We start from the raw sequence: 104,918 nt of genomic DNA, 5'->3' as shown, positions 1-104,918 counted from the left end.
GATCACTGAATCCCCAACAGCAACTGAAAATTTCTGAATCTAAACGATCTAGCGGCCAGCAGTCCAAAAGCACTCTGTGAAGTAAATCTCTTTATTTATTTAATTTATTGATGAAACTTAATATTTGGAATTCAAAGGGAACCAATTACCTCTGTAAAGGTGGAGCTAGCAAGGGTGCAACTGATTAATATCTACACATAAAATAAGAACTGAAACTTACAAAAATAAGAAGATAACTTTCCGTCCAACATTATTAATTACACCTCATATAGACAACCTAAAACTGATAAAGTTAATAAAAGGATGTGGATTCTTCCTGTCACGATTATGGTATCAAAGACAGAACACAACAGCCTATTAGTCCAACACATATATATAGGTCTTAGAAAATCTCGTGTCTTTTGTTTTGACCTAACTATGCTTTTTTTTTTTAATGGTAACAAGAAAAGCAAGGAGGAGGAGATTCGCGGTTGATATTATATACTTGAAAAACCCCTGATGATAGTTCTAAGGACTCTAAACCGACTTGCAAGGTGCTCACTAAGTCTTCGTTTGGATTCATAATTACTCTCAATTCATCATTACAATTTTTTCAAATTTCAACACAAAATATAATAAACAATTTAATTTTTTCAAATTTCAAAATAATAATAATATCAAAAAATAATATTCTAACAATATTTTATCATCTCAACTTAACTCAGCTCAACTCACTTCAACATCCAAACGCAACCTTAAGTAAAATGGGATTGATGCGAGAGAATTTTTGACGCACTTTAGAGACATGAGATCAAGTAATTATATATAGCTTGACTCGGCCAAGTTTTTTTTTTAATTAAGAAATTATATTTGTAGTTATAGAATGCTCAAATACTACATACTCTTTTTTTAAAAAAGTGAATAAATATGGAATTTGCATGTAAAAATTATTATTTTAATGGTGGGGCCTATTCTTTTTAAAAAAGAATACACGACGCTTGCACAATCTATAATTACATCTAACATTACTCTTTTTTATTATTATTGTTAGTGTTGGGTGTTCGGGAAAGTCCTGACTAATTGGTTTGGAGTGTACATATCATCAGCAAAAAGTACGCTTCCATGGCCTTAAGAGTATGATTAATGCAGATTTTTAATTAAAAGTGTCTTGCTAGGTACAAACAGTTTGGTGCACCAAACCGCGTACCAATGACTTTTTTTTTGTAAAATATATTTTAAAAAGAAGAAAAATTTTGAAAGAAAAAGGTTATATGTTTCACAAAAATTATTTTTGTCTTTAATTTACACCGTTTCATTAAATAGATGCTTTACATATCAATATTGATGCATAATTTGGTGCGCGAACTCGCTTGCAAGAAAACTTTTTCTTTTTAAAATCAGAGTCTGATTAATACAACTCAGTACTCTAGGATCACTACATCTTCTTTTAGTTGCCCGACTCATCTTCCCAACTGCATATATCATATCCATATAAATATATATATTAGACCAATGAACATTGCAACAAAAATCATTTCTTGCAGCCAAAAAAAAAAAAAAAATCATTGCAAAAAATTCATTTTTTGTTGCAAAAAAGTAATTGCAACGATAACTTTTCATTGCCCTACTCTCGTAAATGTCGCCATGGGAAAAGTATATCCCAACGATGGTTTTTTCATTGCAAATTGATTTATCATCATTACAAATAGAATTCACAATAATATATGAATCGTTGCAAATATGACTTATTTGCAACAAAATATACATTCGTTGCAAATAGGGTTGATTTGTAACAAAATGTACATTCGTTGCAAAAGAGTATGTTTATTTGCAATGAAATGCACATTCCTTGCAAATATCTATTTGCAACGAAAGTATTTTGTTGCAAATAATTTTTTGCAACAAAAAAAAAAAAGGCTATTTCAGCGAATATATCTCGTTGCAAACAGTCTTACATGAAAAAAAAAAAAAAAAATACAATATCACACAGTAGGCTGAATTCAGAGGAAGAGATAAAAAGGTTGAGTTGAGAGAGAGAGAGAGAGAGAGCTGTGTTGGGCAGGGGGTTCTACGCACTAGGGGGAAGAATGAGAGGAAGAGGGACGACACGAAAAGTAAGAGAAAGAAGAGGAAAAGAATGAGAAATGGGTATTAGGGTTTGACATCCCAGGGCCAAAATGACATTGTTTTATTAATGGGTTTTTTTTTTTTTCGTAAGGCTGGGTAGTGACCATTAGTCAGAGTGCACCGAACATATTTTCGTTAGGAATAACTTGTTTAACTCGTCGCAAATACATTTCTTTTGCAAGGAGGAAAAAACCGTTGCAAATACTTATAATTAATAGCGAAATAAATATTACAATTAGAAATTTAGTATTTTTTGTTTCATTTTTGCGATGGAAGTATGACATTGCAAATTTGTGACAAATTTTTGCAACGAGGTTACTTTCATTGGTAATCATATATATATATACATATATATATATATAATATAAGTTTTCCATTTGCAACTAATTATAAATAACTATCGTTGGTGATAATTTGTTATTTTTTATATTTATTTGTTATTTGCAACGGATTGTAAATCGTTGCTAATTGAGGAAATGTTTTTTTGCAACGAACATATATAGTTGGTAATATATATTTGTTATTTGCAACGGATTGTTGTATGTATTATTTGTAACGAATTGCAAATCGTTGCAAATTGAGGAAATATTTTTTTCAATGAAAAAATGACTCGTTGGTAATATATATTTGTTATTTGCAACGGATTGCAAATTGTTGCTTATTGAGAAATTAGTTTTTTCAACAAAAAAGGACTCCTTGCTAATATATTTTCTTTTTGCAATGCATATATATGTTGCTATAATACTCAAAATCTCACACTATATTTATTTTAATTTTCTTTTCTTTTTCTCATAATAAGTATATGATGTATAGATGATGATTTGAATAACTTAATTAATTTAATAGGAATAAAAAATAATTATATAAAATGTATGATGTAAGATGATGAATAACATTTCTCGTAAAACAAATCATCCCCTCATACAGCCCGCTGGGGCAAGAAAATGATCTGCGTGGTGCATGAAAACTTAATCGATCAAAGAGTGAAGAGAAGTTTACCGCTGGCTTGTTTTGACAGGGGCTGTTGACTTCGTAATTGCATGAGTTGTTGCTTAGTTTGTTACGGTGATGCATGATAGAGAATAAAGAGAGAGTTATAAAATAGTTAATTCATCTCACTTTTTTATTAAAAGAAAAAAAAATGGAGGATCTCGATTATTTCTTGTATATGTTGAGTGATGTCAAGATTATTATACATTTTTATCACAATTTGTAAAATTGACGTCATTTTTAAGTGAATAAAACAAGAGGAGAATTCAAGATTATTTTTAATGATATGAACAAAACTGCACCGTTTGAATGGGTGGCCACGGGCCCCATCCCCTATGGGCGGGTGCCCCCATTAGGACGTCGGGGGCTGATTGGTCTCCAAGGTTGTCTGCCCAATGCCCACGACATTGCAGTTAGGTCAGAGAGAGCTTCTAAAGAGAGAGATATATACCTAGGGTTGGGGGCCGGCAAGGCAACGAGAGTCAGAGTGAGAGAAATACTACAACAGACGGCGACTAGACGGGATTGGGGCGCGACAACAATCGTGGGGCAAAACATTGGAAGAGAGAGAGGGTGAGAGTTTTTAAAACAAAACATAAGGTAAAATGATGTCGTTTTATTAATTATATATATATTGGACCGAGCGGACTTGAAAATCTCGGGCAAGCTTGTGCCCAACTCGGGCCCCTTCCCTCGACACTAAAAGTTGTACGGGTGTTTGCCCGCTTGCAAGTCGATCATGTGCGGGCAGGTGGTCCCAATAGCCCCAGGTGGGGCCCAAATTGGGAGGCGTGCGGAGCGTGGGCGTTTAGATTTGGATTTTGAAATTTATGGCATAATTCCAAAAGAAATCTCATCCGAATCTAAATTTTAATATATAATCTAAACAGAGGATTCGGACTTTAAATATTGAAATCCGGTAATTCAAATGCGTATATTTTTCATTTTTATTTTGAAGTATTTATCATTAAGGATGGTAGAAGGGCTGGATTCTTACCCTTCAAATCTTTTCAAAACATGATCCTTTGATGATATAAGAGAATTATTGAAATGTTTTCCAAAAACATGGCTAGTTTTAAATGAATACAGAAGGTAAACTAGAGGTCATAAGTTAGCTAAACATATCCAATTTGTTGAGGACATTAAATTTTCATAGAAAATCATTAGGTATTATTGAATATCAGATAAGTAGTCCTCTCTTTCTATCGCAAAATATAATAATTATATTATTTAAGACAGCGGGATCCTCAAACTCGGCGGCAGGAGGCCCATCTTTTTACTTGACGAGTTTGTGTCGCATGAAAATTAACTCATAAATATTAATTTTGAATGATAAAACATCATAATGAAGTAAAGTAAGATGACGGTATTATTAACTACTTAATAATGAAACAAATACATGTAATACTCTATAATATGCCAATATTTAATTTGAAACTTTTTTTTTTCATTTACAAGAAATAAGGGAAGGGTGAAAATACTTTTCATGTCCGTGGCTTGATAAATACATGCACATGAACGATGCAAGGGAAGAGAGCAAACGTCAGGGGGCTGTGATTCTGGGAGAAAGCACTGAAAAGCAGAGCAAAAATACAAAGAGGGATAAAAAGGGTGGGTTAGACTGTGCCAGTGCCTGCGATTAGACACGTACCCAAACTTTGGATTCTGTTCTGAGCACTAAATTCCTTAGCTCCCTTTCAAGCATTTAATTTCATTTACTCTTTGATTGTGTAATAACTCCTCAAGATCTTCTAAGCTTAAGAGCCACATTATATATTGGGTCACAGAGTGTTGTGTGTGTTTGTCTGTGTAGAGAGGAGTAAGGCAGAGGCATGGAGGTGGGTCAGCTGCAGAGACGGTTGGTGGACTACACAAAGTCCTTGCTTACGGAGGTAAACCGCAGAAAAATCGTAAATTTATGAGCTAATCTTTATGGGTGTGTGTTTTATGTTTTGTTTTGTTGCTCTGGTCCACCTGATCTGTTGGTCTATATTTGCTTTCTTGTTTTTTTCCTTCCCTCTACGCGTTAGTTCTGATTATGTGGGTTTTATTTGTGGGATAAGGGGATCCTGGATGATCAGTTTTCACAGCTTCAGAAACTTCAAGACGAGAGCAACCCAGGTTTCCTTGTTGAAGTTGTCTCTCTTTTCTTTGAAGATTCTGAGAAGCTTCTTAATGATATCACCAGAGCTTTGTGAGGATCCAACTTCTCTTTCATAGTCCTTTTGAATTTCTTCTTCTTCTTCTTTTTTTTTTCTTCTGGGATTTCTTGTTTTGGATTCCTCGCGTTTGGTAGGAAAGTTTATTTCTTTGTTCTTGGGTTTTTTCCTTTATAATTATTTTTCTATGTTCAGAGATCAGCAGGGTGTAGATTTCAAAACGGTTGATGCATATGTTCACCAATTGAAGGGAAGCAGTGCCAGGTACACAAATTTATATGAAACTACGAAATGTACAATATTATCAGACTAGTAGATTATATATTAGTCGTCCTTTGTTTAATTAACAAATTTGTTTGCTGCTCATCAGCGTGGGTGCACTGAAACTCAAAAATGCCTGCGTTGCTTTCCGCAGCTTCTGTGAGGAACAGAGCATGGAAGGGTAGGTTATCATGCTACTCAATGTCACATAAACATATCTTTCTTTTTTCTCCCTTTATCATCAATGAAATCTGAAATTTGGAAGATGAAGATGTTTTTGTAACAAAGAGGATGTTGGGTTTTTCAGGTGCCTGAGATCTCTGCAAGAAGTAAAGCAAGAGTACTACAATGTGAAGAACAAGGTTGAGACCCTATTCAAGGTAAGAAGAGTAGACTTTGCTTTAAGATTATCGATTGTTGTAAACTATTATTAGTATTACTGTTTTTTTTTTTTTTGGTACGAATATCTATTGTCTGTCATATACTTAATACTTTTGGTCTGCAAAACTAAAAAGATTTTGATGATTGCAGATGGAGAAACAAATTGTAGCCGCTGGTGGGTCAGTTCCGAAGACAGAATAGAGTTTCTGAGGTTACCAAATTGGTGGAAGAGCTTGTCTAATCTGGAAGTTTGTTGTAGGGAAGCTTTTTATGTCAGTTCATGTGAACAATAATACTTGTTACTTTATGGTTCTATTTAACTAATAATAAGCCTGTGCTTGTATGAATGAAAAGAGAGCTTTCCATCTAACTGTTACTATTCATTGTGAGAGTGGGAGATGAATTTGGTGGTTCTCTTTAATTTGGTAGTTTACTATAACTATTCACAAATTTCAACTCGAAAATCTTATTACTATTTACAAACCATTTCATTTCATCTTTGAATTCAAACGGCAGCCGTTCTCCGTGTTGTTTGTCTATGACCAGGTTTAGCCCTAGTTTTTTTTTTTTTTTTGGTTGATCCAGTGCAGTCCTTAGTTGGCATAAAAAGAGAATGATGGAAACCAATGGGTAGTAATGATGAATTCAAATCCACAACCAGATACGTTTTTAAAATTATAGGGACACAGGAAGATGAGTCCATTTGCGAAGATACGAGTCTTTAAAGTCAATCGTGATATCGTTGCTGTCGCTCTCTATGGCTACAGACTCTGGACTGAAACGTGGAAATTAGTGGCAGAATATGATACTCTATTTTTTCCATTCGTGGCTTGTTTGAGAATAGGCATAAGCAAAAGTCAGGACGCCTTCCAATCATCTCATCATCTTGCCCTGTTTCGTTTTTTGAACTCTCTCTCTCTCTCTCTCTCTCTCTCTCTCTCTCTCCTCGGTGATAGGCAGAGATGCAAATCATTCTCGTATGGTGATGGCGAAGCAAGTACGAAATGGAAAACTTTTTTGAAAACACAACAGGGAACGATATTAAAGTAGGTTTAAAAACCAGAAAATGCATAGGAATAAGAGAAAACAGAGATACGAAGAAATGCTAGAAATTAAGAACAGATATATCTGGTTCCGGAGAATGGAATAAAAGCTAGGTACATGGTAATGCTCGAAGCAACCAAAAAGCTTCACAAATCCCTGGGAAAACATCAACCAATTCTTCAAACTGTTGATCGTTAAATGCAGGCTAGAAAATTGGACAGCGGGGAGCAAAATCCTCATTCCTATGCACAGGCATATTGTTTGTGTTGTGAAATCATTAACAGAAAAGTAAAAACAAACAAACAATTGATATTCAAACCATCTCACTTCATTTCACATTATTTGTAAGGAAATAGTCTTTACATATCTAAACGGCTAAAATAAAACTATCTCATCTTATTTCACATAATTCCACTACTATGTATAAAGTGAATATCGCATGGGTTCTAACATCCCAGTAATATTTTCTACCCGAAAAAGAAAAAACAAAAGAATAAAGCTAGTATGCCGCCCAAACTTAACCGCTGGGATTGACTGCATATTCTTTTACTTAATGATTAAAAAAATGATTATTAGTGAGTTTGTATAATTTTTTTTCTTAATTGTTAAGGATGCAAAAAAAAAAAAAAAAAAAAAAAAAAAAAAAAAAAAAAAAAAACAACTTAAAATTGGAATTTCATAAACTTTGTTCACATATTGGGTAATTGAATAAAATTGGAATAAGCTAACATTAAGAAGTTCAACATCTAATATTCCAAATCATAATGGTAATACTGTTTATGCATGGGCTTGGACATGTATATAATTTTTTCCAATATAAACAACTGATAAATTTTCGCGGCTTTAATGCAAAGATAATGCTCGAATTTTTTTTTTGGACCCACCCAAAACTTATAATATTTCAAAGAAATAATGGGTTTGGGAAAAAATAAGGTACGAAATTTTCTATTATGTAATTGATAATTAGAATGATATATATTATAATAAAAATTTAGATTTTTGGGAATTTTTTAATAATCTAAATTTTGGAAAATATAATTGTATTAATTTTGTGATTTTAATATTTTTATGAGTATGTAATTTATTAATTGCTATTAGTTAATATAAAATATATCTATAAATAATCTTCAATTATTACAAACACTATGTAATAAGTTGGTGGGATCCACTCCTATAAAATCCCAAAAAATTAAAACCATCTCATTTCACTTCTACATCCAAATACAAACTTTTAAAAACTAACTCATTTTATTTATGGTCCGGCAACGTGCCTACGTTTATGGAGATACAAATGATTTTATTATATTGATGAATGACAAAATAAACTTTGGGTCGGAATTACAATGCTTACAACGACCATATTATTCATAATAAACATATATATAGGGTTGTATAGCGGAAACGTTAGGACTCATCTAGCTACAGCAAGAATATCTTAGAATATTCATGAATAGTAGTAAAATAGTTTGTAAATGTTAATGAAATAGTTTGCGTTAAAATTTTTATTGGGTTTTAGGAAATGAGAGAGAAAAAATTGAATAAAAATATTATAAAGTTAAAAAACTATTTGAATATTATTTTTTAATATTATTTTTATTCTGAATTTGAAAAAGTTATACTTTTTTTATGTTTTATTTATAAGTTTGGAAAAATTGTAATGATTAAGTAATGATTAAATGAAAAGTTAAAGATTTGGAGTTGAAAAGTTTTTTGTGTTTGAATGATATTTAGGAATAAAATATTTGAGAATACCTTATAACAATTATATTCCGAAATGGACCCTTAATTTCACAATTTTTGGATTATTTGCTCGAACTAGCCTCAAGTAAACTCTTTGTCTGAAATTCGCTCGAACGAGTGTCGAGCGAACTCTTTGTCTGAGGTTCACTCGAGCAACCTGTCACATGAATGTCGAGCAAACTTTATATCCAGTGTTTCTCTAGTCACAAATTGGGTCAAAAAGTCTCTCCGGCCCGGCCCAAGTCTGCACTTAATGGCCCAAGTTTGATTGAAACTCCACTGAAAAAATCCGTAACGAATCTTCGTTGGAACTAGGCTTCACAAATCCAACGGTTTGTTTTTGTTTGCATTATTTTCTACTCAAATGATAGAAGAGAAGGTGGTCATTGTGAGATTTATTGCTGATTATTTGTTCATTTACAAATTTTGGGGATGGATAATAAACTATAGAAACTATAGACAATGAACAATTAATTTGCTTCAACAAGGATTAAGAAAAAGAACAACCCTGTGAATGTTGCTTTCACGGAACTGACTACAAAGCATAATGACCAGTTCCTACATGAAACGTGATATTGTAAAAATTTCTGTGAAGAATATCAGCAATACAAATGGAAATGCTGTTTATTTTATATTATTTTTTCGTGTAGGTGAAACTGCGATGCAGCTGTATATCAAGAAGACGAAAAAAAATTCCTGTTGTCAAAGAATAATTAACCCATTGCCTTGAAGAAAACTCAGGTTATGTTGATGGTGTACTCCACATTCTTCTCTGGTCATCAAAACTTCCTATCACAGCAGACTGCTTCGAATTTCCAAGCTGATTTGCAAATAGATGGTAATACGCTGTGTGGTTAACTTTTTTCAATACTTTAACCAATTTTCCTTGTTTTTTATCAATCACGGTCTGTCCATCTTTGGATTCAACACCTTCAGCAAAGACTTTGATGGGCTTCACTCGCGAAGTTGGCTCCAAAGTGGAATGATCACCAGCCAGGGCTACTGCACCAAGGATTTCCCCGAAGAATGTATTCTGCACCAGAATAGCATTCATTATCAGCAGCTAAAGCAATGGAAACGAAATCATCCTATTCATACAATATTTTAAATCCTTTGCAGGAAGTTCAAAATTGAAGAAACCAAAAGACTCTCATCAAAATCACCTAGAGGACATGCTGCAGATCCCTGCACGCGGGGGGGGGGGGGGGGGGGGGGGGGGGGGGGGGGGGGGGGGGGGGGGGGGGGGGGGGGGGGTGCAGAACTATACCATGTGGAACATTCATTGTACATGCATGCATGAGAATGCCATTATGTTCACAGCATATACTAACTTTACTGTGAAACCTTGTAAAACTAATTAAGTTCTTAGATTCATGACTTTACCATATGTTGATATCTAATGTCGATTTGTTGCAAGCGGTATAGCCTTGTCAGCAAACGGCGGGCGAACTTAGCTTCATCTGTCCTTTTTATGTCCTGGAACTTTTCTAAGAGCCTTGGAAATGAAGCAACTCTACGCTGGATGCCAAGTGGAATGAGCGTGATATTGAGTTCCGAATCAAAGACCGTCTTTGCAGCCACAGGGTCAAGAAACATATTGAATTCTGCATATTCATTGGAAGGAACACTAAAGACATTTCCTTTGTTCGTGTGACCATGGTCGATGTGTCCTCCAACTATATAAACATCCTGTGCAGTGAGATTTATAATCATTTGATGCCAATATCATATGCACATTATCGAATTTTTCAAATTTATAACATAATAAACAAAGCAAGTTTGGGTTTATTATCAAGTTCAGCAGTACAGCACTTGCATAATTTGGTCAGAACAGCATGCTTGATCTGGAGATCTAAATCATGTTTTGGTAAAGACTTTGGGTGGAAACTGGAGTGTAACTCCTTTTTCCCACCCAATTTACATAAGAGGTTAACGATTAAATACCCAATAACCAAAAAAAAAAAAAATCCTCACTTACCTGAATAAGAGAGGTGGTAGTTTTCTCTGATAAAATAATTTTGGCAAGATTAGTCAGGGGTCCATTGGTCAGTATGGTGACTTTAGATCCTTGGTCAAGTGATTTCACTACAGACTTCCAAACTTCCAATGCTAGTGGCTGTCTACGCTCAGGGTGATCAGTGTCCCGAGGAGCTCCATATTTCACAGAATTCTCAGCTGTATACCTGTTACAGAATTCGAGATTTCAGTCCCAGACTAATCAATTTTCTCTAGTCTCATCTTCTTCGGCTAATAAAGTACATCAATGTTAAGTCTTTGCACATTGTCAATTATAAAGATGATAGAGTCTGTTATTCATTTATGTGGAATATCTCCATGCTGCACAAAAATATAAGATGCTTAATATGATGAAGAATGTAACTGCACGAGGGTGTATAAGATTGGGCAGCCCAAGAGATCATTATTCAATCGGTTTGTCTTCCTCCTTGAAATAAAAGCAGACAATTTAATTGACATTCAGTTTTTTTTTTTTTTTTTTTTGGAGCAAAAAGATAGCATTTAGCATTCCAGTACTTGAGAATCTGTGTATCAAATGAATACACCACAAACAAAACATAGCCCTTTTACATACTGATTTGTAGGAAGTTCTCAATTTAGTACCTTCTAGGGCTTCGTGGCAAAGTACGAGCAAGACCATAGAGAGTGTCAGAGTCAAGAAATCCACCACTGCCATGTGGGATGGCCTTAATGTATTTGCAATCTCCAACAGCTGAAAAGCTCGGATCAGACTGATTCATTGCAAATAAGTCTCCAAGACCAACTTGAATATCATCACGCCCCATCATATGAAGTAAATCATAAATGACATCTATTGTAGCAGCATTAGCCCAACCAGTTGGGCTTACAATTATAGCCTGGATGAAAGAAGAAAGACAATGCACATTAAAATTACTGTTTGTCGATATAGTTGAAAATTTGCCACAAAACTAGTTTCCATTTCTACTTGGATCGAAGATATGTTGCATTTTGTGCAATGTGTTTTGAATGATTCATGGTATAGAAAGTAAACTGTACTGAGTTCTCAAGTTACAAATCGTTGGAATGGTGTGACAACCAAAAGCTAAAAAGATAACTTTACCTTGAGGTTGATCACTTCCACAGGTACTTTTAGGAGGTAAAACAGAGCTAGAAAATCTCCTGCACTCATATCCATGTCAAAAACAACAGGTTTGCCAAGTGTTTTAGATCCAAAATCTGGTTTGTAAAGTACTTCTTTGTAGTAGGGAAATTGAGACCTAAAACTAAATCTCCCAGTATGTTGAGGTCGGTTTAGACTCTGCAAGAAAGAATACATTCCATTATAAGGATGAACGACAACCACAACAAAAGCATGGAAGTATTCCAGGTAGACATCAATTATACAAGAAACTGTGTTTTGCGTGTGTGCAAGCATTTTCTAGTGTAAACCAATAAATCAGTGTTCAATGACAGATATTTAAAAAAATATGGAGACAAGAGGCATATAGATAATGTAACACTGGGGCTCAGTACCAAGCTCACTTTCTAAAAATTTTTGGATTTATACGTATGAAAAGTTCATTTAAGATTAACGAGTAATTTTTGAAATAGACTACGGGCTCAAATTTTATTTTGGCCGATATTGAATTTTTATTTGGCTTGTTAATTAAGTTAAAATTATTAAATATTTTTGAATTAGGTGGAATCTTTTTCTAGGCCAAGAAATTTGTGGGACAAATTGAATTATTTTAAATGTTGAATCGAGGCCCAAAACTCAAGGAAAAAGCCCAAACCTTGCTCGCCCAAAACCCAAGCCCGTGAGAACCAACATCAGTCTCCACGCATGCACGTCTCCATCCCTCTAGGGTTCATGACATCAGTGCATGTATAAATACTCACGTAATCGGCACTTCATGCAAACCTTAATTTTCTTTTCTTTTCCAACCTAGGGTTGTCGCGACCTTGAGTTCTTCAGTGAAACTCCTCCACAACTACCCTTTTTTTTTCCACCCCTTGTGGCCATCACCTCCCCACGCGAAGGTCTGCCCAACCCCACGCCGCAGCCAAAGTCCACGTCCAGGAAGCAACTTTAGTCATGGTAACAACAAGTAACCACCTTCCCTCCGCCTCGATCACACGGAACAGTAGCAAGTTGTTGCATCGCGAGAAGAGCCTCATTGCCATAGCCTTGTGTTTTCAGTGAAAATTCTCCTCCACGTAGTTGCCGCCAGCCACTACCCAGACTTCACCACCACGATCCCGACGTGAGCTATTTTGTAGAATAACCTTAGTTGTAGTGTTATTTACAAAGAAATGCCATCAAGCCCTATTGTCAAGTGATTTCGTAAGGCAACTGAAGAACCCTTTTCAAAATTATTTTTTTTTACATTATTACTATTTTAGTCAAACATTGGCAGAATACTTATTGAATTAGGATGGGCTTGACTTTTAATATTCGGATAGATATTTCAATTTGGACTTATTTTTTAAAATAGACTTGTGATTGAGTTGGAATTTTTTTAGGTGAATATTAAGTGGATATCGATGATTTTGGGAAGTGATGATATTTTAGAGTTATGAGCATTTTTAGATTTTTAAGAAAATGGGTTATTTTAGTATTTTAGGCTTAGATATCAAAATTTGTGGTTTATTAGAGATTTAAGTAAGTTATGTGTCTATTTTATAGGTAATGATTAATTTTCATTGGTACTGTTGTGAGAAAATTCAGAGAAGTAAAAAAAAAAAAAAATCCAGCTAAGTGGAATTTCTATGCTAGACTTTGCATAAAACGATTGGATTGATGTTGATTTTATGAAAAATATGCATATTTTGTTATGAAAAGAAAAACTTGAAAACAACTTCGATCATTTTATTTGTATTCACATGAAATTCCGTTTAAGAAGAGAAAGTATTTTCTGTCATGACTGGTGTAGACATGAGTTATTTTTGGCATTCTGTTTATGAACTGTGCAAAAAGAGCGAATATGAAAATTTGTGCATAATTATATGAAGGTGATCTGAATTTATTCTATACTTTGACATGATATGATGTGATTTCTAAAAATCTCTGGCATGACATTCTGTTTCTATTTTGTTCTGTTCGGGTTAGTATCAAATTTTTTGTTTATGGTGTACCCACTTTGGAAACAAAGTGGTTTTCTGGATGGTCTTTCTTGTGTGCACACTCAGGACTTCAAGAATAATAAAAGGGAGATTTCACATTCTATTTCTGCTCAATTGGCTGCCAGGGTTTACACAACCCTACCATGAGGGTTAAACATGAAATTATGTTCTAATGTGATGCTTCAATTATGCTATACTAAAAGAATTTTGAATAAGAATATTTTTGAATTTTAGCTTTGATATTTTTGATAACATGTCCTGATTCTATATTTTGAAAATATAAATGTTTTGTTTTGCATTCTGAATTTTGTAAATGCTCATGTTTACATACTAGTATATGTTATCTGCTTACTAAGTTGTTAATAATACACCCCTTATCTCCATAATATTTTTTAGATAATTTTAATGGTTCAGTTAGAAATCAAAAGTATGAAGTGTTAGAAATATTTGATGATCATAGAGGAATAAGTACCAAATGGTACAAGTATTTATTGGAGAGTCCTATTTAGTGGATTTATTATTTTATGTTATATAGGTATTTTGAGTCATGGATATTTCCGACTCTTTGTGGAGATTTTAATTTATTTTATTGAGGTATTTCTTTGGTGTCCATGTGAAGGAACATGGATATTTGTGTTGAATAAATAAGTTAATATTTTATAGAATTTTTGGAGTATATATAATTATGTTATTGAAGATGATTTTAGATAACAGAAACTAACTCTCCGGGACAGGGCGTTATAGAAAAACTTACACACAAGAAGCTCTTATAAAATTCTCTGTCTAGTAAACTGTTTGTCTCCTGGCTAGGTTTGGCTTTCGTAGCAACTAGCACACGTACTGCCTCCGGACCAGTAACTTCTGCTGTATAACCATCCTGATATAGATAGCACATGAACATTCGAACAACACAAAACACAAGTCCAATCAATCTTACAATCTTATTAGTTCTCTACATATGAAGAAAACTACAGTACTTCAGCCCGAGTTTCAGTACTAACATGTATGTGTATGCATCCTCTTAGCAAATAAAGCAGATTTATGAAGGTAAAGAAGGAAATTAAGCTTTGGTGAGTGATATGTGGTGGAAAAAGGACTTTAATTAGTGAAAAAGTTGTCTCTTGAATGTTACAAGATTAAGCAATCTAATACCTGGCATTTTCCCTTCCCATTCTTCACAATGCAGAAAGGATCTCGAAGTCCAGTCTGAACATGACCACTATGTACTCCACCTTTTTTTAAGTTAAACTTGGGAGCTCCGCAATCATCAAAGAATGGATTAGAGCCATCATGCATCCCATAAGGTTTGTTTGAAGTAACTACAGTAATATTCATATACTCCATTTCAGCAAATTCATTTTCCCCATCATGGTTGTGAGAGTTAAGCATGATTGAAGTGGCCACACCAGCTGCTAAGGAGTCCCACATAAAATAGCTCTGCAAATAATCAAATTCATGTATCACACACACACACACACACACACACATATATATATATATATATATATATATATATTAACTTCAACTCCTGAAGGAGATGAAAATTAGAGTAGGTGGGTATGTATTTGAATTCATAATAGGAAGAAATTACCGTATAGAATTGGTTGCCAAACCATGTATCACGACTTATTTTCAATGACTGGAAGCAGTACTGTGCCTCATATGTATTCTGATTCTGCTCAAATGTGTCAAAGAACTTCTCACTAATTGGGATAGTGTCCGTCGCATCCAGTGGAACAAGTGTGATGGGAATGCCAGAGTGAAAAACCTAAAAGAAAAGGAATCATTGTCAAATGCAACCACTTTCTGATATGATGATCTGTCACAAGGAAGTGCATTACCTGGTATGCAGCAAAAGGATCTCCAAACATATTGAACTCTGCATTAGGATTACTTGCATAGGCCGTGTACAAATTACCATGGTCACCACATTGCTGAGGCAAGCAAGATGAGCTGCCAGCATTTTTTGGACAACAACCGGTTGGGTTCTTTGACCTCACACCACCACCCATGACATAAATGTGCTCGATATTTTTCTTTAGATGTGGATTGTTCATTAAGAAAATTGCAAAATTGGTATGTGCTCCTATAAGAAATACAGTTATGGGACCCTCTGATATTTCTTCAATCATAACTTGCTGAGCAGTTGGTTGACCAAGAGGAGTATACTTCCTTCTCCCCTAATTACATCACAAGTTATGTGAGCTAAACGATATGAAAACCAAGAATCAAACCTTATGAACTTGATAATTTTTTAAGCTCAAAGCATCCAGCTGATCTGGCTGACTTTGCATATATAAAATAGTTTTTAACTAATTAAAATGGAATGGCCAACAGCACAGCTCGAATAGACTCCTAAATCCTAACAGAAACAGCTGAAGGAGGACAATGTGTATACAGAATGCATTTCTAGAATAGCAATTTAGAGGATGCACATTAAGAAATACTAAGGCACGTCCTGTACAAACTTCCCCAGCCAAGACCCAAAAAAGAAAAATAATGCCTTGTCTGCAAAATTTTAAGGGTTATCAGCCAACACGCTTCAAATAAATAAACAAGGAAAAGTAAGTTATTAGTAAAGATTGCGAGGACAATCAACTCTACCTGTTATAAAATTCAGAAAATGATGGCCAAGTGTACCTCTTTTTCTATATACCATTCTCAACTTATAGATGCAAGAAGTCCATAAAGAGTATCATTATAAAAGTGCATCAATGTGCTGTAATTCATGGGTATTCAGACCAACTATAAGTACAGATCTCATCCGAGAACAAGATTCTTGTACAGATCCATACCTGCGGGAGGAAAGCTTTTCGGATTCCATAGTTGGCATCAAGATCTAATCGCCCTCTTGAACCTACAGGAATAGCTTGTCTATATCTACAATATCCTACAGTTGAAATCCCCTGATATATTGATAATAATATTAGAACCATACAGATAATAACAAGAGTAACATTATATAAATGGTAAGGTTAAGTTACACATTATGATCTTTCTAGTTAATCATGCATTCACAATGATCACAGAGTACTTTTTCACACCTGTTCAATAATAGGAAGAAACCCTCCAACATTTGGGAGAACTGTACCATCTTCTAGTATCCCACCATCACCTCCTACTCCAACAGCAATGTCATCACGGCCCATCATGTAAAGAATGTCATAGATTTGATTCACAGAATGTCCCGCATCAGTCCATGCATTTGCATTGATAGTGACTGCCTGCATCAAGTTTTACTGATCAGATTCACTATATTTTCTTTAGTCATTTAACTATAGACATCTAATCTCACTGCAGCTATTATTTAAACTCTAAACCATCAAGGCATTTAGATCAATATTACGTTAATAATTCGAACGAGTCATCGCTTATCAACAAGTAAACTATGAGCTGCAACTTCCACCAAAGCCATCTATAACAAGAAAATCCTGCGTCTTCAACTACTGATATACGCAAGATTCTCGTCAATTGTACATGTTGTCATTTTGCTATGAAATCACTTGTATTGCTCTGGTGAAGAATAAACTATTAAAATGCCAAAGTTTTAACATTAAAATCGTTTTGGAGCACCATTTGAAAATAGCAAAAAGTCAGTCAAGTGATGATAGAAAGGACACGTTATTAACTCACCTCCACCTCTAACTCTGACCTGTTTTGCTTCAAGAGGTACAAGAGAGCAAAGATATCATCAGTATCAACATCTGTATCCAAGAGAACTCGTCGCGGGCGACCCTCCAAAGTGTAGAGATTAGCTCCAATAACTCCTGTAATCAATAATACCGCAACCCACAAATTCCTCTGCGGCAACATTCTCCTGGTTTCAATAATCACAGCCCAGATTAATCCTTTTTCCTCCAAACTGCAAGAGTATCAAATGCTGCTCCTCACTCCTCGATCACAAACACAAAGCAAAGAGTAACAAAAAACATACAGCATGATAACACCAAACACGAAAGCATGAAGAAGTAGAAAAGGTGTGGGAACTTACAGGGGTGGTTTGGACAGGGAAATGAAGAGCTAGAAGTTAGTAAGGACTAGTTGAGATGGCGAGGATAAGTACACCGGCAGCACGTGACGGAGGGTAAGAACCGCCGGGTTAGGGGGTGAGAAGACAAAAGCGATGCCCAAGTTTACGTATTCATCACCAGTACCAGAAAGATTCTTTGACTTTTGTCTTTTGAGAGAGCATATATATATATATATAGTAGAGAGAGAGAGATCAGAGAGAGTAATCACTAATCCGTTATATATGATTTGTCTTTCCTTTTTTTTTCTTCTCCTTTATATCACTGTAAATAATATTTTTGTGAACTTTCTCCAGCTTTTATTGATTTGAATGTATTGTAAACAGCAATATATGCGAGAAGGTGATAATTACATGTATACGACTCAAAGAAGTATACACACGAGGTTTTAATTAGCAACCAATCCAGCATGATCAGGTTAAGTAAGACAAGGAAATAAAAGCTATATATATATGCAACGTAATCGTATGATTCCTATTCAAACTCTCCATGACAAAGTGAAAGGAACTCTGGAAGGACAGATTTTTCCATAAACGAGTAGCCGTACTTAGGAAATGATTATCTGTACAGAGACCTCATACTTGAAATGCATGAATGATCAGATATCATACAAATCCATGAATTTATTCAACTCCTCATCATTATTGCATTTTATTCGGTGTTAATTGAGATTATATTGAGAGAGATCGAGGATGTTGGTATGACAGGGATCGGCCAGCGACTGAAATTCCGATGAAATCTATATGAATAACTGTAGCTATAACAATATTCCTAATTAAGGTAATATTACTCGTTCGGAGGATTGTTACTTTTTTGAGAATTGTTACTCAACTTGTCAACCCCATCAGTACGCATGCATATTAGGCGTGATCGAAGATAATAATATGGCATGGTATATTTGCTAAGACTAATGCTACGGTGGAATGCGCAAATATCTTACAGTCGTTTTGAAAAAAAATAGTCTATTATTAAAAAAATTATTTTTTATTCACTTTTTTTAAAGTGAATACACGACGTTTTCACAATCATGACTACAACTATCATCTCTAATTTGATAAACAACTGTTCTGAGATCAACATCTTCTGGCCTGGTTCTTGTGATAACAGAGGGTCTTCGTACAGTTTGAACCTTTAATGCATGGAATAATGGCCATGATCAGCACAATCACTACAAAAAACATTGCCCTTCTAAAACAACATATATAATAAAAGTGCCCTGCACATTTTTTTTTTCTTTTTATAAGTTATTTTCCCAAAATAGGCATTTAAATAAATTACCAATTACAAGATCCATACAATTCTTAAAATATTTCACTATGTATATTTTTTATTTAAGAAAAAAAGCTGGTGATCTGTATTTTATATATATATAAACCCACATTTTTAACAAAATTTTAGTGAAATACACAATAATAAACTAAAAATTATAATTTTCGCTCTCTTTAAGAAGATTCAAGTCTTCTACGATATACAAAGTTTTAAATGAACATGTACATCAGATCTTCTCTTGACTTGTCTCTTCCATGATATAATAATAGTCCAACTGATCGTCATATAGATCAAACCTGCTCTATACAAGTAATTGAGCTCAAAACTCCACTCAAATAACATCTCTATTTTGTCTGAAAATACTCTAAAAAATATGATCTACACAGTTTGCCTTTTTGTTCTTTCAAAAACTTCACACTATTTCTACGTACGTTCAAGAGATAAAACACCAAGCTACAAAAAATCACCCAACGCTTGACACAACCTCAAATGAGTAAAATACAATTCAATTTGAAAAGTAAACGTTCATGTTTCAAGAAAATTTGGCAACCGGACAATTGAATGAAAATTAAAGCAGCCAACATTAATCCTCTAAACCGAAAATTAATGCAGCCAATCAACTGTCATTTTAATAAGCACTAAAAATCTAAACGGCTTGAAGCCTTCTACGTACAAGCATCCAAATTTAAGAGAAAATAAAATAGAAGGAAGCAACGGTAATGATCTCTTAAACAAAAAGGTTATTAATTAATAAATAGCATTTATTAAAAAAATACCAACACACGACATATATATATATATATATATATATATATACATATAAAAGGTGGTGAAAAAAAAAAAAAGGTTAAAGTACAGTACCCTGTTTCGACTGTTAACATGAAGACCGACAAAAGAGGTAAGACAATCAGAAAAATTACCTCGTGAGTTTAGAATCCAATCTTGAGGAAAGTGACCCTTCAAAGCCGGACAACTATTGGGTACAAGTGTCCACGTGTGAAGCCTTCTGCGTTTGTATATATTAATATATTATATGAAAACTTTTATTCATCGTCTCTACATATTATATATTATATATTTTTTTATCTAGGCTGCACACGTGTATTCTCCAACGAATCCGCCTCTTTTTTTCCGATTTGATTATGGTTGCGTGGACCGTACCCCTTAGTGACGTCAGCTTTAACATGTTCTTTTACATAAAACCATTGATGATATTTTAATGAATATATATATATATATATATATATATATACACTATAAACAACATACTCATCTTCAAAATCTCAACAGGAAACATGATCGAACGAAGATGTATGCTTGACCTCAATTAATTATATGCAATCTAATTTCATCGTTAAAAATACTACTTTAAATTCAGAGTAATTTTCAATATTCAAATAACTCTAAGTCATATCCCGTAATAATTTCAATTAATTAGTTTCAATTGACATGGATTTACAAGATAATTAAGAATTAATTAAGTACACGTGTGAGATAAGGAACGCATTCGCATATTTAGACCATAATTAACAATCACGAAATCAAGAGTGAATGTTGAGTACTATCATCTCTCTCTTTGATGAAGAAACTAACTACCTTGCGAAACAAATGCACCCCCACAATCACTAAACAAACAAACTTTGCACATGCAGCCACCTTAAGCAGTTCTACGTAATCGATCGCTGCTTAGCGAGTAGTTCCACTGGCAGACCAATTCATCTTTGTTGTATAACGGGAGGAAGAGACACTTGCGAACCTCTTACTGTCATCGAAGAATCAAAATTTCTATCATGTCGATAAAAAGCTTTTGGAATTCCATGATTTTTAACTAAAAACTGAACCTTGGAATCATTGATCTAAATATCGTATAGATCGATGACACCTCAACCGAACAAACATGCCTGTAGATTAGAAAATCAAAGGCTATGCTATTATTGTCTGTTACCTGTTGGCAAGGAGACCATATTCTAATCAGGATTAAACAATCTAGGTATATTTAGATCATACTCATTCATATACATATATATATATATATATATATATAGTGGTGTTCTTCGTTATAGTATGTAGGAAATGTCACCTAAAATGCTTCTTGTTTTTTACAAAAGAGTTCCAACGTTTTCAAAATGCTTCCCCACAAACATGCCCAAACTTAGTACACCACTTAACTCAAGTTGGTAGGTGCTCGTCCATCTTGTCTTCTTTTAGACAAGTCTAGTAGGCAAGGGAATTGTTATAGAAAGCATGTGCTAGTAAGCATGAGCGGGAATGAACAATGACTTGAGTTTAGTTCTGGAGTTTGAAGATTGAAAGTGAGTTTGAGCGCGGGTAGCATTCTAGTCTTAAGCAAAGTCGTTCTGCCCAGCCATATATCATGTTTAGTCAATTGCATATTGGTAAGCATGATTATACCAATACAAATAGGTGCGGTAGGCGAAGGAGTTGTTTTCAACAAATCAATAGACAAGTGCCTAGCTAATGAAATATATCTTTAGAATGCCCTTCATGCCTAAAAGGTTAGTTCAAGGGCTTTGATAGGCAAATGCACGCATTTGTTGTCGTTTCGTTTAAAAAAAAAAAAACATTTTCTTCAAGCATAGAGACTACATATGAGGAAGATGTGAATAGAGATACGAAAGTTCCTATTATAGTTGCATGAGAAAAAAAAATTATGTTTGCAATTAAAGAGAAGAAGCATAAAGGGTTAGAAAGGTTTCCCAAAGTAGATATTGACGCAGTTTTCTGATTAAGGAAAATTTGCTTTTCTTTCTGCCACCTAATAATGCACGTTGCTTATTAGTCAAAGTTTACATGAGTTTCTTCACTTCTAGCTTGTTCCTAGGGCTGTTTAATTTGATTTGCATGTAACACTATTTTTTTTTTCCTAATATTAGCTAAAAAGATAAGGGCCAAGAGTCCATTGCTTTCTATCTAGGCAAAGCTATATATAGATTTTAAAGATTGATTTAGACAATAATAAATTATTAAAAAACAGATTTAAGGTATAGTTTAATCCCAACTATATCCAAAATAAAACAACTACCACAAGTTGTCACTAACCATGCAGCTAAATGTATCGGGGAATAAGATATAGCTTGTTACCAATCAGGCAATCATAACGAACCATGTATGCATGTTGTTTAGATAGCATAAACAAAGTGCAGGAAAGGTGTTTGCATAAAAGCTTCACAAAGTCGAACTTCTTTCATGAATATATTTGAAAAGCAACAGATTTCCTAATTACAATAGTCTAAAGATACTTGATATTTATAGACAATTCCTAATCAATATTACACACTCATGGTGGACACTTCAGCACTGTACGAGCCTTTTAGAATTATCTGCAATATTCCATCATGCAGAGTTTGTTAGATGTGCTATTGCCTTAGAGTCGTGTCTCTTAGAATCTTGTTGTGAGGCAATGTTATGGTGAGCCTTAATAGCCCCCCTCGACTCAAGCGGCATTGAAATGACTGTGAGGCTTGAACGGAGAAGAGTGAACCTTGTTATGAATAATGGCTTGGTGAGAATATCAACAATTTGATCCTTAATTGAAAAAAAATAGACTTTCAGGGTTTTGGCACAACACGGTCCCTTACAAAATGGTAATCAAGATCAACGTGTTTAGTTCTAGAGTGTAAAACTGGATTAACAGAAAGATATGTAGCACCTATATTATCACACCACAAGTTTGGAGGATTAGTGAGAAAAATGCCTAATTCTGTTAACAATGATTGTAACCCTAAAATTTCATATTCAGTGTTGGTCATAGCTTTGTATCGGCCACTGTGGAGGATTGAGCTATGGTGGGCTGCTTCTTAGAGCCCCATGAAACAAGATGTGAACCAAAATAAACACAAAATTCACTAGTGATTTTTTAGACATCGGGACAGCCAGCCCAATCGGCATTTGAGAAGGCAGTGAGTTTTAAAGATGAAGTAGTAGAGAAGTAAAGTCCAAAGGAAGTGGTAAGACAAAGATAATGTAAGATCATCTTGACAGCTTGTCAATAAGGAACACGGGGACAGTGCATGTATTGACAAACTTTATTTATAGCGAATGAGATGTTAGGTTGAGTAAAGACAAGGTATTGGAGGCTACCGACAATGCTGCGATAAAGTTGAGGATCCTCAAAGGAGGATCTATCAAGAGCAGTAAATTTGGCTGAAGTGGACATAGGGGTAGACACGTGTTTCAAATTTTGCATGTTTTTCCTAGCTAATAGATTAGTAATGTAACATTTTTGTGACATGAACAAACCAGTAGAGCTACAAATAACCTCAACACCTAAAATATAATGAAGGGTACCGAGATCTTTAATAGGAAAGACAGATCGAAGAGTAGAGATAAAATCATTAATTAGATCAGGGTTAGTAGCTGTAACTATTATATCATCAACATAAATTAAAACATCAATGGAGGCAGACGTATTGGACAAAATAAACAAGGAAGAATCTGAAATTGCACTATGAAACCCTAAAGATAGTAATTTCGAGCTTAACTTTGTAAACCAAGCCCTAAGGGTTTGTTTCAAACCATAGATAGATTTACGTAATTTACAAACATACTGACGAAAGTCAGGATTCACAAACCCAGTTGGTTACTCATGAAGACGTCCTCGTCTAGATCACCGTGTAGGAAGGCATTTTATATGTCTAGCTGATGAAGAGGCCAACGACGTGTAACGACAATAGAGATAAGAAGTTGAATTGTGTCTGGTTTGACAATAGGGCTGAAGGTCTCTGTGTAGTCAAGGCTAGGTTGCTGATGGAAGCCATTGGCCATAAGATGAGCTTTGCGACGTTCAAGGGTTCCGTCAGCTCGCCGTTTGGTCTTAAGAACCCACTTGGATCCCAGGATGTTAAGGTGCGGTGTAAATGGAACTAAGTCCTAGGTGTGGTTGTGAATGTTAAGGCTTGGAATTCACTAGACATTGCAGCACGCCACTCGGGATATTTCGAGGCTTCGATGTAGGTGACTGGTTCTTCGGGAACAGGTTGAGATGTAGAGACAGTGAGGGAGGCCAACTGTTTTAGAACGGAAGTATGAAAATGTTGATCACTTGAAGGAATATTGCTCAATGGATCGGGAGACTGACTGTTATTAGAAGATTTGGAGGAGGCCAAGGTATGGTGCCATCGGAACGAAGGATGGGGCAACAAATGTTAGTTTTAGAACGGGTGAGCATGGGATGGATATTGAGGAGCGATGTGGGAGAGGTAGATGGTGAGGCCGAAGTGGATGAAGAGGTGCAGAGATCAAGAGGGTTGGAGACTTGATCTTGAGGATCGGGGAAGGAGGAAAATAAGTGAAAGTCGAGTAGGGTAGATGAAGTGGGTTTGAAGATATTTGAGTTAACGGGCTAGACTGTGGACATTTGAGGATGGACATGCCCAATAGTGAGATGTATGGGAACCAAGACTGGGAAGGGAATGGATGAGAGGTGGGTTGGGTGTGGTAGCAAAAGGAAAATACTATTCATTAAAACGCACATCACAAGAAATATAAGTCCAGCCCGTTGGGATGTGAAGACAATCGTAGCCTTTCTGGTCTGGACTATAGTCCAAAAAGACACAAAGTTGAGAATGAAACTCCATCTTATGAAGATTAAAAGGCCTTAAATTGGGCCAACAGACCGAGTAAAAAATTATCAAAAAAGAGTAATCTGGAGGACGATGAAATAAAGTTTGAAATCGAGAAATATTGTGTAAAACAGGTATGGGCATGCGGTTGATGAGAAATATTGCAGTTTGAAAGACTTCAACCTATTATTTATGGGGATCAGAGGAATGAGCGAGGATAGAGAGACTAGTTTCAACAATGTGACCGTGACGTTGCTCAACATTACCATTTTGAGCATGTGAGTAAAGGCATGTAATTCTATGTGAGATACCAAAATTTCTAAATAAAGCGTGGAGTGATCGAAACTCTCCTCACCAATCCTTTAGAATGAAAATTACATTAGATGAAAAATTATTACTCACATAACGAAGAAAAGCAAGAAGTATAGTAGAGACATCAGACTTAGCACGTAAAGGAAAAAACCATATATATTTTGAAAATTCGCCTACAATGGAAAGATAAAACCTAGAACTATTAGAGGACAACACTGGTGCCGGTCCCCAAACATCAAGAAATAAAAACTGAAAAGAGTTTGTGAACGAGATGGTGAGAAAGAGCATAAGACTTGGCTTGGGAGCAAGCAACACAAAAAGAAAGGACATATTTCTTATGGACAGGTAATTGATATTTTTCTATGGTAAGGACAGTAATGCGAGGAGAGGGGTGACCTGGGCGGTAATGCCATAGTTGAGAGGAAGTTCTTTCACCAATGAGAGCTTGATATGGTGGTTGCGTAGGAGAGGAAATAGCAAAGACCATTCCTAACGGAACCCTGAAGAAGCACCTCCCCAGTATGTAGATCCTTCACAACAAAGACAAAAGAGTGAAACTCAAAAAATACAAAATTATCCAGACAGAATTGACGAACAGATAATAAATTGCTTGTAATTAAAGGAAAATTAAAAAGATTGCGAAGAAGAAATTTACCAAAAGGTGTTTAAGATGAGCAAAGCCAGTATTTTGAATGGAAGTGTGGAACCATCTCCAATGCTCACTTTATCAGGACCTTGATAAGGGGAGGAATCTAAATTAAGTTTAGAAAAGTCAACAATGAAGTGATTTGTGGCGAGAGTATTAGGAAACCAGTTAGTATAAGGGATAGATGAAGATGGAAAAATAGTATAATGAGCTGCAAGAGATGGTGGGGCTGAGGACTGATATAAGTGATTAAAACGATGATAACATGACAAGGCCATGTGACCCTATTTGTGACAAACCTAACAAGTGGGTCGGGAAGAAGAGGAATTAGGAAAATATATTGGGACGAGAAAAATTGGCACAACCAGAACCTCTACCACTCCTAAACCCACGGCCACGACCTCTAGAAGATGGAGAGAAGGAATGTGAGGGACTAGTAACAGTGGTGTTAGCGGCAAGTGGAGTATTAGAGAGAAGAGAAGTGGTCTGATGAGCTAATTTGGATTCATGATTGAGAAGGTAGCTGAAAATTTGGGAAGAGAAAAGGGGATCTGACTGAGTGGTGATAGAGGTAACCAAAGATTTGTAATCGGACCCAAGACCAGCAAGAAGATAGATGGTAAATTTCGAAGGGGAGAGTGGTTGTCCAGCAGCACTAAGGGAGCTTGCTAGGGATTTGTCTTTATGAAAATAATTAGTGATAGACTCTGATCATTTCTTGAGGGTAGGTAGTTGATACTGATTTTACATAATATGGGCTGATGTTTGAGCTAAAAAAAGACTATGAAGAGTTGTCCAAAACTCGTGGGAGGTAGATCACTCAAGAACTTGGGATAAAACCGTGTCTATAAGAGAAGAGTTTATGGCTGAGAGAATGAGTTGGTCTTGGAGGACCCATTTCAGGTGTTTGGGATTATCTGTACCATCCATGGTGGAAGGAGGCATGGGTATGGAACCATTTACATAACCTATGAGTTGATGGCCTTTAAAGAAGGGAAGAATTTGGGCTTTCCAAAGAAGATAGTTGTCAATGTTGAGTTTTACCGTAATAAGGTGGGTGGTCGAATTGATAATGGTGGGGGTGATTGTCGGTAGTTAGGATTTGTCTGGTTCCATGGTATTTGGATAAAGAATTGAACGTGAGTCCTTTTTATGGCTCTGATGCCATGTTTAGATAGCAGAAACAAAGTGCAGGAAAGTTGTTTGCATAAATTATTCACAGAGTCGAACTTCTTTCATGAATACATTTGAAAAGCAACATATTTCCTAATTACAATTAGTCTAAAGATACTAGATATTTATAGACAATTCCCAATAAATATTTCACACTCATGGTGGACACCTCAGTACTATACGAGCCTTTTAGAATTGATCAATGTTACACAACCTCTCCAACTTTCACACACCATATTTTTTTTTAATTTTTATAATATTTTTTAAGTTTATTCTTTTTAAATTAATGCAATTCTTCTATTCATTATTTATATATTAAATATTTGATAAAAGAAAAGATAATAATAAAAATTAAAAAAAATATAGTGTATAGAAATTGTGTGAATAGTAAAAAATTGTGTAAATTTTTTCTTTAAAATTATCTGTAATATTTCATCCTGCAGAGTTTGTTAGATGTGCTGCTACCTTGGAGTGGTGTATGTTAGAATCTTGGTGTGAGGTAGTGTTACGGTGAGCCTTAATACATGTGAGCTTCCTTCTTAAATCACGTGTCCTGGCTTTTCATTAATTAAGAAAAAATAAAGATTAAAATGTTCATATTCAGGAGGATTAAGAGCCTGCGATTGGACACGAGTCACCAATGATGAGTCATCGAGACATCATTTCAATCATTGACCGGTGGTCCATTATGCCGAAGGAAAACAAAGAGGCCAGTGGCCCATTGCTTTCTCAATTAAAGTATTAATTTTTTCTTTCTCAATAATTAAATTATTCTCTAAACAGATAACGATATTTCCTCTCTTTTTTCTATCAATTGGGGCCTCCCTTCACTATTCCGATGGAGATTGTTCATAACTATTCCTCTTACTATAAGAAGCTTATTTAGCCAACATTTAGATCTAGATCTATCTCATAAGCGAGACTATTACTCCATAACATGTTACCAAGCATAACTCCAAGCATATGAAATGAAATCAAGAATGACAGATTTCGAAAGAGTAGGGGACGAGGATATAAAAGTTAAGCAAGCAAATGTGATTAGATACCTTAGTAGCCCTAACCGTAAACGGAGATGCTAGGTGTCGTGTGTATCGACTTTATATACAGTGTTGTATTTAATGCGTTAAGTATCTCACTTAGAGAGTACATATGCAAGAATGAAACTTGAAGGGATTGACGGTCTAATTCTTTTCGAAAGAACTCATCTACCTCTATGTACTTCTCTAATCTTTATCAAAAGAGTGACGTGTGTAGGGCTATTACATTATTAGTGTAAAAAAGGAGGCCAAGGATGTGATATCATGTGTCTTTTACGTACATAGTTGGAGTCCATGACTTTGTACTGTCATTATAAGAAAAATTAGAGAGATTCTTTTATTTGAAAAATAAGTAATGGAAGAAAAAGCATTGAAACCTAAAAAAGAAGGTTAAGTGATAAATCATCTTGGTACGTGAGTTGAATATATAATTGGTTTATTAAGACTAGAGTCATCCTTGAATTTTCACAAAACATGATAATTATAGAGATTGAACTCGAATACCCTTGTCAAGGAAATTAAGAAGTAAAAAGCGAAATAATGTCTGAGAAATAAGTTCAAGTAATTAGTATACGTAAGATGATCTTTGTTTTTTAGAAGAAACTAAGCATTAATTCCTTATTTTCAAGGGACGGAATCATTGGGGATGCAAGTTGGTTTTGTTGGTCCCCAGCAATAATGGTCTATATATGTTTGTATATTTTATGGTCAAATTAACATTACAAGAAAACTATTTATTTGTGGCCAGTTAATTCTAGCGAAATGATTATTTACAGTCAAAATGAATCTGTTTTGATCACAAATCATCTTTTCGCCGCAATTAATGACCACAAAAGTCCGTTTTTCTTAAAATGTAATGACCCATATTTGATTCATTGAAGGCAGAAAACATTAAAAAAAATAATAATAATAAAAAGCCAACATATTGGCAAAGTGTAGTTAGCTATATGGGTGCGGAGAAGCAAGAGCTTTCTCAAAGACAAAATTAAATAAGTAGATAAATTAAAGGAAAATGCTAAGGGGGTCGAGAATGGTGGCCATCATTGTACCAACAAGTGAAAATACTTTTTTTTATTTTTTATTTTTCTTTTTCAAACATTTTTTTAACATCTTTAAATATTTTTAAAAAATAAAAAAATATCAATTTAGTAATAGTCAAATTCTTAACTATTAAATAAAAAAAGACAATATTAGTCAAAATGGGGGCACCATTCTCAGTCCCCCTATCATTTTCCTAAATTAAAATAATGATATTTATATCACAAGAGTGCTACAGTCATAAAAAGATTTTATAAAAATAAATTTACAAACTGACATGATTTTATATAATACATTAGATCTACATTATAATAAAATTAATTTTAAAATTTAATGTATCACATCGAACAACATTAATTTATAAATTTATTTTCATGAAATCTTTCCATAACTAAAATATTTCCATAACTAAAATATTTCACTTGTAACATTAGTGTTTGATTGCCTCATCACTAGAAATCATCAATTGTACTTATAAGACTTAGGTGGGGGTGGTCGAACAGATATGTCAAAAAGCAGCAATATTATTGATGCATTAGCAATACGTCAAAAAGCAACATGTTATGGTTCGACCCATTCGCACGGCCATGTTTGTGTAATGCCAATTATAATAATCTTAAAATGTGTTAAACAAATTCAAATACTAAATTAATTAAGGCGTTGTTAGATTGCACTCAATTTAGTTGAGTTCAGGTTAGATTTAGACTTCTTCTAACATCTAAACACTCAACTCTCAAATCACTAAACTTATCTCAACTCAAAATCTCTTTACATATGAGACTCACAATTTTTTTCAACTCAACACCTCTTTACACGTGAAACCCACAACCTTTTTCAACTTCTCATAAATATATCTAAACTTATCTTAATATCTAAACGCATCTAAATTCATTTTAGGTGACCCCATAGAACTCATTCCACCATCTCAACTCACTATTATTTATAGAGAACTAAACTCAGCTCAACATCTAAACGCAGCCTAAACATATATATCATTGAAATTTATTTACTTAATTAATTATACTAAATTAATTAAATATATATATATATATATTGATAAGAGAAATAATATTTACAGTTATAAAGTGTGTAAGTTTCGCACACTTATTTTTAAAAAATAAATAAATTTAAAATCCACGTAAAAAAAAATAATTTGTTTTAATAGTGAACTTCATTTTTTTTAAAAGGGAGTGAGACTTGCATATCTAAAAGTGTATCTACTAGCATTAGTCTATTGGTAATAATAATAATAAAAGATCAAAAGGGAAAATAAAAGGGTGGGTGGGGAACAAATTAGCCAATATAGAGATGAGAGAATGTCGTGCATATCCTCATTCCGACGTAGAAAGAAACTCTGATCACTGAAGAACATGCTGGCTATGATGATTTTATCACCACGGGGACGACCTGATCAATATTATTATTAAATGCGATGTTGACACTTTAATAAAGCTCAACCTAGATAATGATCCACTTTAAAAAATGCAACTTGGACGGTCTTAAATTTTAATTAATTAGCAAATTAAAGAACTTCTCCTGTTCCATGTTGTGCAAGCAATTCTCCTACTTAGCTAAATTAGATTAGACTTCGTAGAGCCATTGAGTCGTACGAATATTTATGACGAGAATGATTATGTGTAATAAAAATTGATTCATCTTAATAAAAAATAATCATTTTGGTAACAAATAAGTGACAATAAATAAATATTTTTTTTATAATAGACATTTATCTTATACCATAAAATAATGGCTCTATATTAACTCTTATATATGCACGAAGATTTGGAAGGACGAGGCCGTCCAAAAAGGTCGTTGAAAACATGAAAGATATTGTATGATAAATGAGCTAGAATGCCTCTATAATGGATTGAGTTTGACTTATATGCTATTTACGCACTTCCATTTCAAACTCATTTGCAAATCTATTTTTCATATGTATTTGACTCAAACACATATTATTTTATGAGACTTGTTAGGTACAAACGGTTTGGCGCACTAAATCGCGTATCAACACTCACATAACTTTTTTTATTAAAAAAAAATAAAAGAAATTTTTTTTTAGAGAAGAATAAAGTCTTCTATCTTATAAAAATTATTTTTGTCTTCAATTCTCATTGTTTCATTAAACAAATGTCTTACATTTAATATTGGTGTGCGAAATCACTTACAAGAAGACTTTTCCATATTTTATATCGTTGAACTCTAAATTGGTGCCACATTCCTTGTATTTATCTTCGAAAAAACTCATTATCAATAATAAAGATTAGAAATGAAAAAAAAAAAAGGTTGACCTAATATATTGAATCATTACTATCTCCACTAGTATATATTAAAACTGATAAATATGAAATTGATTTCTGATTTTCCAACTCTCATTTTTATTTGGGTTATATAATAAGGTTTTGCCAATTTCAACTATTCTTATTCATTAATGGTTTAGAGCCCTCCCTACAACAATAGGGCCCTCTCATGAGTTGTCCATTAAGACAAACAAAACTTAGAAGATTTTTTGGAAATTATAAGATCTAGAGTGAGAGAGAAATATACACATAAAGTGAGTATTACGATATTTGTAACTGTCCGAATAAATTTCTAAGACAATTATGTTAATATTAAATGCTTAATAAATATTGTAGAACTCGCTTTATGTGTCTATCTCTCTCATTATAAGCCTTAGATTCCGGACAAGAACTCTAAGCGATCTAAATCTAGACAAACATATAAATCCAATTGGGTAGCACATTGGTGAGTGGTAGAACCTTGAGCCTGACGGCCATAATTTTGCTTCCGACTTTGACATATTAGTAGAGTGAGCAGGAAGTGACGAGAAAGGCAATGAAAATGCCAATTGATTTGCTAAGTTTTGGTATGAAAATGACTTCCATAAACCTGTCGGCAAGATATTTTTAGCCACTGAGAGTCTAAAGCTTAATTGCATCCTAATGCATATAACGAGGACCACAGGTCTCTTTGTCCAACGATAAATATAGCTTGACCCCCATGTTATGTTAATCGCTCTCTGAATTTTAATCTATAATTCATTATAGACACCTTAGGGGTCGCAAAAATTGATTTATTAGGCATTTTTTTATAACTTCTTATTAAAATTTTATTACTTTATTATAAGAAATTAAAGGGAGAGAGAGAGAGAGAGAGAGAGAGAGAGAGAGAGAGAGAGAGAGAGGGCAAAGATATCTATTAGATTGACCCAAATTTAATCTCAGAAATTCGACAAATCTTAAACCCAAACCTGATTATGTTCAGTTCTAAACAAATCTGGGCCTATAAACAAAGACTTTCAAGCCCAAATCATACTCCTCGTAAAGTAAACATGGCAGATGACTAGGCCCAGCCCAAAAGTAACCTTTTTCTACTTTTGTTGTTGCTCTTCGAAAAATCCGATGAGTTGAGGCAATTCCCTCGAACTAATGTTTCATTGGTCAGTGATTGCTACGTGGTTTATTTGCCACCATTTTTATTATATGATTACGCAATTGTTATTTGCAGGAAAGAAAATCCAATGTCAAACAAGTAGGAGTGGACAGCAGATAAAAACCTTCCATCCAAGTTAACAGTTTTGGTTAAGTTCGAATGTCAGGAACCTCTCCAAAATAGGATCCTTCGGACCCACTCCTGTAGAGTAAACTCCGGTTCCGTGCACCGCACCTTTGAAAATTTTCCTACACGAAACTAGTTAAATCGCTGACTTTTCACCAAGGGGTGTGACCCCAAAGGATTGTTTGCACCTCTTCAAGACAGGGCCCTTCGGACCTACTCCTACAGAGTAAACTCTGGTTCCGTACATTGCACCCTCGAAAGTTTCCATACACGAAACTAGTTAAATCGTTGACTTTTCACCAGGAATGATTGTTTGCACTCATAAGGTGTTGAACCTTGAATCTTGAAAGAAGTGATACCTTAAGACCAATATATTCACCACTTGGGCCAACCCCTTGGTGTTTGGCTAAGTTCAATGCTAGCAAGGTTGCCTATTTTGAATCGAGCCTAACAAATACAGAATAAGCATGCAGAAGGTTGGTCAAAACTCGTCCTCACTCACATTCTGACTCAAAGTCCACTGCAATCACTAATCAGATCCTGGTTGTTCGGCAGAAATGAATCCTTGCTTGCTCTCTGTATAGATGGATTCATGCCACTAAAACAAAGGTAACATCTTTGATTGATTAGGATAAAAATGGGCAACCGCCATTAATTTTAAATCTAAATTTGAAAAATTGAATTAACTGCAAAACATGAACAGAGTAAGAACTAACCGAGTCACGACTAATCCAGGCGAATATTATGCAAGCTCAGAAGGTAGTGTCTTCATGAATGACCTAAAAACTATCTACATGTAGAAGTAGGGGACCCATAAACTAGCCAAGCAGCACCTAATTGTCTTGTGGAGCCAAGCAGCAACATGAATAATACTTAACAGTTCCTAAATGTGTAGCATAATTGTCTTGTAATCATTCCTGCATTTAAACATAAAGATGCATTGCTATTTACATTCTTGGCAAAATTTTCACAGTTGCATGGCATTTTAGAGCAGGTCACTTGCCTATACATGACCAAACCCTTCTTGCATGCAGCATTCACTTCTGGGTTGGTTTCTGATACTGCTACCAAAAACAGAGAACAACAAATCCAAACTAGTATTCCCTCAATCTTCCATGTTTCAAACTTTTCTTTCAAAATAAGATTCAAACCAATTGCATGAAAACAACTTGGTTGTTCATTTTGGGATAAGGAAACAACACAAACAAGGGCAGTTGATGGATTCCATGCTTCTTCGAGGACATGGACCCCAAATTTTTGTGGGTTAGATTCTAGTTTTATGTTACAGCTCAATTAACTTCCGAATACCCTTATTTGTGGTCATGAAAGCAAAACGACGAATATAACATATAGTCATATTCAGGGGTGGAAATTTTGGCCAAATTCGAGATCAACCACGCCATTTTGAAAATTCATCAAACTTTAAGATTATATTCTTAGTCATATCATGCTATTAACCAATCCTTCTATTCTATAAAATTTTTATATCAAGCTATTAATCCATACAGATTCAGCATTGCAAGTCAACCATTAATACACCTCCATATCAAGCATTACACTTGAAACTTCAGAAACTACGCCAAAATCAACGAGATTTCATAATTCCATTAATACACCAACATCTCAAGCATTACACGCATCAAGACCCTCCCATTAGTACCACCAAACAATTAGATCTATCATTACAACACTGCATAACAAGCGTTAAAGTCAACCATTGGAATTTTCACAAAAGCTTACGCTGAAAAATACGACGAGTCGTCGTTTTGCTCCCTGCACGTTCTTCTTGAACACCCGAGTCGGACTCGTCGTGGTACCAGCCGACGGATTTCTGGGCCTCGAGGACGATCTGGGAAAGACCTGAGACGAAGCACCACCAAAACGAGGCGTTTTAAACAAGAAACCTCGTAGAAGATATTTCGAAAAACTAAAATGCAGAATCTAAAAGAAAAAGGGTACCTTGTTTGACGGTCTGTTTGTTGTGGCGGATGTCGTGGATCGTGGCGGAGATTTTCCAGTAGAGAGGGCGACCCACGTAGAAAAGGAGGAGGAGCAAGAGGACGAACATGATTACACGGAACGAAACCTTAGCCGTTGATGATGCCATTCTTCTTCACTCCCTCGTTTTGCTTCGACACTTCGAGCCCGAGTTTGGGAGAGAGCGAGATGAGTTATTATCTGTGTCTGTGCGTGTCAGTGTCTGACTTCTGTGTGTTCGCGATAGAGAGAACTTCGAAAGCATCCATTCGGTCTGTCCAGACTCCAAAGGGCCGACAAAATATTTAGGTATTTTATTTCCAGTTAGTTTTTGTGTTTTTATTTTTATTTTTTATTTTTCTTTCATATTTTTTAATATTTTTAAATATTTTTAAAAAATATTTTTTAATATATTTAAATATTTTTAAAAAATAAAAAAATATACCAGTACATTTAAAATCACTTCCTTAATCACTAAATAAAAAAAAAATTTATCAGAACGGTATACTATAGAGATCAAGTAGAGGCGGCAAACAAATTTTTCTCTCTATTACACTTGTTTATATTTTAAAGAATTATTTATTTAAATTTGGGATATGCAAAATTATTCAGAGTGCAGCTATACATCAGCCGTACTCTCCGCACACTTCGCATATGATTTTTTTTTTTTTTTCAACTTAACACATGGGTATGCTGTGGTTTCAGGTTGATGTGAATAATTTATCAATTATTTATAATGCTTCAAATAAACAGTATGATCGAGCATGAAAAAATAAAGAATGAAGAACATTATTTCTCTCTTTTTTTTTTAATGAAAAAATTTAGGTACTTAATTTACCGAATATCTATTCAATCATGAGAAAAAAAAAATTAAAGCATAGAAAATGTAGCAATTGTTGTGTTATAACTATACTATTCACTTTTCTATATGAAAAATGTTAGGTGCACGAACACATAATTACAATGAAATTATTGTTCAATGTAGCGCTTTAGCTATAGTAATTTCATTGTAATTGAAAGTAGGGGTGCTACCAGCACTCTACTGAGCGGGGTTGCCCCCTTCCCTATTGTATCCTGGGAGCGGGGCCTCTTTCAATGTGCCGTGGTGTGGAGCCGGACCCATGTTACTCCCCGACCCCCACCCACCCACCCACCCAAAATGACTGTCCCAACCAAAAAAAAAAAAATCAAATACACGGTAAAAACCACAAAATGCCACAACACAATAATGAACAGACTTAACAAATATAAATCAAATCCACAACAATATACATCAAATCGGAACAACGGAAACAAGAAGAAAAAAAAAACCCTAAATACAATACACAATCTGGTGACTTCAAATGCAAATATCGTCAAATTCTCGTCACACCACTAGAAAGGAGAGAGAGACAGAGAGAGAGGGAAGAGAGAATAAGAGGACACGGGTAGTGCCACCATGGCGACTACACGAGGGAGAGAAGGCAGCAGCGCAGAGAGCCAGAGAGGAGAGAGAGAGAGAGAGAGAGAAAGAGGAGGGAAGAGAGAAGCAAATGCGAGGAGAGGGAGAACTCCTAAAATGACGTCGTTTTGGTAACGTATATTATATACATATATGTGTGTGTATATATTGGTGAGATACAGTGTGGGAGGGGGAGGGGGGGGGGGGGGGTTGGGGACCGCATCGCCCAAACGGGGGTAGGGCTATAGACACAAGGTGGCGAGGGTTGACACCCACCTCTAGTTGCGAGTGTCATACGCACAGACGTCCATGCACACAACAACACTCTTTATATATGCAATATGTGTTGCCACGTACACATAACAACGTGTAATGTTCGTTGAATTCTTCATCAAGAATTTGAGATTTAACAGTTGCTTTAAATTAATTGAGGATGATGTAGTAAGAACTTATATGGTTTGAAACTTAAAAGAGAAGCACAAAATAGAACCTTTAATGGTTCTTTGATTTCTTGGAGTTTTTTTAGTTCATGTTTCTTTGTATATGCTTGTTCATTAACATCATACATAGTTATTGACTCGTTTTCACGTCAAATTAATATGAATGGAAGATGCACAAGATATATGCATTTTTTTAGTTCAATAATGAAATGGGTAGTTGCCATGCCAATCTTTAATCATTAAATATGAAGTTATAAGTCGGTATATCTATAAATAAACAAACAATTTACTGCGAGACTCGTTAAGTTATAAAAATTCAAAATATAAACTTTTTTTTTAATGCTAACGGATGTAGTAGGTTTTTACATTAGTGACATGTTTGGTATAAAAACTAAAAGTTTTTACTTATTTGTCACAACAATAATAAAGCAAACAAAAATACTTTAGCCACAAATAGATTATACAAAAGTAAACTCATAAACTGATATGGCTTGATGCAGTACGTCAGATTGTAAAGTTACTTTTATTATAAAATAGATCTAATGGATCACATAAAGCCACATCAGTTTGTGAATTTATTTTTGTATACTCTCTTTGTGTACGTAACACTTCTCGATTGAAATTAATAGCTATTTCTTGATGTGTATAACAAATAATCTAAAAGAAAAATAACTTCATTTAGTAAGGGAAGTGGGGAAGGGAGCTTTGCTAATTCTCAAATAAACCAACCAAAAATTGAGACGAAGTCTTTGTTTAAGGCTTGGAATTGTGAAGATATGAAAGAAAATTCTCTTCATAAAGTGGATAAACGTAAAAGTAGTAATCCCTCTTTGACATGAGTACAATCAAGGATCTCCTGTCCAATCCACAAGTAATTTCCATTTCATCTATTTTTCCTTGTTGCACTGTTCAGACTTGAATTTTTCAGCACCATATAGAGATGACACTCGACGCAAAATCACAGGAAACTGTCTTAATATCTTCTCCATCTATTGTCCATGTCAATTCTTTGTTTAGCCTTTCTTCTTTTCTATGAGTTGATGCTTGCTTGAATTTCTTCTAGTGTTTTTCCTTTGGTTTCTGGGACTAACTTCGCCACAAAAAGAACAGTCATCACAGAAAATGCAGAGTAGATGAAAAAAGTGCCTGGAAAAGAAGAAGAAGAAGAAAGAAAAATCAAATAAAGGAGTGATAAAAGTCATCAGTTGAACAACAGTGCAAACTTGCCTCGTTTGTTTTCGCAGATAAGATGAGTTGAGATGAAAGTTAAAAGTTAAATAAAATATTTTTAGAATATATTTTTTAATATTATTTTTGTTTTGGAATTTGAAAAAAATTAAATTTTTTATTTTATTTTGTATGGAAATTTGAAAAAGTTATAATAATGAGATGAGATGAAAAGTTTTATGAAAGTGCATGAGGCCTGAATGCCTTTTGTTTTGTTCCAATGTTGGGGACTTTATTTTTGTACCTGAAGCACTCCAGCTCATTAGAAAGTTGAATGTATAGGAAACTGCCCAAGCACCCAACCAATTGACCAACACCACCAAGCTCCCAGCAGCCCCCTTCACATGAATTGGGAAAATCTGCAAGAGAACGCGTTTCAGCCCCCTTTGGCCTTTGCACATGTTCACTGTGAAGAGAAATTTTTTCTTCCAACTGAATTGGCAGAAATTCCTCCAACCCAGTCAATCAAAATTGCCATGCATTGTTTAAGCATGTGAGAGACTTCTCCAACCTAGATTTTAGGAAATCTTTGTTGCACTTTGAAAATGTAGAAAGTTACCTCAGACATAATCACCCAAGGGACTGCTCCCAGTCCAATAGAGAAAGATGCTATGTATATCTGAATAGAAATAGGTAAAAATAAAAAATCCATCTTGAATTTGGATAGGCAGAGAAAGGTTGTAACATTTTACTGCATAAATTTATAGTTGGAACAGTTACTTTACCAGCACCCCACCAACAGCTAATATTGCCACCCACTCAGGCCATATGCTGTGGCTCTGATTCATAAAGACCACAAAATCAAAGTTCAGATCATAATGTGACACAAACAAGTGGATAAAAGAGCTTTTCCAAACACATGAATACTTTAGTGATCACCTTGAGAACGAAAGAAGTTCCTGCTAGAAAGCAGCCTAGAAATGTCCCTGTTGCAGAAATCTAAATATGCAAGCATTAAGCATGGAAATCATACTCACCCTCTTGTATAATAACCTTCATAACTTTTGTTCCAAAAATGGAACTTTTACAAGTGTTTCAAATAAATTCCATAACATAATATACCATTATAAGTGGCCTTCTCCCAGATTTGTCCATTAATATTGCTCCCACTACAGTTATTGGAACCTGTGAATCAATTTTAGGTCATTTGGGTTTGGATGAAAGTTTTGAGGATATGGCTTTGAGGACAGTGGCAGAAATTGAATACCTGAACACAAGCATAAGCTATGGTTCCAATTTTGGTTGAAGAAAGTCCTGCATTTTAGACAATAGAAGCAGAAAATGAGTTTAGAAGGATTAAAAAAAATAGGTGAAATGAAATGGATTTAAAAGAAAAGTCTCAAGAGACCAGACCAGAAACAAAAAAAAAAAGCATAAAGAATTAAGTGTGTAAAGGACCCAGAATTACCAGCTGATGCAAAGGTTTCACTTGCATAGAAACTTATTCCATTTATTCCTCCAAATTGTTGAAATATCATCAATGCAGTTCCAATCTAAAAATAGTCACCAAATGGCTATAAGTCAGCACACAAGGCCCTTCGGATAAGGAGTCTAACATGGAGACAAAGTTTCTGCAAATATAAGAAAGATGCTTACAGTCACAGAGCGAATATGTTTGCTTTGGAACAAGTCCATCAATTTAACTTTTTGAAGAGTCTGAAGAGTTTCGATATTATCCTGCCAAGAAACAAGGGGAATACTCAATTACTCAGACATTCTGAACTCACAGCAAGAAGCTTTAAAATGGGAGTTCAGCTGGGAAGTACTAGAATTTCAGAAGCTTCACAAGTAATGTCGGCATCTTTGCCACGAAGTCTCTGTAGTGCAACTTGAAACTCTTTCTCATGGCCAACCTTTGCCTGCAAAGAATTAGTTTAGTTTCCTTTCTTGTACAACTTGTACCTTATTTGAAAACAAAGGTGCGAGTGCTTAAGTTTCATTTGATTGCTTACCAGCCATCTGGGAGACTCGGGTACAAAGCACAGACCCACAAGCAGGAAAATGCATGGAACAAGTCCTTCAAATCAAAACCAACACTCACTCCTTGAGTGGAGTTTTATACGTCTTTAAAATGAACATTTCCATTCTTTTGAAATTAAGCTCAGTTCATCTTTGTGGTAAAACATTTAAACTTTAGTAACTCACCAGTCAAAGCAAGTGTTCTCCATGTTATGACTGTTCCCATTAGGAATGCTACTGAGGATCCAATGACAATCATGAGCTGCAGAACAAGAACAGCAAAGGAGAAAGAATTAAGAGATCAACCCATTAATCTGCATCAGTGAACAAGATTCATCAAGAAAATAATCTTCTTGTCCCACCTGATTCAATGTTGTGAGACCTCCACGAAGATTCTTAGGCGCTATTTCAGCAATAAATATTGGCACCTGTTCATCCACTTTGCTAATTTTTGTCAAAATTTTGAAATATTATCATTAAGAGGTGCCAAAAAAACATATCATTAGATTAAACAGCATTGCTCTCAGACTTCCCACCCAAAAACATCAGAAAAAACAGAACAAAGATGGCTGTCAAATAATTACCACATAGGAGAAAACTCCAATTCCATATCCTGTGAATAACCTTCCCATGTCAAGGGGAAAAGCTCCCTACGTTAAAGTCATACCAAAAAAGCCATAATAGCAAGAAGTTTCAGCAAGATGAGAAGATTTAATCTCTTACACGAAGAATTGAAATGTGCAAACAGCGCATACTCTAGAGAAATATACAGCAAGCCATCCTGCAATGCAGAAACCAGCTGACATCCTCATTGCCTGCTTCCATTAAAACTCCAAGAGGTTAAAATACATGGTTTAGTAAGCATAGAGATGACCAAGGTTGAGCACTACCAAATCACAGTTTTAAATTCAACATACCCCTTTTCGACCAATGAAGTCTGCAATCCTACCACTTGTGACAGCACCAAGCATTGCACCAATCGTTAATATGGAGCCAAACATGGAATACTGTCATATTATATAGAATTAGCAGCAATCCATACAATGTTTTACCGCAATTTGAAGAGGAAGATCATGAAATGAAGTCCAACCTCGGCTAGAGAGAGTTTAAGATCTTCCCTGATAGCAGATTGAGTGGGTGCTGAATAGCCCACCTGCCAAAATAATAACTTAAAAGTACTAAACAAACCCATCCTTTTTTTTTCATCGTTTTTGGGTCCTAACCAAAAGAAAAACATAAAAAAGAAGTATATTTAGGCTTCGTTTGGTAACTAAAATCATCTCAATTCATTTCAACTCATCATTACAACTTTTTTAAATCTCAATATAAAATATAATAAACAATTCAACTTTTTCAAATCTCAAAATAATAATAACATTAAAAAATAATATTTTAACAATATTTTATCATCTAAACTCAACTCAACTCAACTCAACTCAATTTAACATCTAAACGCAACCTAGTAAACCCATAACCTTTCTTAAACCTAGAACCATAATTTATAAACCCTTTCCTAAGCTACTCTTTTTGCTAACAAGATGAGCTATATATACATATATTCACATCTAAGAGAAATTCAATATACTTACACACGATCCAAATTCGAAAGAGCCGCTGACAGCAACAAATGTGCTAAGCAAAACCATCCCAATGGATCCGCTTTCAACACGCTTATCAGGTTTATTATTTCCATATCCAACATCTTTTTCTCGCCGGATGAATGGCTGCTCCAAATCTTCAAGGCCATTAACTTGACCATTATCAGCATGGTTATACTGCCCAATTGCCATAGCTGTCTGTCTCTAAAGCAGTACTTCACCAGTTCTAGTTTCTGAAAAAAAAGCAGAAAAAAGAACTGGGAATTGCTGCGAGAGAAGCTATGGTTTGTGCCAGAGTATATATAGATGTAAACATGTAGGTTGTATCAGCAGTTCTAGTGCAACTGGCTGGCTTGATATTTTAGTGTGATGAATATTTGCAATGATTGTATAGGTTTTAGCAATGTGATCTATATATTTAATTATTTAGATAATCATATTTTTATAAAAGAGCTTAAATACGAGAAAGATATATATATATATATATATATATATATATATATGTGTGTGTGTGTTTGTGTGTTTTTTATTATATTTATTATTATCAGTATAAATGTGATAAAATAGTATTAAATAAATAATAAATATGGTATAATATATTTTACGTATTTATCAGCAAGACTCTCAAATATAAGAACTTGAAAAGAATTTTTTTTATTATTAAAATCTAATGAATGTTTTAGATTTTAAATCTCATTTCAAACATAAAAAATCCGACAATTATGGAATCTTAATCAGATATTTATAGATTTTGTCTTATTACATTGATTTGAAACAGCCAAAAAGTTGCATTATTGCAACCTAATCTGTAATTATTAATAAAATAAAATATAATATGATGAAATAGGAAAATAGTCAAATTTGCTGGTGCAGGTAAATCATATTGCCATGTTGGTTTCCAGAGGCCAACCTGGACGATGCCAATAATTACTAAAAACATCATGTCACCAGAGCAAGTTGACAACAAGCACGTTCGTACACGATATCTCATCTTTAATTACTACTTTTTCGGCAGCTTACTGCTTATGATCCAAAATTAAAACAACATCAATAATTCGTATATTATATATGCATCCTCTTTTGTCTTTATTTTCTTTGTTTTTTCAAGAGAGAATGAGATAATTGGAATTAAGCCACTTAATTTATGGACAAATTGACAAATTTGTGTTCAAAATAGTTTAATAAATAGACAGCAAACTAGCTGTACGTGACTCATCCATGGGACTCACTGCTGATTTTCTTTAAAGAAAAAAAATAACAATATCAGAAATCTTCATCGTCAAGCATTTCTATCATGATTTGACCTTTATAAAATAGAAATTTATTATGCACAACTCATTATTCAATCTCACACTCTAATCTTATAATTTTTTTATAAAATATAAGATATTTTCCATAAAATATAGAAATATTTTTCATAAGGTCATGTAGAGTGTGAGATGGTAAAAAATGACAGATTAAAAGAATTTTTCTATAAAATATGATGCTAATTTAGTGAGTGTATATAGGCACTATAACAAAATTGACTTATAGAGATGAAATGATTTAGGTCTCTAAAAGTCTTTTTTTAGGACGAAATTTAAATTTCATCCTAAAAAATTGATGACTTAACAAAATCGTTCAAACGTCAAAATATCCGTTCGAACAATATTTTCCGTGACGAATTAAAGTGTCTCAAAATTTTTTTTCCATTCGAACAGAAAAAAATACGTTCAAACAGAAAAACCGTTCGAACGATAATTATTTTTGTTCGAATGAAAAATAATTGGTTGCAAAACCTGGCCGGAAGGTTTCTAAATTATTCGAACGGAATATATTTAGTTCGAGCATATTCAAGCACCACATTTATACATTCGAACGTATAATATTAATCTCGGTACGTAACTCAAAATATAAAATATATATATTATATATACAAATTCATTAATTAATTTTATGTAATTAATTCAAAAATATTTTAATGATTTCTTTTATGTTAAATAAGATTTTTAGTTAAATAAATATTATTAGTCATATACCACATAATATAAATCAATAATTATTCCGAAAAAGATAAAATATTTAATTTACAACTAAAGCAAATTATCAAAACACCATATATACTGTCCATAACTATAACAAAAAAAAAATATAAATAAAAAATAGAAACTACCGTGATGCAAGGTCTCTGCATATATCCTCGACTGCAGCTAATTGTCTCTTTACCTGTGCCAATCGAGTACTAAGCGTGACCTGAGTTGCATTATTAACATTAATCTTTGTACGTAACTCATTAACCTCTGTACGTAATTCAAAGACACTAGCCATAATCTATGTACGCAACTCAGTCATGGCAGTATGCACTGCATCGATCATCGCTGATGTGTGTATGCCGATTTCAGCACCCATTATGTCGGCCATCTCCCCGAGAGTAGATGTGTGTGATGCCTCGACTTGTGTCGATGCCTCACTAGCCGATACTCTAGTATCTCCCGACTATTCATCTCTCTGACTATCAACCATGTCGTCAGGAATAGGTCTACGAAAATGAAATCTTGAGTGTCCCGTACTCCATGATAGGGTGGTGCTGTTGATCGGTTTCATTGGCTCCCGTGAACGCTCGGCAACTTCTGGCACAACCCCTGAATGTAGCAAAAATCGAGTGATTAGGATCCCAAACGGCAGTATAACTATTGTAATATATTGAACCTCTGATCGGATCCTCTCAAATATATACCCCACGAGGTCGATTGGAATGCCGTGAGCGACCCGTATTATAAATCTCGCTCGATCCATGCCAACCTCGGTCTTGTGCTACCGAGGGTCAATATTGTTGGCGATGATCAAATTCATGATCTTGAAGAAAAAAGATAAATATGTCTGCCTAATGCTCTTCGTCCCTTCGTACACTGAAGCATCTGGATCAACAATCAAGTCTCTGACCTCATGATCAGCAAGTGTATCAATCTCATATGTGTAAACTGGTCCATTGTCCTAAGACATCTCTGCATCATCTGAAGGATCAGACTCTCTAGGCAACAGATTCGGATATACATCAACCAGCCTAGGAATACCGAGATATGCAGCGAGTCCATCCGCTGAAAATACAATAGGAGCTCCTCGAACACATATTTTGTATGCCCCTCCATCATCTGGGTTGGCACCACCGAGTTCTTTATAGAACTCAACAACAATCTCAATATAGGAAATGACCTCCATTCCTTCTTCTCGTTGATCTAAGATTGGTGCTCAACCACGATCATTGAATACTGATGGGAGGGAATGACCCTCCCATATAAGAGCCACAAAATCAGACAGTTTTACCTGCTGCTCAAGTAAAACAGTCTGCTCTCGAACTGTTTGGATAGAAGGTTCCCATGATCTACCACGTTTATGGCCTCTATAAGACATTATTATGAACCTGAAATTTTAAAAATAAAATATATATTCAACATTAGTGATAAAATCTAATATGAGAAAAGATTTACAAAATTATATACTAATAGAAATTTAATAAATTAATTGATAAAACAATTTAATGAAAACGATGAAAACAATTTAATAAGCTAATACAAAGTAAATGTTTATGTTCGAACGATAAAAAAAGTGGTCGAACAGAATGGTTCAAAATGTTCGAACGTTTAAAAAGTGTTCGAACGGCAAGGTTAAACTCGTTCGAACGGAAAATAGATCAAGCTCGCCTATGTTTGAGTCAACTCAGTAGCTATGGAAACACTTAAAAATGCATCTATTATGTGGGTTCTTCGACAAAATACATACTACTCTTCATTTCTAAACATCCTACGGTAGATTTGTGGTGTTCTACGGTGACTATTGATGAAAAAATACAATTTTTTTAGAGAAAACGAATAAAACCATAAATTCATAAAAATAAATAGTAAAATAACTTTCAAAGTGCATACCTGCACTTAGGAGGAAGAGTGTTTGACGTAGGGGTGATTACGGCGGCAAACGGCGGCGATTGATGAGCGTTCAAACGTTTTCTCTCGTTTTCAAACGGTGGGGATAGTGGTGATTGATGGGCGTTCAAACGTTTTCTCTCGTTTAAACGCGATTGTATGTGTATCTTAGAAAAATGATACACATACAATCATTTCTGCAACTTTGTTTTAAATGAAAGGTATTTTTATAAAATTAATCTCATTTTATAAATATATTCTCAATTTAAAACATGATTATATAAAGTATGGTCAAAAGGGTTGAACATATATCATTACTCGTCTGTTACTGTATATTTAAAAGCCAAGTTACGGTTATCTGAAATGGCATTCAAATTTCACACCCAAAAATGGGCAAAAAAATAAGGAAGAAAATATAAGCGGCTGGCATGTTTTTCCGAAACAAGTGCAAAATAACTTAAAAATGAAAAAACGGTTTAAATCATGTTTTTCCTGAAGGGTGGTGATAGGGTGGCTTTCCTTTTACTACCCATCTATTACTTATAATATATTTATTTTTTTAACATTTTCTTTTAAATATTTTTTTAACATTCTTAATTATTAAGAAAAAATTAAAAAAATATATAAACTTTATTGATAGTCACTTCTTTAATCATTAAGTAAAATAAAAAAAAAATCAAATACAAAAAAAATAGTAAATAAATAGTAAGAGAGTAATAACCCTATCATTTTCCTTTCCTAAAACATCATCCATGCCGTTTAAAACCTCAAATTAGGAGTGCATGGCACATTTTCCAAAATAAATGTGAAAAAAATAAAACGAAAAAAAGATTTAAGAAAATATACAAATCACAAAACACCTTTTAAATTTGTAGCAAATTTGTAAATTAAAACATGCATGCAGTTGGAAACTTCAATTTAGGAGTACGTACAGCCACATTTTCAAAAATAAATGTGAAAAAACTTAAATGAAAAACAGGCTTAAAACATGATGAAAATTATAAAATACCTTTTGAATTTGTCGCAAATTTTAAAGAAAAATATTTTAACAGCATAGTATATTACCCCCTCCATTTTTTTTTTTTTTGAAATACCCCTCCATTTTGTTTGAATTACTTGTTTGAATTCTAACAAGTTCATAATAGAAAAACCTAAAAAACCAGAGATCCTAATCCATAAAAAATGTATATATTTGTTAATTCTTTATTTTTACACTAAGTTTTATGTATGATCTATACTATGCAAGATTATTCTTTTTTTTATACAAGGAAGATTAGAAGTAGAAAAACTCAAATCCCGAGACATCCCTCATGAAAGGGGACAACTATAATTCATTTGGCTAGGCAAAACTATTTTAAATTAATGAAAAATGGGCAAACGATTTGATTATCTAAAGGCAAGGCATGAGATACGATCAATAAAAAAAAGTAATTGAAAATTCAAGTTTATTTACTCATTCATTTATTAAAAACTAAAAAGGGACAAAAGCATGCAATAATATAAAGGTCATTAGATCAACAATCGAGCAGCCAAATGCTCAAAACGATAACAATAAAGCAAAACGTTGCTTGGCTTAAAAAACCCGGTCTGGATGAACAGTCTTAAATAAAATAGTGATATACAATCACTCTTCCATGGTTGTTGTCATACATTCCAATCCAATTTCTTAACATAATGCAAAATCAATCAGAGATCGCCCTAACATCCGTTTTGGCAAATCTTAACTCTTTTATATTTTACTACAACTCGACTACAAGTAGTCTATGAATCTATAGGGAACAGCTTTTTAACATTACAAACACAACAGAGTACAGAATCATGGATACCAAAACTACCCAAAATTGCAGTAACAAAAAATTGATCTAGAAAGTGTTGAAACCTAGTACATACATACATACATGTTAATATTACTCCCAAACATTCTTTGAATTTCAATGGTGATTGATGACCTTACTGTCTCCCCCACCTTGGCCCGCCCTTGCAAGTGAAGCTGCATTTATCTGATCGATGCAGCAGTCGCAATTAACACTCCAATATCAAGCTTTCCCCGCAAGGAGCACAGCCACAAGCCAAAGGTTTTAACTAACAGCTTTTCTGAATCTACTGTTAGTATACAATGGATACTTACAGATGAACAACCGGGTGTTTTGGCTCAAAGACTTCCTTTGTCATCCACTATTTGTCTAGATTCTGTCCAGCAAACACCTCCGCATAGATACAGCAAATTGTCCAACCTTGTGAGGATGGAGGAGAACAGCACATATCCCTAAACAAACAGCGGCAAATGAAATTATGAATATACTAGGGCGAGAGCGGAAGACTGTCCCAGAACCAATGTGACTGCATGACTTTCTTGGCCATTCCTTTAAATGTTTAACATTCATGACAACCTCTCTATTCAACAGGGGAACAGTTTCACTTCTACCACTAGAAGCTGAGCATGTCAGTGCTCCCACCTTAGCATTTGCTATTATCTCTGTATCCTGCAAATGAAATATTAATTAATCATTTAAGCAAATAATTACACGCCAGTTGGAAACTCAAATATAGGGGAATGATCTCTCAATCTTCAGATATCATCAAATTAGACAGCTAGAAAGCTCTTAATAGATAACATCAGTAGCAGACTAGAAGGAAAAAAATGTTAAGAAAATATCTTGCAAGAGTAAGAGACAATATAGTTTGCATAGACAAATTTATATAGCAAAAGAACTTATAAAGAACTAGATATTTAGAACATATGCACGCCACAGCAAACATTTTTTCAATCTTAAAGAATCATCTAATCGTTTGCCTCAATTTCCATGAAATAAAAAAACAAAAAATTTCTCCTCAACATATTTTATGGATTCCACTACTTTTACAAACCCCAACAAAGACGTCTCAAAAGCTTTCTCAACCCAGGCACATTTTACAGGTCCCACCACTTTTACAAAATCCTCCCCCCCCCCCCCCCCCCCAACCCTCCCTGGGGCCCCCCCGAAAAAAAACCTATTTCAGAGATTTTCAATCCAAAGCTGGCCTACATGTCCATTATCGGGGGATGTGTCACCACACTTGTGACTTTTTCAGTTTTAATTTATTCTGTATTTGGCAAGTAATGCACCAGTGAATGTTGAATCCACATCATCTTCCACCCTAGTCATAAGGGAAAGAGGTGCCACTTGATCAGCTAGTCATCAGCCATACGGTAAAATACACCAATACCCCTTGTGATTTGATGCTTTTCTATCATGATTCCTTGGGTTTCCAATCTTCTTAATCACACTACTAGTGGACAAATGGAATCCTTCAAAATGTCATGGGAACAAATTTACACTTCTTACCCATCTTATTAATATAAAAGAAACATAAAAATTATAACAAAGGGTTAGAAAGAGAGGGAGAGGGGTTCAGAGAAAGAACCTCTGGAGAGAGTGCTGCCACAAGGCCACCCCCTCGCCACACCCCCATTGGCATGCCGCTGACCACAGCAGCAAGGCTTATCTTGGAAGAGGAGGGAGATTACAAAGAGAGAATAGCAAGTTAATCACGACCATTGGTTTGGGGGAAATGAGAATGAGAAGTACGGCGGTGGCAAGAGAAGAGTACAAAGGATAGGAAGGAAAGGGCCCTATGTTAGATGCTATGGTTCAGAGATATTAATGCTAGTGGTTTCACGCACTTTACAAAGCCTTTCTATAATGCTTTGTATTTGAGTCTGGATGTCTATGCTTAGAGGTAGGGGAGAACTGAGAGGCAGTGTTTGTTGCCAAAGGGACACCTCGGTTGATTATGCAGTGACAAAATATTTTCCATTCCGTACATCTAGGTATTTCCACCTTCACCAGTTGACATTGAGAACAGTGCCACTACTATTTATCACTCCAACTCTCTCTCTCCCCTCCTCCCCCCCCCCTCGCCCCGGGGGTGAAAAAAAAAAACCTCTTCTGCTACCTATAATTTTTTTATGTTTGCTTCTTATATTCCATTGCTATAATTAAATGGATAAGAAATTCTGGTCAAAAGGAAATTAAAAAAATATTAAAATATTTTATTGTGGCATAATCTTATTAGTTCATAACATGTGACCTTCACGTGTACAACAGCTGTTGAGATGGAAGAACCGTGTCAATTCATTTACCAATTTGTATATTAAGAAATCTATAAATCCACACACTAGGTAAATACATATTGTTAACAAGTTAAAAGATGAGCAAAGGAAAGAGAAAAAAAAAAAATGAAGGCAGATTAAGTTAGCACTTCAATCTTGAACTTGCAAACCAGATTCACAATCAGCAAAAGCTTAAGCACAAAATATTTTAAGTCCTCACCTGGCCATTGACCGAGAGTGCATTATCTTCGGAAGCACTTTGAGAAATAGAATTCCCTTTTGGTACAGATCCTGATTGCAGCACTGAACTTTCCCTTTTCTTATGTTTTTTACGAAGAATCTCTCTCGCATTGTCAGTGTACTTTTTTAGTAAGCTCAAATCAGCATCAAAGGTGCCATTAACTATGCTGTCAAATTTCAAGTTATTTAACACAATCTTCAGTTTCTTCAACAGTTTCTCCAAAATCGTAGTAGAGTCATTACATATCAGAAAGCTCAAAATATTATTAAATCTTTGAATCTGTGAAGCAGTGATAGGCTTTTGAAAGTTTTCTGATGCAGGATCCTTAAGTAACCATGCTATATCTAAAAGAAATTCGGCAAATGTCGACTGTCTCAATGCAGAAAAATCACACAAGTCAGTCAGAGGGCCAATAGCCGCAATCTCTGATCCTTTCAGGAAAAGAGAAGCATCAAACCTCTGCTGTAATATCTCCATTTCAGCACAAGTTTCTTTGTCCCCAATGAGTATTGGAATGAAGTTCGACAAGCCAGACTCATTCTCAACCTAAAAAAATAGATTTATCTTTAACCAGTTAGCAACATTTCCATCACACTTTGCAATTTTTTTTTTATCAAGTATCATGATTTGCAATGTTCATGTAGCCAACAACATTTCTCCTTAACAATATAGAAATTTACCATTTTCAGTAACCAATCACTGCATCTCCGCATGTTCTAGTATTCAACAATCATGGACTATGCTACCAAAACAGTCGTAAGTGATTGCGCAAAATGCTTAGTGTTGGCATCAAGTCTCAACACTTAATGATCATCCAAACTGAATTAAATACAGATGCAAAAGCAATACCACATAGCATATATGCAACATAGAGCCATGCAAACAGAAATGATTTTCAGGCAAATTTAATGCATACACTAAGACAGCCCCATGCCAAAACAAGATCACATAACATACAAAAGCATGACCCATATGGATCCCAGGAAAACCAATACATGTTGCAAAATAAAACAATAAATTTACAACTTTTTTGCAACTAATTTACAACTCTATTTCAAATGGAGGGTAGCTATGTAAAATCAAAATTATTTTCAATGAAGTGGCACAATGACATTGGTTGGTTGTAAAATGAGTTATAAAATAGTTGTAAAAAAGTTGTAGGTATATCATCACTCAAATTTAAATATATGTATGTATACATATTAGGGTTACCATATCATGATTATATCCTAGTAATATTTTTATAAATAATCAAAGATTTTATTAAAATACATGAAACATATAACCAAGTACACAGGACTTGAACAAGAGGATCATATCCAAGTAATATAAAATCAGGCAAATGTTTCCCCTTTTTATATAAATAATAGAACTTCATTAAAAGCACCAAAGACGCAATCCAAACATACTTGATGTATGCAAGAGAGAAAATCTAGCAGGAGAAGAAAATACACAAAAATTATGAAAGTTAAGCCTATTAAAGCCAATGGACATATGTCAATATGGACAAGAAAATCTCCAAAAAAATGTAATACAGAAACAAATCCAGAATTAAGATATAATACTATCCAAAATACGTACCTCAACAAAGGCAGGACCAAAGAGATCTGGTTCAGTTTGGGGAACGTGTATCTTGTATAACTGGTGGTTACAACTAGAAGCAGAATCCCCTCAGTCTGACCATGGAGAGGTGCCACACAATAATCATCTGTAAGATACTTTCCGGCAAAAGATACAAGAAACCTGACAACAAAACCTTCTTAAGCTTTATATTACCAAAATAAGATTTTTAGTACATACCAAAAACACAAACAAAATTGTTTTGGTACATAAACAAGTTTTACAGTTGCAAATAGAAATACAAGAAAAGTGACTTCAAGGGTTAAAAAATAATATCATTCAAGTGTGACAAAAGTAGCATACCAATAAAATATATTTAAACTGGATGACACCTATTCAAGATAGAGGATTGCATCAAAACGAGAGTCCAAACAACAGCATTTATTAAGTTTTCCAATTGTGCTAAAAGCAGTTGATGTGTTGGCAGCTCAGGTTGGTTCTATTCTTCTGGTTTGGAACTGCCGGGGCCTAGCCTGACCGCGGCATCTTGTTCCATCAGGGCCATGCTTAGATTACACAACCCGACCATCTCTTCTATGAGAAACCAAATTATCTGCTGCAGATGTCAAAGTAGGCAGCTCATCCATTACAATTGAAAAATGTATGGTTTTAACTCAATCTCAAGCTGAGCTTGAAGTGTCTTCGTTGTAGCTAATCAAAACAACCTGCTTATGTAATTTAAATCAGGTGTATGTGCAACTTTCATGTAATACGCACAACACCAGACAATAGCCAAAAACTACACCCTACCATTAGATATATGGCTTACTATCTGCTTATGTGGATTAGGCATATAATAATTCAAAGGTATGTATATTTCCAAAAACCAAAGTGATATCTTCCTGCAATACCTTTTATTATGGACTAATAAACATAATACCTTTTGTTATAAAAGAAAGCGTGTACCTAAATTTGCATGATAGTGGACAATTTGGAAAGTTATATTAAAAGTCTAAAATGTTTTATTTTCCTTTAAATTTGTATCTTTGGCAGCTGAACAATAGAGAGAGTAGATTGAAACATCCCACACCCCAGCAATAAGAAGAAAAGATTTATCCATGTTAATCATGCGTTAAAAAACACATGAATGAAACCTGAGGAAACAAACAGATGTTTCTGGTAAAATAGGGCCCCATACTGTCAATGCATACCGCAATTTAGATTGTAGTAAATTACTTCCACAAGTGACAAACTGCAGGGGCTTTCCAGCCTCAAAACATATAGGATGAACATAGTGAAGCCTTGGCACTTTCACCTCCACCTCAACTTTCATCACATAAGGTCTACCTACATCCATTCAGGTATTCAGTTAATGTTAAAAGGGAAACAAGAAAGTTGGAAACACCAAACAGACTCTAACAAAGCAATCCATTTAGAAATTGAAAAAATCAGTACTTGAAAACTAAACATCTTAGGATAAGATTGCCACAGATAAAGAGTAGGATGACACAAACATCCAGTAATTTTTCTTTACAAGTAAAACATCCAGTAATGTTTCAGGTCTCATACTTTCTCAAGTAAACAACTAAATCAAACGGACTCAGAAAGGATTTCTGAAAAACTAAATTATTTGGGTAGCGCTCGGGTTAAATGAATTTAATGGGCTCATTAAGAACTTTCCTTGATAAAGTAATTACGCTAAAAAGTAAACAAAAATCATCGCATGAATGAGGGTGTTAACATAAATCATGGTTAGCAATTAGAAAACACCAACACTTAAAACTTACCAAATAATATATATAAGTAGGATGATTATAATAGATACGAGTCCATTGACTAAACAAGCTAAGTAATAACTAATTCTCACCCAAATTCAAGTTATTGTTTGTTTTCTCTCTCCTCTTTTTTCTCTCCGTACGTAAAAGTTTCCAAAATTTTTTTCACGTCTAAGATGGTAGTTATGGCTTCTTGACGTTGCTGGTGGAATTTGTTTGGAAGGAAGATGCCTTCCATGAAGCGTATTGTCATTGAATCAAAGTTATTCGAAGTGAGTAGAGAGGGACGTGAGGTGCTTCTTACAGAGAAAGGTTGGACGGTCGTGAAAAGTTTGAGCTTGGGTGTAGATTCTGCACGATGGTTTTCGAGAACTTTGGAGGGATGTGCAAAAACTGGAAGCAAGGGGTTTTACTCTGCTCACCGTGAAGGAGGCAAAGCTTTCATCGCACAATAGTGTTCAAACGCTTGCGGCGTTTACATGGCTTTGGTGGAGTACTGTGGGGGAGGCCGTCAAAACTTCATTTTTATCCCAAAGGACAGGGATGGAGCGGGGTGGAGAAATATTGCAGTAGCGTTACAGGAGGTTGGTAGAGAAGGGGGGAAAAATTTCCTTCCATCTCCACCTCGGTCGTACATGGAGGCTTTGGAGTTGTCTCGAGACGTGCAAAAACAAGAGAAATCATGTTTTCAAAAGTTAGACGGCAATACTCTTTCGGCAAGTAACCAGTACGATGAAGGAGTTGGCAGTGCATGGTTGGGGCAGAAAGTAGATAGGGTGCTAAAGGAACTAAATGATATGCAGTGGAGGATGAAGGAGATGTCTGACCATTTAGTTAAGTTGAAACGCTGCGTTGAAGGATTATCTGAAGGGGAGTGGTGCATGGGCTCGGGCCCTGGCCCGTTCGAGGGAATGAAAATGGGAGAGGTTCAGTTCAGTGGGCCTGTAGCCCAAGGCATGGGTGGGTCCAAAGGCAAGGCTAAGGTGGGTAGTTTGGGAACTGGGCTTCAGCCCAAGAAGACTTATCCAACGGGCTCCTCTTGGTGCAAGAAGATACCGCACGGCGAAGGCCCATCAGAGTCCAGACCCGAGGCACCGACGCCGGCGAAGTCTCAGATGTCGCCGCCGAAGACCTTGGAGGTGCCGGCAGTAGTAGAGCCGTCGTCCGAAGCCGTATTGGGGCAAAATGGAGCCGAGTCGAGTATTGTTGCTCCTATAGTCATCACGGGACCTACGCAGAACAAGTCGAAGGCGGTCTCTGTCCTAGTTCCGACGACCGCAGCTGTCATTCCACCGACAATGGTGGCTAGGCCTACACAGACGACGTTGGCTGATAATGGGTAGGCCTTGACGTCGCTCTCTGTAGCATCTGTCGACTCGGGACTTGCACAGAACGGGTCGCAAATTTCACAAGAGGCATCTGGAGATGTTTTTGCTTCAAACAGTGGTGTTATGGTGGTATATGGAGTTGTGGAACAAGATGTGCTTTCTGTGACGGAGCCAGATGGGGTAGATTTGCAGTTGGCTATCTGTGTAGAGGAGTGTTTTAACAGGGGTGACGTGGATCCAATACGCATGGTTCCTCCAAATCCAAATTCAAACCAGTTCATCTCGGATTGGGTGTTTAAAAAAATGGAGGAATTGAAATCTATTCTTGGGGTGTCTTGTCCAGGATTTGAAGAACAATTCAGGGCTCTTCTTGTTGCCATCGAAGATAATCGTTCGAAGTCCACCACTAAGAGAGATAGGGAACTTAAAAGGCTTGAATGCTCTATAAATTATGAAGTGAAGGAGGGAGTAGTGGAAGGGATAGAATGAAAGGGAGGGGAGTTTCTATTGTCCATGAAACTTAAGATCCTCTCATGGAACGTGCGAGGGCTTAATGATCGCAATAAGCGCCTTCGCATTAAATCTTTATTGCGATCGTGGAAGGTTGATGTGGTATGTATTCAAGAAACAAAATTGAGGACCGTTGATAGAAGACTCATTCGTAGTTTGTGGGGATGTTTGTATGTAGGTTGGTCTTATTTGCCTTCGGAAGGAGCGGCCGGGGGCATTCTCTTAATGTGGGATAAAAGGGTTGTGGAGGTGACTGAGGAATGCATTGGGACTTATTCGGTTGCTAATCTTTTTAAAAATGTAGTATATGGGTGGGAATGGGCTTATGTAGGCATTTATGGGCCTAATTCGTATAGTGAGAGGAGAAGACTTTGGGAGGAGTTGGCAGGCGTACATTGTCTATGGGACGTGCCGTGGTGTATGGGTGGAGATTTCAACATCACTAGCTTTCCGAGTGAGAGATCAGGTAACTCTCGCATTTCTACAGCTATGGAGGAGTTTTCTGAGTTTATGTTTGATTTGGACCATATGGATCTTCCCCTTATTGGGGGTGAGTTCACATGGTCCAATAGTAGGAGATGGTCGAGACTTGACAGGTTTATTATTTCTCCTTCTTGGGAAGCTCACTTTCCGGAATTGAGGCAGAAGCGATTGGCCCTGGTCTGTTCGGATCATTTCCCTATCTTGTTAGATTGCGGAAGAGTTCAGAGGGGCCGCCAGTATTTCAAGTTCGAAAATGTGGTTAACAACGGAAGGATTTGGTGAGAAAGTTCGTTCTTGGTGGTCTTCTTACCAGCTCACGGGTACACCTAGCTTCATTCTTGCAGGCAAGCTTAAAGCTTTAAAGCAAGATTTAAAGAGGTGGAACACGAAAGTCTTTGGCAATATTGACAACCAGAAGACTACCTTTATGGAGGAATTACAAGAGTTGGAGGGGAAGGTATCGAGGGGAGATACTTCCGAAGAGGCTCGGTTGAGGAAGAATGTGGTGGAGACTGAACTAGAGAGAGTGTTGCTAATGGAGGAGACCTCATGGGGACAAAAATCCAGGGCTCTTTGGTTAAAAGAAGGAGATAAATGTACAAAGTTCTTCCATAGAGTGGCTAACTCACATAGGCGCAACAACACTATTGAGACACTCAAGACAGGTAATATAATTCTCTCTTCCCCTATTGAACTAAAGGATCATATTGTGAATTACTATGAGAATTTGCTTACGAAACCGGCTAGCTGGAGGCCGAAGCTCGATTTGCCTTTTGAGTCAATTGACATACAAAGTGTGAATTGGCTAGAAAGATCTTTTGAAGAGGATGAGGTGTATAAGGTCATTAGCAGTATGGCTAAAGACAAAGCGCCTGGGCCGGATGGTTTTTCGATGGGTTTTTTCCAACATTGTTGGGAGATTGTGAAAGGTAATGTGATGCAGGTTTTTCTTGAATTTCATGCTTTCAAAAAATTTGAGAAATGCCTTAATGCGACGTTCCTAGCTCTCATACCGAAGAAACATGGGGCGATGAAAGTGGAGGATTTCCGTCCTATAAGCCTGGTGAGTGGGGTTTACAAAATTATTTCAAAACACCAAAATGCATTTGTACGAGGGCAGCAGATCCTTGATTCGGTTCTTATTGCCAATGAGTGTTTGGACCACAGGTTGAAGGAGGGCACACCAGGTATCCTATGTAAGCTTGATATGGAGAAAGCATATGACCACGTAAATTGGGATTTCCTCCTATACTCTCTTGGGAGATGCGGTTTTGGTGACAGGTGAATTTCATGGATTCGCCATTGTATTACTACTGCTCGATTCTCAGTGTTAGTTAATGGTACCCTTGCAGGCTTCTTTAATAGTTCGCGTGGACTGAGGCAAGGGGACCCTTTGTCTTCATTCCTTTTCGTTATTGTCATGGAGGCACTTGGCCGGATGGTGAAGACTGCGGTTGAGGGTGGTTTCTTTTCTGGATTTTCGGTGGGTAATGAAACAAATGGTTCTATTATGATCTCACATCTTCTATTTGCAGATGATACACTCCTTTTTGTGATGCGGAGTTGGGTCAAATTCAAGCTCTACGAGCACTTTTGTTATGCTTTGAAGCAGCGTCGGGGCTTAAGGTCAACCTTGGCAAATCTGAGATGGTGTCGGTGGGTGAGGTGCCTCAAATAAGCAATCTAGTAGCTCTCTTGGGGTGCAATGTGTCTTCTCTGCCCATGAAATATTTGGGCCTCCCTTTGGGGCCGCCTTTCAAAGCAAGAGCTATTTGGGAAGGGGTTATTGAGAAAGTGGAGAAGAAAAGGTTGGCTGGGTGGAAACGGTTGTATCTATCTAAGAGAGGGCGGATTACACTAATCACAAGCACTTTATCTAATCTTCCGACCTATTTCCTATCTTTATTTCCGTTGCCTGCTGGGGTGGCTAATAGGATAGAGAAGTTATTTCGGGTTTTTTGTGGGGTGGTTTGGGGGAGGAAAACAAACTTCATCTTGTCAATTGGAATAAAGTTTGTTCCCCAATAGCGAGTGGAAGTTTGGGTGTGCGTAATCTAAAGACTTTCAACAAAGCGTTATTGGGGAAATGGTTATGGAGGTATCATTTGGAGGGTGAGTCTTTGTGGAAGGAAGTTGTTAACTCTAGACATGGAGGTGCTTGGGGTGGTTGGTGCACTAATTTGGTGAGGGAGCGGTATGGCGTGGGTTTGTGGAGATATATTAGGGGGGGTTGGCAGTGTTTCGAAAACAACATCCGTTATGTGGTTGGCCAGGGTACTAGTATCAGGTTTTGGCAGGATGTTTGGTGTGGTGAACACTCTTTGGAGAGGGCCTTCCTAGAGCTCTATAGCATTGCAGTTAATAGGGAGGCTACGGTGGCAGATGTGTTAGTGTTTGCTCATGGTACCTATCATTGGAACATTCTATTCACTCGGGATAATCATGACTGGGAGCTGTCTACCGTTGCAGAATTTTTCAGCTTACTACATTCCTCAGGAGATGTCGCAAGAAGTTCTATGGCACAGGTTGATAGAATACAATGGAGAACCAGTAGTAGCAAGAAGTTCACATTGAAGGCATATTATAAAAGGCTGGCTTCACAAGGTAATGTACCTTTCCCGTGGAAGAGCATTTGGAGATCATGCGTACCCTCCAAAATAGCTTTCTTTGTGTGGACTGCAGCCCTGGGGAATATTTTAACCACGGACAACTTGCGGAGGAGGGGTCTCATTGTGATGGATTGGTGTTATATGTGCAAAAAAATGGGGAATCAGTAGACCACCTTTTATTGCATTGTGAGGTGACAAGAGAGTTGTGGGATGGGATATTTAGTAGAGTGAATGTTGCTTGGGTTATGCCGTCAAAGGTGGCTGATATGCTTGCCTACTGGAAGGATATTCAAGGCTGTCCCCAGGTGGCCGCAGTTTGGAAGATGATACCTTTATGCATTATGTGGTGTATTTGGATGGAGAGGAACGCGAGGTGTTTTGAAGATAGAGAGAGAACAATAGCGGAGCTTCAGAATTTTTTTCTACACACTTTACTTCTATGGTTTTCAGCTATTGTCCTTAATGGAAACAATGTGCATGATTTCTTATCTTTAATGTAGTTATCTTAGAATGTATTTAGACGTTTTCTTTTGTATACTCCCCGTGTATCTGGGCTATGCCTATCTTTCATTCATTTCAATGAAACTTTCTTCTTACTTAACAAAAAAAAAAAAGAAAAACTAATTCTCACCCAAAAAAAATCTGTTTACAAAATCCCAGAGTATCATACGTGTGCAAATTTTTGTTTATCACAATCCAACACTCCCTCATGGATGTAGCATTGAGATGTACATCCAATGACAACACATAATTATCTGAGCTTCTCGAGTTCCACACCCATAAAAGTGGTAAGAATAGAATTGAAACCAGTAATATAAAATACCCATATATACCAACACAATAAACAAGAGTGTTCCTTGAGTAGCAGCACATGCAGCTATGTATAGGAACCTCCATTTCTTTTTCATGAGAGAGAGAGAGAGAGAGAGCATAGCGATATAAAAGCAGAGCATATAGGCACAAACATACCTTTCATAACCTGAAAAATCATGTCATTGATAAAAACAAGTATAGTTCCTCTTCCAGATAGCATCCTTCCGGGGGCAACAACAAAGTCATGGAGATATGATATGGGATCTTCAGATAACTGTTTGATGCATTAAAGAAACGTGAAGTCAATTTTATAAATTCTGCTGATAATTAGGAAATAAAGGGAAAAAACATACATTGTAAAGACAAGTAGAGATTATTTGTGACAGCCTAACAACACCTATCTTGTTATTATACTTCAAATATATTGAATGACACTTTTATTGGTCATATAAAACTCAATACATAAAAAAAAATGACATTTATTTATCTGTTGATATATAAATCTTATTGATGAAAGGGAAGGCATAATCAAAGTACATGGGGTATACATCAAATACAACTAGTGAGAGAGAAGAGATTAAGAGATTCCAGGGAACTAAAAGTAGAAACACATAGGTAGGCTGTCATCAATGGAAAAGTGCATTGAAAAAGAAAGCCTTAAGGTCTTTGGTAGTCCTTGAGGTGTCTTTGAAATTCAGTCATTTCTTTCCCTCCATATGCACCACATCAAACAATCATGATCATAGCGAAACGGATATGAAACTGCCCCTTCCAACGTGCTAACATATTTAGCCCTCATCTAGACATCACCCAACTCAATCCAAAGAGATTAATAACAGCCTACCATAATGTGGAAGCCTCATGGTAGAGTAAGAGATGATCCACAAATTTCCCATACCTCTTGCACATATAATTGTACCATCATAACATCTCTTTCTCAGGTTGTCCAAAGTAAGGATCTTCCCTAGTGTTGCTGTGCAAGCAAACAAAGCTGCTTTCAAGGGAGTTTTGTTACTCCAATGGTTTTCCATGGAAAAGTAATGTCATCATGGGGGACTAGGGCATTATAAAATTACATCCTCAAAGTTCAAACACTCCTCTACTTGGTATGCCTTGGCGCATCTCGTTTTTCACTCTAATCTTCCCCTAAGAGAATACAACCAAGCATAGACGTAAAGAGGTGCACCTTCACGTCTTGTGCCACTCAGAAAAACACCACTTCCAATGAGAAGGAAGATTTGAGACATGCAAGTTGTTTACCACCTATGCATCCCTATCCATAGCAAGATGCATCATGCAAGAACTTTATCTTTTAAATCCTCCACCTCATATTTGATGTATTGGCAAATTTTCCAGTGCATTTTTTTTAACATTTTTTTTTTATAGGTAATCAAAGATATTGTATTCATAGAAATAGGCAAGGCCCAGGTACACAGGAAGTATACATGAAAAAACGCCTAGCTAGAGGTTACAATAGAAAGAAGAAGATCGTGTACACTAGATCCGCCCATAGGAGCAATGACTTAAAAAAGAAAGCTTTAAGCTCAACCAAAGATCTCTCATGATCATCAAAACATCTAGCATTTCTCTCACTCCAAATACACCAACACATGCATATTGGTACCAATCTCCAAATTGCCGCTTATTTTTAACATTAGAAGTGATAAAAAGAAATATATGTAGCAATAATTGAAAAGGGTATCCAATACAGTAAACTTGTGTCAGATGTGAACTTTTACATATGGACTAGAGCTTCAAACTCGAAATTAATTTTTTTCTGTTTTGGGTGCAAATATTGTGTGTGCATATGAGCATGGCATCATGGTATGTTTATTATCAACAATTAAGACAGTTCTCCACAGCCTCACGATTCATTAATAAATGAGTAATTAATAAGACAGACAGTGAAAAATGCATCAGACCAGGACTTTTATATTTACATAAATACATGGATCTATGACATAAATGTGACTAATCAATTGTGCTAGTTCATCATAACAGTAAAACATTCATTAAGAAAGGATCCAATAAAGATATTACCTTCACCCACATAAATTTTGGCATTGCAACAAAGAAAGTTAATATCGTACATCCAGGGCGAATATAACCCTCCAACTCGACAGGCATACTGGACAGCCATTGGAATATCTGAAAAAACATTTTAACACATGTTAAATCAATTCTTCAATTCTATGAGAGCAAAGAGATCTGGTCTCTTTTGAAATACTAAACTGCAGCAATAAAGCTTTAAATACTTGGTGCCGCAGTCTTCTGGGGAATTCTGCTGGATTCCAATCATAAAGCTTAAATGAGATCCGACCTGTTGGACACTACAATTATATAAGTAGTCAGTATATCCCCAGGATAGCCCCTCCTGTGAACCAAAGAAAGATGGCAATGTAGCTGCCATAGCAGTCAGCAGAGACCCACCAGAGATGAGTAAGGCGTCTTATTGTCATAGTACAATGGAGATGGTGAACATTTGGTATTATCTTTCCCCCCTTGCGTTTGGGTTTCGCCGGAAGCCACAAAAGATGCAACGGTATCAGTAGGGATGTTCTGGAAATCAAGAGCCGAGCCAAGAGTGGTTACTTGTCCATCTTCAGACTCCAAGGCTGCTTCCGTTTCAGCTATTGGGCTGCTCCAGTATAGACCATCTACATCATAGACAACTATATGATACCATTTTATCATATAAGAACTGCAACTTTCTAGCAGTCACTTCAAATAAATATAAATGCTCCATCACACGCATGTATAGAGCTAGTTGTATTGATTGAAATTTACTGTTCTTTTTTCTGCTCACCATCACAAGGGACATCTTCAGTCTGCATGAGCCCTTGAGGTTCATTTTCCACTGCAACTTTAGAATCACCAGGCTTCCTTCGCCGTCTATTGTTGTGGCGCTCTAATTTTCTTCGACAACTGCGTTTACCTTCATCAAAATCTGATAAGATGTGAAACCTGCCAACAATTACGCATGAGTAGCAAGGACGATGCTGATCAATTGGCAACTGTCACCCCTAAATCATATTGTTTTTTTTTCTCTTCACAAGTAATAAGAGAATTTTATTACTAACTAAATAGGCAAAGCCCAAATACATGGGAAGTATACAAGAGAAAACACCTAAATACAAGCTAGAAACTTTTTTTTTTTTTTATTAGTACCTAAATACAAGCTAGAAACTAGAAAAGGCTAAAAGCAAATCATGAAGATTATCTCCATTCAATACAAGAGCCTTAGCCCAAATACACAAAGTACTAAAGAAAAACTCCCTAAGTTCTCTATCCAGCGTTCTCTATTTTCAAAGCACCACCCATTCCTTTCCAACCATAAGCACCAAATCAAACACGAAGGGATCATCTTCCATATGGCAACGATACGATGTCTCCCCTTAAAACCTTGCCTACATGCAAAAAGATCCACCACTTGCTTAGGCGCCACCCAAGAAATACCCATCCTACCAAAAATCTCATCCCACAAAGTCTTAACCGCCTCACAATGAAGAAATAGATGATTAACAGATTCACCATTTTTTTTACACATAAAGCACCAATCCACAACAAATAATCCACACTTTCTCAAATTATCCATGGTCAAAATTTTTCCAAGAGACACCAACCAACATAAAAGAAAAATTTTATTCATCATCCCCACACACCACACTTTTTTTATTTTTTTCTCTTACCAAATATGCGGTGTATGGATGATGAGTAGAAGAATTCAATTAGTTTAAGAAGAATAAAACCAAAAAAAATTAAAAATAATTAAAAATAAGTGTGGTATGTGGTGTGTAGGATGATAAGTAGCAAAGCTCAACAGAAAATGCCACCTTACTTGGCACCTTAGATCTCCAAATGCATTTCCAGGGGTATTTATTGACACAATGACATATTAACACCTAATAAAAGGAGCTAACCGAAAATCTGGAATTTCCAGCATGAATCCACAGCAGACTATCCTCCCTTCCTTGAACAATCTTCATATCATATAATCTTCCAAAAAAATAGAGCCTACATTCACTTCGCAATCATGCACATCTCTAATAAAATTGACATTCCACTAAAGATTATTATTTAAAAAAGTAAAGGAATCAGCCACTGCAGCATCTTCATCTCTAGCAATCCTAAAAAGGGAGGGACAAATATTCTTTAGAGCTGAATCCCCACACCAAATATCATGCCAAAAATTAATCCTTGTCTCATCCCCCACCTTATATTTAAAATGATTGACAAATTCCCCCCAACCCATCTGAATAGACTTCCACAAACCCACCCCATACGCTCCTCTTACTTCATTAGAACACCATCTCCCCCACATCCTACCATATTTAACATCAACGATATTTCCCCATAATGCATCCCTCTCAAGATGATACCTACAAAGCCATTTTCCAAGAAGAGCATTGTTAAAGAGCCTCAAATTTCGCACCCCCAATCCTTCACAAGAAACCTGTGAACAAACTTTATTCCAACTAACCAAGTGAAACTTTCTTTCCTCCCCCAAAAAAATTCCAAAAGATCCTCTCAATTCTATTTGCAACCCCTGACCCCTGCAAGCAAAGGGAAAAGAAAAAGGAAATACGTAGGAAGATTAGACAACGTACTCCTTATCCAAGTAATTCTTCCCCCTTCAGACAAATATACCTTTTTCCAGCAACTAACCTCCTCTCAATCTTCTCAATCACACCACCCCATATCACTAAAGATTTGTGAGGAGTGCCCAAAGAAAGACCGATACATCTCATAGGTAAAGAAGATACCTTACATCCCAAGATATTAGCCAAATCCAAAATATTCATAACAAAGCCCACTGAAACAATTTCAGACTTAGATAAGTTAATTCTAAGACCAGAAATAGCTTCAAAATATAGCAAAAAAGAACTCTCAAAGAATGAAGATGATCCTGATTGGTCTCTAGGGATGTAATCGGTCCGGTCCAGTCGGTCTTAGAGGATAATTTCAGACTGGACCAATTTTTTCGGTCCACCAAAAATCGGGACCAAACCGGACCGCTTTGGTCTGCTCCGGTTGGTCTTATTGGGGTATTTTGGTACAGGCCATTGTTTTCTTTTTTTTTTCAAGTTTTTGACAAAAAATTATATAAAATGATAAAAAAATTCAAGTGAACGATATAATCTAAGTTGTCTAACTAAGTCTATACTTAACCAATTAAGTATTTTAATTAAGTATAATAAATTAATAATGCTAATAGTATGTGTACTATCAATAATTAATAGTTAATACTTTGTCTTAAAATTCTTAACCTTTATATAATCTAAGCATAAATAATTAGGTTCGAAGAGAATTGAATAATTATTTATAATTAGTTAGAAGAATTTTTTTTTATATAAGTAATTAGTTAGAAGAAATTACATAATTACTTGCTTTTAATTTATATAACTACTTAAAAAATTATAAATATCATAAAAAAAATTATTTAAAAACTTATATATTAAAATCGGCCCGGTCCGGTGAACAAAACATGAGACTGGACTGAAAATCCAATTTCTCTAATCTCTTGGATCGAGACCAACTGGTCTCTTAATCAGTCCAGTCGATTTTCTCGGTCAGAAGGAAAAATTTTACACCCCTATTGGTCTCACTAAAACTTAAGTGTCGTCTGCAAAAAGGTGTGAGACTTTTATGCTGCCCCGAGACTCATCTCCCACCAAAAATCTCGTCAAGAATCTCTCATCCACCGCCGCTTCAATCATTCTAGTCAAAACATCCATAATTAGAACAAAAAGAAAATGAGGCAAAGGATCCCCATGTCTCAAGCCACGGGAACTATTAAAGAAACCAACTGGGGTGCCATTCACCAAAATAGAGAATCTAACCGTCGAAATACAATGTTTGATTCACAAACACCAGCTCTCTCCAAAATCATATCTCCCAATTAAGTATAAGAGAAACTCTCAATTAACATAATCATATGCCTTTTCCATGTCCAATTTAACTAGGATACCACAGACTCACCTAATCTAATTCTACTTTCCAAGCATTCATTAGCAATTAGAACCGAATCAAGAATTTATCTTCCCCTCATAAACATTTCAAGATAATCTTTTCCATCACCACACTCATGCGGTTAGCTAACACCTTGGAAATGATTTTGTACACCCCATTGACCAAACTAATAGGCTGAAAATCCCTCATTTCCACAACCCCCACCTTTTTAGGAATAAGTGCAATAAATTTAGAGAAAAGTCAATTCGTTAAAACCCTTCATAACATCTTCTCGCACAATATCCCAACAAGCTTGAAAAAAAGTCGTAGAAAAACAGTCCGGGCCCGTAGCTTTATTCCTTGTCATTCCTTTAACCACATCAAGTACTTCTTCTTCTACAAAAGCTCTCTCCAACCACTCCGCACTCAACTGATCAATGGAGTCAAAAATCAGGCCATCTAATTTAGGACTCCAAGAGTATTCTCCCCGAAAAAGCTTCTCATAAAAATTCATAATATGTTTCTTAATAGCCAAATGATCTGAAAGAATGCTGTTGCCATCATGAAGAACCTCAATAGTATTATTTCTTTGATGAGAATTCACCATTTGGTGAAAAAACTTGGTACACTTGTCGCCTTCCTTCAACCAAAAAGCCCAAGATTTTTGCCTCCAAGAAATTTCCTCCATGAGAGTGATTTTCTCTAAATCAGCAACCACCCATTTTTTTTCTCTCCATTTCCTAAACCGAAATTTCCCCCAACAACTCTCTATCCTCCAAAAACTCCAAAAGACACTTTCTCTGATTTTCCACATTCCCAAAAACCTCCACATATCATTTCTTCAAGTCTTGTTTTAAAGTTTTGAGTTTTCCAGCCAAAACAAAACTCAGAGTACCAGGAAAATGGTATGAAGACCACCAAATCCTCACCCTATCCACGAAGCCCTCATCCTCCAACCACATGCTTTCAAATTTAAAGTACATACGCCCTCCAATAATGCCCCCACAATCCAACATAATGGGATAATGATCAGAACAAATCATCAGTAGTCTCTTCTGACACAAATCAGGAAAATAAGCTTCCCAAGAAGCCAACACCAAAATTTGTCCAGCCTAGGCCATGCCCTCCTCCCATTGGACCACATATAATCCCCACCCGCCATAGGAAAATCAATAAGATCCAACTCAAAAATGAGATCTGAAAAGATAGTAATTGCATGAGAGATATGAGAACCCCCCCCCCCCCCAAAAAAAAAACTCGATAGCTAGGAAACCGAGTAATGCTGAAATCCCCTCCGAAACACCAAGGAAGATCCCACCAACCGCAAAGACCCGCTATTTTATCCCACAAAATTCTCCTACTACTGTCCAAATTAGGGCCATAAACACCCGCAAAAGCCCATTCGAATCTGTCATCCACATTCTTAAAATGACAAGCCACCACATATTCTCCCACATAATGTTCTATCAACTTCACAACCCTCCTATCCCACATAATAATGATGCCTCCTGAAGCCCCATTCGAAACTAATGCAGCCCACACCACACAATGACAGCTCCACAAACTATTAACAATAGCTTGATAAAAAACTTCAATTTCGTTTCCTGAAAGCAAATTACATAGCCCTCCACTTACGGATCAAATTCTTCACCCAGAGACGTTTTCTAAAATCATTTAGCCCTTGAACGTTCCAAGAAATGATCTTTGGTTTCATTGATAACAATAGGCAGCCCTCTCCTTACCTTTACCTCTATACGCTCCATTCCCTACATTATAGTTGATGGAACCAGACAATCTCTTCAATTCCCTCTCCTTTTTTGAAGCAGATCTAGCCAAAGAAGGTTGACCAACCTCAATAGCTATAAGGAGAGCTCTAAATTTTTCCTCAAATCCATTACAAGAGATCACCATACAATCCTTAATTTCATCCACCTTTCTCAATACCCAATCAGACAAGTTATTTTTCCATTCAATGCCTAGAGGAATGGAACATGACGGGTTCAAGAGCAAATTCCTCATCTGATTCAGACAACTCACCAGATTCTCGACACTCAGATGAGTCAGATCCTTCCCCTCCACCAAGAACCATCTGCAAATCTGAGTTGATAAATTGGGTACAAGGAACCCTAAAAACAGTCTTCTCGGCAGACCCAGGGGCAAACACCCTCAACTCCTCACTACAATCACCCTTTCCCACTACGTCTCCCCCTACAACCTGACCTATACCCCCATTACATAGCTGTGACGAGGGCAAAGATGGCATCAACCCCTCACTATTCTCCTTAAAGTGAAAATCATTCTTTGAAGCCATGGGAACAAGAGAAGACGTCGGCAGCCGCATCACCAGAGCATAACTAGACGCCAGAGTACCCTCAGAAAAGTTGTCTGCCATCATTGACCCATTCTATGTTGACGACATAGCCATCAGAGCCATCGTTAGTTTGGGCTAAGCTGCCACTCTTATCGGGCTCTTGGGTCTCAGAAGCCCTTGTTGAAGCTTAGCCCGGCATTTCACAAGCCTATAAATTTGGCCTTAAGCCCAGAAACTCCCCCGTTGCCTCCTTAAACTCCTTAAGACCCACAGATTCACAGCCCAGACCCCCATCTACTTTCTTCAGCAACGCTTCAATTTTCAAACCTCTCCTTCCAGCCAATAAGTTCCCCCCGAATATGCCATAGCAACGCCTCGACTTCTCCAAACCTCTACATCACCTCGGAAGGCCAGCCATCGGCACAGCCAACTTTACAATTACGCTGGGACTCACCTTTCAAGCAATCCTTACTATTTCTTCCTTCCAACACGAGATCATCCTTCCTATAATCTCCATTGCCACCATTTTGACGTGAACCAGTTGACCTAGTCACCGGCTTCATCAACGCCGACAAGAACAAAACTTCACGAGAAGAATTAGCACCTCTGCTAGAAGTGCCTATGATCACCTCTTTCCCTATATAGTCTCGTGGAGCACCACCACTATTAGTTGCACCTCTGTTCTCAAGAGCTGAAATAGAGGGTTGAAAGCCTATCATCTCTCTCATCTTCCTCATAAAACCAGCCCATCCAGTCCCTTTCCAACCTTTTGCGATCACAATAATGCCCTTCCCAGTTCCAGTACCATACTCAACCGACTTCATAAAACTACCATACGAGTTGTGGCATGTTTGAACCAAGAAAGATCTATCACCCTCCCTTCTAGTCTGATATGATCCTTGTTGCCAAAAGACCTCAAACACTCCTCCACAACCATAGCCATCCAGTTCACCATCCCTCTACTAAGATAAAGAGACTTCTTCGTCTTCCTACTCTTCTAAAAAATACAGAAAAGATTGCCACCTTTGCTGAGAAAAACCAAGATCTTTGCTTCTACCCATAGTCTATGCTCCATCTTTACCTTGCTAAGAAATAGCTCCAAGCCCCGATATAAAGATATTAACTTGAATAAAGGAAAAAAAAACAAACAGAAAGAAAGAAACTGGTAAGATTGACGATTATTCCTGCGAGGCCGGGAATAGGAAGACGAAGAAAACCTCAAAAGGCAATCAAAAATAAAAACATATTCGAATCTTGTCAACTAAAAACACTTTACCACCATCGCAACTTCAATAGGCAACTTAGCAATCGACTTTGGACTCTCCTATCTCTATGCATAAGTTTACATAAACGCATGAATTGTCATCAAAATCCACGATCCCTTTCATACATAAGATACAGACTATAAATGTCCATCTAGCATCTACAAAAGTGAGAAATCTCTTAGTGTTGCAATATTCACTACAAAAAATTCCTTGTCGCATTCAAAATAACCCTTGCATCTAACTTCGTCAAAACAATTTCTTAGCCAAACTAAAGTATAATCTCAAAAGAAAAAAGAAATTGACTTAGAGAATCTGAAACCTCAAAAACCAATAGAATCGAGCTTACTTGCCGCACTGCTGGCAATATCTCTTAGCGTCTCCATCAAGCACAACCGAGCTCGCATGGGCGCACCGCAGGCAAACCCTATGCCTGCGGTGATACCCTTTGAGCTCGCTAATATCGGCCTCGCACCCGGGGACCTGGCACCTAGCCGCAGCCCGAGGGGTCCGGGTCGATGTCCGCGCCGTCCGGACCCGCTTCTTCCCGGGCGCGCTCTCTTCCATCTCCATCTTTTCGTCCAATTCCGGGCACGCGCAGGGGACCCGACCCGCCAAGAAATTGGAGCATATCAGCCTCGGATCACGTTTTCGGATACGACTATTAGTCGAATCATCTGGATCCTCTGGCGGAAGTTCAAGAACCTCAGGAGAGAACGGCGGCGGGTCGTGGTGGTGATCGTGGTCCAGGGAGATGGAAAAGTGCTCATCTACGTTGAAGTCAAGGAGGTCACCGAAGTCCCAGAGAGAAGAGGACGGGTCTTCTTCGGCCACCGTGGGGTGCACCGCCTCCATTTGCTCCGAAACCGTAGGTTTTGGAGATCGTTGAAGCGGAGGAGTTTCCATATATCACTTAATCCAAAAGCAAAATTTGTCTCCAAAAAAAAAAAAAACCGGAGACACCGGGTGCTGACGTGGCACGGTGGTTGGAGAGTTGGCGGAGAAGAGAAGGTGACTGAGCCAGCTGGGTTGTTGGGTGGGTGGTTGGGTTGGTTAGCTGTTGCCTGTTGGAGAATGGAGACCGGAGCCTCCTGGATTTTTCATAGGAAAATGCAATGAGCTAATCGTGGCAACACGAAGTTTTGTAATTATCATCGACGCAAGGTGTAAAGCCACAAGCCTCTACATCACGCGCCTTCTTAAGCGCTGGCTGATGGCCATTTTTTATGTTATGTTTGAACGGTGAGAATATTTAAAAAGTATTTAGAATATTTATGAATAGTAATAAAAAAATAATAATAAAATAATAAATAAAAAATAATAAATAGTAAAAAAATAAATAAAAAATAATAATAAAATAAAAAATAATAATAAAAATACTTAAAGTATTTTTAATATCCAAACGTAATCTTACACTCTGGTTACGCGTGAGATGGTCGCGTGCAATTGAGGCGGGAGGTGAGAGTTCGTTGTCAACGGAGACTATGGTGATGAGTCTGATGACATGGCTCCAATAATATCGGATTTTCACGGGCAATTGACGGCAGAAGCATCTTCCATCCCCCCACACCAGAAACGTAAATTAAAACTTAAAACAGCATAATAGTCTGCCGTCTACGTGCTTACAGAAAAAGTAATACGATATATAACAAAGAACGAAATATGTGTGGCGACCGGTTTCGAACACCCTGCCTGTTTTTTTATTCTCATATTCCTTCCTATCCCTTTTCCCTTTTTTTTTCTGTTCAGGATTAATTTTTTCTTTTTTATTTTTTTTTAAATACTCTATAAAAAAATAAAAAAATGTTTAGAATCCTGAATTCGGGATCTAAAAAGTGTCCTAAATGATTTTTTTTCTTTTTTATTTAGTGATTAAAAAATTATTTTTAAATGATGTTATGAATTTTTTTATTTTTTTAAAAATATTTATAATGATTAAAAAAATACATGAAAAAAAAGAAAAATAAAAAAGTAAAATAGACTATTCGGTAGCCTAATTCGGGCCACTTTTTCGGTGACTTTAGCAGAATTCTAAAAAATATTACATAAAAATAAATTTACTAATTGACGAGATTTTATATTATTAGTTATATCTACTTTATAATAAAATTAGATTTATAATCTAACATATCACATTAAATTACGTTAATTTATAATTTTATTTTTTATAATATATTTGTAAATAAAATATTTTTCTATATTTTATATTTATACTGTACACAGGTTTAATGGAGCTGATAAAAATATATATAAGGCTCCGTGAAAAACTTATTAAGAATTCTTAATACCATGGAAGTCGTGGTTTTCTTTCCCTATTATAAACTATTGTGCTGTTAAATTATTTATATAATTATTAACTTTAAATAACAATATATTTTTAAACAAAGAATTAGAATATTAAATTTTTATTTTCTAAAATTATCAAATAATTACTAAGTCTTATTGAAATTCTCAATACTTATTGATTGGGATGATGATAAAAATATAATAAAAAAAATGACAAATTACATGTTTATATATGATATTGTAGAAAATGATGATAAATAGAATTTTTCTTGACTAAATTATATCCTTCTAAAGAAATAAATAAATAAACTCCATCGGGCGCAACTATTAAATGCCCTAAAACCATCTCCCCCTCCCCTACTATCTCTCTCTCTTGTATGGGTGGAATTAGCTCATGGTTGCAACTTGTATCGTGCCAAGCTATAGCTATGTAATTATATGATTCATTTTTAACCCATCTTTTTTTTTTATTATTAATTGTCTCAACTGGTCCTCAATCTTACATGATTTTTTTACCCATTTTTGTACTTTGTACACTTACCACGTCAAAAAAAAATGCAAAAGCCACGGGATTAGCTAGAGATCTTCAACTGCTAGCATTAGTGCACTCCTTCATATTTTGGAATGAGAAAGTCTACTTTACCTCTTCAATTTGACACCTCTATTTGATCGCTAGTCAAAATTTATTTTTTTTATTTTTTATTTTTTTATTTAGTGGTTAAGAAAGTGATTTTAAATGTATTGGTATATTTTTTTATTTTTTAAATATATTTAAATATGTTAAAAAATATAAAAAAAAAAAAAAAATTACACTATGCGATATGCCGGTCAAAATGGGCGGCATAATAGCCGCCCCCATTTTGGGATATTCTCACAATGCCTATTTCAAGCAATCTAATCACTATATTATTCCAGCACGCAATTGTCTTCATAGTGGCACAAATAGACCAATTATCCTATTTTGGGGTGTTCGTTGGCACCTCCATCTCTTCTCGTGATTTCTTTCTATTTTGTAATGAAATTATCTTGTATTGATTATTAAAAAAAAAATATTTACAATCGTGATTTATATAACTGTCATATAATCATTTTGAAAAAAATGAATAAAATATAAGACTCATATGAAAAAAAAAATTAATTTTTTAATAGTAGACCTCACTTTTTTTCAAAGTAATTACGCGATATTTATGCACTTCACGGTTATATGTAGAATTATTCAGATATGTTATTGAAAGTTGAATAAAATATTGTGAAATATAATTTTTTTAGCATTATTTTTATTTTTGAGATTTGAAAAAATTAAATTGTTTATTATATTTTTATATAGAAATTTGATAAAGTTATAATGATGAGATAAAATTGTATATACAAACCCAATGCTAAGATTGGTAAAAAAAACTCAATCTTAGTTTACACGTGTTACAAGCCACAAGGGCCAAGTGTGAGTTTTGTTGATTGATTCAAGTCATTAATTCTCTATTTTTTTTTTTATATAAAATTATTAATCTAATTGAGTTGGCACATTTTTATTGGAATATCATTAAATATTTATGAATATTTATAAATATTTAGAAATAATTTGTGAATATTAATAAAATAATCTGATAATTTTTAAAAATAATTGTGTTCCCAACCGTTTGTGTTGAGTTTATTATCCAATTTGTAGATTGTGTTAAACATGATAAACCTTGGCTCGGGTAGAGAGAAAAGGCGAAAAGAAAGAAAACTTCGAAAATAAATAAAAACTTAGAAAATATGAGGATTTGTGACGAGTCATTTTCTTTGGCCAGAATATTTCTGCGGCGAACATAAGAGATGAAGACAGAAGAAGTCCGTCCTGTGGAAGTTCGTCCTTTCAGTCTTTTCCTTGTATTGTTCGGTTATGCTTTCACGGCTTTTTGCCTTTACAACTCCACGAAAGGTCGTTCACGATTTTGCCTTTATTAAAAGGTCCTTTGTGATTAGCCTTCATTGAGTAACGTCAGTAATATTATAATACTGAACAAGCATGTGCCACATACACAAGAACAAGCATCTCCCACGTACATTATTATTATTATGAGTAGGATTTTTGTATATGATATAAAATTAAAATTAAAAAATTAAATAAAATATTGTTAGAATATATTTTTTAATATTATTTTTATTTTAAAGTTTGAAAAAATTAAATTATTTATTTTATTTTATATTAGAAGTTGAAAAAGTTGCAATGAAATTAGATGTTTTCTAAAAACAAACGAGATCTAAAGTTTAAAAATTTTTAAATATCTTATTTTTCTTCTCTTCTTTTTATATTTTTTAAATATCTTTAAACATTTTTAAAAAGTAAAAAAATACATAAATACATTAAAAGTCAATTCTTCAATCATTAAGTAAAAAAAAATTAAAAATAAATAAATACATAAATACATAAGCTATCAAAATAAGGAGACAAACTCATGAGACATACTAACATTTTCCTATTATTATTATAAGGGTTTAGTGGCCGTAGCTCAATTTCAAATGGCGTTGATCCTGTTGAACAAAACACCGTCCTCAACACTATAAGGTCACGTTTTGATTTAGAATTAATCTCAACTCATATCATCTAATTATTATAATTTTTTTAAATTTTTATATAAATTATAATAAACAATTTTAACTTTTTCAAATCTCAAAAAAATAATAATATTAAAAAATAATATTCTAACAATATTTTATTCAACTTTTGTATTAACTCATCTCATTTCAACTCATTATTCAAACCTCACTAAAAGAGTGAGATTTAGGTTTAGTTTGGAAATATAGTTACACAAGCCTTCCCACGTATTTTTAGATATTAATTTTATTTTCAAACATTACTTAAACATATAAAAATTTCAATTTCAAATATTCAACTTTTTTATCTAATAATTATAATTTTTTAAATTTCCAAACAAAATATAAAAAAAATATAATTTTTTAACTTTATAAAATATTTTTATTAACTTTTTTTTTCTCTCATTTTTTATAATCTAATAAAATATATTAACTCAAATCATTTTATTACTATTTATAAATTATTTTACTATTATTTATAAATAACTTAAAATATTCTAAGTATTCAAACAGGTTCTTAATATTCGTATTCTCTTCAAAAAAAAAAAAAAAAAAATGTTGTAGTTTTAACTTTGGACGGTGCGGAACCTTTCCGGACAAATGACGCTTTAAAAAAATATTTTTGGCAAACTATCAGTAGATGGGAATGAGAGAATCTCGGGACTTTAAAATGCAAGCCTAGGATGGGAGTAAATATTGGATTTTGAACAATATTACGTATAATCTTTAAATAGTTACTATATTGTAAGTTTAATCAATTTTATTTTTAAATTATTTTAAAATTATAATAATATTTTTATAAAAATGATACATTTTTCTATTTAATGAAGGATTTGCACATACAGTTTCTAAATAGAAACTCCAAATAGAATTTTTCTTATTTTTTTAATGATTATTTAAATATAAGTTGTATTCAACTTTATTATTGAGTAACATTTTATGCTCATTATCAACTCATTCGTTTTTCAAATTATGTTATGGTTATCAATTTCTAAATTATTTTTAAATATATTTATGTTGTTTATATACAAACATATAAAATGATTTCAAGTACTTAATATCAATTTTTGGCATGACAATTGAATGGATAATGGGTCCCTTGCATCCTTGGGTTTCCATGTCATTGTATCAAATATGAGATTAAATGATTTATATTCTACAACTGATTGACGGAGAGATATGCTTGAAATTCTTCAAAATCCTGTATTGATGCAGCATATTCTTAGTTTTCAAATAAGGCTAAGAAGCGGTGATGATGATAGATATTGAATGCATATACAAATGATGGTAAATTCACTACTTAGTCACTCTCGATTTCTTGCTTCTAAATATATTAGGAGTAAAAATCTTCCACTGAAAATTTATATTTTGTATGAAAATTGTGGAATAATAGGGTAGGTTTGGACTTTAATGCTAAAAAATATGGCATAAGCCTGGCTTCTAAGTGTAGTTGTGGCTGCGAGGCTGTAGAGTCTGATTTACATACTTTTAATGATTGTTCTCTTGTTGCATCTGTAGGGCATCACTTCTCACAGATATTTGGCATCTTAGATCTTTAACTTTAGGATGGAGACATAAATTACTAACTTGGTGGTCGGTTGTTTTGGCACAAATCAAATTCATATAATTGCTAACTTGGTGGTCGATTTTTTGGCACAAATCAAATTCATATAATTGCTCAGCTAGTTCCCTATTTAATAATTTAGGAGTTGTGGCTAATAAGAAACTTATCCAAATATGAAAGTATAATCAAACATGCTTATTGAATTATTTGAAAAATTGTGAAGTGGTTGCAATAATTAAATCTGATGATTAATCATTAAACCATCAAGGAGCATAATAAGGTTGGGTGATGTTTCTATTTTAATTTTCTTGGGAATTCCATTGCTAAAGACTAAATCGAAAAAGTTTAGTTTAATTCGCTGGCTGAATCTTTGTACTGGTAGAACAAAACTTAATATCGATGGGACCTCAAAGGGCAACCCCAAATTTGTTGGTTGTGGTGGTATTATTAGAGATTACTATGGGGATTCGAAAGTTTTTGCAGAGACTTTCGTAGTTAAAACTAGTCTTTTTTATGTGTTACCAACTTTATTTTTATGATGTTATGGTTGAGTTGGATGCATTGCTTGTGGTTAAATATTTTATAAGTTATTAAAGTTGATCACTGATATGGGTTGGTGGCCAAATATATGACCCATGAAGAGAGATAATATTCTCACTAACCTAAAAGAAGAAAGGTGATTATAAAAAATGAACAAGTTTCTCTCTAATTAATTTGAACCTATATGCAAAAGTACCATAAATAAATATATATGCTAGCTGAAATTAAAGAATTTTAGCAAATAAATTGCTGGGATTTTACTATTATCCACATTATTGCTCACTGAAAGGTGTTTTTTTTTTTTAATTTATCTATGATTATTAAAAATGATTATCAACTAAAAACGGGGGAAAAAAGACATGAGAAAAGTAAAGATATATACATACTAAAGCCTGTTTCGAGTGAGAAGAACTCTGCTTTTGTATTTTGCTTCATCATCGGTGCATGATTGTCAAGTAACATCCTCAGTATGGACTAGTTGTGCATCAAGATTGACTCTTAAAACTGGAAATTCCCCGTGTTCAAATGGTGAGATGAGTTTGGAGCATAGGAAATATTATAAAAAGGATTTTAGGAAGAAGATGAAGAAGCAGCTAAGCCAGAAGTACTGTTGAAGCCATCCACCATGTCTTCCTTGGTCTCATGCTCCTCCATTGGATCAGAGAGGCAGGTCATGTGAGTCGTCTCACCAACATCGGTTCTTGTTCTACTGTTGTACGGAGATTAATCCATCAATAGAGGCAACAGTGAAGGATGTGATCCCTTTGTGTAGGAGCCTACGCTCACCAACCCTGAAATGTGGGTTTTCTTTCCAGCTTAGATTTTCTTAAAATCTCTGCATATAACCCACTCATTTTGGAAGAGAAAACAAAAGCAAAACCATCAAGAATGCAACATAAAAGAGAATCAGAAGAAATAGAGAAGAACAGAGGAAGATAGAATAAGAAAATTTTACCTTAGCTGTTTTGGGGAGGTTGTATCACTGTTTTTGGTACTGTACTGTACCGACTGGTACCGGGAATATATATGTTCCGTTTCATTTAAAATACCGAGTGTACCGGCCAGTATCGGCCGGTATTTGATATTTCGGCCGGTACGAAATTCTACACCCAGTGGAATGGCATTTTTGAAATTCTAATAAACTTTCGGGGGCAATTTTAGACTTTCACGTATTAGGGTTTCTAACATTTCTCTTCTCTTTTTCGGTTTCACGCATTTGTTTTCTTTTCACTTTTCTCTCTTCAGCCTCAGTCGACCAGCCTCAACTCTCAAGCTCTCAAATTTTAATTCTTCATTTTCCTTCAACCGGCAGCAGCAGCAGTGCAGCTCGCAGTCGCACCGTTCGTCAGCCGCAAGTCGCCGTCCGCAGTCGTCTCTGCCCCCCGGTAATTTTCGAAATTAATTTAATTTTTTGTTAGTTTTTTTTTTTTATAAATAAATCAGAATTGTATTTTTAAATTTTATAGATGTTTTAGATTATATTTTTATAGTGTTTATTTGTTTTTAGATTCTACATTGTATCTATGATTCTATAACTTTGGTTGATTGTCTATGGCCTACGCAGTCGGTATTTTGATAAAATATTAGCTAAAATATTTCATCTATGGCCGTCGCAGTCGCACTCTATTGAGTCTATTCTACTCGAAACGTATTTTATACTTTTATTATCTCCGGTTGCAATTCGGTATTAGTTTTGGTGTTATTAACTTATTATCTCCAGTTGCAATTTGGTATTAACTTGGTGATTTTCTATGGCCTACGCAGATGCTTTATTATATATATATATATGAGGTATTTTGATTTTTGTGACTTATAAGCAAAATCAGTGATAAATATATATATATCCTTATTTATTAGCTAAAATTCAGTGGGTGTTTGGTACTTTGGTTTCTGATAAACCTGGTGTTTTTTTAAAGTTAATCATGTTTGGATTTGATATTTTGATGAATTTTTTCTAAAATATATATAAGTGTTAATTTTAATGACTATTGAATTTCTTCTTTTTTTAATTTTGCTTACTTATAAGTGTTGATTTTTTATACTTTAATAGTTAAAAATGTCTAGTTGTCAATCAACCGCTGGTATGACTTCAACTCCAATACTTGCTCCTGTAAGATCAGAAGATCCAGCATGGGCCCATGCACGTGCAGTGCCAGGGGCAAGAAATAATACTGAATGTTTATATTGTAATAAAGTAATTAGAGGTGGCGGGATCACTCGGTTGAAGTATCATCTAGTTGGGATTCCAGGCGATGTAGAATCATGTAAAAAAGTATCTGAAGATGTAAAATGGCAAATGAATGAGTTGCTTAATAAAATGAAAAAAAAAACAAAGAGAAGAAAAGAAAGATAAGGTCAGAGATTGGAGGTAATATAGATTTAACACCTGATGATATTGATGATAGTAATAGTATGGAGGGACAGTCTCAGCTTTCAAAAGGTAAGGGGAAGTCGAAAGAATCTGGAACTGGAAAGTCAGTGGGGGAATTGAGTAGATTTTTTGCTCCAAGAACAGCTCCTGGGGCCCAACCTTCAATTAAGAGTTCTATGTGTTCAAATGAGATGATTGTAAAAGCAAAGATGGCTGTAGCACGCTGGTGGTATGATGCTAATCTTCCTTTCAATGCGGCTCAATCCAAGTTTTATCAACCAGCTATCGATGCCATGACTGCCATCGGGCCAGGATTCAAGGGCCCATCTTTATATGAGTTGAGAGGAAATTTGTTAAAAATGGCTGTGGATGAGGTTATAGATTATTTGAAACAAATTAAGAAGGTTTGGAATGAGACCGATTGTTCACTAATGGCAGATGGTTGGACAAACTAGAAGCAACAATCAATAATCAACTTTCTAGTTTATTGTCCGAAAGGTACAATGTTCTTAAAGTCTGTTGATACATCTGGTCTTAGAAAAGATGCTGAAACATTATTTAATATCTTTGATGAGGTTGTTCAAGAAATTGGAGCTGAGAATCTTGTGCAGTTCATAACGGACAATGATGCAAGTTATAAAGCTGCAGGAAAAAAGTTACAACAGAAGTATGGCTCTTTCTACTGGTCTCCATGTGCAGCTCATTGCATAGACTTAATGTTGGAGAATTTTTCTTATCCAAGATATTTTCCCCTTATTGATGATACTATAAAAAAGGAAAAATGATAACAAAGTTCATCTATAATCATAGTTGGGTTTTGGCATTGATGAGAAAAGACTTTACCAAAGGTCATGATTTGTGTCGTCCTGCAATTACAAGGTTCGCGACAAATTTTTTAAGTATCCAATGCTTGCTCTTGTTTAAGAAAGAACTCAGACAAATGTTTACTTGTGATAAATGGATTGCATCAAATCATTCTAAGAGCAGCATAGGGAAGGAGATAGCTGAGATCGTTTTAGACGATAAAGAGTTTTAGGCTCAATGTCAATTTATTGTTAAAGTTAGTGAGCCTTTGGTTCGTGTTCTATGACTTGTTGACTGGGATGAAAAGCCTGCAATGTGATACTTGTATGATGCAATGGAAAGAGCCAAAGAGAACATAAAAGCAAGATGCAATAACAAAGTTAGTTTATTCAGTCCATTCACCAAGATTATTGATTCTAGATGGGATAGACAGCTTCACAGTCCATTACATGCGGCGGGTTGTTTTCTTAACCCTGGAATTTACTATAGCTCCAATTTTAAAAATAAAAATGATGTTGTAAGAGGTTTCAACAGATGTGTTATGAAGATGGGACTTGATCCCGATAATCAAGACAAGATCATTGCAGAACTTGACTTGTATAAGAATGCAGTAGGTGAGTTTGGACATTCTTTAGCAATCCGCCAGCGTGATAAGATTAATCCAGGTATTATCATTTATCAATATCACTTGTTAAATAGTGTGACTTTGTACTTTAAATTTTATTTTATTTTATTTTTACTTGTATTTAAATGATAATTTATAATTACATTATTGTTATAGTTGCATGGTGGACCCAATTTGGTTGCGAAGTTCCAACGCTTCAAAGGTTTGTTGTTCGAGTACTAAGTCAATGTTGTAGTGCAACTGGATGTGAGAGAAACTGGAGCACATTTGATTTTATTTATTTAAAGAAGAGAAATAGATTATTGCATAAACGTTTGAATGACTTAGTATTTGTTCGTTATAACTTGAAGCTGAGAGAGAGGTAAATTTTTTTAATATTAATGTTTTCACTGTTGAAAAATATATAATATTTTCACTTATGTTTGATTTTATTTTGACAGGAGCATAAAAAAGGGAAGAGATGCTTTAAATCCAATCAATCTTGAAAACATTGATTTGATGGAAGAATGAGTGGGTGAAGAATCTAAGCTTCTTGATGGAGAAGATTTGGATTGGGCAAGTATTGAGGACCCATTAGCCTCACCAAATGAGAAAGACAATGATAATGTTGGTATTGATGTTGATGACGTTGATGAAAATATTTTGATTAACATGTCGAACCCTGATCCTTATTGTCATTTTGATGAGGATGAGTATCTTTGATGACGTGGTGACGTTAATGATTTTATCATGATAATGTTGGTATTTATAACTTTATGTTAGTTGTAACTTAAAACTTAAGACTTGTATTAAGAAGTATTGAGTTTATGACTTATTTTGTTGTTATTTTGGAATATAGTTAATGCTTGTATATATATAATTTATTCAGGTATAAATTATTCCGAAACGGTACACAAAACGGTACCGGTACCGAAATATTACCCCGAAACAATACACGAAACTGTACCGGTACCAAAATATTACCCCGAAATGGTACACGAAACGGTACCGATAACGAAATATTTCGTTCTAGTACCTTGACCGGTACGACTTCGGGTACAGTATTCAAAACTTTGGGTTGTATATAGAATATTTCCGCTCTAATCTATATTCACGCATGACCCAATCGATTCTTTCCCCTTTAGGAGCCCTCACCTTGTAGAAAACAAGAGTTTTCTTCATTCCAACGAGTGCTTTCCTCCTGTATATCTCATTGTCTTTACTTGTCGCTTTCCAATACCCAGAATCCGTAGCCCCGTTCATCCTTAAATCAGTTGGGTACTTTCTGTCTCTAACACAAAAGAAATACCATTCCTTTTCAATTTTAGCCCTCCCTTCATTTGAAAGAACAAAACAACACCATGAACAAACCAACCCCATCATAGCTACCGCAACCACTGCACCTTAGAAAAAAAAACCCACAGCACCGTAGTTGAAAGCCAATCACCGAAGCTAGAGCACATGACATCAACCCAACCATGCATGCCCTTCTGCGTCTAAGAACTGCCACAATGATCACCTCTGCAAGCCTCCTCCACCACCAACTTCCTCACCACGAAAACCATCTCCCCGCAACCTACATCTTCTACTCAGCCATTGGTTAACGCCAAACAACATCCACCGCAGCCCATTTTTCCTCCACCGAGAACCACTGTCGCCAGCCACCCGGCCTCCTCCACGGTCAAGCAAACATCGAAGGTACCTTTATTTTACTTCCTGAAAATAGAGTAGTTTCTCTTTTTTGCTTGTCATCGTTCGACGCAACCTAGTCGAACAACGCCACCATCAACCTCCATCCAGACCATTACTACGTGCATCCTTCACCTCGTGTTTGGCCATCAGCCCTTCGCCGCACCATCACCTCAGCCCAGCATCTGTCACAACCTCCCACGGTGTTGTTGTCTCTTTGTTCGTCCTTGGGTAAGTGCTGCCACCGCACATTAGATGATCCCTCTCTCTTTCTCTCTCTCAGCTTCACCACCCCGCACGATGCCACTGTCGCCGATCTTGGTTTGACCATCTCGAGTGGCAGTTGCATGACCTGCTTCTCTCACGCAATAGCCTTTATTTTCATTGGTAAGCTGCCACTTGAATGCTTCTACATGAGCTGCATTTTCTAAACACCTGGTGACAATCCACCAATAAAGAAGATGTAGAGAAGAGATAGAGAAGAAGAAGAAGAAAAAAAAAAAAGGAGAGATAGCGCATAGATGAAGATGTAGAGAAGAGAGAGAGGAGAAAGAAGAAGAGAGAAAAATGTTACTTTCGGCGAGAAGAAGAAATAAAAAGTGAAGATGGAAACGAAATAGGAAAGTAAAAAGACAAATAGGAAAAAAAAAGTAAAGCTGCTGACCCTCTGACACAGCTAACCAAAAGACCTCGCATAAACGGACACAAAAGCAGAAAATAGAGGGATAAAAAAGTAACCACACAGCACACACGAAAAAGTTACACGGATGGACAAAATCTTACTGTTTATTACTGTAGAAGCGTGATAGGTGCTTATTATAATAGGATAAATATATTCATCTTAATGCTAGATATCAATACGATCCAGGATAACGGGCCTGGAAACAAATGGTTCAGGCCCATATTGGGCGGGATACGGCCTTAAGTCCAACATAACAATGGGCCGAATTAAGGCCAGAGCAAAGGGCTTCAGTCAACCACTGACTTATTGCTCACTATATAGTGGCCGCTTTAGTTATCCACGCCCTTATCCTCTCCCTCCAAAACTTTCCAAACGACGTCCAACACATACCTCTATATTATCATATCGAGCGCATATTTCCCCCCTTTTTCCATGGTTTAGGGTTTGGGTCTGGGTTAGGGTTAGGGTTTAGGTTTTGTTTCTGTGATCCGTGCTCAAAGTTCAAGCCCTCTCCACTCCGAGGGTTTCTCAATCGGCTTTTAATCTTGAGCAAAAGTGAGAGAATCTGCAGCAATGGCGAGGTACAGGAGCCGTAGCAGAAGCTACAGCCCTCGCCGGCGGAGCCGAACTCCGCCACGCGGTCGCAAGCGATACGAAGATGAGCCTCGCGATCGCTATCGAGAAGGCAGATCCTACAGAGACCGTCGCTCCCCTGCTCCTTCTGGTTTGCTGGTCCGCAATCTCCCCCTTGACGCAAGGTATTTTCCTTTCTTCTTCAAGTCTTTTTCTCAATAGAAAATTTTGTATTATTATCCCTGTTTGTGGTGTCCGATCATCGTAATATTATTTCTCTTCAAATTTCAACTCTTAACTATTTTCTAAACTCTCAATGTAATCAGCGAATACTCCACTGTTAAAGAATGAAATGTTTGAGACTTTGAACTACGATGTGCAGGACAGAAGACCTGAGGATTCCATTCGAGCGATATGGTCCCGTGAAGGATGTTTATCTACCAAAGAACTACTATACCGGGTATGTTTTTCGTCTGCACTATATTTGTGCTGGCTGTTGGTTGCTTATTGTGTGTCTTTCATTGGTTGATTTGATTGATTTTATCTGTTTGATCAAGAGTCACACTTTGAATGATTTGCTTTCTCAAGGTAAGTTTGTTGAAAACTTGATTGGGAGATTAATATACTTATATTATAGTTCTCAGTTCATATACGCCGTTAAGTTAAGTTACTTGTAGCAAGTGCCTAGAGATGTATCTAGTTGCTGTCCTTATGTTTTGTTTCGTAATACAGCAACACATTCATTGTTTTGTAGGTTTTATGCTTAAAATCAATGAACAATGGTTTCGCCGCTCACTACTATATCTCTTTGTACACAGATCATTTATGAGTTCTCAAGTAACATTAAAGATTATTTCCCAGAGTCGAAAGCATGTCTAATATTGAAATATTGGTTAGAAAATCTGAATAAAAGACACTTTAAGTCATGGCATATTCAAGAATATAAGAATATAGATGAGTTTGGTGCTACATATCTATTGTAATGTTTGTGTGGTAATGTTTATGTGTGTGAATGTGTGTACGTGTGCATGTTGAAAACGGTATAATTCATTAAGCAAATATTTTCGTGAAAAGGGAAAATTGTTTATTTTTTGTTGACATTGTGGTCCAAGTTCTTGATACAGTTAATTTGAGGGAGTGAATCATGTTTTTTTTTTTCTTTTTTTGTACGCATAGGGAGCCACGGGGCTTTGGATTTGTGAAGTACCGTTATGCTGAAGATGCTGCAGAAGCAAAACAACAACTGAACCATACAATTATCGGTGGACGTGAAATACGAATTGTGTTTGCTGAGGAGAACAGAAAAACGCCTCAAGAAATGCGTGTAACTTCCCGTACAAGGTATAACAACGTTTCAGTTATTTTGAATTTTCCAGTAAGGCCTTTTTGGTGTCTGGAATCTTCTTTGAAATTGTGATAAACTGTTTACCTTATCAAGCGCTTGCTGACTCTGTTTTACATTCCTACCCTGTACACCTAAAAAAAGTGGTAGATATGGAGGAAGCAGAAGGAGAACTCCTCCAAGGTCTCCTAGACGCCGATACCGCTGTTAGTTTGAGCCTTCACTTCTGCAATCAATTTATTTTTGTGAAGTTGGAAAAGTATTATTTGTAGTTCTTTTGTGAAAAGAACTGTTTGTTGCTTTAAATTTTTGCTAAATTATCTAAACTTATTTTTACTCGTCACAGCTTACTCAAGGTCACCTACACCAGCTAGGCATGACTCAAGGTTTGGATTTTATCTCTCAGAAGACTTTCCATTAAAAATTGGGGATTGTTGTTGTTTTTGTCATTCTTAATACTTTCATGCTATATGTCACCTCCTAAAAAAAAAAATAACTTAAATGCTATATGCACTTAAAAAGAAATTCAGTGCTACATGCTTGGAGTACTATTATGGTTCTTTTAATCTTTTTGGTGCCATGGGGTATGCACAACTGCTTTGTTATAATCCTCTGCATATTCTATTTGTTCATTTCATTTGTTGTGGTCAGGCAAAAGTTTTGAGTTGATGAATTATTATTGGATTCTCAGTATCCACCTATAAAAAAAATTGGATTCTTAGTATACATTGTGCCTTTCTTTGTTATATATGGCAGTAAAGATTCATGGCACAATGCCTATGTTTCTCCTATATGCCTAGAACTTATATGACATTGCCCGATAAAACATGAACAAGTTGTTTAGAACATCGTGGGTAGATAGAATTCCAAAAAATGTTATTATTGCCCGTGCGAGAATAGTCAACTCCAATTAACAAAGCCATACATCTGACCAACGGTGTTGCTTTCATTGTCCATTTGCCATAACCCTTGTCCCATCTCTATGCTCTGGGTTTGCTATGTAAGGCAGAAAACTAATGGATGCTACTACTGCTTTGGCTATGTAATGCAGTATGTCAAATGCATTGAGTATACATTTAAATTTATACTTGTAATGTGAGCTTAAAATTTTAGTACACGTTTGGTTTAAAACATTTGTAGAATATTTTTAGCTTCCAATTCAACCATCTCTTAAACACCAAAACTATTTTTTTATCTTCTGTAAAAAAAAACTCTCATCTAACCAGGTGTGTCAATTTCTATGAACCCCCCCACACCAAAAAAAAAAAAAACTAAACACAAAGGTTTAAGCTTAAAAAATCGCATCTCGCTAAACTTTTTCCAAACATATGCTCGATTGACCTCACCACTTTCACAATCAAATGTCTCAAGAACTGAAATTTCCAACTAGCATTCCCAAATGTTAGTCCTATTTGGGCAGACTGGTTTCATTTGGTAAGAGAAAGGATCATAGGTAAACACTTGCAGGATGTCTTTTTTCATAGATGATTGATTTGATACATAATTTTATTTCCAAACCATATTGAGAATCAGTATACAGGTTTAATTTTGAACTGCTATAATTAAGATCACTGATTATTAGCAATAATGACACAAAACTAATGCTAATGCTAGTCTATTTGATGTTTGAAAGCTATTTCCTGATGCCTTCTATGTTTGGCAATTTGTTATCCTGTTATGTTTTTCTCTGTATTATTTTCTTTTGTTATTATTTCTTGGTGAATTTTATAGTTTTGTAGTACTTCCTAAGGAGAGATTCTTTTTTATATCTTCACAACAATGATGGCATATGTACTGAAGTTGCGAAATGGTTAATATAAGGGATTTTGTCAAATGAGGATTGCAGTTTTTTTTTCCTTCCCTTTTGGTGCGAGATTGTGAAAATCCTGCTGGTTTACTTTTGGGATCTTGGAAAAATTTTAATTCACTTACCAAGAGAAGAAATCTCTGAAAGTTGAACCCTTGATGAATTCCTATGTTGTGTCTTTTGCCATAAGGAGTTTGTTGTCTCTTGGACATAATGTAGCACATGTTGCAATGAATAATATCTGCTGGTGCCCTTTTTATGCAGACATTAAAGTGAAAAGGGAGACTTCAAAGACTTCGGGATTAATAAAAGATTAACTAGAAAAGAGAGCTCAAAGTGATGGGAAACTTGCTTACATTTCTATCAAATTCGATCAATAGACTTATCTATAATCTCGTCTTCATCAGCTATTTTGTACACAACTTGCATGGGCTTGCTTTCCTCCGAATTTTGGTTTGTGAGGCTTGCTATCGTTGAATGAACTCGACTAAGATAAATCGGTGCAAGAGATGATTCTATCACAAAAATACTTTATATTTTCCTTATTTAAGCTGCTCAAGTAATTTTCTTTTCATAAGAAATTTGTTGTGTTTGATATCTTGTTTTGCATATACCATCCAGTTAAGAAAGAAACATTGAGCCTATATTTGGCCAAAGAAAGAAATCATCTTCAAAGAAGGGAAGCAATTCAAAGTTTTTACTGGTAGAGATATGATGACATTGTCCAAGAAAAAGATAGTTTGAGGTTTTAGAAAGTTGGGGCCAAGAGAGCTATGAAGTTATCAGATGCTGTTCACCCAGTGCATCATTATAGAGCTTAACTGTCACTGTTTGGATCCAAGTGTCATATTTTTGTTCAGAAATCTTGGGGAAGGTGCAGGTAAAGGTCATATTTTGATCAGTTAGATTTTGCTGAGGATGTGAGTGAAAACCTTCTATCTAAAAGCAAAGTATCTAATTTTGATTCCGATGACGAACTCTGCTGAACTAATTTTGTTTATGGAGCTTTATGGTTTGTGAGTTGGACTTCTATCTGTTTGTGAAAAATAGAGATGCTTCTAATTTGGTGTGATTTTTCAGTAAGATATATTTATATATATATATATATCTGTTTTTTGTCCCATGTGCTGATTTATATGCTTTTTTTTCTTCTTATTTTGTTTTATTTTTTAAGTATCTTTCGTTCCTTGCCATTGAGACAGGGACCGTGGGGCTAGGGATGATTATCGTTCTCCAGTGCATTCTAGGTCAATTTCACGGTCTCCTCCACGCGATGAGAGGGACTATAGAAGGTCCCCGAGTCCAAGGGAAAATGGTCGGAGTCCTCGTGCTGCAAGAGATTATGCACCGAGCAGGTCACTGAGTCCAAGGGGTCATGATCGCAGTCCTTCAAGATCTCGGTCACGATCGTACAGGTAGAATGTTTTTCTGTTTGTATTCATGATCAGCTTCTGTATGAACTGGTATTGAAATACATTTTAGTGCCATCTAAAGCACATCGTACAATCATTATCATTATTATCTGTGGGGCTAGGGATGATTCAACGTATTGGATCTTTCAAGGTCCCATCGGCGAGAATGGTATGGGTTGGTGATGATGGGTAATTGAAGATTAGCCCCCTAGAGAGAGAACTTTCCTTTTATCAATTTTGCATTGGTTAATTGAGAAGAAAAGTGACCGTTCCTTTGATTCTTACTATGCAGTCCTCGCTGATGGCCTTTGCATGTTGCTGGTCATGTGGTGCTCTTCACAGGATCAGAGCGTATTTAGCGCCATTAATTTGGCTGGACAACGACTGCGTTTTTGTATTCTGTAAAGAGCACAAATATTGTGGATATGACTGTTACTGCACAGATGTGTTTTGTCGAATTGAGTCCGTTTTGTTTGTTAGTTAACTGGGTGCTTGTAATTTTTGGAGGATCGTTTGTATGGTTGGTTTAGTTCTTTAGGATTTGTTCCGCGTGCTTTTGGGGTTTGCTAAAATGGCATTTGACCTAGTTACCGTTAGTAACTACGTGGGAGTAGGTTATTTGTAGTACAATTTGCATACTCTGGTTGCTTGTTTTTAAGTTGTTTTTTTTTTTATCTGCGTAGAATATTTCTGACTGCAATTAATTCCCTGTGGGCTGGTGCTTGCCACCTGTCCTATGAATGATAGATGTGTGGCCGTGATAGGGAATGCTAGTTGAAATAATGGGATACACATTTCCACCTGACTTTTTAAATAAATAAAAAATTCAAGATAATATATAACAGTATTACTAAAAAGAAAATTATGAGGGGTAGGGGTCAGCATATAGCAGAAGAGATTTTAGAAGTCTGGGGAAATTTCATGTTAAAAAGCTCTGGTTCGGTCTTAATGGTATTTGGCGTGAATAAGTTGTGCTGTTAATAGGTGTTGAGAACTTCAGATGGTGGCTCGAAATCACGGAAGGTTTCCACTAATACATTCTCTGCATTGTCGGACAAGAGATGAGGGTATGAACTATGAACTATGAACTATGGTTAACAATAACTAAAGAGAAGGTTGATCCCGCAATGGGGGTGAGATCTTAGGAGCTTCAGAAAAAAAAAAAAAAAAAAAAAAAAAGAAAGATGGTAGTGATAATCGGTTGGATTGTTTTGTTTAGACAGTTGTTACATAGAGGGTGTCACGTTACCTTCACACTGAAATCTCACTATCACTGTAGCGAGAAACACTACCTCGTCCTTGCGATTTGAGGTCGATATAGTAATGATGTAGCTGCTCGTTTTCCATCCCCCCCCTCTTTTTTTTTTTTTTTTTTTTTTTTTAATTATTTGTTCTGAGAAATTATAATTTCCTGAAAACTAGCATTTGTTTTTAAAGACAAGGTGCACTACTACCCTATAGCTACTGGCTGTTGGGTACCAGAACCTTCTTATTATAATTCTCCAATAGTTTTGGTGACTTCCTGGTAGATTATCATCAGAAGTACTTCTGATGTCCTAGTACTTCTGGTGCACGCTCCTGTCCTTGTAAACCATTCGCTCACTCTCTCATCAAGGAAAATAATTTTTTTTTATTATTATTTTTTTAAATGCTTCCGGAACAGAAACAGAAGGGAAAAAAAAGTCTGTCAATTACATTTTAGAAAATGGATGGTCATTCATCAATAATTATGCTCGAAAAGAAGGCAACGTCGTCCAGACCTGGAAGCATTTCCTACGGAAAATTTGAACAGTGAACATGCAAAATGGGTGACAATCTCCACGCCGAAAAACATGCTCAATTAAAACTGTATGCAACAACAGTACTTGCTCAATGCAAACTGCCGATGTTATTGTGACCGCGGGATTGGCTTGTCTCATTCCAAAGGACATGCTTTCTCAAATGCTTGCTGCTCTTTGCGACATAAATCAAACTCATTTGTGTTGTAATACATGCATCCAACATATGCATCCATCTCTTTTGTGCACCTCTGGTGAAGATCTTTCAGCCTGCAGGGCGGCCAAAAATCAGATCATTTGGAAATGATGCGCACGAATGATGAACCAAAAAGTCTAAAAAGGTTTCATACTAATGTTTTAACATATTTCTTCCCAGCAAATACTATAAATTATCAAGAACCATAAACAAATATTCAAATTCTCTTGGGGATTATGCAACCTGAACAAACTATGTAATTTTACCCATATGGATGTCTAAAAACAAACACGTAGTTACAGTACTAACAAATTATAGCCGAATATATACTAGGCTGAAAGAAGGCTCAGTACAAAGGTTGTCTCGTCCTTTATAATAAACAAGCATGAGGAAAAGAGGGAAACATTTTAACATGCTAGTCCAGCATACAAAAGAAGCTTGATGATGAATAGTTGGATAAATCATTTGTAGACATACCCTTCACGGGCATAGAGGAAAAACCAGGGAAGTGTCTGACTCCCTAAATTATGTTGCTTCAAGATTCAGAATTGAGCTTCATATGGTAAGCTATCAAATTATTTGATGAACTACAAAAGTAATTCACCCTCGTAAGCCTACAGATTACTTTATTGTATGTCACTGTCATAATAGTAAATGATCGAGTACCATTCGAGTAGGATGTGTGTGACACACGATAGATCAACCTCCTGGCCCATATGGATGAAAGTAATGCAAGCTTTTCAGTCAAAGGGGATTCTAACTTTCTTTTCCAATTTTTTTTTTCCATATTGTAATTTGGTGGGTGCACCGATGACATACACCATTCACCTGCTTGCGATGTTGGGGAGGGGAAATTTTCATTTTGCAACCCCAACTATGCATTTTTTTCAAATTAAATCACAAAAATCCAAAACCAATTGACAGCAAAAGGACCATTTTTTTTTTATAATTAATAAAAGGACCATTTTGTAACAGATCACTGAGGAAATACAATTAGTAGTAAGAATAACCTTGGCAACTGAGCATGGTTTCATTAAATTACAAAAGGAGCAAAGACAAAAAAGTTTCGCTGCTTCCAAGCTTGGTGTATCAACATACTACTTGTTGTGTGACCAACTTCAGTGGGGTGTTGGATGTATCAAAAAACAAACTTGCAAATATATCTTCAAGGCATAATGGATTAAAAAAGAACCCTAGAATCGTTGAAGTGGTTTTAAAACAGATTCAAATATCCAACAGCATAGATGAGATTTGATATTTTTTTTTCAAATGAAAGGCACCGAAGGCAAAATAAGTTTAAGATTTTCTTCAAGAGTTATGTAACAATTTATGTCACCAATTAATGCTGATAACAACCCACCCATGGGTAGCACAAGTGGCAAGGGCGAACTTGTGTGCATGAGCCCCATGTCATAGGTTTGATTCTCCCTGGGATCAAACTACGGTTTAAGTGGGATGCCATGGCGGTGGGTTGCTGTGCTAGTCTCCCTGGGGGTTAGGTTCCATGGGTGAGAATGAGCCTTATAAGAGTCAAGTGGTACAAACCTAAATATCGAAACGCAGTAAATGGTATATTAACAAAATATTTCTACTGCTTTAAAACAAGAATCCTCGCATTGAAATGTTGCCTAGACCAAAGAACTTCAACAGAAAGAAACAAAACAATTGCTAAAAGAAAATCCACATTCAGAGTTCAACTTAGAATGATATTTCAGCAGAGAAAACCCAATCTCCACTTAATTGCCACGAATCCCGAAGAAAGTCTAATAGTTTAACAAAGCTGAAACTCTCAAATATTTCTGGTCTTTCTAGTTTCTATTTTCTTTGATAGGTAATCGAAAAAACATCATTTCTTCTTTAACATTTTACTTCATCCTACAGTCTCAAATTTTAAAAATGTAACTACTCAATACGTGGATTTCCTTTCTTCTTTAACATTTACCCAGAGACCAAACAGAACACAAATTGAGATATAAAGGGACGCAAATCAAATCAAATCAAATGAAAAGAGTAAACAAAATCATAAGAGAGCATTACAGGCCAAGGACGCAGCGAGTGACTTGGTGGCCTTTGTCGAGGCATTTCTCGGGGTTAGGATCCTGCTTCTTGCACTTGAGGAAGGCCACGTTCTCCGCTTGGCATCTGAGCGATATGTGCTTGGATGACGATGTCAGAACTGCCGATGTCGGGATCGGATCTCCCGATGCATCAATTGCGCTCGCCATATCCTATTCCGATTAATCTGTAGGCATACTAGAAATCAAAGCCCTGACAAACAACTTACATTTCTGTTTGGCTATCGAGAAAAGAAAAGGAAAATCTAGGAATTTTTCGGAGTCTGAAACTGTCGTTTTACCTGTTAGTATGTCCTGAACGGGTTTTCTCTACTGAGAAACAACGCCGGGGAGGGAGGAAAAGGGAAGAAAAACGAGAGCTTTGGAATTAGAGGGCACTGTGTTGTGTGTCTGTGAGAGCCGAAAGAAGGTAGAATGTGCTAACGTGCACCCCGAGTCGATGGGTGTAAAAAAAACTGGTGAACCAATCCGGACCCGCGGGTTTGGTCCGGTATCAAGTTTAGTTTGATCCGATATTGATTTTATTTTTTTTAAAACTAAGTCAAAACTAATACAGTAATACTATATCACTATATATTATAATATATAACTATAGTTTATAATACAATTATAATAAATATTATAATATATTATCACTATAGTATTATATATTATATATTATATAATATATAATATAGCATATTAAAACCGAAAAACCAGACCGAAACCGATAAAACCTGAAGTATCGGTTTATGGGGATAACGGGTGCTGAATCGATTTTTAAAAATATAAAACCGGTGTTTCGGTCCCAAATTTTGTAAAAAATCGGACCAGTTACACCTCTAACCCTAAGTTGCACATGTAGTAATATTTATGAACTTTTGAGGCCATTTTTGTCATATTGTCCTTTTATTATTATTAGGGGTGATAAACGGTCCGGTCGGACCGACCGTTTCGGTCCGGACAAGACCGGACCAAGACTTAGACCGGTTCGGTCCGGTCCACATTTTAGAGGACCGAAAAGTTTCGGTACGGTCCACGGTCTAAGATTTTTTCGGACCGGACCGGACCGAATGAAAAAAAAAATTATATATATTTTATATATAATAATTATACAATTAACAATATAAAATTTTAAATATATTATTAATACTTGTTAATATTCTATAAATTAACAATATTTTATATATATCTTCATTTAACCTATCACTATTAACATTATAAAATTTTAAATATGTTATTAACACTTGTTAATATTCTATGAATTAACTAATATATAATATCAATTAGTTAATTATATAGTAATTATATAAATTAATAATATAATTTTCATCTAATTTATTATCATTGACCATATAAAATATTTTTTTTATTGAGTTTGTTACATAATCCACATTAATAAGTCATTTAATTTAATTTAGTATTTTAAATAATTTTTTTTATTAATTATTTAAAAAAAAAAAAAAATTAGGCCGGACAAACCGGACCGGACCGATAACAATTGGTCCAGTCCGGTCCCTTTGGGTGTTCGGTTCGATCCGGTCCAGAAAAATTATGGACTAAAAATATTCGGTCCATCGCCGGACCGGATCATTTGTAGCCCTAATTATTATTATTTTTTAAAATGTACCACTAACTGTTACTGCAAAGTTAGGCCCGATGATTATCTCATCTAGTCTCTACGGATGAGATAATTTTGTCTATTCAAATGGTTGATTTTATATCTTTACTTTATCTGTAAATTTTCAAACTCAACTCATTATTTTTTGAAATAAGCAGTAAAAAGAATTTCACACAATAAAAAAATTCTTTTGTGATTAAAATAAAATAATCAATAAGTCATTATTAGAATAATATATTTTCACCAAAAAAATTGATAATTTTGTGAGTATTGAATAGAAGTGCATTTTAGAGTTTTATTAGAAAGTTCGAAAATAATAAATTATTTAAAACAAATCTACAACATAATTCATATACTTATTTATTACAATCATTAAAATTATTATAATTTATAATTAGAATAAAAAATGACGAATTTCTTATATATAGAAAAATAAATAGATAAAAATATCTTTTACAAAAAAGAAATTATAAATTTAGGTCAACAGCTTCCCAATATATTTTGGGATTTAAATTATTTTTTAAAATGATAATATCTTAAGAATAATATCTTTTAAAAAAGAGAAATTAGTTTTTGGAATTATACAGTAATTTCAGCCAACAACTTCCCAATATATTTTGAAATTTAAATTTATTTATGATAGATTTTTTAATTACACATAAATATTATTTTTTGATTAATATATTCATAATTATTACTCAATCATTGGTGGGACCTACCCTTTTATCAAATAGTGTTTCTACACCCACACAAAAGGGATCCCGACTGGAATCCCGTTTAGTGTTTTCCTTTCTCTCTCTCTTTTTTTATGCAATTTTTTTTATCATTTTTAAATATATTTTTAAAAAAATTCACAACATCAATAAAAAATACTTATTTAATCATTAAGTAAAAAAGAAACCAGTCAGGATCCCAGTTGGTAATACCCAGTTGTGGTTTTAGTATTTTCCTTTATCAAATCCTAAAAAGTTAAAACTATCTCATCTCATCTCACTATTCAAACATACATTTTTTTTACAAACTATCTTATCTCATCTTAATTAAAAAAATCTCACTACTATTTAAAATATCTCATATCATCTCAACTGAATTATGTATCCAAATCGGGCCTTAATTTTGAATTTTTGGTGCCGAAATGTTAATCGGTTCACTTTAAGATTTTTTTTTCCTAACAATTAAACTTTATTCAAATTGAAACCATCAAATAAAGGTGTAACCGGTTCAATTTTGGATATATTTTAGAATTGAACCAGTATACACTGATTTTGAGATTTGAATAATAGATATCGATACCGCAACGGTTACACTCCTAAACCGGTACTTCCGATTTTACCGATTTCAGTCTGGCTTTTCCGATTTTAGTATAATATTACTGGATTTATGTAGTTAGTATAACTATATTAGTGATATATAGGGGATTATATAGTGATATAATACTAGTAGTTATACTTATCAAAAAAATATTAGTAGTTATACTAATACTATAGTGATTTATATAGTTATTTATATATAGTGGATTACTAACAATATTAGTATTAGTGTATATATATATATATATATAATAGTATCATATAGTGATATAGTATTTGATTATGTATGTTAGTAATAATATGTTAGTGTCTAATTTTTTTATATATTTGATTATATATATTAGTGATAATATGCTTGGTTACATATATGTTAGTGATAACATGATGTTACATATTCTTTTTATATGTGTACATAATCAAATGTACATATATGTATTTATCCTTAATATATATTTATAGTTTATATTAATAACATATGATCAATTATACATGTTTAAGATTAAAATTTTATGTTATATTAATTTATTTTATAAAATTAATTTTTTTAATAATAATGTTATATCAAATGTTATACTAAGAAGCAGAAAACAAATGTTATACTAAGATTTATAAGATTAATTGAATGGTATATAAAATGTTATATTAATTTTATATTATTAGATTATTATTATACTTGAATAATAGTATTTTTTTTAATGTTCTATTAATTAACAATTTATCATATAATATAAAAAAGATTTTATATAATATAAAAATTGAAATATATATATGAATCAGTCTGGTCCATTGTTAGAAAAAAAGAAAATTGAAACCGACCCGGTTTTGATTGGTTTTGAAAAAAATAAAATCGGTACCAGACCAAACCAGTTTTGAACCCCATTGGTTTGGTCCGATTCTTCGATGAGCCTGTTCTTTTTTTCACTCCTACCACCAAATACAAAATACAATGAAAGTCATCTGTCAAACCATTGATGTACAAGCCAATACAACTTAATTAAGGCACAACATCTAATAGAACCCAATTAAAAATAACATACGGACAAGTGTTCCACCATTTAAGGGTATCGATGATGTTACGAGCATATCGCGCTAACATAAATGCAGCTTCATTATCATATTATCCTACACATGAAATTGCAAATTCAGGAAAAAGATAGAAAATACTCTATATTTCTATAATTAAAGGCCCATATGGTGAGAAAGATACATTTCCAGATTTAATAACTTCAACATTCCATGAGTCACCTTCTGTGATTAAGCTACAAAAACCCATGCCTAACACCACTTTCAAACCACTCAATGCTGCCAAAGATTCAATCACATCCACCTCATAGACACCCACTTCCTTTCTATTTAGAGCAAACAACACCCTTCTAGCATCATTTCTAAGAATAATACCAACCCCAGTAGTAGCCTCATCCTTAAACAAAACCTTATCAAAATTCACTTTGGCCTTATCATGAGGAGGGGGTTCTACAATAGTACTTTCTAATCTGCTCAGCTGTATAAGATTGAAAAATATTTCTAATCAAATCTTCATTCCACGTTTTGGAAAAAAAGTTAAATAACATATTAACAGTGACATTCAAGAGTAATAGTTGAGAAGACTGAGAACTAAAAGGATCCAAACTTGCTAAAACTCAACGATCTGTCAATACATTAATGTTTTCCCTAGTCCCAACTCGCCATTTACATCATTTGAATAAGATAATCTTTCGTTGTGAAAATGCTTCTCCAAATGTAAGAGAGGTGATATCCAAGTTGTGACTGTAAAAAAGTTGTTTTGAGAAAATGTTTAGCTTTAAAAACCCTGAACAATAAAGAATCAGAATTATGTAATAATCCACAGCCTTGTTTTAGTAAGCAAGGACAAATTAACAGTTTCCAAGTTACAAAAACTCATACCACCAATCAACTTAGAGTTACATTTGTTTCCAACTAACCCAATGAACTTTACGCTTAGACCCACGTTGTCCCCACCAAAATCTAGCAAACATACTTTCCAATTTCCTGCAAAAAGACTTTGGTAGTTGAAAACAACTCATGGTGTATGTAGGCAATGCTTGCGCCACTACCTTAATGAGAATTTCACGACTAGCTTGTGATAGAAGTTTCTCATTCCACTGTTATAATTTGTTCCAAACTCTTGATTTTAGATCCTAGCAAGAAAAAATAGATGATATAGGCACACCATTAAGGAGTATTTGATAAAAAACTGAAGATAGACATGATAGAATAAAATAAACAAACTTAGAATCCAAACCCAACCGAAGCATCACATTTTCAATAAATTTCCATTCTATCCTATCATAAGCTTTACTCATATCCAGTTTAATAGACATAACACCTGTTTTACCCCTCATTTTTCTTAGGGAATGGACAATCTCATAAGCAAGAAAAATATTATCCATGATAAGTCGCCCCGAGACAAAAACACATTGAGTAGGGGAAATAACTTGGGATAAAATAATTTTCAACTTATTAGCAATCATCTTCGCCATTATCTTGTAAACCACATTACACAAACTAATATGTCTGAAATCTTAAATTTTTTTAGATGTTCTCTTCTTCTGGATAAGGATTGAATAAGTTGTGTTAAAAGCATGTGGAATGCGACCTTGATTCAAATGTTCTAGCCAAATTAGTCATCAAAACCATCCAAATAAGATGGTTTTAGATGAAAGTTGAAAGTTGAATAAAATATTGTTAGAATATTATTTTTTAATATTATTATTATTTTGAGATTTGAAAAAGTTAAATTTTTTTATTATATTTTGTGTGAAAATTTAAAAAGGTTGTAATAATAAAATAAGATGAGATGAAAATGTTTCTGTATACAAACAGGACCTAAGTCTTCTTATTCTTCTTGGAGTTGAACTTGGAGACAAGGAGTTTGAGCTTGATGGAGAAGTTGGAGATGATTGTGAATTAGCAATAGAAGATATATCTTGCAGAGCTTCAATAACATCTTTAACTTTATCTTATTGATTCTCAAATAAATTGCCGTATATAACACTTCACCCCAAAAGGATTTAGGTAACCTCTTCTTATGAAGTATAGACTTTGCTATCTTAACAATGATTTTATTTTTTCTTTTTGCTACTCCGTTTTATTGTGGAGTGTATCCAACCGTTAATTACTTCTCCATGCCAATATCTTCACAAAACTTTCAAAATTCAAGGGAGTTGTACTCACCACCTCTATCACTTCTCAACACTTTCATAAAGCACTTTTTCTCTCAACATACTTTTTGGTTTTTTTGAAAATGGAGAAAACATCCGACTTTTGCTTCAAGAAATACACTCACGTCATTCTTGTAAAATCATCAATAAAAATTATAAAATATTTGTTACCTCCATGAGTTGGTGTTGACATAGGCCTACACACATCAGTATGGACAAGCTCCAATGATGCTTTAGTTCTCCATGCTTTCTCCTTGCGAAGTAACTCTTCGTGGTGCTTGCCAAGTGCATAACCCTCACAAACCTCTTGCACTTCTTGTATAGTTGGCAACCTATACACCATGTTCTTTTATTAGAGAGTCCTCAAATTTTGAAAATTAAGTGCCGAAGTCTTATATGCCAAAGCCATGACTATTCAACCACATCCATCTTTAAAGTCATATTATTGGAATACGGGAAAGTAAAAGAAAGTTTCTATTATTCTCAATCTTGATTGTTGTCACAACTTGTTTTCTCTCCCATTTGTCATAAATCTTGCAAAAACCTCATTTAGAGTGAAGAGAGTATCTATGCTCTATAAGTTGCCCGACACTTAATAAGTTTTGCTCCAAATCTGAAACTAACAATACATCCCGAATGTACTTGGTGCCCTTCTTTGTCTCTATAGCAATTATATATTTTCCCTTTGCTTGAATTAAGGAACCATTTTCCATCTTGACTTGAAAATTTAAGGAAATATCAACCTCAACAAAAATATTTTCACCGACGGTCACGTGATTGCTACACCCACTATCAAGAAACCACACATCATTATTTTGCTCGGATGCCGCTTGACAAGCATAGAATAAGTTTGCTTCACCTTCTTGCTCTTCGGAAAAATTATTTGCTCATTATTTTTTAACCGAAAATATTTTTTAATATGTCAAAAATTTTTACAATTGTAACATTGTGGTTTATCCCGGAACTAACAATCTTTATCAACATGACTACTTCTTTTACAAATTCCACATTTTTGTTGAAAGGACTAGACATTTCCACTTCTCGCAAAATTATTCATTTCTCTTCTTCTTCCATTCTTCATCTTCCTCTTCCATGTCTTCCACCTCTAGAGGACTCACTTTTAATTGTTTTTTGAATTTTTGAATTAATATTAAGCTTAGATTGGAAGACACTTTCAACTGATTTTTCGTAACGCCTACTCAACCTTTGCCCAGTTTAATTGAATCCATCAACTCTTCAATACTCAACTTGTCAATTCCTTTAGTTTCTTCAATAACGACAACAATGGAATCAAATTTCTCTGGCTAATTAATTAATATTACTCAACAATTATTTGATCTGAAATATTTTCTCCGTACGTCTTCATTTGATTCACAACTTCCTTAAGTTAAAAAAAAAAAAATACTATTTCAACAACTTCATTTCTTTCATCCTCATATTTTCAAACCTCATATTTTCAAAGTCTCTTCTTAAGAATTGAAATTTTATAATTCTTACCTTCAATGTATCTCTCCAAGCATCCTTTCCTTTGATTGCATTGATAATCATTGGGAAAATTGTGTTGGCAACACTTTGTTGAATTAAGGTTAAAGCTTTTGCATCTTTCTTTCTATGCTTATTCAATTGTTGTTTTTGAGCATCCGTCAATGTTGTGGCATCTAACAGTTCTTCATATCCATCATCTACATATTCCAAAAAATAATATGAAAGAAAAATAGTTATTATCTTCACATAACAAAAATCATAATTTTCTCCAACGAAAAGAGGAAATGATGGTTGTTGGGCTCCCATTTTTTGATTACTTGTACTTGCCATTGTTGTTATCTTCTTCAGACTGGACTTGTTTTCCCGCTATAAATCTTCATGTCGAGCCACTTCTTGATTCGAACCTTACTCTTAATACCGCTATCTTGGCATATGAAATGAGATAAATAGATTTTTGTTTAAGGGAAATTTTTGTCTAATACATGGAATATGTACTATTCTTTATACAATTTTTTTATTTGAATCTTACCTCAAAATGACTCCATAAAAATATTACATTTAACGTAGTAAATGTTTCAATTATAAGAAATTTGTTTCTATAATCTTAAGATATGTAAATTTGGCGCATATTTATAAACAATTGGGGTAAATTTACGACCCACTTGAAAAACTTACTTTTTATGATAGTTACATTTTTTTAAAAGAAAGTGCACAAGACTGAAATACTTTGAACTAGATCTAACATTACTCTTACAATAACATTATTTTAAGGCTTCTATACCACACACCATTCACATGACATAATTTACTTTAGAAGATGATTTTTAAAATTTGAATTATATAAATCAAATTATGCCATGTGGATGATGTATCGTGTAGAGACCTTAAAATAATGTTTCTATTGCTCTTAACTGTAATATATTTTCATTTTGTTTCATTGTCTAACTTGATGGTTAAAAAACTTGATAAAGTTAAACAAAATTTATCTATTTATTTTTTATTTCCATAAATTTTCAGAGCGATAGTACAAGTATCAAAGTGTAAACCAGGCGCATCCCTTTAATTTCACGTTCTAGGTTTTTTTTGAAGTTTCTTTCCCCTTCTATCTTCCAAAGGTAAGGTTTTTGGCATAAGAATTCAAGGTAGGTTTGAAATTTTCCATTCATTTTCCTCTTCTTTGCATTATTGTTTTCTTTGTTTATGTTTAGGTCTTGTTGTCATGGTTTTCCTTTTTTAATCAAAATTGACAAAAAGAAAGAGCAATATATAGAAATCAAAGAAATAAAAAAGGAAGAGCAATATATAGAAATCAAAAAGTTACTTATAAGGACTGTTTTCAAGTTAAAATTTATTTTGATTTAAATTTCAAGGAAAGAGAATGCTTCAAGTCTAGTGGTTAATTGCTAGTGGCTTTGGGTAATCGGTGTCAATCGGAGTAGCAGTATACTGGACTCTCGTCTCTGGTATAGTGCTATATATCTTATTTTTTTCAATCCTCCCAACCTAAATAGGCTGTCCATAGGAGCATTTTGTCGAATGGAGGAAGTCCATGTGGACTCTCATCCTGAATCAACTGACTGACTTGGACGACATTAAAATAATTTCATTGTCATGAAGGGACCATAGGCTCAAGATCAGTGTGATCACCACTTTAATTTTGCCCCTATGTCGCGTACTCATGTTAAGGGTCTGGGCTCCTTGCAAAGAGAAATGCCTACAAAAGGTTTCTCCACATATGGCATTCTCATTTTGTTCCAATCCTTGTTGTTTAATCACTTTCCACACCTTACGGAAGGGCTCAAACTTTTACAATCGTCTTACGCTTCATTCCAAGTAACCCCATTGTCTCAGGCTGTAAAGTTCTGATGAAATGAATTCAACTAACATTTTATTGAATTGCTCATGTTGCTTTGGAGGGACCAAGAACATCAGATGGGGGCTTCCCCATATCTTATACATGCTTAAATCTTTCGGGATTATAATTTTTTATTCATTGAAATGATATTTTATCTTTCTTTTTCATTTATTAAATTTACTATTAAGGGCACAACGTGCACTATACGCGTGCCCAGTTGGAAAAATAAATAAATAAAATTGGTAGTAAATGATAAATGAAAAGGTTAGTAGAAAATTTCAAACAAATTTAAAACATGTCATAAAGTTACAAAAGTTAAAGTAAACCTTTAAAAAGTTAACAGAAGTCATAAATTTATACAAGTCAATGTTCTATTTAGGCATATAATTATAACACTGGAAAGTTTCATAACAACAGATTCCGAAACTTTATGTCGTTGTTTCACTGACGAGGCAAATGAAGAGGACGATCAATTTGTTTTGACGCATTTGTCCAAATTGATTTATTTCTACGCCAAGATAGATGATCCATTCTTTTTTTGAAACTTTAGTTGTAATATTTTGTAGATATGGTAGATGATCCTATATAAAATAATGAAAAGATATAAAGAAGTAAAGCGTTAAATGAAGTAGATTTTTCTCAATTAATTAAATGGAGTTAATAAAGTTTTTATAAATAGATTTAAGAATATATATTTTCTAATTTTGTAATTTTTCTCTTTTTTATTAGTGTTTAGACCAAAGTTTTGAATATCGTTTTGGTCAAGGCATTGAAATGAAATATTTCGATACCGATATCGTTTCATGTACCATTTTGAAATAGTTTACACATAAATAAAGGATATATACATATACATGCATAAACTACAAAAGATAAAATTGTTATTCATTTTGTGGTTCATTTTTCTATTTTATGTTTTTTTCTTCTTTGCACCCAACGCGTAGACTAGTCCCTCTCAATCTCTCTACCCCATATGAAGTGTTGAGGCCAAAAATCGAAGAAGAAACAAAAAGAAGTAACTAAAAATACGTACCGATCAAAATGAGACGAAATTCTCATTTCGGCTGAAATTCGATATCTCGGTTGGTACCAGCTGAAACACATTGGTATGACTGAAATTTGTATAGGTACGAAATAAGGGTCTTCTCTATACCAGCTACCCAGCTGGTATGACATATTTCGACCGTATCGACCTGTACGAAATAAAACTCAAAAGTTTGTTTAGATATTTTAGATAGTATAATTTAAATATAAAAGAATGTACGTATTACTAAATTATTATATTATAATATAATTAATGTGAAAAGTTTTATTCAGTAATTAGTTTACCTGGCCTGTATGTTCTGTGAGATCAATGGCTGTACAACTCATTATTTCTTTTACGATTAATCCAAAAACGACATCTGCTATACATCCACACTACCATCATCTACTTCCAAATAAGCTTGAAAATTAAAATTAATAAAATGATTGTTATTGATAAATATTTAGTATTTTCAATTATGATGTAAAAATTTATAATTTAAAATTACGAATTAAGGCCCGATTTGGATACCAAGATGAGATACAAAGTATGACGTGAGGATTTATAATTTAAAATTACGAATTAAGGCCCGGTTTGGATACCCATATGAGATACAAACTATCTCATCTGGATTGTACGGCAAGTCTCATTTGGGTATCCAAACGGCTAATGAGATGTTTTTATTCAATCTGTACATTTTCAGCCTTCATTTGTTTTTTGAAATTAATAACTGATATAAATAGTAAAAAGTCATGTGAACAGTGCAAAAATTGTTATAAATTGTACAATAAATAGTATAAAATTGACATAACAAGCAAAATGAACAGTACAAAATTGACATAAACAATGCAAAACTGACATAAACAGTGTAAGGAACAGTACAAAACTAACATAAACAATACAATAAATAGTACAAAACTGACATAAACAGTTAAAAGTTACTTAAATAGTGAACTTTTTCTTTTTTTCTCATCCCATTTAAAGATCATTCTTCCTCTATGTTCACGCCTCTTCCTTTCTGTCGAAACTAACAATTTTAATTTTTGGTGGAAATCTAAAGTAATTTCAATTAAAAAAAAATATTTTGAGATATAAATATATTTATGGTTTATTTTTTAATTAATTATAAATACTACTTTTTATTAATATATTTATAACTATTATTTAATAATTATAAAATGATTTTCAATCATTAGTGGGACCCATACCTTTCTCAACTCCCAAAAAGTAAAAATTATCTAATCTTATCTCATTATCTAAACACATTTTTTTACAAATAATCTCATCTCATCTTAACTCAAAAATCTTATTACTATTTAAAATATTTCATCTCATCTCATTTCATCTGAATTGCGTAACTAAACGAGACCTAATATATTTACCGTGGTTGTGAGATACTAATGTTCTTGCAATTATAGCACAAAATTTTTTTGTTGTGTTCATATCAAGTTCTTTTATTGCAATTGGCACATGACATATAGTAAAAGAATTGAAGTAAATCAACTACGAACAATTTTTCTCTAATCCAGAATCTTGGTTTCCTTATTAAGGAAAAAGAGATAAATATATAACATGGTTGTTAAAAGTACGTATTTATGAAATTCAATATAATATGAATGCAACAGTAAAAGAATTTAAATATAAAAGAAACAATTCGGTTTTAAGAAATAAAATTATATTTTCATTGGTTGAAGGGATCTCAAAGTGTTAGTAATATCAAAAACGTTTGTTATCGCCTGGACGTTACCACTTGAAGTTGATCATGTTGGTGCATTTAAATTTTTGACAATTATTTATTTTAGTAGCACATCATTTGTCCCCCTAAAAAGCTGAATCAATAATCAAAGTAATGAAATTACTAGTATCAAAACAATAAGAATATTTGTTTAGACAGTATATGATAACAAAAGAAGCAATATATAATTCATATTCTATAGAAATTGTGAATGTAAGAAATTGTTTGAAAAAAAATCACTTATCATGTGCGTAATAAAACCGCAGCAGGAAGAAGATGATCGATAATAAACATACTTGTTGGTTTTGATGATTGAAAAAGACCTACATTATAGATATCTATGAGTAAATATATAGACATATGATAGATAATTAATAAGAAAATTACTGTTAATGAGAAATGTCATTGTAGGAACCAACTCTTATCCAAGTTCTAATAATTATTGGTTTGGTTGCAATAATGTTTGAAATTTGTTCACACTCGTTATGAACAAAGTAGGGGTGAGCAAAACTTCCGACCTCCAAACTCCATCCGAGTTTTAACAAGGCTCCGACTCCGATGGAAAAGGAGTTTGTGAAATTTGGAGTCGTAGTCAGAGTTACTCCGAGTCCAATAGTCGGAGTTTGGAGTCAACTTTAAAAAAAAAATATACACATGATCAAAATGACGTCGTTCCACTTCATAATTAAAGATGTCGTTTTGCAGGCCCTGCTGACATTTTGTCTTGATTAGGTAAGTAAACGACGTCGTTCCACGTTGTTTCATGAAGAAAGGGGGTCCAAAACGCAGGACCCCATTCTTCCGCCCTCACTTTCGCACAACAGTCCCTAGTGAGTCACTTTGGTACAACTAAGTTGAGCTCTGAATAGAGTCTGCAGTCACCTGAAGCTCCCGTCTAGGACTCTGTTGTCACCAGAGTAATTGTAAGAATGATTTGTAACTTCCTCCTCCAATAGATTTGTTGTTCCTCCAAGAAATTATAAAATATGAAATGTGATTTGTAATTCCTTTTGTGAAATGTATATGATTTGTTGTTCATTTCACCAAATGCATGGAATGTCAAGACTTATGCGGGGCATTGTGACTATTTCATATTTGAATGAAATTTATGATATTATTTAATATTTTGGTGCTGTAAATTTAAATTTATTGTGATTTGTAGTTAATTTAAATTTATGGTTTGCAATTTGTAGTTTTATTTAGTTATTGTATTTAAATTTGAGCTTTTAACTTATTTTTTTACAATATGTTAGATTTTTTAAAATTATTAAACATGGGTTAATATTGGTCGATCAGAGTCCATTTTCTCAGTAGGGTAACTAGGCTTGAAAATTTTCATTTTCCATTCCGATCGGATTTTGATCTCCGCCCCAATTAGAGTCAATTTTTAGGTTATAAAAGTTGAAAATATAGAACAAAGCAACCTCACATTGTTAAATATAAAGGTTTTAGGCTATAAAAGTTGAAAATAAAATCAATTTTTTAATAGTGAGAGAATCATAAGACATAATGTAAAATCAATTAAAAAAATTATAAATGTAATTAGAGATGTGTTCAAACTTTTCATCAATAACATACATTTTGAATTGTTGTTTTGCCATGCATGCTGCTAACTTTCTTTAGTGGTTTTATTTCAAAAGCAACAGTTAAAATATCTAATTGATCAAGCTATTTTTTGTTGGTTTGTAAGAAACTACAAGAATATATAAAACAACAAATAATTATATAATGTTTACCTATCTCAGAATTATTGTTCTTATAAATATAGAGTTCGTTGAAAGAGATGATTTTATATTCTGGAGGTTTTAGTGTTGCTTCATCATCTTTGATGTCTTCATTAATTGTTCTGGAATTCAATATCCACTGATATTAATGTGCTTCGATTTTAGATCTATTGATTTTACGTATGCATTACTTATGTAAGAAGAACGGTACAAATGCAATGCATCATTATGTCAATTTTTCTTGAAATACAAAGATAAAAAATATTGATATAAATTTAAATAAATAATTAATTAAATTTGGATAATAAATATTTCAATGGCATTTGTTCACAATAAAACAAGTTTATTTCTTACATTTGTTTGTAAGGAAAACTTTTCAATTTAATGGAATTTATATAAAACAATAAATATATTATGTGTAATACCTTAAGGTCTATTAGCATCAAATTTTGACATATTGCCGGTAAATTTTGCAATGTCCGTTTTGGCAATTTATCTGCAACCACCATCTTCATTTCTCAATTCTTTTCTCAATTCTTTGTAGCCACAGTAATGTCCTTGATGGATGTGTAAATAGTTCGCATGTTTAGTCTATTTACAAATGAGAAAAGAAAACATGTTAGTAACTTAGTACATGTATTTTAAACTTGGAAAATGCTAGATGCCCCGTTGGGGGCTCCCGCTGGACTCTAGTGTTTTTTTATGTGTTTTTTTTAGTTTTTTTTATATAGATATTTTTAATAATTTTAAATATTTTTTTACTTTTTGATTAATGAAGTATTTTTTTTAATGATATTTTAAATT

At 34.7% G+C, this 104,918-nt stretch overlaps 7 protein-coding genes, 1 long non-coding RNA gene and 1 pseudogene across 15 annotated transcripts; 2 read left to right on the top strand and 7 right to left on the bottom strand.

Moving 5' to 3' along the window:
• The first annotated feature begins 4,626 nt into the window (after positions 1-4,626).
• On the top strand, positions 4,627-6,264 carry LOC121242378 (histidine-containing phosphotransfer protein 1-like). 2 transcript variants are annotated; one of them, XM_041140256.1, is made up of 7 exons: positions 4,627-4,707; positions 4,910-4,988; positions 5,160-5,290; positions 5,451-5,519; positions 5,626-5,697; positions 5,824-5,896; positions 6,048-6,264. In XM_041140256.1, exons 2-7 carry the CDS (start codon positions 4,929-4,931, stop codon positions 6,096-6,098), a joined length of 456 nt encoding a protein of 151 aa, XP_040996190.1. In that variant the 5' UTR covers positions 4,627-4,707; positions 4,910-4,928; the 3' UTR covers positions 6,099-6,264. The 2 variants fall into 2 exon arrangements, with proteins under 2 accessions (XP_040996190.1, XP_040996184.1); XM_041140250.1 differs by lacking the exon at positions 4,627-4,707 and having other exon boundaries at positions 4,814-4,988.
• Positions 6,265-9,151: 2,887 nt separating this feature from the next.
• LOC121241621 lies at positions 9,152-18,033 on the bottom strand. 4 transcript variants are annotated; one of them, XM_041139465.1, is made up of 13 exons: positions 17,773-18,031; positions 17,415-17,643; positions 16,826-17,005; positions 16,577-16,687; positions 15,623-15,961; positions 15,373-15,549; positions 14,934-15,218; positions 14,536-14,658; positions 11,779-11,976; positions 11,301-11,554; positions 10,660-10,864; positions 10,065-10,370; positions 9,152-9,714 (listed from the first exon to the last, which is right to left on the bottom strand). In XM_041139465.1, the coding sequence occupies exons 2-13, from the start codon at positions 17,592-17,594 to the stop codon at positions 9,424-9,426; spliced, it is 2,649 nt and encodes an 882-aa protein (XP_040995399.1). In that variant the 5' UTR covers positions 17,595-17,643; positions 17,773-18,031; the 3' UTR covers positions 9,152-9,423. The 4 variants fall into 4 exon arrangements, with proteins under 4 accessions (XP_040995399.1, XP_040995408.1, XP_040995415.1 ...); XM_041139474.1 differs by having other exon boundaries at positions 17,415-17,598; positions 17,773-18,030; XM_041139481.1 differs by lacking the exon at positions 17,773-18,031 and having other exon boundaries at positions 16,826-17,001; positions 17,415-17,547.
• A 14,424-nt stretch (positions 18,034-32,457) lies between these two features.
• LOC121242469 lies at positions 32,458-32,792 on the bottom strand. Its single transcript, XR_005935899.1, has 2 exons — positions 32,744-32,792; positions 32,458-32,612 (listed from the first exon to the last, which is right to left on the bottom strand). It is a non-coding gene; the product is annotated as an uncharacterized LOC121242469 (long non-coding RNA).
• Positions 32,793-34,006: 1,214 nt separating this feature from the next.
• On the bottom strand, positions 34,007-34,675 carry LOC121242430. Its single transcript, XM_041140290.1, has 2 exons — positions 34,384-34,675; positions 34,007-34,284 (listed from the first exon to the last, which is right to left on the bottom strand). The coding sequence occupies exons 1-2, from the start codon at positions 34,529-34,531 to the stop codon at positions 34,151-34,153; spliced, it is 282 nt and encodes a 93-aa protein (XP_040996224.1). The 5' UTR covers positions 34,532-34,675; the 3' UTR covers positions 34,007-34,150.
• A 2,384-nt stretch (positions 34,676-37,059) lies between these two features.
• On the bottom strand, positions 37,060-41,415 carry LOC121241873 (sugar transporter ERD6-like 16). 3 transcript variants are annotated; one of them, XM_041139736.1, is made up of 18 exons: positions 41,058-41,413; positions 40,559-40,621; positions 40,386-40,475; positions 40,224-40,283; positions 40,053-40,118; positions 39,831-39,896; positions 39,655-39,730; positions 39,462-39,526; positions 39,276-39,368; positions 39,106-39,186; positions 38,918-39,002; positions 38,717-38,763; positions 38,572-38,634; positions 38,389-38,448; positions 38,235-38,288; positions 38,069-38,128; positions 37,706-37,868; positions 37,060-37,504 (listed from the first exon to the last, which is right to left on the bottom strand). In XM_041139736.1, the coding sequence occupies exons 1-18, from the start codon at positions 41,256-41,258 to the stop codon at positions 37,296-37,298; spliced, it is 1,602 nt and encodes a 533-aa protein (XP_040995670.1). In that variant the 5' UTR covers positions 41,259-41,413; the 3' UTR covers positions 37,060-37,295. The 3 variants fall into 3 exon arrangements, with proteins under 3 accessions (XP_040995670.1, XP_040995686.1, XP_040995679.1); XM_041139752.1 differs by having other exon boundaries at positions 37,060-37,428; positions 37,754-37,868; positions 41,058-41,409; XM_041139745.1 differs by lacking the exon at positions 40,559-40,621 and having other exon boundaries at positions 41,058-41,415.
• Positions 41,416-46,653: 5,238 nt separating this feature from the next.
• LOC121241650 (squamosa promoter-binding-like protein 7) lies at positions 46,654-69,088 on the bottom strand. Its single transcript, XM_041139514.1, is given in 11 exon segments — positions 46,654-47,448; positions 49,279-49,845; positions 50,881-50,969; positions 50,972-51,042; positions 52,071-52,206; positions 58,534-58,651; positions 60,418-60,525; positions 60,633-60,707; positions 60,808-61,049; positions 61,184-61,341; positions 68,249-69,088. Coding segments are annotated over 11 exon segments (2,421 nt in total). The 5' UTR covers positions 68,806-69,088; the 3' UTR covers positions 46,654-47,148.
• Positions 69,089-75,199: 6,111 nt separating this feature from the next.
• LOC121246815 lies at positions 75,200-80,210 on the bottom strand (annotated as a pseudogene).
• Positions 80,211-81,372: 1,162 nt separating this feature from the next.
• LOC121242254 (serine/arginine-rich SC35-like splicing factor SCL28) lies at positions 81,373-86,804 on the top strand. 2 transcript variants are annotated; one of them, XM_041140147.1, is made up of 7 exons: positions 81,374-81,774; positions 81,972-82,049; positions 82,766-82,930; positions 83,076-83,137; positions 83,278-83,317; positions 85,941-86,153; positions 86,443-86,804. In XM_041140147.1, the coding sequence occupies exons 1-7, from the start codon at positions 81,590-81,592 to the stop codon at positions 86,450-86,452; spliced, it is 753 nt and encodes a 250-aa protein (XP_040996081.1). In that variant the 5' UTR covers positions 81,374-81,589; the 3' UTR covers positions 86,453-86,804. The 2 variants fall into 2 exon arrangements, with proteins under 2 accessions (XP_040996085.1, XP_040996081.1); XM_041140151.1 differs by lacking the exons at positions 83,076-83,137; positions 83,278-83,317 and having other exon boundaries at positions 81,373-81,774.
• A 1,014-nt stretch (positions 86,805-87,818) lies between these two features.
• LOC121242422 (NADH dehydrogenase [ubiquinone] 1 alpha subcomplex subunit 8-B-like) lies at positions 87,819-90,634 on the bottom strand. The gene is made up of 3 exons (XM_041140286.1): positions 90,481-90,634; positions 90,162-90,366; positions 87,819-88,198 (listed from the first exon to the last, which is right to left on the bottom strand). The coding sequence occupies exons 2-3, from the start codon at positions 90,347-90,349 to the stop codon at positions 88,066-88,068; spliced, it is 321 nt and encodes a 106-aa protein (XP_040996220.1). The 5' UTR covers positions 90,350-90,366; positions 90,481-90,634; the 3' UTR covers positions 87,819-88,065.
• Positions 90,635-104,918: the final 14,284 nt, after the last annotated feature.

Source organism: Juglans microcarpa x Juglans regia, chromosome 1D (assembly GCF_004785595.1).
Source record: "Juglans microcarpa x Juglans regia isolate MS1-56 chromosome 1D, Jm3101_v1.0, whole genome shotgun sequence".
Taxonomy (NCBI): Eukaryota; Viridiplantae; Streptophyta; class Magnoliopsida; order Fagales; family Juglandaceae; genus Juglans; species Juglans microcarpa x Juglans regia.
Note: the sequence above shows the minus strand (reverse complement) of the source record. Positions and strands in the feature narration are given on the sequence as shown.

Coding starts and splice junctions, on each gene's coding strand:
- LOC121241873 (XM_041139736.1), bottom strand. CDS start 41,258: ATGGCAATTGGGCAGTATAACCATGCTGATAATGGTCAAGTTAATGGC. Junction 40,284..40,385: donor ACTTCATTGGTCGAAAAGGG/GTATGTTGAATT, acceptor TAATGGAAGCAG/GCAATGAGGATGTCAGCTGG. Junction 38,635..38,716: donor TAGCTTATGCTTGTGTTCAG/GTATTCAATTTC, acceptor ATTGATTCACAG/GTTCCAATAACTGTAGTGGG.
- LOC121242422 (XM_041140286.1), bottom strand. CDS start 90,349: ATGGCGAGCGCAATTGATGCATCGGGAGATCCGATCCCGACATCGGCA. Junction 88,199..90,161: donor ACTCGCTGCGTCCTTGGCCT/GTAATGCTCTCT, acceptor GCCGCCCTGCAG/GCTGAAAGATCTTCACCAGA.
- LOC121242430 (XM_041140290.1), bottom strand. CDS start 34,531: ATGGCATCATCAACGGCTAAGGTTTCGTTCCGTGTAATCATGTTCGTC. Junction 34,285..34,383: donor CAAACAGACCGTCAAACAAG/GTACCCTTTTTC, acceptor GCTTCGTCTCAG/GTCTTTCCCAGATCGTCCTC.
- LOC121242378 (XM_041140256.1), top strand. CDS start 4,929: ATGGAGGTGGGTCAGCTGCAGAGACGGTTGGTGGACTACACAAAGTCC. Junction 4,989..5,159: donor CAAAGTCCTTGCTTACGGAG/GTAAACCGCAGA, acceptor TTGTGGGATAAG/GGGATCCTGGATGATCAGTT. Junction 5,897..6,047: donor AGGTTGAGACCCTATTCAAG/GTAAGAAGAGTA, acceptor TGATGATTGCAG/ATGGAGAAACAAATTGTAGC.
- LOC121241621 (XM_041139465.1), bottom strand. CDS start 17,594: ATGTTGCCGCAGAGGAATTTGTGGGTTGCGGTATTATTGATTACAGGA. Junction 15,550..15,622: donor ATCCTTTTGCTGCATACCAG/GTAATGCACTTC, acceptor CTTTTCTTTTAG/GTTTTTCACTCTGGCATTCC. Junction 11,555..11,778: donor TGGAAGTGATCAACCTCAAG/GTAAAGTTATCT, acceptor TCTTTCATCCAG/GCTATAATTGTAAGCCCAAC.
- LOC121242254 (XM_041140147.1), top strand. CDS start 81,590: ATGGCGAGGTACAGGAGCCGTAGCAGAAGCTACAGCCCTCGCCGGCGG. Junction 82,050..82,765: donor CCAAAGAACTACTATACCGG/GTATGTTTTTCG, acceptor TTGTACGCATAG/GGAGCCACGGGGCTTTGGAT. Junction 83,318..85,940: donor CCAGCTAGGCATGACTCAAG/GTTTGGATTTTA, acceptor CCATTGAGACAG/GGACCGTGGGGCTAGGGATG.